General features: G+C 39.1%; 9 protein-coding genes across 13 annotated transcripts; 4 read left to right on the top strand and 5 right to left on the bottom strand.

Annotated features, from left to right (window-relative positions):
* Positions 1 to 90: 90 nt before the first annotated feature.
* LOC107779811 (uncharacterized) lies at positions 91 to 1,464 on the top strand. Its single transcript, XM_016600303.2, has 5 exons — positions 91 to 223; positions 332 to 406; positions 519 to 593; positions 698 to 814; positions 894 to 1,464. Exons 1-5 carry the CDS (start codon positions 150 to 152, stop codon positions 1,261 to 1,263), a joined length of 711 nt encoding a protein of 236 aa, XP_016455789.1. The 5' UTR covers positions 91 to 149; the 3' UTR covers positions 1,264 to 1,464.
* A 1,714-nt stretch (positions 1,465 to 3,178) lies between these two features.
* On the bottom strand, positions 3,179 to 4,002 carry LOC142182133 (uncharacterized). The gene is made up of 4 exons (XM_075256104.1): positions 3,832 to 4,002; positions 3,626 to 3,754; positions 3,379 to 3,577; positions 3,179 to 3,321 (listed from the first exon to the last, which is right to left on the bottom strand). Exons 1-4 carry the CDS (start codon positions 4,000 to 4,002, stop codon positions 3,179 to 3,181), a joined length of 642 nt encoding a protein of 213 aa, XP_075112205.1.
* Positions 4,003 to 5,635: 1,633 nt separating this feature from the next.
* Positions 5,636 to 10,005, bottom strand: LOC107779810 (UV-B-induced protein At3g17800, chloroplastic). Of its 2 annotated transcripts, none has more exons than XM_016600302.2 (4): positions 9,868 to 10,005; positions 9,579 to 9,706; positions 6,813 to 7,111; positions 5,636 to 6,662 (listed from the first exon to the last, which is right to left on the bottom strand). In XM_016600302.2, the coding sequence occupies exons 2-4, from the start codon at positions 9,702 to 9,704 to the stop codon at positions 5,822 to 5,824; spliced, it is 1,266 nt and encodes a 421-aa protein (XP_016455788.1). In that variant the 5' UTR covers positions 9,705 to 9,706; positions 9,868 to 10,005; the 3' UTR covers positions 5,636 to 5,821. The 2 variants fall into 2 exon arrangements, with proteins under 2 accessions (XP_016455788.1, XP_016455787.1); XM_016600301.2 differs by having other exon boundaries at positions 9,802 to 9,980.
* A 34,918-nt stretch (positions 10,006 to 44,923) lies between these two features.
* On the top strand, positions 44,924 to 49,062 carry LOC107786850 (uncharacterized). The gene is made up of 4 exons (XM_016608348.2): positions 44,924 to 45,272; positions 45,949 to 46,094; positions 48,482 to 48,600; positions 48,682 to 49,062. Exons 1-4 carry the CDS (start codon positions 45,058 to 45,060, stop codon positions 48,781 to 48,783), a joined length of 582 nt encoding a protein of 193 aa, XP_016463834.1. The 5' UTR covers positions 44,924 to 45,057; the 3' UTR covers positions 48,784 to 49,062.
* A 13,930-nt stretch (positions 49,063 to 62,992) lies between these two features.
* Positions 62,993 to 81,251, top strand: LOC107777001 (extra-large guanine nucleotide-binding protein 3). Its single transcript, XM_075255700.1, has 8 exons — positions 62,993 to 64,294; positions 64,400 to 64,537; positions 65,674 to 65,778; positions 65,892 to 66,077; positions 66,715 to 66,892; positions 67,520 to 67,764; positions 80,031 to 80,200; positions 80,293 to 81,251. Exons 1-8 carry the CDS (start codon positions 63,098 to 63,100, stop codon positions 80,855 to 80,857), a joined length of 2,784 nt encoding a protein of 927 aa, XP_075111801.1. The 5' UTR covers positions 62,993 to 63,097; the 3' UTR covers positions 80,858 to 81,251.
* Positions 81,252 to 81,544: 293 nt separating this feature from the next.
* Positions 81,545 to 85,473, bottom strand: LOC107805719 (uncharacterized). Its single transcript, XM_016629789.2, has 4 exons — positions 85,202 to 85,473; positions 84,986 to 85,068; positions 82,002 to 82,057; positions 81,545 to 81,905 (listed from the first exon to the last, which is right to left on the bottom strand). The coding sequence occupies exons 1-4, from the start codon at positions 85,371 to 85,373 to the stop codon at positions 81,827 to 81,829; spliced, it is 390 nt and encodes a 129-aa protein (XP_016485275.1). The 5' UTR covers positions 85,374 to 85,473; the 3' UTR covers positions 81,545 to 81,826.
* Positions 85,474 to 86,629: 1,156 nt separating this feature from the next.
* LOC107805720 (uncharacterized) lies at positions 86,630 to 87,903 on the top strand. Its single transcript, XM_016629790.2, has one exon. The coding sequence runs from the start codon at positions 86,744 to 86,746 to the stop codon at positions 87,791 to 87,793; it is 1,050 nt and encodes a 349-aa protein (XP_016485276.1). The 5' UTR covers positions 86,630 to 86,743; the 3' UTR covers positions 87,794 to 87,903.
* Positions 87,904 to 88,690: 787 nt separating this feature from the next.
* Positions 88,691 to 90,410, bottom strand: LOC107805721 (large ribosomal subunit protein uL29c-like). The gene is made up of 2 exons (XM_016629791.2): positions 90,046 to 90,410; positions 88,691 to 89,039 (listed from the first exon to the last, which is right to left on the bottom strand). The coding sequence occupies exons 1-2, from the start codon at positions 90,364 to 90,366 to the stop codon at positions 88,866 to 88,868; spliced, it is 495 nt and encodes a 164-aa protein (XP_016485277.1). The 5' UTR covers positions 90,367 to 90,410; the 3' UTR covers positions 88,691 to 88,865.
* A 1,249-nt stretch (positions 90,411 to 91,659) lies between these two features.
* LOC107768944 (potassium channel SKOR) lies at positions 91,660 to 103,344 on the bottom strand. 4 transcript variants are annotated; one of them, XM_075255701.1, is made up of 13 exons: positions 102,956 to 103,344; positions 101,850 to 102,074; positions 101,711 to 101,774; positions 100,483 to 100,822; positions 99,046 to 99,341; positions 98,809 to 98,889; positions 97,889 to 97,987; positions 96,859 to 97,083; positions 96,464 to 96,652; positions 94,136 to 94,211; positions 93,723 to 94,017; positions 92,976 to 93,094; positions 91,660 to 92,248 (listed from the first exon to the last, which is right to left on the bottom strand). In XM_075255701.1, the coding sequence occupies exons 1-13, from the start codon at positions 103,201 to 103,203 to the stop codon at positions 92,001 to 92,003; spliced, it is 2,505 nt and encodes an 834-aa protein (XP_075111802.1). In that variant the 5' UTR covers positions 103,204 to 103,344; the 3' UTR covers positions 91,660 to 92,000. The 4 variants fall into 4 exon arrangements, with proteins under 4 accessions (XP_075111802.1, XP_075111804.1, XP_075111803.1 ...); XM_075255703.1 differs by having other exon boundaries at positions 101,869 to 102,074; positions 102,956 to 103,308; XM_075255702.1 differs by lacking the exon at positions 102,956 to 103,344 and having other exon boundaries at positions 101,869 to 102,244.
* Between the last annotated feature and the right edge of the window lie 40,835 nt (positions 103,345 to 144,179).

Genomic DNA, 144,179 nt, shown 5'->3' with positions numbered 1-144,179 from the left:
AATATTGTTCCCGCCCACAGCCCCACACCTCAAAGTTTTAGTATAAATAGTACTAGTAGTTAAGTCAGAAAAGAGCCCTTTTAGTATTCTCTCTGTTCTCTTTCTCGCTCTCTGAATTACAAGCCCAGTTCGCTCCAAGAAACTCAAAAATGGCGGATGAAAAAAGTGACGCACCTGATGCTGTACACACCAATAACACTCTGGGGAATCTCACTGCTAATGAGTATGTAACTTTCGTTACATTTTGTTCATTATGAAACAAATTTTATTTCAGTTTTCTTTAACTTTTTTAATTTATGAGTAAAAAGAAAGATGGTTTATGGTTCCACAGGATTGTCGCTGAAAAAGAAGCTGATGCCGGAAAATCGGTAGTCAAAGAGAAGAGCACTCAAGATCATAACAATAAGTATGTAAATTTCTTCTGAAAAAATTAATCATCAAGAAACAAACTTTATTTCAATTTTCTTTCGGTTTTCTTTAACTGATGAGTAAAAGAGAGATATTTTATGGTTCCACAGGACTGTCGCTGAGAAAGAAGCCGATGCCGGAAAAGCGGTAATCGAAGAGAAGAACACTCAAGATCATAACAATGAGTATGTAACTTTCTTTTGAAAAAAAAAATTATCAAGAAACAAACTTTATTTCAATTTTCTTTAATATCTGAGCCTAAAAAGAAAGATGGTTTATGGTTCCACAGGATTGTGGCTGATGCTGGAAAATCTGAAGTCGAAGCTGACCAAGAAAGTGACGACTCCTACTATGGTCATATTGATGTATATGATTTTTTTGTTGATGAGGTGCCAGAAATAGAGAGGTATGTCAATTTGATTCTTTTTCTTTTTTCATTTTGAATTGTTTCTGGTTTCTAAAGTAGCCATATTTTGAAATTGCAGTTCCAATATTAATGTGGAAACAGTGCTTCGTAAGAACTTAAGGCATTCGGATCTCAAACGTATGGAGGGATTGAGGCTACTTCGGAAATACTTAGATAAACTGAAAACTCCTCTTCAAGCACCTGCTGATATAACACTAACTGATCAAAGTGGTGAAGAGAAGAAGGAGTGGAAGATGTCAGTTGTGAAAACAAATTTGGGGTTATATCTTAGAGAAGGTTGGTTTGAGTACGCGGCCAAACACGAGTTGGAAATTGGGGATACAGTTATTATTGAAGCACTGAATGTTCCTGAGATCAAGTACGAAATCAGATTTGATAAGAATGTTAAAAGGCCCAAGAAACCGAACAAGGCAAAAACAGAGGTATAGGCATTCTGAAAATGGAGAGGTTTTCATAGTATAGCCAGTAATAATACTTTCATCATTCATTACTGCACTGTATTGTATAGTCAGCAATAATACTTCCATCCTTAGTATTAGAATTAGTACATTCATAAACAGAAGGGATGGTTTGATGTGTAGTTGGTATATCGGTTCCTTCATGTTACATATATAATTGTACTCGGTATATGTTTTGATAATAGTACTGCTATGCGTTTAATTCATTCAATATTTCTCTTTTTAGGTTGCATGTCTATTGCATCATAATTACTCAAGATAACAATGTACTATCGAAAATCATTTTTTTGGCGCAATTCCTAGTATTTTGTGCTCCTAATAAGTCACATGGGTATTGTATATATTGCCCCCTAGAAAGTTTTGAAAAATTAAATTTTCATGTTGGTACTCCTTGATGCAGTTCTGACTATGGGAAACGATTTCCCAAAAGGAAAAAGGAAAACGTAAAAAGAGGGGAGAAAATGTGTAAACAGATGTCATGTCATGTTAAGAACTTGCGCGTTTCTCTATAAACTTGAAGCCTAAAACTGAGTTACTGTGTTATTGGGCTCTTTAACATGGCGTAAGGACACAGTCGTGTACAAAAAACGACGCACACACTTGAGTCCATGAAAATTGTAAGCACTGGCGGAGCTAGAATTTGAAGTTTATGGGTTTTGAATTCGTCACCGAAGCCATAATTGGTCTTAGTTACTGGGTTTGAGCAAAAGCTACTGGATTCATCCGAACCCGTAGCTAATGCTCTCCCTCCGTCCCTAATTGTAAGTTCAAAAATGGGATGGTAATGTGAATTGACAACTAGGACATAGACACAGAGCGGTGTCATGTGACAGCGCTTTCGTCAAAATGTTTTACCAAATGTCATACAAATAATATGAAAATTTTATCAAATACGTGTATATATATATATATCTCACAGGAGTGACGCTCTCTTCTTGGTCCAGTGGTTTGGCAACTGCCTCATTTCCTCTAGGTCTAGTTTCCGGCTCTCCTTAGTAACTATGTTCTGGAAAATTTTGAAGCTTATTTTGTTCGGAGAAAAAGGAAGGTTGAGCAGGATATAGACGAAAATTTCTTATAACCAGCAGGATAACGCGCATTTTAATTTTTTTACTATGAAGAAAATAAGTAATAAGTAATGAGGCTATTTGTTCCTTCTTTAAATGTGATACCGTTTGTAAAAAGTTATGCATACGCCCCTGCATAGATAATTTTACTTTGCAAAGTAATTAACCAAATTGGATACACTGTTGCTTGCTTAAAAGAAGAAGCTTATTGGTTCAGCTGAATATTGCTACTTCAAAACACAGAATTTGGAAGGGTTATTCTCATTCAGAATACACATACAAGATAAAGATGTTTGGATATGGTATTGCCTATTGCCAATCAATAATTTGTAGGAGCAAAGATAAGGTCTAATTGCCTAATTACCAAACCCATCCATTATACCATGCTTTCCCCCTCACTCTTGTTTCTGATCTTACCATTATGTAATATGTACTACTATGGTTTCTCCTTTCACTTTTCACCCATTAAATAAAATATAAGTAAAAGTTGTTGATTTATCTTGTTTCTTAACCTTGAGCTTCCTTATGAATGCCCATGTTTTACACTGTCGTAAGAAGGTATAATTGACTGCGGCAACAAAGTAATAAAAGTACATACAAGAAACAGAGTGGACAATCTTTCCCTTCTCATGTAAACGAATGTGACCACAAAAATAGAATCACTATACAAGGTCGAATCCAAGTCATGCCCAAAAATCAATTAAAGTAGACCGGTGGGAGTAGAAACTAGTTACTTCAACATATAGTCATATACTACGTTAGTATCCATATCTAAAAATATGAATGGTAAGAGCTACCCTCCTAGTTATTTCAACATTTTAATCAATCAAACCGCCCAGAAAATGGTATCGCGAGTCAACATAGCTCTCAACATCCCAGAGGAAAGACCCAAAAGTTACAGCCTCCAAAACAAGATGCCTCAACCCTCCAAAACTGTTCTTAATAAGTTCAGTACTCTCCTCTAGGACATAGAAACAACTTGTAATAAATTAAAATACAAAATTGAACTGAAACTAACTGGTGGCTTCAGTAATAAATTGTTTGAGCTGATCTAACATTGCAATAATAGCTGTCATATGTTTAGCGCGGATTGTGTCTGAGAGTGTCTTATGGACACTGGCTAACGTTGGTTCAAATGAACAGAGGTAACGACTAATTACATTGTCTTTCTTCGGAGTTGCTGCAATTTTATACCCATTGATCTCAGAATCATACGTCTACAAATAGTTATGCAATTCCAGGTAATGATTTACTAGGAAAAGAACCTGTTTGCCGTCAATCCAGATTGGGAAACCATAATTATAGCCGTCCACAACCGTAATGAAGTTGTCCAAAGTGTGGGATACTCTCCAGTTGCTGCTTACGTAATCATAATTAGCAATGACTATGGATTTCTTGAAAACGCAAACAAGAGTAAGTAAACCTTGCGCCGTCCCTGACCATGTATCAAAATCAGGCCTACCATTGTTACCGAATCATGACAACTGATGAACTCCGGACTATTAGTAATTTTAACATGCTCTCTCTTTGTATCAAAAGCAACAACACTACCATCAGTTCGTCTGAGCCAATGCAAGGAATCATTCACGTAAACAGGTTTACTATTAAAAGCCAAATAGCTGACAGTATTGCCCGAATACATTTTCAATTTGAATTCGTGCCACACGACAGATCGCTTCGATGAAAATACGTGAAGCTTGTACCCATGTGCTCCAGCCAGCTCCCCAATTGTTACCAATTTATATTGATCTGAAGTAGGATATATAATCAACAGCTAAGCCTGTACTATCAAATCTGGTAAAATAATTTTTTGTAGCCTCTGGTAATGGTATCAATTGATGTGCCCCAGTTAGAGGATTGAAAACACAGGAAGCCGTAAATTCGTGAAATTGAAGGAGAAGCAGACCCTTACAGGAGGCCAAAATTGAAACATTAAGCGGTAAGGTCGTGTGACAATGATAGGACGGAATAGAGTTCATGGAGAGTTTGTTGAAACTTTTGTATGATGAATAAATGAGTAGTGTAGAGATGTTTTGATGTTGGAACCAAGTTTGAGAAAATTTAGGATCAGAAATCTTACTATTAAAATCCTTGCTTAAAACTTTACATTGAACTGAAAGCTTCAACGGCAAGTAGGAGATGATCTCCACAACTAAATCATCATTCAATTCCATACTCACTAATACTATAAGATTCCTTTGCTGCTCTGTTGTGAATTAGCCGCTTTCTCATCCACTTTGACTTATTTTCTCTTTTTCGAGTCTACTATAAGCCAAGGACATCAAATACTTGACCCTAAAACGTGTGTGTTTTCATTGTTGTTCAAGACTAGACGAAAGTTCCAAAGTATTTAAGAATAGCCATTTCAGAATCAACTTATGACCTGTAGGACTGAAATTGAATATTTTATACGAGTCTGAATTTGAGGACTCCCAAGCCTAACTGCGTGCCCAGAAAATAATGTTTAAGATCAAACATAGCAAAACCCAACTTCAGACCTGAACGTCTGAAGTTGTCATACCCCAAGTCTAAAGTTGGCATAGCTACACAACACTAATAGCCTCCTGTTGTCTCTGTGCAAGACATCACCAGGCTAAGAGAGCGCGGGACAGCACAAGAAGATACATACAGCTTGCAATTATCGTCTTAAGCCAGACTATAATACCCGGTGAAGAAATAACGCCTATACTGACATCATTTTACTGTACATGATCCTCACTGAGAAGACATCAATAGCCACAGTTATAATGCCTAACAAAACACCACAACGCTTGAAGGGCAAGCAGTATCTAAACTTTAAATAGTTTTTAAAAACAGAATATAACTTAAATAGAGATAGAGGTCAAAGTGGATACCCAGTGCAATTCCTACTCAAAGATACACCTTCATTCAAAGCAATAGTAGAGAGAGACAGACCGCAACTGGGGAGATGAGTTCTCTATTGCAAAGCTCTAAACACTGAAATTGACTTTCACTACAATAATAGAGGGTTTAATAGCAATCATGCCAAAATCGAAGACAATGATGTCAACAGCAAAATATATCCTGCTTGTTTCAATCTTCCGTCAATCAAACAAGCCACGAAGTAATAGACGTCACTGCTTTAAGCAGAAAATGGAATAGGCACTAAAGCATGAACGGGACATACAAGACAATGGATACAAAATATCGAGGAAACAAATGTTGTGTTCCTCCCTAATTGCACCAAGACCGACACTTTATTGGGGCTTAAGTGAAAAGGAGGAAGGGGAATGTAGGTGTTCACCTCTGCCATGTAATCATGTAAACGTCTTGTAATCATGTTATTATGGAAACACACTCTTGTTAAATAATGTCAAATACGAAATATGTATATACAAGTCAACAAGCACATGATCCACTGTCATTCCCTTAGCACATGCTACTGCACTATGTTTGTAAGCCTCCGGCATAAATCTAAAACCATGGAGGCTCCAATATTTTTAATTTGCAACGAAATGGTATCTTGAGTCAACATAGCTCTCAACATCCCAGAGGAAAGACCCAAAAGTTACAGCCTCTAGAACAAGCCGCCTCAGCCCTCCAAAACTGATCTTAAGAAGTTCATCTTTAGAAGAGTCAACAGTGCCTTGAGGGGTGATAACAATCTCAGGTCTACCGAATAGTGCTTCGGTGTGTTTCTCAATTATGCCTATGGCCTCTTTGGATCTGATGGTGGCATATCTCTGGAGTGTCTCCCCATCAAATGACATCACATAGTTTCTCAATCTTGAGGGCTTTATCCCATGGCCAAACCCTCCAGTACCCGCACTACCTGCAGACCATGATGACAATTCTGGATGGGATTGTGTTACCCTGGAAGAAGTATCACTCCTATCACCAGACCTAATCTCCTCTCCTCCCACTTGCCGAAAGCTACCATCTTCATCGTCTACACCCTGAGGAAGGACTTTCATGGTCTTTTCTAGCTGAAACCTCTGGTCCACTCTCTTGAGGAAATATCCATACATAACTGATGCTGCATAAACTTGGCCTACTCTTAATTTACTTATTTGAGCCACTGCAGAATTATCACCCAATCGACTTCCTAGAATGAGAGCCAGGTGGTTTTGAATCATCTCATTAGCTTCTGCTGAATGAAGATGCTCAAACTTATCGTCTTGGCTGGGCCATGTATCAACCCGACCAGAAGGTTCAGATGAAGGCGGACTGATTGCAGGAACTAAAGATACATTGGCATCCATAAATTTCTGCACCACCAAAGCATACAATATCTCCTCTAAAGCTTTTTTCCTGTCATTAGCCTTAACCTCAGCAATTCTCCTGATAGTTTAGAAAAGTGACCATGCAACAAATTAGACCTCACAGCAGTGATAAATACCATAACAGAAGACAATAACTTTTTGGAGAAACCCCTTTTTTTTGGAAGGGGGGAGGGCGGGGGATATGAGTTTCAAAGAAGCCTGGGCTAACCTGTACAAGACAATGTCAGTACCGGTTGCAGATGGTTCTTCCTTCTGTTGCTCTGAGTCGCGTTCAGTTTGAAGCTGTTCAAGCTGCTGATCTACAGCAGCAGGGACAAGATGTGGGTGACTTGTCAAAATCTGAGAGAGAAATTGGCCAATTGGAGATTCCAGCTGAAGTGGAGCAATAGGGGCAGCTGAACGTCCAGACTCCGAGGGTGATAGAGATGCCCTGATTGAGGTACATTTTCTGCTACCAAAAGCCGCTTTCTTGTTACTCAACTTCACATGAGAAATTGAGGGATAAAGCTGCCAATAACATGTCCAATAAATTAGGTGTCAGAGAGCATTTTCAGATGCATAAGGTTCCTAATTTATGCCAACTACTAGATAAACCAATTTAAATAGATAGTTTTGCTCAGATCACATCAAGGAAATCTCCTTATGAACTGAATAAAGATGTTTCATTGTCATATCCAAGTGGATAGATGGATTAAAAATAAATAACATTGGATTACAAGGTCAATGCACGTTGAGCCACCTCCCTAATTGGAAAAATCAGCAGCAGAAGGATTCAAACAGATACCTTTCATAGTCGAATAATTGCATACGCAAGGCATAAAATTTGTAAGGCTACCTTATAAGACCAAAACTAATATCAAGCACAAAGGGAAATTTCAGCAACAGCCTAGCACATTGTTTAACCAAAAATCTGAGTCTTTGGTTAAAGCTAAAAAGAAATTCGGGTTACTGATAATCAGGAGACGAAAATAAAATGTTTTTGAGAATGATGGTAAAGCAGTAAATAGTTTTGTATTTCAGTAAGATCTCAATAGTATTTCGTGTCTCTACAGATGTTGAGTCCTTCTCCTTTTATAGTTGATTCTAGGAGAAGATGTAATGCCTTTGTCTTAATGAGGCAATTATGAGCAATAAATGACATTAAAAGAAACGTTACACAATCATTTCTATTTAATTCAAATATTCTAACGTATTTGATACTTAATGTTGTATTTAGACTCTTTTACGTCATCAGATTCGTATCTTCAACTTCTTCCGATCTTCGGTCTTTAAATGACTCGAATAGGTACGAGACTTGTACCTATTTTAGTAACGGTCCACACCTATGTTGCTTTCTTTTTCCCTTATCTGTTGTCGCCCGTGCCTCTTGGTTATTTATTGTGTTTTGACCATTTGACCAGTCCACGTGTCATGCCACGTCACCTACAATGTAAATTCAGTTTTTTTTTCAATACGGATAGTCCCCCACTTTCCATTTATTTATCAATTAAATAATTAGGAAGTGGATCTTCATAAAAAGGGAATTTTTGCCGTAATTAATATTATGACAATACTGACGCTTCAATTGTCCCTTCTATTTAATGCTTTACATACGTGTCACTTTCTGATTGGTTCTGCAATTCTACACCCTTTTTTCGAGACTTCTTCATTCACACTATTCACGAAATGATAGTTGCCTTTATTATAGGCTTTGCATCATTGCACTTCTAAGTTTGACGGTTGTCATTATAAGCATTTTTAACCCTCTTTCGTTTACCTTCTTCTTCATATATCTTCAACAAGCAATTTCTTACTTACTTGTATTTTCTCTCCCTTTAGTACATCCTTCTTCAACAATGTCATCTCCAAACCCTAACCCTAGAAAAGTTCCAATTCTCGATCACTTCCCCAATGCCCCCGTAAGACATAGGAGAGGCAGAGGAGGTAGGCTTCGAAGCTTGGGCCTAAGGTCCGCTCGTGGTGGTTTATCTAGTCCTGCTTCTTCTTCTTCTAGTATCGGTAGTTCTATTCCGAAGACCCCTTCTTCTAAAGGTAAAGAAATCCTTGATTCTTCTCAAGAACTTTTAGTCGATGAAATTGTTCCCAGTGATTTGTCTTTTGGGAGTGATAGAACGTCTCTTCAAAAGCAAATTGTAAATTTAGAAAAAGCTGACACTTATCCTTCATTAGTGACCGAGCTTACAGTTCAAAGAATGTCTGTTAACATGGAAATATCTTATTTTGGGCAATCTATAGTTTAATACACTCGGGAGGCATTACATACTACCACCATCTTTCCAATATAACCAGCGGGCATAGGTATCCTAAGGCACGGCAAAATAAAATTCTCCGACGATAAGATAAAAATCTAGTGCAGTCATAAAATTGAAGAAAGCTTCATCAAAAGATGATCTGGCCTGGTTATATCTCTAACAAGAATGTTTGCATTTTTAGAGTAAGAAATAACTTTTTAATTAGGTTTCGAACCAACAACAACCTTTATTTGCTTAAAGGTCAACCCCCTCCTGTATTAAGTGTTAATAAGCCAAAAATGGGTAGATAACCTTCAAGCTCTGAGAAAATTGAGAAAACCATCTGATAAGATGTCGTCATCCTTTTTATCATATTCATTCTCTCTCAATTCCAAAGTTCATTTACAGTGTCTCCTATCGAAGTTGACAACATACAGAGGTGTAATCTGCTAACAGATGTGTCCAAGATATATATGTACGTAATCCACCTTCAAAATTTACCAAAAAAATCCCAATTATGGCGTCGGTGTTCTACCTCCACCACAAGGAAAATTCCTGAGCAAACAAAACTTACATTCTTTCGACAAGTACAAACGAAACTTATATTATTGCAGAAGATCTGGGCTTTTGGAAAGCTGAATATGCAAAGAGCAAAAAAGAAAAAGTTTTTTCCGTAAATATTCCAGCTACTATATCATAAGAAACTAAAGCAGATGCAAACGATAAACAGAACTCAATTATACCTTGATTCCAGAGGGAGAATTCCGAAACTGTGACCCGAATCGAACAAAATCCGACCCACCAAGAGACGCCTTGGTGGGTCTGTAACAGATGCTGAAAGAAGACCCGAAAGCTGTAGCAGTTTCCATTTCTGTAGCAAACGGATAAAGCAACAATCAGAAAAACTAAAACCCTAAAAAATTTGTAACAGCAAAGAAAAGAAGATTTAAAAGACAATAAACTTACGGATGAGAATAAAGAGCTGAAAATTGAATATAGAAAGCAGTAGCAGCAGATGGTATATAATAAAACCTGGGGATTTAGGGAATAGAGCTTCGTTCTGGTTGGCGACGGGCGCTTGTTTTGGGGAAACTTCAGTGTGTTAAACGTGAAATGCTTTGATCTATAATATAATGCACTCGCCCGTTCAACGTCACTGATTTATCTTTCTTAACCTCAAAGAAATGAACCTCTCACTTTCGGCAAATTACACGGATGACACTGTCTTTTTTCCTCTCATTTTCTTTTCCTTCCTTGCAAAAAATAATTTAGTTAAAATTATATTTGGATATTCATTATTTGAAACAAAAATTGAAGTTTTGTGAGTGGAAGAAAAAATATCATCCAAAAACTACCCGAAACTAGTTTTTGGGAACTTCAAAACTTTTTTAAAAACTAATCATATTTTATGAACAAATAATGTTTCCAAAAAAAAATTAAAAAAAAAAAAAAGTAGCCAAATCTATGACCAAACCGAGCTAAATATTTCATCACCTTTTTCCTTTTTCAAAATCAGGGAGGTTTGTTAAGATAGTTCCTACAATCTACAACAAATTCGCATTATAAGCATGTAAATTAAGTGTCACTTATATTTATCTGTAAGACTTGCGCCAAATACCACTTTTTTCTTGAAAAATGAAAAGGTTTTATTAATAAAAAAAACTATTCATATTATTCAACTATTCATTCTTCGAATTGTAAAAAGAGATAAGAGAAACGTCTCATAGAATCAAAATCATTTTATCTCATAAAATATTAAATGAGACACAATGCATGATTTATGATTAAATATAGTAAAGTCGTAATTTCATTCGAAATGATTGTTTTTGTTGAGAATTGTTCTAGTACTTGGCAGTGGGTGATTGAGTGTAATATTTTTTCATCCAAATTCCAAATGAAACTCAAAATGATTGAAACACAAAATGATTGAAACACGTTTGTATTTTCATTTACTATCTTTTTTCAATTTTAGGATGGAGGGCAAGGACATTTTGGTAATTGAAGAAGGGGGTTGGTAGATCTTTTTTATTAGTGGATAGGCTTTGGGCTGGTCTTCTGGAGAGATCTGGGCCGGTCTCGTTTGAAATTGATGTTGATGGGTCACGATTGTGGTAGCCGTGAATTGTGATATTGGCTGATGACGCGTTCCATTTCCGCTGGTACTCCTCTTCTACGGCTTCATTCATTTTCACCACAATTAAAAAATCTAGGCACTGGGGTTTGGCCTCGTGGACCCATATTACTCCTAGGTACATAGGTTTTGGTTTTATTTGGAATATAACTAAATAGTGAAATTAATTTAAATGGTCGTGATTTGGTGAAGACCCAGACTTTTACACGTAAACTGTATTGGAATTTGGAAGTATTGGTTATTACTTATTACACCAGTAACCGCTTCAAGTTTTCTTCTTCCCTTGCAGCGTAAAATCATGAAAAAAAAATTAAAGTAAAAGCCCCCAGGTCAGAAATAATTACAAAAGATATAATGAAAGAAAACAGGAACGTGAGAAGTGGTAAATAGTAATAACACAACATCTTTAATAATGAAGAAATTGATTTGGAAAATTTTGGACGTTCAATATCGACTGAAGAATAAATCAATTGCTAATAAACTATGTATAATGTTGTTTTCATCTTTGTTCACCTTTTCCTGTAAAAGCTTGTCATTTTCATTACATATTTTTTTGTGTGTGTCGTGTTACTCGCTGTAATAAATTACATATGTGATTCATTCTCTTATTAGGAGTATTCAAAGGCTAAAAGAAATTGCTCAATAACAAGTGAGTTTTGCTCTGATAGCATAACACTGTTTGACCAAAAAGTTTTGAATCATTTTTAATCAAACCAATTAAATAAAGAGACGAGAGGTGAATCCAAGTTAAAAGTAATAAATTCTAGATCCGGAATTAAATAGCTTATGCGGTACAAATCCGTGCTTAAGTTAACGAATGCTGAATAATGCTCAATGACTAGCAATTAATACAAGGATGGAAACATGCAATTGTTAGGGATATAGTAGATATGTCATAGATCCAATCTCATATTTGATGATTTGAACATATTTTTGTGAACGTTATTTGATATAAAATATATGGCATTTGATATTCTTTTATCATAGTTATTATTAATTGTTTGATTAATTTGATAAGGTCCTTGATTAAATTTTGAGATTTGTCATCGTGATAGAGATCATGATAATGAGAGCAAAGTCTCTTACAATTTAATCTAAATTCGTTCTTGATCGTAGGATTATTAATTTGGACATTAGTAATCCGGTTAAATCAATATTTATGTGATCGTCTTTATGGGATAAAGATTAGTTGATCTCATTAACTAAATTACATAGATAGATGATGCATATAGAGATATGGTCATTGAACCGCCTCATTGGATAATTCCTAATAGTTAGAATTACCATAAACTGTCAATAAGATATTCTCTTGAAGAATGTGATGTAAGAATTTCCTTTGACTTGAGATCGTCATAGTAATTGACAAGTTATTTATTGTGCTTTGATACTAGACGCTTATGGCCCTAGGGCAATAGTTGAAAGGATATTGGGTACGATTAAATACTTGTAGAATTAGTGATTGGTCAAGATGGAATCTGTCAACTCTTGGTAATGAGTTTAAGCTCCATGTTGTCATGAATTATAAACAACCAAACTAAGACCTTGGTTACGGCAATTGAATGAAAGAAGAAATAAGTTTCTTAGGTCATTCAGTGGTCGATTATATTTGACATGAACACATAGTTGGTCGCCTATTAGGATTTGACAGTTGAACCATATCCTAGGGTGATCCAGAGCTATAAGGACAGAAGGAATTACTACATTATTCTTCTACTGGTTCTTGAGAGTAAATTGTATACTTCATTCTATCCGGTCGTTAAGGAGTGTTGCTAGACGCCACCCTTGATTAGTATATTGATGTGATCAATTTACTACCGGTTTAGTATTGAACCTATGGGGTCGCACACTAACGAGTGTTCTGATCTTTGCTAAAGGATTAATTAACTTATTATTTGATAATTAAATTAAGAAATTTAATTAGTCAAATAAATTTAGTTATTAGTCCAAATGAAATATTATTATATTCTTTGCTAGCACAGAGAACATGATTAATATTGTGAACAAATTGAAGTTTTCTATTTGGAATGCAAAATTAAAGTATCTCTTGGTCAAAATATATATGTGATATATATAGTTACTATTTATTTAATACATGGGATGTATATAATATATTAATGATGAAGACTTATTTGGAAAACCAATTTAGGATTGGATTGCCAAAGAACCACGTGAGCTTGTTTAAACCCATTAAGAATGAGATTGGTATTCCTTTTTTTAATATAATACATTAATTGATACTTCAGTTCCAAATAGGAATAAACGTTTATCCTAAGTAAATTATTACCACAACCAAATAGGAAAGGGTTTATAGGTGATGCTATATAAAGGATGACAACAACAACAACCCAGGAAAATCCCATAAGTGGAGTCTGGGGAGGGTAGTATGTACGCAGACCTTACCCCTACCCCAAAGGGGTAGAGAGGCTGTTTCCGAAAGACCTTCGACTCAAGATAATAAGAAAAACAAAAGGGGAGAATATTAGTTTCACCATAAAGATCATAAGAAAAATAGGAACCTAAAATACATAAGAAAAATACAAGACAGAAATGATGGCTAGTAAATAAATCTAGCACCGAAAAGAGAAAATATTAAGACACGACAATGCCCCTAGTAATTTTCGATTAAAACCTTACCAGACTAGGCTCACAATGGAACAAAGTAACGCAAGACTCAACTAGCTCCTAGCCTACAACTGTAATACTCGACCTCCACAAATTTCTATCAAGTGTCATGTCCTCGGAAATCTGAAGTCTCGCCATATCCTGCCTGATCACTTCTCCCCAATACTTCTTAGGCCGCCCTCTACCTCTTCTTGTGCCCTCCACAACCAGCCGCTCACACCTCCTCACTGGAGCATCTGGGCTTCTCCTCATTACATGCCCGAACCATCTGAGCCGCGCTTCTCGCATCTTGTCATCAATGGGAGCCACGTGCACCTTCTCCCGAATATCATCATTTCTAATCTTGTCCATCTTGGTGTGCCCGCACATCCACCTCAACATTCTCATTTCAGCTTCTTTAATCTTTTGGATATGTGAGATCTTAACAGGCCAACACTCCGCCCCATATATCATGGCCGGTCTAACCACCGCTTTATAGAATTTACCTTTGAGTATTGTTGGCACTCTTTTGTCACACAAAACTTCGGATGCTAACCTCCACTTCATCCATCCTACCCCAATACGGTGTGCGACATCTTCATCAATCTCCCCTCCCCCATGGATAACTGATCCAAGGTACTTGAAGCTTCCTCTACTTGGGATAACCTGTGATTCAAGCCTCACATTCACGTCCACTTCCCCCGGATCAGTGCTGAAAATATACTCCAAGTATTCCGTCTTCATTCTACTCAGCTTGAAACCTTTAGACTCAAGAGTATGTCTCCAAACTTCCAGTCTCTTGTTAACACCAGTTCGTGACTCATCGATCAGAACTATGTCATCGGCAAATAGCATGCACCATGGCACCTCCCCCTGTATATGGTTTGTTAACGCATCCATCACCTGGGCGAATAATAATGGACTGAGCGCAGAGCCTTGGTGTAACCCCATTTCAACCGAAAAGTGCTCAGAGTCGCCTCCTACCGTCCTAACCCGAGTCTTATCCCCATCATACATGTCCTTAATCGCCATAATATAGGGAATCGACACACCTTTTGCCTCCAAGCATCTCCATAGAACTTCTCTAGGAACCTTGTCATACGCTTTCTCCAAGTCAATAAACACCATGTGCAGATCCTTTTTTCTCTCTCTGTACAGTTCCACCAACCTCCTAACAAGGTGTATAGCTTCTGTGGTTGAACGACCCGGCATGAACCCGAACTGGTTGTCTGATATAGACACTGTCATCCTCACCCTTGCTTCAACGACCATCTCCCATACTTTCATGTTATATAAAGGATGATGGAAGAAAATTTGTCGTATTATTAATTCTTGAGAAGAAAAACCACTTTGTGAAAGTGAGAGTGCAACACAAGCCAAAGGAGAAAATACAATTAGAAGAAAGTGTTTCTTGTTCTTCTAACATTAAATTGAGATTTTTGAGAAAAATTTCAACACAATATTCTTCGTTCATTTTGTTCGCGGGTTTCATTGATCAAAGAGTTGATAGCAAGGATCAGTCTCGGTGCGGATACGCATAGAGTTTTCGCACTATCGAAGAATTTGAAACGAGACTTTCTTCACCAGGTACGTCTTAGATATGATCTATTAACATGTAAATAAATTTTAAACACGAAAAGATCTGCCTAGGATTGTTATTGTCTTCCGCTGCGTGTTATGAACATCTATACGCAATCCTTCAGTGGTATCAGAGTTGTGGTTTAGTGTCTAAAATTTATTTACGAAATATTTTAAGATTATATTTGAAGATTTCAAACCATAATACATGTGTATTATGCAATAGTAAAATTGTTTGAATGCATATGGATTGATATAATTTTATTGTGAATAAAATATATATACATATAAGTTAAACTATTGAGATAGTTCGTAACTTGAATTTGAATTTTTTGTATTAGATATGATTGTAATCTATAATAGGTTATTGGATTCTACTATTATTTTATTATTAGTTCATGAGATATTAATTAATAATAAATTTCTAGCATGAATTATTTTTATGTAATATATAGATTAAACATGTTAGAAGAATGTTGAATTTTGTTTTTATGTCACGTGCTTGTTCATTACATAATTTTGAATTATTTATTACATATGATGTAAATTAATTTAGGACTAAGCATGTAGACAATTTGAACTAAATTCACATGCTATAAAAGATTTGATTTTCATGTTATTAAAAACTGTTTTAGTAATAATCCCCTCTTACTAAAATTTGAGTTCTTAAATAATAAAATATAAGATATTTTATTATAGAGCTATCCATCAAAGTAAATAATTTTACTTATCTCTTATTTATAAGGAGCGACCTGACTACCAGGAGACTTATAGTTCGAGAATATGTTAAATTATTTATTGCATTAGATTCATGGATTGACAGAATTATTCAATTTTTTACTAGACGCTTGGACTACCCGGGGAGAATAAAATTTAATAACTTCTTTGCTATCATGATGGTTGAACTCAACTATGCCAATAGGATCGACCTGACTCCCAGGGGACTATTTGACATAGAGTTATTTAAGGAAATTGTATGGGGATACAATTGGTAAGAGTACCTGCCCTTAAAATAATCTGAGAAACGACTTGACTTCCAAGTGGCTCATATATATTGTTAAAGGATTCTTTTACTCCACTAACAGAAATAAAAATTTCATAAACTATAATGAGGGTAAATAGTTTAAAATAATTAGTGGAAATATCATTTAAATAAAAGTCCATGTCTTTATGATATATGCAAAAATGTTCTTATATCATTGCCTTTTCTTTTTTATATTTAAATTTATCAATATGTCTGTTATATCACTGCGTGAAATACTTGAGACCAATAAGTTGGTAGGACCAAACTTTGATGACTGATATAGAAATTTGAGAATTGTTCTCATGCATGAAAAGCTCATTGATGTGATCGATAACCCTGCAAAGATAATCCCACCAGAGAATGATGTTCAAGTCACCAAGGTTTATCAGAAACACTTGGAAGAATGTCTTGCTATTAAAAACATCATTCTCGCTTCTATGAGTTCTGAACTCCAAACGAAGCATCAGAATATGGATCCAACTGCAATCATTGAATATCTTAAGAAGATGGTTGATACACAGTTGGACATTGAAAACTCTCCAGTTTCCCCTTGTCAATCATATGATTGTTCTTACCGAAGAACATGAGAAGTTGGGGTACAAGCTTGGTAAAGAGCTTTCTGAAGGTTTGATCTTGCAGTTAGTATATGATGCTGAATGTTTTCACTGTAAGAAGAAGTTACATTTGAAGAGAAACTGCAATGAGTATCTTGCAACTCTAAAGGACAAGAAACAAGGTGAGACATTAATGAAAAATATTTTCAAGGTTTCTTTAGCTACTACTAATTCTTCACTGTGGGTATTAGATACTGGCAGTGGTTATAACATCTGCAATATGTTGCAAGGGTTCAAGATAAGTAGGAAACTAAAGAAAGGAGAAGTTAATCTACAAGTTGGAAATGGTGTAAAAGTTGCGGCCGTGGCTATAGGATCAATTTCTTTAATAATGCCTCCGGGCAAAGTACTTATGTTGAATGATTGTTATTACGTTCCTAAATTTGTTTCGAACATAATTTCAACTTCTATGTTAGACAAATGTGGTTTTCGCATGATTATAGGCAATGGTATTTGCTCTATTTATTATAGTGATAATTTATATGTGAATGGTTATCTCCAACATGACATTTATGTCTTACCTAATGTGAATGCTAATTCGATTATGCATGTTTCAAGTCTTGAGAGGAAAAGAAATGATCAAGTAAATCAAGCATACCTTTGGCATTGTAAGCTTAGTCATATTGGAGAGAAAAGAATTAACAAGTTGTACAATGAAGGGTACCTTGACAAATATAATTTTGAATCATATCTAACTTGTGAATCTTGTCTCAAAGGAAAAATGACCAAATTTTCATTTACTGAAAGTGGAGAAAGAGCTTCTGAATTATTGGGACTAATTCATACAAATGTTTGTGGGCCCATAAAAATTCAAGCTAGAGGTAGATGTCACACCTCCTTTTTACATACCCGCGAGGGTACAAGGGAGTTTTTTCCAATTAAAGGACAATCGAAACGGGATTTGTTTATTTATTTCAGAGTCGCCACTTGGGAGATTTAGGGTGTCCCAAGTCACCAATTTTAATCCCGAATCGAGGAAAAGAACGACTCCATATTACAGTCTGCGTACCAGAAATCCGGATAAGAAATTCTGTTAACCCGGGAGAAGGTTTTAGGCACTCCCGAGTTCCGTGGTTCTAGCACGGTCGCTCAACTGTTATATTCGGCTTGATTATCTGATTTTATACAAATGTGAACTTATGTGCCAATTTTATCTTTTAACCGCTTTTATCATTTAATGTTATTTTTTATCAAGAATTGCAACATCGTGGAAACACACCTCGAACCACGTTACAATCAATGTACCCGTGGCTAAAGCTACGTTTCAACACTGTCGAGATTGGGATTTGGGTCACATAAATGTGCACCCGTGCTTAGGAAGATAACAAATATTAAATACGCGCCTAAAGCAACTAGCGTATTGTTATTTTGGGAAAGGCCGTGAAATTCGCTAAACCGCCTGTCCCGAATTCTAAGTATTTTAATATACACATTTAGAGGGCCCCGCAGCTTGTATATTTGTTTGTCGAGGCTCATCTCATTTATTATTAAAAGAATTTGCAACGTCATGGAGATGCATCTCAAACCACGCCATAATCAATATACCCGTGATTAGAGACACATTTCGATTCCGTTGAGATTTGGACTTGGGTCACATAAATGTACACCCGAGTTTAAGGAGATAATATTATTATTACGCGCCTAAAGCGACTAGCGTATTGTTATTTTGGGTAGGGCCGTGGAATTTGCTAAACGGTCCGCCCCGGAAACTGAATGCTTTGATATATACATTTAACGAGGGCCCCGCGGCCTATGCGTTCTTTATTTGTCGAGGCTCGTCTCGTCTTTATTTTTAAAGGATATCCTATAGCGGCTATGTTTTCTTGTCGCATTTGTCTCTACTAATTGAAAGCAGAGATAGTCCTAGTTAATTACATGCTTGCGGGTTATTTATGGCAGGGTTCAGAATACCCTTTTTTACAAAATCAGAAACAGGGTCACGCCCATGGGCAAGCGATCGAATCTTATGGTCCCAAGCCCAGCTCATGCAGGATGGGCCAGGCCTAGGCCACGGTTTTTCCGATGAAGGCCTACTTAGTTTGCTTCAACTTGGGCTCGACCTTCATGAGGTTGAGATTGTAAGCTTTGTGTTCCTTGTTCTAAAGTGTGATTTACCAGTTATACGAGACAGTTTATCAAAAGGGAAAGAACTTAACTAGTAATGGATAGTTTTCATGCTTGGCATGCATTAAAGAATATGCTACACAATTAGACTAAGTCTAAGATACAACCTACTGCATTGGGAATACTTTTATCTACCAGCCTACATATACAAACTAACATTCAATCACCATACATTGATATCTACTAGGCGTGCAAGCTACCTTCAGTATTAAACTCTCATACTCTTATGTTTTGTCCCCACTAATACTAGATTAATAGTATTTCTGATTAAACAATTGATAGCCCATTAATCCTGAATATTTAATCAGTCTTTGCCCCAACCAAAACTATCCCACAGACCCTTGATCATTGTTGTCTTGCCTCACCCTTTCCTTCTATTGTGTCTGCCAGTTACTAGTTCGAATCCCCCTCCCACAGCTAACAAACCAACCTATAATCAGTCCAACACAAGCCTTCAACAAAATCAGCCAGTAACTGGCTGTGAAACTAACCTAAATCACTCAGTTAGGTCGTTTGTTATTTAATACTGTGAAACTAATGTCAAACATGTGTCGAGTCGACTTTGCGAGTTATAACGTATACTAAAGAAATCGACCAAACAAAAGGGTCTTTTGAAGATGGGGGAACTGACAGAAAATAATCAAAAGATTCAGAACAAATATACGAACATATGCACAAACAAAAGGAAAGAAAAGAAGATTACACCGGGAACTTACCTCAACACGAAACAGGTTTGGTTTTTTAGGGTTCTTGAACTCTGATTTGGGATTCGACAAGTTCTGCTTGCATTTGACCGGAACCCAAGCTGATTAAGGCCTGAGGGACGTTAGGGGAGTGACTAGGGTGAATATGGGGTGGTTTGGTGTAGATCTAGGTTTGGTCTCGGATCTTCGAATGAAGATTCGAGACGTTCGGGGAAGATTCGAGGTAAGCTGAGTGTAGATTTGGAGAGGGGGGGTCATGGTGGTTCAGGGGTGTAACTATGGTAGCCACCGGCATCCTAGCCGCCGGATTTATGCTGAAAAGGCACCAGGGCGGCTGCTAGGGTTTCGGGGGTTTGGGGTCCTTTCTGAGAGAGACGAAGGAACGGGGGTGGGTGTTTGGATAGGGGGGGCGGGGTAAAAGGGTTAGGTTTATATATGCATTGAGGGTTTAGATCCTGGCCGTTGGATCAAGTGAGATCTATGGCCAGGATCTATTCACTTAGGAAGGATGACGTCGTTTTAGGCGTGTGGTGGGTTGGACCGGGTAAGGAAATGGGTCGGACCAGATTAACGGGTCTAGGGGATGTGATCCTAGCCGTTGATTCGTTTGAGATCAACGGCCCAGCTTAGACGGGACAGAACGACGCCATTTGGACCGTGTCCGGGTAGCCTGTGTTTGGGCTGGATCTGTGTCCTGGTCTTGGGCCTATTTTTTGTTTCATTTTTCAGCCCAAACCGATTTTCATCACTCTTTTTTTTGTTTTCTAGTTTTAAACTAAATGAACTAAAAATAAAAATAAATAAATAAAAAAAAGAAATTAAAACAACCAATATTGTAACACTTTAACACAATTATCACACACCTATAAAAATATGTAAGTAGGTTAAATCACAACCCGGAATAAATGATGTATATATATTTTGAATTTTCTTTTTATGACCGAATTATGGTTTAATTAACATGACATACATATTTTGTATTTTGTTTGATAAGATAAAAAATGAAAAAAATGGACAGAACCACAAATGACTACCAGCACATGTCACGTAAAAATTAAAAAAATTGTACAGCGAGGTGTCAATGATTGTATTTTGGAGTGATTGTCCGTGGAGCAAAAATCACGTGCTTACAGCTGCCCCTCTTTGCTCGAGACACGAAGGGTTTTCGCGCAAAGACAAAGCGGGTGATTTTCGCTTGTCCGAGTACTCCGTGTGAAGCATTTTTTGAAAAAGATTTAACCGAACCTTTGCTTCCGAGGTTTCCTACATATCCTGGGATGAACAGGAATCAGGTCAATGTAGTTCGGGAAGCTTCGGTAGCTGGGACTACCGTGTGACTGTAACATTCGCTGTTGTTGGGTGCTGTTGCATGCTGTTGTATGCTGTTATCGCTTACCGATCTCCCTGTTACATTGTGCCAAAAGAAAAAACAAGAAGCTAGGCTAGACTATGGATCATAAGATCTCATCTATCTTCAACTTGTTCTTGTTGCCTTGCTTTCTTGTCGGCTTGCGTTTTCCTCCGATGCTTTTATTTTGTGAACTTGGGGATGACACTAGTCCTCTGCCTTTCTGAATGCCGGTTTTCATCATTTTGCTTGGTCCGCTGGGGACACGGCTTTCTTCATTAAGCTTTTCAGTGGCTCCTCTGGTGGTACGACTCTCTTCATCAGATTTGCCATGCTGGGCATGATTTAATGTTCACAAGCTGCTTCTTTCAAAATGCGTCCTTACGCGTCCTTTTGACTCGTGCGCCTGAGTTTGCAACCTTCTGCTTCCCGGTGCTGGGGATTTTTATTGTTTCCTATTGGATATTCCTGCTGTAACCTTCGGCCTTCCGGTGGGGTTACTGCTCTCAAAATCTGAAATATTTAAACTAAAACATGAAAAGTATTCCTCTCGTTATACAGGTGGGCGCCTATTTAAACTAAGACTGAAAATATTCCTCTTGTTATACAGGTGGGCGCCTATTTAAACTAAGACTGAAAATTATTCCTCTCGTTATACAGGTGGGCGCCTATTTAGACTAAGGCTAAAAATTATTCCACTCGTTATACAGGTGGGCGCCTATTTAGACTAAGACTGAAAATTATTCCTTTCGTTATACAGGTGGGCGCCTATTTAAACTAAGACATGAAAATATTCCTCTCGTTATACAGGTGGGCGCCTATTTAAACTAAGACTGAAAATTATTCCTCTTGTTATACAGGTGGGCGCCTATTTAAACTAAGACATGAAAATATTCCTCTCGTTATACAGGTGGGCGCCTATTTAAACTAAGACATGAAAATATTCCTCTCGTTATACAGGTGGGCGCCTATTTAAACTAAGACATGAAAATATTCCTCTCGTTATACAGGTGGGCGCCTATTTAAACTAAGACATGAAAATATTCCTCTCGTTATACAGGTGGGCGCCTATTTAAACTAAGACATGAAAATATTCCTCTCGTTATACAGGTGGGCGCCTATTTAAACTAAGACATGAAAATATTCCTCTCGTTATACAGGTGGGCGCCTATTTAAACTAAGACATGAAAATATTCCTCTCGTTATACAGGTGGGCGCCTATTTAAACTAAGACATGAAAATATTCCTCTCGTTATACAGGTGGGCGCCTATTTAAACTAAGACATGAAAATATTCCTCTCGTTATACAGGTGGGCGCCTATTTAAATTAAGACTGAAAATATTCCTCTCGTTATACAGGTGGGCGCCTATTTAAACTAAGACATGAAAATATTCCTCTCGTTATACAGGTGGGCGCCTATTTAAACTAAGACATGCAAATATTCCTCTCGTTATACAGGTGGACGCCTATTTAAACTAAGACATGAAAATATTCCTCTCGTTATACAGGTGGGCGCCTATTTAAACTAAGACATGTTTGATTTCTGACAATGTAAGAAAATTTTCTGCCCCTGTTTTGGTGACCTTTCTGGTATCGCGTCCCTCTGCCTTCATCGACCTTTATTTTCCTGCAGCAGACAAAAGGATTTAGTTAGTTTTAGTCATGATGGGGCAACGGTGATCTTTCCGCTGGGGGATGATTTTTCCCTTCTCTTTTCCTTGCTCTGTGCACCAACAGCCGGTTGGTGGACGACGTTGCTTGCTGGGGTGGTTTTCCATTTATCCCCCATTCTGCTTCCTCTTTTCAGGACATGCTGTGGGAGTCTGCTTTTAATCCCGAAACTACTCCCTTCAGGAGTTTACTTCCCCCCGGAACTGCAAGGCATAGAATTGCATTGCCTGGGATATCTTGCACTGGATTGATTTCCCTTTCTTGTGGCGTCTGACCACTTCAGATTTGGGTCCGGGATTTATCAACATTCTGCGGGGAAACCTTCTCGGAACTTGGTCCACAAGTTCTTCACCCGTCATTTTCCGCTCTCTTTACGTTACCCTTCTTTCTACACAATTCGTCCTTTGGTTTTGCAGCCGATGCCTTTTGTCTTATTGCCTCGGTTCTTGGCCTACCCTTTTCATATTCTGCTTTTGTGCCCCTTCGGCCTCTGGTAGTAAACTTTGAAAAATCTCTTTCAAAACGAATTCTTAGAAAGAAAAATGAAAGAGATAGAAAAAGGAGGAAAATTTTTCTGAACCAATACTTGGTGGGAAAAGGAAAAGAGAAAAACTTATCTGGGCGACATGACTGGTCCTTGTGATCATGACGTGCACCATAGATTCCCGACCCAGTCTATTTGTATCAATCAACTTGCCTGATGACCTTACTTGCTGGGGATAAATGGGCGTCCATTTCTTTGTGAACGCGGATCCTTTTGTTGATCTGTCTTGTCGCCTCATAGTGCCCTTCGAGGGGTTTTCACTAATGAGACTCTCTCTTTTCTTTCAGCTCCCGTCGCCTTATGGTGCCTGTGAAGGTTTTCACCGATAAGACTCTCTCGTTTTATATCTCTCATCTTTCGTCGCCTTGCGGTGCCTGCGAAGGTTTTCACCGCCAAGACTCTCTCATTTTATTTCCTCAACGGAGAATTGGAGTGTCGTCGATATGACCCTCTCTTTGGAGATTCCTTTGGACTATCAATTCATTTCCAGTTTTATGATCTTCTTCTTTGCCGGGGATCAGTGTATTATTCTCGGCTTTATTTGCCTGACTTGGCACCTCTTGGATATTGATCGGGAGGTCTTTTGGACGTCGATGTTGGTTTTGGTGTGGGGCTAAAAGAAAGGCTTATCAAAAAATGAAATAACTTTGATGGGTGATCCGCTACAACTTTTGGAATCAAACCTTTGTTGGAATTTTAAAACATAGCCTCTGCCCCAGTTTTCTTGCTTGGGGGATTTTATTTTTACTCTATGTTGAGCTATGTGCGTTACACACACTATGCCTATTATGCACACTTATGTACACTGTGCACACTATGTACACTATGACCGAGCCGTGAGGCGCCTACGTATCCTCTTTGAGGAATCAGGTCAAACGTAGTTCCCACGGTTTGTGATTTTTATCTTCTTCTTTTTTCTTTTTCTTTTTTTTTCTTCTTTTTTTCATTTTCTCTTAAAAATTTCTTTTTTTCTTCTTTCTCTTTTCATATCTTTTCCGTTAGTGATAGAAGAAAGAATTGCCTCCGTCATTTCATTATCCAATAAGTACCAAGTACAAACAAACGAACCAATAATTGCCATAATCAAAGAAATTACGCATAATATCTCTTGACTGCATCCGAATTGATAGCCATGTCAACACATCTTCCCTCGATATCCGTCAAACACAAAGCTCCATTGGACAATACTCTGGTCACGATATAAGGCCCTTGCCAATTTGGGGCGAACTTGCCTTTTGCCTCGACCTGGTGTGGGAGGATCTTCTTCAATACCTGCTGCCCTACTTCAAACTTCCTGGGGCGTACCTTCTTATTATATGTTCTCGCCATTCTCTTCTGATACAGCTGACCATGACACACTGCTGTCAATCTTTTCTCATCTATCAAGCTCAATTGTTCCAATCGAGCTTTGACCCATTCATCATCATCAATCTTGGCTTCAGCGATGATCCGGAGGGACGGAATTTCGACCTCCGCCGGTATTACGGCTTCAGTTCCGTACACCAACAAGTAAGGAGTTGCACCTATAGAAGTCCGGATGGTAGTGCGGTAACCCAACAAAGCAAAGGGTAATCTCTCATGCCATTGTTTGGACCCTTCCACCATCTTTCGCAGTATCTTCTTGATGTTCTTATTGGTTGCTTCGACTGCTCCATTCGCCTTAGGACGATATGGGGTGGAATTGCGGTGTGTAATCTTGAATTGTTGGCATACCTCTCTCATCAGGCTGCTGTTAAGATTTGCCCCATTATCCGTGATGATTACTTTTGGGATCCCAAATCTACAGATGATATGGGAGTGCACAAAATCCACCACTGCCTTTTTAGTTACCGACTTGAAGGTTTTAGCCTCAACCCATTTGGTGAAGTAGTCAATGGTTACTAGAATGAACCTATGACCGTTGGATGCTGCCGACTCGATAGGTCCAATGACATACATGCCCCATGCCACAAACGGCCAGGGTGCTGACATCGCATGTAGCTCTGTTGGCGGAGCGTGAATCAGATCTCCATGTATCTGACACTGATGGCATTTCCTCACAAAAGTGATACAGTCATGTTCCATGGTGAGCCAATAATACCCTGCCCTAAGGATCTTCCTTGCCAATACATATTCGCTCATATGTGGCCCGCAAACTGCAGCATGTACCTCTTCCATAACCGTCGTGGCTTGACCGGCATCTATACATCTCAACAATCCCAAATCCGGGGTTCTTTTGTACAAAACTCCTCCGCTGAGGAAGAAACCATTCGACAAACGCCGAAGGGCTCTTTTTGGTCTCTAGTGGCCTGTTCCGGATATGTCCCCATTCTGAGGTATACCTTGATATCATGAAACCAGGGTTCTCCATCTGCTTCCTCTTCTACGGCGTTGCAATAAGCGTGCTGATCACGGACCTGGATGTGCAGAGGGTCAACATACATTTTGTTAGGGTGGTGCAACATTGATGCTAAGGTGGCCAATGCATCCGCAACCTCGTTATGAACTCTCGGGATATGTTTGAACTTTACTGATCGAAATAGTTTGCTCAGATCGTGCAAGCATTGTCGATATGGTATGAGTTTTAGATCCCGCGTTTCCCATTCACCCTGAATCTGATGTACCAAGAGGTCCGAGTCTCCCAAGACCAAGACGTCTTGGACTTCCATGTCCGCAGCCAATCGCAGACCCAAAATGCAAGATTCATACTCGGCCATATTATTGGTGCAATAGAAGCGTAGTTGAGCCGTAATAGGATAATGGCGTCCTATTTCAGAAATGAGTACTGCTCCTATTCCAACCCCCTTCGCGTTTGCGGCTCCATCGAAGAAAAGCTTCCAACCTGGTTCCTCGGGTAACTCCAGCTCACTTGTATGCATCACTTCTTCGTCGGTAAAATACGTTCTTAAAGGTTCGTATTTTTCATCAACGGGATTCTCTGCCAAATGGTCGGCCAGCGCTTGGGCTTTCATGGCTGTCCTTGTCACATAGATGATATCGAACTCTGTGAGCAGAATTTGCCATTTTGCCAACCTCCTTGTGGGCATAGGTTTCTGAAAAATATACTTTAATGGGTCCAAACGGGATATGAGATAAGTAGTATACGAGGACAGGTAGTGTTTCAACTTCTGAGCTACCCAAGTTAGGGCGCAACATGTTTTCTCGAGTTGAGTGTACTTGACCTCATATACTGTGAATTTCTTGCTAAGATAGTAGATGGCCTGCTCCTTCCTTACTGTGTCATCATGTTGCCCCAGTACACAACCAAACGAATTTTCCAGGACCGTCAGATAAAGAATTAAGGGTTTCCCTGGCTTAGGCGGGACCATCACGGGTGGATTAGACAGATACCCTTTGATTTGGTCGAAAGCCTCTTGACACTCTGCCGTCCACCTTACCGCAACATCCTTTTTCATCAACCGAAATATGGGCTCACAAGTCGCCGTGAGTTGAGCGATGAACCTGCTGATGTAATTGAGTCTACCCAACAGACTCATTACCTCTGTTTTGTTCTTTGGCGGTGGCAAATCTCGGATGGATTCGATCTTAGATGGGTCCAGCTCAATACCCCGTCGACTGACGATGAATCCTAACAACTTTCCTGATGGAACTTCGAATGCGCATTTGGCCAGGTTAAGCTTGATATCATACCTTCGGAGTCTTTGGAAGAATCTCCTTAGGTCTGCTACATGGTCCTCCTGACGCCAAGACTTTATGATCACATCATCGACGTACACCTCAATTTCTTTGTGTATCATGTCATGAAACACAACAGTCATTGCTCGCATGTACGTTGCCCCGGCATTCTTCAGTCCGAACGGCATTACCCGATAGCAGTAAGTTCCCCATGGCGTGATAAATGCTGTCTTTTCCGCATCTTCTTCGTCCATTAGGATCTGATGATAACCCGCATAGCAATCCACAAAGGATCCGATCTCGCGCCCAGCGCAATTATCGATCAAGATATGGATGTTGGGCAATGGAAAATTGTTTTTGGGACTTTCTTTGTTGAGGTTGCGGTAGTCGACGCACACCCTGATTTTCCCGTCCTTCTTTGGAACTGGTACCACATTGGCCAACCACTCGGGATATCGAGTGACCCGAATGACCTTCGCCTGTAACTGCTTAATCACCTCTTCTTTGATCTTTACACTCATTTCTATCTTAAATTTCCTTAGCTTTTGCTTGACCGGAGGGTATGCCGGGTCAGTGGGCAATTTGTGAACCACTAGATTGGTGCTTAATCCCGGCATATCATCATATGACCATGCAAAAACATCTTTGAATTCCATGAGGGTTTTGATCAATTCTTTCCTGACATTCGGCTCAATATGGATGCTAATTTTGGTTTCTCGGACATTATTAGCGTCCCCTAGATTCACAGCCTCAGTGTCATTTAGGTTAGGTTTGGGTTTTTCTTCAAATTGGCACAGTTCTCGGTTTATCTCTTCGAAGGCTTTATCTTCGTCATATTCAGATTCATCGTCACAAACGACCTCTGGTATCATTAAGTCGGATTCAGATTGATTTATTAGACTAGGTCGAAGATCCGTTGTGCATGCCATGTCGTTAGAACCAGTAAAAAGAGAACTGTTCAGAAAGAAAAAGAACAAAACAAAATTAAAATGAGACAAAAAGAAGAACTTTATTAAACTTGCGGGAAAAAGAGTTCACACTTTTACAAAACAAAAGTAAAATTTGGATTACACCCTGGAGTAATCCGAACAAAACAAAACAAACAAAACATAAATCCAAGCCCACTACCAAGACTCCCCTCTGACAGGAAGAGGGGTAATTGTCCAATTGTTGGTTTTGGCCTCAGGCCCCACAAACTGTATCTCTGCTCTGCTGGAACCTTCTCCAGCCTCTACCATACTGACATCAGCGAATAGCCTCTCAAAACTCTGATTCAAGTCCCCATCCATACCAATCAATGGTCCTAGAATCTTTGGGATCGGTGGCCCTTTGGCGCTTGCTCTGACAAAAGATCTTGAAAGACGTGGCACGGGTTTGGGAAGATACCAGACTTTCTTCTTCATTTTCCACGCTTGCTTTACATCTGCTGCGGTTGGTTTGAACCCCAATCCGAAAGTTTCCAGATTTTTAGGCAGGGAGACAGGTTGGACAATCCCCTGAAGCTCGACTCCCAGGCCCTTTCCCGGCACGAATCTATTACCCAGCATTTCCGAGACCATCATGACTGTCGCGGCAGATACCCTAGGGTGCGGGATGATTTCTCCTTCAGAAATTTTGTTTGCCGACACTGTATCAAAAATCTGGTAGACCTAAGGACCTTTGTCATCATCGGTCTCTATGAAAGGTACAATGGCGCCACCCATGGTGCACGTCGTGTCCTCGTCGTGTAGCACGACCTCTTGTCTTTCATACTCGAACTTCACCATCTGATGTAGGGTGGAGGGCACTGCTTTGGCTGCATGAATCCATGGTCGTCCTAACAGAAGGTTATAAGATACTGTGGCATCTAGCACCTGGAACTCCATGGTGAACAGGACTGGACTGATGGTCAATTCAAGTACAACATCCCCTACAGTGGCTGTTCCATTTCCGTCAAATCCACGGACACAGATGCTATTCTTGCGGATCTTTCCGTGGTCGATCTTTAACTGGTTCAAAGTGGATAATGTGCAGATATTGGCACTTGAACCGTTATCCACCAATACCCGAGTAACTACCGAGTTTTCACATTTGACAGTTAGGTAGAGAGCTTTATTATGCTCTGTACCTTCCATTGGCAGGTCATCATCTGAGAATGTTACCCTGTTCACCTCGAAAATCTTGTTGGCAATGGTTTCTAGGTGGTTTACAGAAATCTCGCTGGGCACATGAGCTTCGTTCAATATCTTCATCAAGGCCCGACGATGCTCCTCAAAATGGATCAGTAATGACAGCAGCGAGATCTGGGCCGGTGTTTTCCTCAGCTGTTCGACCACGGAGTAGTCCTGCACCTTCATCTTTCTCAGGAACTCCTCAGCCTCTTCTTCGGATACAGGTTTCTTGGTTGCAGCTTGGTTGGTTCTTCTTAACTCCACCGGAGCAAAACACCGACCTGATCGAGTCAGCCCTTGCGCTTCGCAACTAACTTCCTCCACCTGTTTTCCTTTGTACATCACTACTGCCTTCTCGTATTTCCAAGGCACAACCTTGCTATCAATCATTGGCAGCTGGACTACGGGCTTTATGGTGACCAGTTCTCTGTATACCCCTTTCAGCACAACTGCGGGTGTGGGCGGAGTCCCCAACTTGTTTGGCTCAGGTTTGCTTGTTTTGGCGGACGGGCTCTTTCCCAATATTACTACTGGCTTGACGCCTTCTCCCTGCGACTGTACCCCCACTCCTCCACTGGTCGATCCTTCTCTCGGAGCGGCCTGGATCATCATCACTGTTTGCGAGGGTTTTCTCAACTCTCCTCCCTCATACACCAATTCGATCATGTGCGTCTCGTGGTGCGCTGGCAGTGGGTTCTGATTGATGTTAGGTGCCTCCGGTGTCTGGACCTCAATTTTGTTAGTATCAATGAGGTCTTGTATCGCCTACTTCAGTCTCTAACATTTTTCAGTTTCATGTCCCAGCATCCCTGAGCAATATTCACAGCTTATCGTCCTGTTCACATTTTGAGGCGGGGGGTTTTGCTCTCTGGGTTCGACAGGACTTACCAAACCCAACCGTCTCAATTTGTGGAATATGGCGGTATAGGACTCTCCCAGCTCGGTAAAGGCTCTATGTTTCTGTAGCCTATCATTTTTAGCAGCTTGACTCTCTCGAAAACCTGTCCCTGGAGGGTTCCTGTATGCTCTGGGTGGAGGGTAGGTATTTTGTGGTGGTGGGTAGGTATTATGTGGAGCTGGGTATGTATTTTGGGGAGCTGGCGCACGCCATTGTGGGCGAACCGGAGGTTGGGTGTATGTCTGGGCTTGATGGACGGTGAAATGCGGTTCTCGGGGTGGATAGTAGTGATGTGGTGGGTTGTATGGGTAATTTGTCCTATGAGGTCTGGGTTGGTTGTTGTGTGGCCTGCCAGACCCGGACCAACTGCCTGCCTCGATCGTGGCACCTTCTTCTTTCTTTCTTCTCAGCGCACCTCCCGTGCCGTTCTGAATAGCCTGGGTCGTTGCCTTGAGTGCTGAGTAGTTCAGGATTTTGTCAGACCTCAGACCCACTTCTATCATGACCCCGATCTTTACCACCTCGTTGAAGGATTTTCCAACCGTTGTCACCAAGTGACCAAAGTAGGTTGGATCCAATGTTTGTAAGAAATAGTCCACCATCTCTCCCTCTCTCATGGGAGGATCGACTCTGACCGCTTACTCTCTCCAGCGGAACCCGAACTCGCGAAAACTTTCCTCGGGTTTCTTCCCAGTTCTCAATAATGTGAGACGGTCAGGGACTATCTTGAGATTGTACTGGAAATGACCTGTGAAAGCCTGCGCCAGATCATCCCAAGTGTACCACCTACTGGAATCCTGCCTGGTATACCATTCTAGCGCAGATCCGCTCAGACTTTGGCCGAAATAAGCTATCAGCAGCTCATCTTTGCCGCCTTCCCCTCTCATTTTGCTACAGAATCCCCGCAAATGTGTCATGGGATCACCGTGCCCTTCATATAAATCAAACTTAGGCATCTTGAACCCAGCCGGGAGTTGGACGTCTAGGAAAGGGCATAGATCTTTGTATGCTACGCTGACTTGGTTGCCCAATCCGTGCAGGTTCCTGAAGGACTGCTCCAGGCTTTTGAACTTTCTCAATACCTCATCCTGTTCAGGGGCTTTAACCGGCTTTTCAATCTCTGCCGGTACCTCCAAGTGCGGATTGTAGGCCTGTGGTTCGGGGGCATGGAATGTAGGCTTAGGGGGATAGTATTGCGTATCGTGAGCCTGAAACAATGGCTCACTGGTCGTTCTTTGCAAGGTGGCTGATGTGGGTCCTACAAAAGTGGGAATATTTGGTGTTGGGAGAGGTTGATGGGGTGGTGGAGCTTGGGAATCATGAGGGCTTCTTTCTTTATGATAACGGGGATTTGGGAGGCTTGTGGAAGGGCCGGAGTGAGGGTATTCCGGCATGTGCCCCAGTGGCTCAGGGCTCTTTTGTGCTTTGGCTAGAGCTAGCTGCATTGCATTCATCTCTAGTCCCATCCTTTCAATCTTTTCCATCGCTTCTTTTAACAACTGGCTCATCGGCCTTTCTTCCTCATTACTATTCTCTGAAGTAGTCATGCTTGTTGCTACCGGTCCTTTGGATCTGGTTTGGTAAGAATGTGTTGCCAAAGTTCTTTAACAACTAACTTGTCTGGATGCAGACAACAACAAACTTTGTTAGCGTTAGGGCTTAACAAATTTGATAACAACACATTGAGGATGCAATGCTCCTAGGCAGTTAACCATTTCTAACATGCTTTGCTTCAAACAACATGCGTCATTCCGGCTTGCTCATTTGTCCTTTTAAAACACTTTGGGAAACCTTGTACTTTATTTTATTATTGTATTTATTATTTTTTCATTTTTCTTTCTTTATTAAAGGCGGCCGAATCTTATGGGGATTGCCTACGTATCACGTCCCCGCGCGAATCAGACCAGGCGTAGTTTTGCCACAAAGTAAAGACACATAAAAATTCTTCTGGAGTCACTTAATTTCATTATCAAAATTTGCTATTACACATTACTTCAAACAAAATAGCAACAGTACAGACTCCACAGTTTTTAACTTGATTTGACTAAAAGAAAAGAAGACAACATATGGGAAAGCACAAAGCCAAATGAACAGGACTCGTCCGAAGATTAATTTCCCTACTTAGGGGCCCACGAGGCATCACTCGGCCTTTTCGCGGTTCTAGGTGCGAGATCCCTTTCGAGTTGCTCCAACTCGTGCATAGTCTGCTTGACATAACCCATCACTGCTGAGAGAACGGTAACGCTGGTCATGTTCTCACACCGTAAACACCGTCTGATGATGGCGTGGGCAATGGCCCTGATCTTATCTCTGGTTTGTTTCTTCTCTATGAGTAGGCGTCTTATCTGATCACTGCACGTCTTGAATACCTGAGAGTCCTGTATATGCTGATTCTTCAGCTGCCGCACTTCTGTCTTCATTTGGGCCAACAAGTCGTAACAATATATACTCTCCAATTGGAAATCCTCGGCCTGCTTAACTGCTTTAAACTCAAGTGTAGCCATCTCTCTCTTTATTTTGGCAACAGTTTTCTCGTGGTCACGTTTCAATTGGTTCAAGTATCGGCGATGCTTATCTACTCTTGTTCCCCACTGTGCCTTGAGCTCTGCCATGACCTTTTCAGATTCTTCTAAACCATCTTGCCATTCCGTGATTTCTCTTTTGAAACCCTTTATCAACTGCTGGTCTGATCGACTTCTGGGCTGTTCATCAAGAGACAATATCAATTTTTGGATTTGGGCCTTAAGTTCTTCATTCTCTTGGATCAATCTATTCTTTTCGCTTTGATCCGCCGCGATTTGTATGCTGTTATTGAATTTCAGACTGTCAATTTGTAGCTTCAAATCACCGATCTCTGCCCGATAACCCTTTTCTTTTGCTAACCAGTTCCATTGCCCTTGGGACGATTCTACGAAATCTTTGAGATGCGGTCTCTTAGCAGGTCTTTCGTAGGACAGGCTACCTCTAAACCAAGCGTGATACCCCGGGGCAACTTCTCCTTTTGCTGTATCAATCACACAAGTGTTTGCTGTCAGATGTTGGCACTCACTCCAGATTTGGCGAACTTCTTCTTCAGGGAAGTGACCGTTCGGACTGATTTCAATCACTTGGGTACTCAAATCTTCATCTTTCGGCACCACTTGATACCTCCCAAGTTGCCTCAAAACCCGATATGGTGCATATGGTTGGATGCTTTTAAGTCCCATTAACAGAAAGTGGGGCCTGGTTGCCGGCATGTATATGATTTCCTCAATAGGCGACCATCCGAGCGTCCACTGGATTTGGCTGGCAGTGAGAGTTCGGAGAAATAAGGTCCATGATGTAACTCCCTCAGGTAACTTAAACCCTTTGATTCTCGTGTAGAATTCTCCAATACAAGTTTTCTCGGGCGAACCATAACCCAAGAGCGAGGAGCGATGGCATAAATGATCGGTCATCCACATTTGCAACAGTAGGTTACATCCTTCGAAAAAGTTGCCCCTGGCTCGACAAGCAGTGAGGGCCCGGAAAATGTCAGCCATAATCATAGGCGCCAGAGTACCTTTATCTTGGGTAAGCAAAGTATTGACGACCCCAGTTACTTTTAGATCAATGTTTCCGTCTTACCTTCGGAACACTATAAGACCCAGAAAGGCTGTCATAAAAGCTACTAGCCTGTGTTCGTCCCACTTTTGTCGGTTGCCTCTACTGCATAGTTTGAAATCCGGCTTATTGAATCTGCCCACGTGGCCGTATCCAGCATATATGAGGTGGAGACTGCAGAATCCTTTGGCAAGATCTGGATGGTGGAACGTTCGAGGTATTTTTAGGAAATCCAGAAATCGGTGTACCGTGACAGCCCTAGGTGCAATCAAGTATTTGAACCTTAAAGGAGCTTCATCACTTCCGATGTATCCTGCTATTTCTTCCAATGTCGGGGTGAGCTCAAAGTCCGAAAAATGGAACACGTTGTGTGCTGAATCCCAACAAGTGACCAATGATCTGATAATATCACCCCGAGGCTGAACGTTTAGTAAATCCGGGAGATCTTTCAGATATTTCCTTACTTTGTCTTGCCCCTCTTTGCCTAAGTCGTTCCACCATAATCGCAACTCAAAAGGGATCTTGGTCATTACTGAAAAAGGTTCGTTTTGTATCGTGCTCATCCTGCACATTTATTAGGGTGATTATGCCAAATGAAGAAAAAAAAGTTTTATTAGACTCAAAAAAAAATTTATCTAGATCTCTTTTTTTTCAAGACTCCTCTTTTTTACAGAATGGGAGGTTGGACCCGATGAGAGTTGCCTACGTATCTCACACCCTGTGAGAATCAAACCGGCGTAGTTCGGGCGGATCAGAAATAGGGGGAAACAAATAAAAAAAGAATATATATTTTTATTTCTGAAAAGAGACTAAGGAAATATTTATGCATTTTACTTTTTTTCATCATTTTTTTTAAGAAAAATTCCGATAAGGTTTTGACATTACTTGGACATTGGTTTTATTTCTCCAAAAATAAGTAATTATCTCCCTACCTTACTATTCTCTTCTTCTCTTTTTTTTTTTTTTTGAAAATTTTTCGGAAACCGGTCAACATGCAGATCGAAGCAAATAGATGCGCAAAACAAACGGGATGCAGTAGGATGGTCTTTTCATTTCAGGTTGCCTGTCCTAGACGGACCCAACCCCTGTGTTGAGTCCCCTATGTCGAATGCAACATGATGCAGATAAGCGTTCCTACTAGGGATCCGGCATGAGGTTTCGTTATACTAGGTTTATAACCTGGGTATATGTTCTAGACTATGTACCCGAGCGGACAACTCGAGTCGAGGAGGGGGCAACTTACCGGGAACCAAAAGGCCGTCCGGCTTCGTAACTTATCCGTCCTCTTTCTTATTTCGGGTATTGACACTAACAGAATAGGGAGCCTCGACCAGCGAGCTTCTCCCCGGAGGTAAGAAGAGAAAGGTTTCGGCACAGTTTATATACAGTTCAAATAATATCAAAGCGGTAAAGGCATCATTTAGCACATTGAGCCCAAACATATAATAAAATCTGATAATAAATAAAGCCAAATAATAACAATTATTCTAAGCTCGAATTCTTAACCCTGAACCAGTGGTTCTGGGCCGTCGTCCCCAGTAGAGTCGCCAGAGCTGTCACACCTCCTTTTTACATACCCGCGAGGGTACAAGGGAGTTTTTTCCAATTAAAGGACAATCGAAACGGGATTTGTTTGTTTATTTCAGAGTCGCCACTTGGGAGATTTAGGGTGTCCCAAGTCACCAATTTTAATCCCGAATCGAGGAAAAGAACGACTCCATATTACAGTCTGCGTACCAGAAATTCGGATAAGGAATTCTGTTAACCCGGGAGAAGGTGTTAGGCATTCCCGAGTTCCGTGGTTCTAGCACGGTCGCTCAACTGTTATATTCGGCTAGATTATCTGATTTTATACAAATGTGAACTTATGTGCCAATTTTATCTTTTAACCATTTTATCATTTAATGTTATTTTTTATCAAGAATTGCAACATCGTGGAAACACACCTCGAACCACGTTACAATCAATGTACCCGTGGCTAAAGCTACGTTTCAACTCTGTCGAGATTGGGATTTGGGTCACATAAATGTGCACCCGTGCTTAAGAAGATAACATTATTAAATACGCGCCTAAAGCAACTAGCGTATTATTATTTTGGGAAAGGCCGTGAAATTCGCTAAACCGCCTGTCCCGAATTCTAAGTATTTTAATATACACATTTAGAGGGCCCCGCAGCTTGTATATTTGTTTGTCGAGGCTCATCTCATTTATTATTAAAAGAATTTGCAATGTCATGGAGATGCATCTCGGACCACGCCATAATCAATATACCCGTGATTAGAGACACATTTCGATTCCGTTGAGATTTGGACTTGGGTCACATAAATGTGCACCCGAGTTTAAGGAGATAATATTATTATTACGCGCCTAAAGCGACTAGTGTATTGCTATTTTGGGTAGGGCCGTGGAATTTGCTAAACGGTCCGCCCCGAAAACTGAATGCTTTGATATATACATTTAACGAGGGCCCCGCGGCCTATGCGTTCTTTATTTGTCGAGGCTCGTCTCGTCTTTATTTTTAAAGGATATCCTATAGCGGCTATATTTTCTTGTCGCATTTGTCTCTACTAATTGAAAGCAGAGATAGTCCTAGTTAATTACATGCTTGCGGGTTATTTATGGCAGGATTCAGAATACCCTTTTTTACAAAATCAGAAACAGGGTCACGCCCATGGGCAAGCGATCGAATCTTATGGTCCCAAGCCCAGCTCATGCAGGATGGGCCAGGCCTGGGCCACGGTTTTTCCGATGAAGGCCTACTTAGTTTGCTTCGACTTGGGCTCGACCTTCATGAGGTTGAGATTGTAAGCTTTGTGTTCCTTGTTCTAAAGTGTGATTTACCAGTTATACGAGACAGTTTATCAAAAGGGAAAGAACTTAACTAGTAATGGATAGTTTTCATGCTTGGCATGTATTAAAGAATATGCTACATAATTAGACTAAGTCTAAGATACAACCTACTGCATTGGGAATACTTTTATCTACCAGCCTACATATACAAACTAACATTCAATCACCATACATTGATATCTACTAGGCGTGCAAGCTACCTTCAGTATCCAAACAAAACTGCAAACTATTATACATTACATGAGGTTTAATATAACAGTCTATGTATGAAATAAACATCTTCAGCTCTTCTCTTTTATATTCATGCTCAACTTTCAAGTTACATTGACACTATTAATCGTGTACCTGGTATAGCAAAGCAAAAGAAGAAGGAGAATGGTCAGTTGAGTCGTATGCAGCAAATACAGCAGCAGTAGATAAACAGCAACAACACAGCAACAAACAACCAGCCACAATGATAAAGTTCACAAGTGGTCGAGCACCAAACAAACCAAACCCAGGAAACAGAGTGATGAAACAAACAGAAAGCCAGAGTACTCAATGTAACAACACCAGCAGTTCGACAAACACAAACATCTCGGCAAATAACCCACAAACAATTAGCAAAGACACCTTGGCCAACTGGAACTCCTAAGCAGTTTTCAGACAGTGTTTGGTTACAATATTCAGAAAATTTCTTTATGTTTCTTTTTTTTTCTGAAGACTAAAAGTCCAGCCCTTTTTATGTTCTGAAACAACCTATTTATAAGCCAACAAACCAATGCAGTCAAGCTGCCGGGATCCTGTAAATTGCAATCTGCCCATACCCCTTAGCTTCCCATGCCTAAGCATCTTCTTGATGCAAAACATTTTGTTCCCCACGCCTGGCCTATTGCTCTATTCAAGAGTCATGGGTTTAGTTAAGTATTAAACTCCCATACTCTTATGTTTTGTCCCCACTAATACTAGATTAATAGTATTTCTGATTAAACAATTGATAGCCCATTAATCCTGAATATTTAATCAGTCTTTGCCCCAACCAAAACTATCCCACAGACCCTTGATCATTGCTGTCTTGCCTCACCCTTTCCTTCTATTGTATCTGCCAGTTACTAGTTCGAATCCCCCTCCCACAGCTAACAAACCAACCTATAATCAGTCCAACACAAGCCTTCAACAAAATCAGCCAGTAACTGGCTGTGAAACTAACCTAAATCACTCAGTTATGTCGTTTGTTATTTAATACTGTGAAACTAACGTCAAACATGTGTCGAGTCGACTTTGCGAGTTATAACGTATACTAATTAGTCGCTAATCGACTAAACCTAAAACAGAAACAAACTAAGTGTCTCAGGCCTTTTCGGGCAACAATGGAACTTTACAACACTTAATTATTTGACGACGTTACTCAGGTCGACTATACGAACTAATATACGTAACAATTAATCGACAAAAATCACAGACTAAACAAAGCACCAATTTATTTCCAAACTCGGGGAATTTAACATAGAGTTTATGAAACTGAACTGGTCGACAACATCAGTCGAAGCGAACAAACATCTTATAACACTCAATTAACATTTAAGAAAAGAAATCGACCAAACAAAAGGGTCTTTTGAAGATGGGGGAACTGGCAGAAAATAATCAAAAGATTCAGAACAAATATACGAACATATGCACAAACAAAAGGAAAGAAAAGAAGATTACACCGGGAACTTACCTCAACACGAAACAGGTTTGGTTTTTTAGGGTTCTTGAACTCAGATTTGGGATTCGACAAGTTCTGCTTGCATTTGACCGGAACCAAAGTTGATTAAGGACTAAGGGACGTTAGGGGAGTGACTAGGGTGAATATGGGGTGGTTTGGTGTAGATCTAGGTTTGGTCTCAGATCTTCGAATGAAGATTCGAGACGTTCGAGGAAGATTCGAGGTAAGCTGAGTGTAGATTTGGAGAGGGGGGGTCATGGTGGTTCAGGGGTGTAACTATGGTAGCCGCCGGATTTATGCTGAAAGGGCACCAGGGCGGCAGCTAGGGTTTCGGGAGTTTGGGGTCCCTTCTGAGAGAGACAAAGGAACGGGGGTGGGTGTTTGGATAGGGGTGCGGGGTAAAAGGGTTAGGTTTATATATGCATTGAGGGTTTAGATCCTGGCCGTTGGATCAAGTAAGATCTATGGCCAGGATCTATTCACTTAAGAAGGATGACATCGTTTTAGGCGTGTGGTGGGTTGGATCGGGTAAGGAAATGGGTCGGACCAGATTAACGGGTCTAGGGGATGTGATCCTGGCCGTTGATTCGTTTGAGATCAACGACCCAGCTTAGATGGGACAGAACGACGCCGTTTGGACCGTGTCCGGGCAGCCTGTGTTTGGGCTGGATCTGTGTCCTGGTCTTGGGCCTATTTATTGTTTCATTTTTCGGCCCAAACCGATTTTCATCACTCTTTCTTTTGTTTTCTAGTTTTAAACTAAATGAACTAAAAATAAAAATAAATAAATAAAAAAAATGAAATTAAAACAACCAATATTGTAACACTTTAACACAATTATCACACACCTATAAAAATATTTAAGTAGGTTAAATCACAACCCGGAATAAACGATGTATATATATTTTGAATTTTCTTTTTATGACCAAATTATGGTTTAATTAACATGACATACATATTTTGTATTTTGTTTGATAAGATAAAAAATGAAAAAAATGGACAGAACCACAAAGGACTACCAGCACATGTCACGTAAAAATCAAAAAAATTGTACAGCGAGGTGTCAATGATTGTATTTTGGAGTGATTGTCCGTGGAGCAAAAATCACGTGCTTACAGTAGATATTCTTACTTCATCACCTTCACTGATAATATATCAAGATATGGATTTGTGTATCTTATGAAACACAAGTCTGAATCGTTTGAAATGTTCAAAAGGTTCCATAGTAAAGTTGAGAAGCAGACTGGTAAAAGTATCAAAGTACTAAGGTCTGATAGAGGTGAAGAATATCTTAGTGAAGATTTTACCAGATATCTCAAAGAGAATGGGATTCTCTCACAGTGGACACCTCCAGGAACACCACAACATAATGGTGTGTCTGAAAGGAAAAATCGAACCTTATTAGATATTGTGAGATCTATGATAGGGTTCACTGATCTTCCAATAAATTTATGGGGATATGCTTTGGAAGCAGCAACATACTTACTTAATAAAGTTCCCACTAAGTCAGTCTCTACAACACCATATGAGATATGGAAAGGACATAAGCCTAGCCTTAAACACATTTAAGCTTGGGATTGCCCAGCTTATGTAAAGAGACTAAAGTCTGATAAACTTGACTCAAGATCTGATAAGTGTAGGTTCATTGGGTATCCCAAGGAAACAACGAGATATTATTTCTATCACCTTTCTAACCATAAAGCGTTTGTGGCCAGAGGAGCAACCTTTTTAGAAAGGGAATTTCTTTTAGAAGGAAATTATAATGGAGAAATAGAATTTGATGAAGTTCGAGAAACTAATGAATCAACATAATATAAAGATCATGAGACCCAAGTTGAAGAACCTTTATTGGATGTTTTGAAGTTGACAAGGAAGTTGCCATCTTCAACAGTTGAAGTTCAAGAACTAAATGTAGTTCAAGAACAGATTAATGAACCAGTTCCAAACTAAATTGAACAACAACCAAATCCAGCACAAGGTAAACATGTTGTACAAGCACCTCTTAGAAGGTCTACATGAGAACGTCATGTACCAACTAGATTAAATCTAATGGTATAAGATGATATATCAAATGAGGTTGATCAAAATGATAATGATCCTAAGACCTATGAAGAGGCTATACAAAGTTCTGATTATGAGAAGTGGCAAAAGGCCATGGAATCTGAAATGGAATCCATGAAGGAAAATAAAGTATGGACTTTAGTTGAACCTTCAAAGAATATAAAACCTATTGGTTGTAAATGGATTTTTAAGAAAAATATTGGAGCAGACGGAAAGGTGGAGACCTACAAAGCCCGTCTTGTTGCCAATGGATATCATCAGAAAGAAAGAGTCGACTATGATGAGACTTTCTCTTCCGTGGCAATGCTCAAATCAATTCGGATTTTGCTTGCTATAGCAACATACTATGATTATGAAATATGGCAAATTGTTGTTTTTGTGGGGGTGTCTTTCCAGCCCTTTGTAAAAAATGTATTGGAAAGGAATAACTGAAACAATTGTTGTGTATCTCTGGATCTTCTTTCTCTTTTTTTTTTGTTTTTGTGTTGTGAGCTCCTTTGCGAGAAAGTCCCTGACTTTCGGTTCACTTCGAACGAGATCGTCGACTCGAATGAGGTCGAATATAAGTTAATTCGAGCGAGGTCGAATGTATATTGATTCGAATAAGGTCGAATGTAAGTTAATTCGAGCGAGGTCGAATGTATGTTAATTTAAACGAGGTCGAATGTAAGTTCATTTGAATGAGGTCAAATGTATGTTAATTCGAACGAGGTCGAATGTAAGTTAATTCGAGTGAGGTCGAATGTATGTTGATTCGAACTAGGTCGAATGTAAGTTAATTCGAGCGAAGTCAATGTATGTTGATTCGAACGAGGTCAAATGTAAGTTAATTCGAGCGAGGTCGAATGTATGTTGATTCGAACGAGGTCGAATGTAAGTTAATTCCAGCGAGGTTGAATGCATATTCATTCGAACGAGGTTCGAATGTAAGTTAAGTCAAGCGAGGTCGAATGTATATTGTCTCTACATTGAAAATTTGGTGGAGGTGTAAGAAATACTGCTTTGTTTATTCATTGGAGAATATTACATTCCTTTTCGGTCCGTACATACATTCGAGGAGTCCTAGTCTATCTAGTCCCTTCAGCGCTCGACCTAGAGAAGTAGTCGATAGGCGGGGCGATGAACTAAATACCTAAACTCCAAGATGCCCCCTTCGTTGCCTCATTAAAAACCTCCCCGAGAAAACCCAATTGGGACAAAACTCGGGTGAGGAAAAAAAAAGTACGACTTGAATGACGTCCATCTCCAGAAGTTGAAGTATTTGAGGTGGGTGACGTTCCAATTGTTTGTTAGCAGTTTTCCCTCCATTATTTCTAGTTGGAATGACCCTTTGTTTGCTATTGTTGTGATTTTGTATGGTCCGTCCCAGTTGGTTCCCAGTTTACCTTCTCGTGGGTCTTTTCTCGCTTGTGTTTTGGCTTTGAGCTCATAATTCCCTACCTTGAGTGGTCTGACTTTGGCTTTTTTGTTGTAGTACCTTTCTGCTTGTTGTTTTTGAGCTATCATTCTTGCGTAGGCCATGTCTCTTCGCTCATCTGTTTCATCGAGGTCTTGCTTTCTTCTTTCATCGTTACTTGGTCTGCTCTCATTGGAGTATCTTAAACTTGGATCCCCGACTTTGACTGGTATCACTGCGTCAATCCCGTAGACTATTGAATAAGGCGTTTCTCTTGTGCTTGTTTTTGGCATGGTGCGATACGCCTATAGCACTTCCGGTAGCATTTACGGCCACAGTCTCTTGGCGTCCTCAATCTCCTCACAGACGGCGCCAAAAATTTGAATCCTTTTTAATTAAACCAGTTAAATAAAGAGATGAGGGATGAATCCAAGTTAAAAGTAATAAATTCTAGATCCAGAATTAAACAGCCTAGGTAGTACAAGTCCATGCTTAAGTTAACGAATGCTGAATTAATGCTCAATGGCTAGAAATTAATACAAAGATGGAAACATGTAATAAATGTGATAAATGACATTTAATGTAATAAGAAGGAATTTGTCACCCAAATGTTGGATGAGATGGACGATTCCTTCCTTTGACTACAACATGTGACAGCTGACAAATGAAGTGGACTGTGTGTTCTTGGATCTTGTGAGCTAAAGGGGATGTTACGTGATGGAACCAAACAAGAGAGACAAAACAATCTTTTTGTATATTCCTGATAGTCAACTTCTTTACAAGATGTTTTTCCACAAAGGTTCCAATCCCTTTTTGTTTCCTTTCTCTTGCAATTTATAAAGGGATATCCTTAGAAAACCCTAGAAAGGTACAATGTGGGGGAATATTCAACAGAATATTCCTATTCACAATCACAGGAACATTCTAACAATTATAACCGTTGCTCTCTACTCGACCCCGACACTGATCTCTCCCTTCGAGCGACTCCTCGTCACTAGACCATACTTGGTTTCGACCTCGGCCTCAGCTCGTCCGTCCAAATTCGCTAAGCTAGACCTAATTTTGACCCATACAAACACTTTTACAATCATCATATTGTAATGCTAAAAGTGAGTTTGCATTCGAAGTTTCTTTTTTTAATTTAAATATAATTTTAATTGTTTATGTCTAATATATAGTCAGAACAAATTTGGTCTTAAGTTTATCAAAATAAGCAGAATTGTTAAATTGACAAATATTAAAAGTATTCACTTTGACAAACTTATAAGATTAAGGCCTCATTTGTTTGCACTTAATGGAGGTCTGAATCTTAATCATTCAGATCTCATACATTAAGTGCATTTGTTTTTAAAGTTTGAATCTTAATCATTAAGTTTATTTATTTTTTTAGGCAAAATAGCCTGGGAGATACTTGTACTTGTTCCGATTTGTCATCCCGGTCCCTACACTCCATAAAGTTTCATCTAGACACTTCAACTTAATCAAAATAAGACTTTTAAACCCTTCTGACCATTGATCGAGCTTATGTGGCATTGATATGGCTGAAGTGGACAAAATAAGTGATTTACACGCACATTAGGTGTGTGAGCTGATGATTTTTTTTATTAAAAAAATAAAAGTTAATAAATAAATAAATAATACTAGCAGTGATTCCCCCTCGATGTGAATTACCTTATATGGGTATATTAGTCCCTTACAATTCATGAAATCCTCTTTCCCCCCTTTTCTTCTTCTTCTTCTTCTTCTTCTTCTTCTTCTTCTTCTTCTTCTTCTTAAGCTTCCTCTTTGATTTCTGAATATTCAGAGCAGGTGTTTGAATCCCTTCCCCTTCGCTCCCCCCTCTTCTTCTTCAGTCCCTTCCCCCTTCGTTCTGACTCCCCCGACTCTTCTCCTCGTCTTCTTCTTTAGCCTTCGCTCCCCCCTCTTCTTCTTCAGTCCCTTCCCCCTTCGTTCTGACTCCCCCGACTCTTCTCCTCGTCTTCTTCTTTAGATCCCCTACTTTCCCCTTTTTCTTCATCCCTTCTTTCATTAGATTTTTTCCTTGGTGTGTATTTCTTCTTCCATCATGTCATCTTCCCCTTCTATATGACTCCTCCATTTTTTTCGGTGGTTTTAGCTTTCAAATTTTTTCACAGCTCTTTCAAATTGGGGTAGAGGAATAAATCAAAATTCAAAAAACTTAATTCTCTGCTCATGTATTTTTCATGGATAGCTAACTTTCTTTAAAAGAGGAGTGAAAGAAGTAGTGGTATTCATGATGGAGAAGCCATGACAGGTGGGTTATTCTTTTAAGAAGGTTGAGTGGGTGGGTTTGAAGAAGGTAGGAAGGGTTTTCTTTAATTTTAATTTTTTGCTTTTTTTATTTTATTTTTTGTTTATGAAATTAAAATTTTGTTAAATAATATTATTTTGGTATAGAATCTGATGTGGATGCTGATTTGTCATCCACATCAAGCAAGTGAGCATCACGCGATTTCGGAGGTGTTTAAAAGTCTTGTTTTGATTAAGTTGAAGTGTCTAGATGAAACTTTATGGAGTGTAGGGACCGGGATGACAAACTGGAACAAGTACAAGTGTCTCCTAGGCTATTCTGCCTTTTTTTACTTCACAACCACTTAATGGATCTGAATAGATTTGTATGATTAAGATCCAAAACAGAGACTTAATTTCATTAAGATGCTATCATCCATATTTATTATTAATTGTCGTTACCACATACCATTATCAACTACCACTATGTCATCACCACCACCACCACCATACTCAACCACCATCATCCTCAATCATTGCCTCCACCATAATCGGCTACCACCACCTGTCATCCGCACCACTCCCACCACTACCACAACTAACTACCCCATCACCATCGACAATCATAACAGACACTACCCATTATTATAAATTACCACCACACACCCCACGTTCCTCAATCATAATTACCACCACCACCCGTTATTGTTAACTATCACCATTCACCACCACCATACTCAATCATAATCGCCACCACTACCAATCACCACTAGCTATTACCCTGAACCACCACCATCAACCAAACATACCACCAACCGCCGTCTCTAATCGGCATTCACAAGCACCACCATTAGCCATCACCACCAGCAACTACTGTATTTTTAAAAAAATATATATTTTATTTATAGAATATTAGATTAATTAGTATTTCATTTGAATTTTATGTTCATTAATTTTTAAATAAAGATAAATTTTTTACATTCAAATATTAAAAATCAAACAGTCTTAATCATTTAGTATTCAGATCTTAATACACATCTTAATATTCAGATGTATATTCAAATTTAGATATTAATCTTAATACACATATTAATATTCAGACGTGTATTCAGATTCATACGTTTTAATCTTAAAAAAAAAAAACAAATGAGGCTCAAAACTGCTTAGTAGTATACCGTAGGCACCCTTTTAAACTTACTTAAAAACATAAAGGACTATTTTCGTCATTTTCTCCACAAAAAAAACACCTTGCTCTTTCTAGTGTACTAAATTTCTGCTCAAGTGTTTGAAGCTATACTCTTCTCAGGCAGGCGCAAAAATTCGTAGCTATCGACGAATTCATTACCTCCGGAATAGAAGAGTATTACGCCGTGAGGAACTGCCGGAATCAACTATGAAGCTCCGGTATGCGATGGTTTGCTCGTCGAACCAGAACCGGAGCATGGAGGCTCATTGCCTGCTGAAAAGAGAGGGGTTTGATGTGGCTTCGTACGGCACCGGGCAACACGTGAAGCTTCCAGGTCCTTCTATTAGGGAACCCAATGTCTACGACTTCGGCACTCCCTATAAACACATGTTCGATGACCTCCGCCGCAAAGACCCCGAACTGTACGCCTCTCTGCCTTTCTATGCTCTCCTTTTGTCTTCATTAGCTATATCTTTGCCATGGTCAAAATTGCCTATTTACCTGATATTAGTGATCGTAAGAGTATTTTGTCCCCCCTCACTTGCAGTTAGATTACCCTAATTTTGTGTACTGATTTGTAATCTCATTGGACGAATTGATGAATTTCACTGGTGCTTTAGGGTTTGGATTGATCTGATTGAAGGTTCTGGATGCTTAAATTCTAATGCTAATTTCCTACCCTACATAGCCTATTAGTATAATGGATTGGGAGGACTTCATGTGATTGGATTAGATGTTTGTTTTAATCAGGTTCTGTTAGTTCAAATGGGATAACATGCATGTAACAGGACTAAATGTTGGAAAACGTTTGTTTTCTTGCAAGTATATGTTTCAGCATATATGAGATTAAATCTTTAAGCAAACGTTAGGCTTGCAATTTGTGGAATATAAAAAACCTCATTGTCTTCACTGATTAAACCTTCAAACTATAAAAATTAGGCCGCTTGTTCCTTTGTAGGATAAAATTTACAACCTTTACTGTCTTTCCATGCTGATGAAGTGGCTATTAGACTATAGTTATTGGATATATTTCTCTATTTTCAGAATCCTCTAGTTTTGATTGGGATTGGGGTTTGAACCTCAGTTGCATTTTTCCAGGTACAAGAGAAATGGAATATTGCCTATGCTAAAAAGGAACTTGGGTGTAAAGACTGCACCTCAGCGTTGGCAGGAAAATGCTGCTGATGGTTGCTTTGATGTGGTACTTACATTCGAAGAAAAAGTTTTTGATTTGGTGCTTGAAGGTTGGTAATACTTGTTTGCATTTCTGTTTTATTTGAAAATGATGGATCGATAATCCTACTAAATGGTTGCAATTAAATGAGCTCTGTCTATCGATTTGCTGAAGAAGTTGAAAATTTTGCACGTTAGTAAGTTTAAGAAAAAAGATCAATATTATGCCTCAGATCAGACTTATTGGATTCCATCTATAAGCCTCCAGTATCGAAGGGTGTGAACTTTACTGACTGACTACCTTTATATAGCATCCCCTTTTAAAAGTAGCTGACTGATAGCTATGGAGCATCTGAGGAATAATTCTTAATGCTCATATAAACCTTTGAATAGACATATACAGTACAAGGCAAAGTTGCCGAGCGTCATCCTTGCAATTGCAAGATATTTACCTACTGAAGGTGAAGATTGGTAAAAAATGTTCTCTTGTTGTAGTAAAATCATGACTTGGTCATTTGGGTAAGAAAAACTTCAGTAATTCTTGTGGAGATATTCTTAGCTTGCTTTTCTGAGGCAAAACAAGAAGAAAAAAAAGAGGAAAGGAAAGTATAGTAGTCTAAGCCACTTGTTTTACTATCTCTTTTTGCAAGTGGTGAAACCTCTGCTTATAGACTAAAATGACGGTCGTAGGAGAGTAAGGAAGGTAGTTGGAGATGCAAGAGAGTTTAGGGGCCTGGGCCTTGCTAAGAACTGGCAATGTAATTTAATCTCAAGGGAGTTGCAACAGGGAATGATTTTGCTACTGCTAGATACAATACTCTTCCAATGTTTACTCTTGTTGGAAAAAATTTCTCTCTCCATCGCAAATAGTTTCCGTTTCTTGACCAGGGAAGATGTAAGCTGGGATTTACACCGAATTTTTACTTCACAATGCGTAGTTGGAATTCTTCATTTTTTGATTTTCTTGATGTTGGATATGCTGTAATAAAACGAGAAATTACAGTGTTATTATGTTGACATCCTCTCCTTTTTTTTTTGTGTGTGTGTCGTTTTTCTTCTTTTTATTCCCGTCATTCAGTGGCGTTGTTAGTGAAATTTATCCTATGAGATGCTATATTTTCTCCAAGAATATCATTGGAAATTTATAACGAGAGAAAAAAGGGTTCCATGGGATATTCATTGACCTAGAGAAGGCATATGATTGAAGTCTCAAGAAAAATCTTTTGATAGGAGCTTGAGAAGAAATGAAATTATATAAATTATGTAAATGACGTAAAAGAATATATATGAGGGAGATGGTTACAAGAGTGAGAAGAACAAAAAGAGATACAGAGCAGTTTTCAATAGTGGTGGGTTTACACTAGAGATCTACCTTGATTCAGTACTTATTGACCATAACTATAGATGTGCTAACCAAAAGCCAATAGAATATAGAATGAGGTTTCATGGCGCATGGTATTTACAGATAATATTGTGTTAATTGACAAGACTAGTGAGAACGTCAACAACAAGTTAGAACAATGGAGAAGTACTCTAGAAAATAAGGCTTTAGGACAATTAGAAGTGAGATTAAATATATACTATGCAACAAGTTTAGCTCATATAAGTTATTTTAAAAAATATTTAGCTCCCATAAGGTGGTTAATTCTTCCAAGAGAATGGCATATAGATGAAAATGTAACACATAGAACTAAAATAGAACGGTTGGAACAGATAAGTGTTGCTGTAGCACAATGCAATTAGAAGTTTCTAGCAAAGAGAAAGGGAAGTACCATGAACGATTGTGAGACCAATAATATTATATGTGGGTGAATGTTATGTTTCTATATTTCAACATATCTGCAAGATGAGAGAGTGGTCGATTGATTGATGCTGACATGAAGCTTCTGCTACTCCAGGGTCTTTGGTACTGTCTGCGTAATGTTTTATTAAATGAATCAGCTTTACCCTAACTTTTAAGTGCTTGAGCAGATTTTCATTCTATTCTTATTTCTAAGTGCTTAAGCAGATTTTCATTCTATTCTTATTTCCCATTTATCCTTCTTCTCGGTCTTCCGTTTTTTTTTTTTTTTTTCCATTTGTAACTAGACGGCAATTTGGTTGTAGTCATGACACATCTTGCAAAATCGTGTTATAACAAAATGTCTGTCTTATTAAAAGCAAGATCTTCATATAGATTCTTGTACCAAATCCATGCTATATATTCCTTTAAGAGCTGCCTAGACTTGTTCTCATTGTGTTGCGGTACACCAGTCTTGTAATTCTAAGATGGCAAAAAGTTTCTACATTGGCAAGAGCACCTGAAATCATGGATGTTTCACTTGAACAAGTTTGAACATTACATATTCTGCTGTCAGATAGTTTTACAACTGGTCCCCTTACATTTCTTGGAGAGTGTTTTTGTTCATGCATTATGGATCTCAAGCATACTTGGTTTAACAATTGTCTGGTAATGCAGATCTTCATAACCGAAATCAAGTTCTCTTGAAGCCGGTTCTTATAATCAATTTAGAAGTAAAAGATAACCATGAGGAGGCAGCAGTTGGAGGTCGCCTTGCTTTGCTTTTGTGCCAAGAAGTATGTGTTTTGCGGTTCTTGATAAAATCTCAAATATGAATTTCTTTTGTCTTTCACCAACTATATACGTTCTTACTGCAGCTTGATGCGACTGAAAATTGGGAGGATACAATTGATGATATCATCAGTAATTTTGAGAAACAGCACCGAAGGAAGCTCCTGTACAGCATCTCCTTCTACTGAAACGGTGGTCTTAGAATATTAATGGAACCATTATTTGTTTGGTGTCCAATCTGGACTGCTGTTATGCGTGAGATGTATTGCCTTTCTTCCTGTTACGAGCATAACTGTGTAAGTGAAGAAAAGATTACTTCAAAAGCCTTTGCTGGCTTTGATTATGTGTAGTGTTCCTGCTTTGCCCTTCTCGTAAAGCATAACAATGTAACTTAATATTCTCTTGCCCGTAATTCTGTTTAAATTTACTGGATTAGAGATCAAATTAACAAGACAATCACTTTCCAACTCCTGTTCCTATAGTTCCAGCTATTGATGTTTCAATCACTTTTTAGTTTCTATATGCCTAAACGGATTTAATTTCGGGTTGTAGGTCCCTTTTTTTTTTAAATTAGTTTCTGGACACGTGCGCTGTACGGGTATTTTAAATTACTTTTTTATAAGATTTTGAATAATCACATGAGATTGTTGAAATATGCAAAGGATTTTTTATACTTGATGAAATTAAACAATTAGTCACTAATGTTTAATAAAATGCAATAAATAAGATAGAATAAGATTATTCTTCCAATTGAGAAAATATAGAAAAAATAAGGGTAAAAGGTATACAGAAAAGGGAGAAAAGATAAGTACATTCCTTGGTCTAGGAGAGGTAGCACGTCACCGTTCTATAAATCAAGGCTATATATACAAGATAATGAAGCTCTTAATACCAATATACTCTAAATAATTTTTGAAGTACATCTTCTATACAAAAACTTCTTCTGGCGCCAAAGGTTGTTGTCAACTAATCAAGCTTGTAAGTTTGTTAAGAAAATAATGGCATAAATATTTTTTTGGGTAGTTGTTCGCTCCCTTCTTGTTTGAATGTGTTCATAAGAATTATATGTGCTTTGTGTTCATTAACGAACCAAAATATGACTAAATAATTAGTGTTATAATTTTTATAGAATGAGATTGATCTTTACTAATCAATCACCTTTTCATTACTCTACCATATATCTTCATGACTCCTAAAATCATACATAAAAGTTCTTGACAAAAATAATCTATAAAAGAAGAAATCGGCATTTGAGTAATAAAATAGAAGAAATTCAATACTAATGTAAAACATAAAAAAGAACCGATAATGAATCATTTGGATGTAAATGTTAGCCTTAATTTTTGTAATTAAGTTTTGTTGTACGAATGTTTCTTTTATTTTCAAAAATATAAAGAAAATTACAATAAGAAAAGAGGAGAACGGAAAAAAAAAAAATAGAAATCAAGAAATGGATATCCTCTTTGACGGAATCCAATTGAAGGTTTCAATTTTTCTTTTTCTCTCTTTGTTTATTCGGTTACGACTCCTTCCCTTTTTTTTGTTCATTTGTTATTATTTATTTTAGTCGGTATTCCTACCATTCTTTTTGCCCAGTTCTTCTAAAATAGAAAACACAAATCCCTCCTCATTCTCCTCATAACGTATCATAAAATCTCAAAATGTATGTTCTTTTCACTGCCATTCAGTCTCATTTCTCCCTCTAATAAGTTCAAAGAACAAATTAAGAAAAACGAAATATCTGACATATAGTTACAAAGAGAATCATCATGTGCTTCCATTAAAAAAATCGTCTTGAGTGCTACATGTATAGAACGAACAAAAAATTAGTACATTATGTTCTGATTAAGAAGTTGGTAAATGCAGTCTTCGCCTTCAAAGTTCAAAATGCCACCATTGTCACCTTCTCCGTATTTTGTGTTGTTTTTCATCTTCCATGAAACTTAACAAAGAAGAGATATAAGAGTAGGGGTAAAATGGTAATCTAACTTTGGAGGTAGGAGCTTACCACTTTTAGTATAACTAGTCTTAGTGTACGTGTGTTGCACGTATATACAACGCCACTCAATTAAAACTTGTATACAAGAACAATTGATTATGTAAAATAGCAAATGTCATTAAAATAACAATCATTTAACGACAAAAATAAATGTGATTACATAAATGTAGTAATTAGATTTTTTTTGAAATTACAAAAATAAATAATTCAGTTAAGTTAATTATAGATATTTTATTGTATGAGATAATAATATGTTAGTATATTAAAGGATCTAATCTAACTTCTCTTTCATAGACAATATTGTTGGTCCTAAAAAGCCAAATCATTTAAAACAAAAACAATGACTCTCTATCATTTAATCATTGATGCATTTACTTTAGAATAATAATAACAACTTACTAAGTAAAACATTTAATTAAAAAAAACGTGAAAACTATTTCTTGAGTTAATCAATGTATTTAATTATAACAATCGATTTAAAGTTGTAAATAGAACAAAAGATTCAAAAGAGTTAATTTATCGAAAATAAAAAATCTGAATGAAGAACATACTAACTTTAATGAACTATATACAATCGAACTTGTGAACATGTAGGATAATATAAAATTCAAGAACAAAATATTAATAGAAAATATAAATCAAAACAATATATACATTTAGTTAATTTCAAACATTAGTTTGAATATTAGAATTTAGAAACATAAGAAAGATCAAACTTTTTTCAGAATTGTCGAACACAATATGCACGCTTAACAAAGCAAACCTGAAAGATAAAGTTGCACTCTAGCATAACTTACCATAACCATTGGTTTTGAGCCTACAAATAGTGGTCCGGGAATAGATATAATTCATAGTCTGAATGCAATAAAAAAAAAGACAAAGTTTATCCAACAGATCATTAAAATTTTAATTAATTTCTAACTCCTCTATTAGGCAAAGTACACAATATTTCATATTACAATTTTATTTAGCATGAATTTATGAATGTGAGATTGACAAGAAGAGAGAGGGAGAGATTCTTTTTTTATTAACGAAGAGGAGAAATTTCAGTTATCTTTATGAATAATACCTCTTGTACAGTCTCGGTTCTTAGCCCAAATTCAATTTTTTACCCCAAAGACAAGTTTTTATAGTTAAAATAGCATGATATAGCCAGTTTTCGGACTGGTCATTCAAAAATAGCCAGTGTTTGCCAAGTCATTGGAAAATAGTCACTATTTCGCTGCAACAAAGACCGGTCCAACATAATATACTGGAGTTCGGTGCACCTGTGTAAAAACTTCCAGCATATTATGCTGGACCGGTATCTTTGCTGGCTCCAGTATAATATATTGGAGACTGGAGCACCGGTGCTCCAAACTCCAGTATATTATGCTGGACCGATATATTATACTGGAATTTCAGTATATTAGACTGGAGTTCCATTATAATATACTGGAACTCCAGTATATTATGCTGGAGTATTTTTTCGGATTTTGAACAGTATTTTCGTTTAGATTTATCTTTACATGAAAAGTAGCTAAATTTTGATTACTTTTGAAACTGTGACTATTTTTGAATGACCACTTGTAAATCTGACTATTTTTGAATTTCTCCCGGTTTTATAAGTTGTAAAATTTAAGCTTGAATCAGTTGGAAAAAAAAAAAAAGAAGCTTGGATATTAATTTACTTTCTGTGTTTACACGGTACAAACAAAGACTCAAAAGTTTACTGAAGAAAGATAAATACCTTAAAAAGAAAAACAAATCCTAAAAACAGGGAAGGGTATGCCTCTAGGATTCAATCACAATTCTTTTGTATCTCGTAAGTACCAAAAAGAAAAGAATTATGAACAAAAGATGTAAGAAATTACAGTCCTTAATATTAGGAATTATACATAAACACATACTCCTAAACTTAAAAGGAGGTACAAGTGCTTGAGAATTTTACCAAAAATATTAATTCCTAAACCTAAAAGGAGGTCCAAGTGCACAAAAAGTTTACCTAAAATATTTATAAAGTATTAATAATTTTTTTACCTAACATAATTACAAAGAATTAATATTTTTCATATAAAGAATTAATTAGTTAGGCTTTTTTTAAAAAATATTCCTAAACCTACGTCAAACCCTCAATTTTTAATAACTTATAACGAAAGGAAAAAAACTCTTAAACCTAAAAGAAACTGAAATTACTCAAAACTCGTACCTAGATTACCTAATTTTTTTAAAAGAATTAATTGTTGAAATGTGACAAACAAAAGTATCCCCAAGACGTAAAAGTGCTTCAAAGTTTATGTAAACAGACTTTTTTGGAACATTATACAAAATATTTTGATCTTTCTTTTACAAGTTTATTATGTTACATAGTTTAAATAAGGAAGAATATTATACACAAATTAATCCCGAATTCCTAAATATTTAGAAAAATATTAAATGACTATTACTAATATTAGAGAAATAATCAAATGACTATTTTGTCTTATGTGAAATCTATTTTTAAAGGGTAAAAAAGGCAAACAACATTTTGCTAAGGGTCTTCGTGCTTTTAATATAGTATAGACTAATCTCAGGGTACACGTGTTGTGCGTGTATCCAGATTAATGAGTATTTAATTTAAAAATTAACATAAATATTATATTAAACATTGTGTTTAAATTGTAAAATAAAATATTAAAAAGATAGAAGTTCATGAAAATGCTAAATGTTGATCGTATTTATCAAACTCAATAAAAAACGGAACTTTGTGTGGTTTAAATCTTTGAATCTTTATTGTAATTTTGATTTGCTTTAGAAGACCTTGTAAGCACGTGATTTTTGCCCAATATGAGAATTACTTCCAAAAAAAAATTCAAAAATAAAATAATTTTCCTTGGTGTGCAATTTTGTGATATTTTGTGATATTTTTGAATAATTATTTGTATTTGTGTGTGTGTGTTTATTTGTTAAATTATTAAAAATACAAAAATATGTCGCATTTTTGCATGTAGGATTTAATTCTACAATTGTTAGTAATTAAGTTTGTTTTACAAAAAAAAAAAATTATTACAAAAATAGGCATCGTTTGCATTTTTAGCATTTAATGTCCAAATATACAATTTTATGCTTAATTATTACTTAATTGTGCGTTAATTATTATTGGGAGTTAATTTGCACTTTTATAACTTAATTTAATTCTTAATAATAATTTAAGCATTTTTAGAATTTAGTTTTAGAAAAATAAAAGAAGAAAAGAAAACAAAAATGTAAAAAAAATCGGAATTGGGCCTCTTCTTCGATTTCAAGCAACAGGCCCAAAATATGGCCCAATCTTCCCAAACGACCCAGTCCATTTCGAACTGGGTCGACCCAGTCCATAACCCAAATACCCAACACCCCTCTTCATTTTTTCCAAAACACAAAAGAAAAACAAAAAGAAAGAAAACCCTAAAAAATATACTAACCAATCCGCCACCCCCTCCCTATCTTCTTCTTCTCTAAGTTTCTCCAAAGCTCATCCATGGCTTCCCCCTCAAGCTCAACCATGGCTGCCCTTTACCCTCCATTCTCACGTCCAAACAACTCCTCGCGTCCTCTTCATCGAGCTAAAGCTTGAGCTCAGGCTGCCATGGTTTCCACCCTCCCCCATCTCGCCATCGCGTCCAGCCCGTCAACCAAACATCGACTATCGACCAGCTGTCCCCCCTCCAGTCAAACAACTCCATCATCGTCGTTGTCGAACCCCAGCCAGCGCGACCATAGTCGCGAGCTCCGACCACAGTCGCGAGAACCAGCGGCGACCAAACGACCTGCCTGCGCCACGCCGCTGCTGTCGCGGCTGCTTCTTCTACTCCTTCTGCTGCGTCGACCATGGCTTGGTCCTCCACCTCGTCGCTGCTACTTCCTAGTCATTGCTGCTACCCGCGTCCAGCTACAACGAGCAACCATGGCTGCTCCAAGCAGCGTTGTTGTTTCTGTTTCCCTGCTGCCGCGATGCTGCTCATTTTCCTCCTTCCAGTCACGTCGAGGTCGAGTTGCTGTTGTTTTGAGTCGGCACTGCTGCTTCACGTTTCAGCTTCTGCTGTTGCTCCTTTCCTCTCCGTTTCGTCAAAGTTCGAAGGTCTTTCGTTGAGTCGAGGCCCAGACATATTTGTTTGCAATCGAGGTCGTCGTTTCATTTCCGGTTAGTTGGTTTTTGAATCTCATTTATTGTCCGTAATTTTTGTTTGATATTTTTCGGATCCGAAATCGTTAAATGTTTGTTTCGTTCATTATTTTTGTGAATTTTTCAGTTTGTTTCATGTTTGTTTCATTGTTCTTATTTATTGTTTAGGTAAATGTTGTTAGTTTAATGTTAGTTAGATACAAATTGAAGTTTAATTAATTGAAGAGTTAATATTGTTAAGTTCAAGTTTAAATTCATAATTGTTTCTTCTTAGGTTTTGTTTTGTTATTCGCCTAAAAGAATTTAGTTGTAATAGGGAAGTATGTTGGTTTAATCATTTGAATCTGTCATGTTGTTTTTGTTCAAAATAAATTTAATTCATGCCCATACTTTGTTTAATTGTTCTTGAATCCGAAATTTGTATAGTTTGATTTTCTTGTTTATTGTTTATCATTTATGATTATTTCTTGAATTTGTCTCATAATCTTGTTTAAGTTTAATATAGGAATTGTTGGTTGTAATGTTGTTAGAGTTAATTTTAAGTTCAATATTATTGAATTTAGAAATCTAAATATACTTGTTTGTTGTTGCTATTGTTGAATCTGAAAATAGGTTTGTTTGTTGCTAAAAATATTGTTCAATCAAATTTTAGTTGTTCTTTGTTGTTCAATTTGTGTTCATGTGATTTGTTGTTGAAATGTTGAAGAAATCATGTTCATGTGATTTGTTGTTGAAATGTTGAAGAAATCATGTTCATGAAATTTGTTGTTTGAATTTGTGTAGAAATTGGTCATATTGGCTATATTTTGGTTGAGTGTGATTAATTGATTTGTTATAGCTGATGGGGGTAGTTTGGTAATTTGCAGTATGTTCAGGGGTAGTTTGGTAATTTCAGTAAGGTCGGAGGGGTAGTTTAGGAATTGTACATTTCGTAATTTTTTATGTTAAGCATGGGGGACAAAAAATAATGGGGTGAGTTTTGATATAATTGTTTAATTTAATGGGGGACAAGACAAATTTTAGTGTGGGGGAATCTTGTATTTGTTTATGTTAGGCATGGGGGATAAAATATAATGGGGTGGGGTTGATATATTTATTTAATGTAATGTGGGTGAGTGGGAAGATAATGGGTTTGGCAGGAGAAAGTGATTGATTTTAATTGAGTTTGAGAATGTGTTATATATAGAGAGGTCTTGATACAAGAGAAAAAGAAAACGGGAATAAGAATAGGGAGAATAAGAGAATAGAGAGAATAAGAGAGAGAAAAAAAAGCTGAATATCTAAGAGAGAAAGAAAAATTCCGAAAAATATTTAAACTTTCAAATAAAAAAAAAACTAAAAAATTTTCAGCTTTCTTTCATTGTTTGAAATCAACATTATTTGTTATTGTTTCATAAAAGCTTGAAGTTTTTGTTTTGGGATTACTACCCCACCGGTTTGCAAACTTTGTTTCTGGGTTGTTACTGTTGCTGGACTGTTGTTGCTGTATTGTTATTACTGCTGCTGATTCTCATCTTCATTTTCTTTTGCTTCCAATATCAGGTACACAACTGACACGCTGGTTATTGTAATCCGAAATATGAAGCATGAATACGAAAAATGAAGAGTTGAAATTCTAAATTTGCTTTAATTATATTCTGAATTTTATTTGTATGTACAAATTATTTAGCTTGCAAAAAATCAGAATCATGTAGCTATTTAATATATACAGTGGAACATCCGACGATAGCTTAACGGATGAACTATCTATATATTGCCTAATAAATAAATAAATGGTGTAGTAACTCCGCCTAGTCAAAAAAAAAATCAAACGAATAGGCCATTTAGGAACTTGGTAGGAATATTGTTTAGTTAAATAATATTGGTTAATTTTAGCATGTAAATGGTGTAGGGTTAAAATTAGATTGCTAAGTTTTTTTTTTATTTGACAAACTGAGAACATACCTAGTATAATGTAACTAGGTAGTAGCATGTAAATAAATTAAGACATTTTCTCTTTTATTTTGTAGAGACAAATTTAATAAGAGAAAAATGTAGGCATTTTAGGACTGTCTTTTTAAAATAAAAATGAGATGAGCCTCGCCCAATAAAATGCACCAATTGCGGGGCCCTCAATAAATGTTTAATTGAATATTTAGAATTCGGGATGGACTGTTTAGTGAATTCCACGGTCTTACCCAGAAATAATAATACGCTAATCGCTTTAGGCACGATTTTAATAATAATACATTCCTAAACACGGGTGCGCATTTATGCGACCCAAATCCAAATCCCAAAACATTGAATAAAAATACGTTCCGGATCGCGGGTGCATTTCATGTGACGCTGTCCAAAGACGTGTTTTAAGCGTTGTTCACATTCTTGTAAAAATAATAATAATAATTATGAAAGCGGTAAAAAGATAAAATTTGCACATAAGTTCATATTTGTATAAAATCAGATAATCAAGCCGAATATAATAGTTGAGCGACCGTGCTAGAACCACGGAACTCGGGAATGCCTAACACCTTCTCCCGGGTTAACAGAATTCCTTATCCGGATTTCTGGTACGCAGACTATAATATGGAGTCATTCTTTTCCTCGATTCGGGATTAAAATTGGTGACTTGGGACACCCTAAATCTCCCAAGTGGCGACTCTGAAATAAATAAATAAATCCCGTTTCGATTGTCCTTTAATTGGAAAAAACTCCTTCGCCCCTCGGGTGGCAGAAAAAGGAGGTGTGACAGACCCGATAGAGTTATATTCAGATAACTCGCAAGAGCATTTTACCCTTGTATGACCTATATATTATTTTAGGAACCAACTTGAAAAAGCTAGCTTTAATTAAAGACACCTTTTATAACCTTTCTGTTTTAGGGAAGGAAGAAACTAAAAAGACGTTTGAAACGATAGCTCATGATACATATAGGACCATGGTAGATATTATGTAAAAATATTTGTTAATTGGTTCGATCAGTTTATATGGTTGTGCCTTTCATTCACGGCCATCTTTTTCATTTGTAAAAATGTTATACTATATTTTTACTTGATAACTCTCAAGTACTTTGCATCCCCAATTATTGATGACTAATTACATATCGGAAGTTTGTTTCTCTACTTGTTCCAATTGATCAAAGATGCAATTTGTTACCAAAGAACTTTATATTTATAAATTCTAAATTCGAACACGAAACGTTAATTTAACGACGCTAACAAAAAGGTTGCCTTCATCACACAAATACTAAGGATGGCTGCAAAATAAATGTATTTTGATAAATAAATCAAACGTCTCCTTACAAACTTCATCTAGCTCTTTTGTCTAATACTTGAAAATCATATTTATTTAATTAATTGAAATATTTTTTATTATTATTCATCATTAAGTTGTTCAAACAATTGTGAGATAATTCAACTAAAAAAGGAGTAATGAGGTATAGATTCTAGTTTCAACTAAGTAAAATAAATATCTCACGAAAGAATAGATTAACCAGAAAGTTCAATACTATATTCTAATATTGTACCGAAGTGTTAGTTTTTGCCTATGAACCAATCATTAAAAACTCAACTGAATAATTTTTTTTATATTATCTATTGAATGTCGCATTGGACTTCTAAATACAGCACATAAAAGTGCTCTAGTTTTAGTATCACGTTAATGATGTAAAGTTTCATGTAATAGTTCAAATTTGGAATGATTTTTATAAGGTAAATTTTTAATTTTAAAATTTTAAATTATAGGATTCCCAATATAGTATTTCAACTAAGGAAAAAAATCAATAATCAACTTTTTAGTTGATTTCACATTCCTAAATATTAGAAAAATAATTAAATTACTATTTTGTCCAATATATAATCTATTTTAAAGGATAAAAAAGGTGAACGATATTTCGCTAAGGACCTTCGTGCTTTTAATAAATACTAGTATCTATGATCGTGCGTTGCACGTTAATAATGGCACATGATGATTTAAACATTTATTTATATGAAGAAACAATACAATTTAATTAATGAAATAATTTTATGTATAATAATACAACAATCATCTAAATACTGAAAATATTATTACATTAGCATAATACATGAATTTAAAATAAAAGGACATCATCAAAACTTACACAAATGATTAATTTTGTCATGTTAAATTAGTTAGATAATTATGTAGTATAGTTTAAGAGTATTTAATGTGATGGTATCTTAACGAACACTTCTTTGTGGACAACATTTTTTTGTGTATATTTTCTCCTAATGCTTTGGTTGCTCCGCTTTAACCAGAACTCTTGTTGTCGATCTTGATACCCCTCTTGAAAGTGCAACATACAGTTATTCGTACGAGAAAACATATTGCGGTAAATATAGTCCAATATTTAGGATGTTTGTCCTTGTGCTTTATTTATTATATTTGCAAAACATAAACATACTAAAAATTATTTTCACACAAATCTAAAAGGATATTCCTTAGTTTCGAAAGACGAAAGTTGAATTCAAGGATAAGAATATACTTAGAAGCATATTGACCAGTATTATATTTTTTGCATGTATGACGTTATTGTCAAAACTTCTATATACCATATGTGTGCTATTACATAAGCTATTCGGTATATCTAAGTTTTTCAGTAGCATGACATGCATATTTTTCTTCAAAATCAACCTACATATAATGGAAGATCAATTTTAACTTAGGGGTCGTTTGGTATGAGGAATAAGAAGGCATAAGTATGGTATAAAAATTTAATACTACCTTAATACTCTGTTTGGTTAGCAAATCAGGTATAAGTTATCCCGGTGTTAATTTTAATACTGGTATAACTTATACCTTATAGAAGGTGGGGTAATTAGCACCGTTATAACTTATACCTTTTTCTTAGAAATTATGCAATTGTCATTCTTAATACAACATATCAAACAATGAATAAACAACAATCCCAGCATAACTAATCCCAACATAACTTATACCGATATAACTTATACCGGCATAAGCCATATTCCAACCAAACGACCCCTAACAATTGCATAATTTCTAAGAAGAAGGTATAAGTTATATCGGTGCTAATTACCCCACCTTCTATTAGGTATAAGTTATCCAGGTATTAAAATTAACATCGGGATAACTTATACCTGGTTTGCTAACCAAACCGAATATTAAGGTGGTATTTAATTTTTATACCACCCCTATACCTTCTTATATCTCATACCAAACGACCCCTTAGTCTATTATATATACGGTGATACTAACATATGTAAGAAATAATAAACTTGACAACAAACATGTATGGTAGAAGGCCATTTGGTATTAAAGAATTTAAGTATTCTTATTGGTAGTAATTATTGGTATCATTTTTTGCTGAGTCAAAAACAGAAAATATTGCAATCAACCTTTAATTTATTTGATCAACATATTCATTTATGCTAGCTAAGATATCTTTTTAATTCTATCATGTGATTTGCACAAATTGTGTTAGAAATCTTTCTCTTATTAAATACACTACTATTACCATTGTGATTGATAACCAAGTGTTCAGGAAGAACCAAAATCATCTTTTATTGGATGCTCTTCTTTGTTTCCGACACGAAGCAAGAAGACACTGAATACTGGATCTGTTCTTACTTTATATTTGATCATAAAAAATATTATTTGAGTAGAAAATCAGTTCAAATATAATATAAAAATATATTATCATGGGGATATTTTTTCTTCTCAATTTCAACTCTTTATACAGTCTATTTAACATTACTTTTATTTTTTCCTGGTATTAGACATTATGGAGTGGTAATGTATTGCCAATATGGAGGATTCTTATAAAATTAGTTATTAAACCTCATGCATATTTTTTTTTAAATAATTTAATAGGAATTTTTTTATTAATTTAAAATATTAAATATTTAAAAAATTAACATAAAAGATATTATAGTTAAAAAGGGTTCAAGTTAAATAAAAAAGGAACGTATTAGACACCTTTCGAAATATGGATAAGGCAATTTCCATACTTATATTAATTGGAATCATATGATTAAGACATTAAATTATTATTCTAAGTGAGCTGGTATTAAAGAAACAATAATAATAAACAATAGAAAAGATAAACTTTAGATACTAATAAAGAAAGTTTTATACGATAAGCCAATTCGAGTACAAACTTTACATAAGAGAAAATAAGTATAGAATTTATACTAATAGGATTCCTAAAGGTAATCATATAAGATTCCTAACGTGTAGTATTATGTCCTAAAATTAATAGGATTATAAGGTTAATATTTAGAATTCTGGTTATGTCCTTTTATTATGAGTTATTATGCTTAATATTATAAGGTTATTTTTGTAAACCGATATTGTATTCATGCTTTTATAATAATATAGATTATACATATATTATACATCCAGCTATTTTAGTTGATATGATATGATATGATGCAGTAGGGACGTCGACCGAGGCACAACTTTTTGCTAGGTTCCAATATCCTCATTGTCGTCTTATGCTACTCTTATATCAGTACCAGAAGTAGTGTCCTGTTGCGTGGTAAAAACATTTGTTAGATACACTTATAAGATCCAAGGACTTGTCGTTATATATACACAGACACAAGGATCTTATAATCAGAAGACAAGCTTTTATGGATTTTAACTGGAAATAATGATTCTCTAGCCCAGTCAGAATTGGAGAAGCAATGTTATACTACTAAGAAAAACAGCAGACAACGGTTAAAAAAGAATGAGGTGGTTTGGTTCAAAACAAGATTATTCTGGAATTATAATCAGGAATTCAGTATAGATAATTTCGATTAAAATCCTTAATCGAAATACAAAAGATATTGCGAATTAAAAGGAAACATTCAAAACACATATTGCGAATGCAAAAGTAGAGATCCCAATGGCAATAAAGTTGAAAATATTAATTGGGTGTGTTAACGAGAAACAGAGATAAAAGTAATCTTGAGAGAATGAGTTGATTTGGGGAAGAAGCAACCTAGTCTACAAGACTACAACATTTCATTTTCATGGACAAAGAGAGTATATACTGCAAATAATTCGTTCCTTTTTGGTAATTAGCAATTAGGTTAACGTTGCTATCAGAAAACACATCGACATGCACCATAACGAATGTTATTAGTTGTAGGAATAATATGTTAAGAAACACCCCATGTTACTTCTTTAACACTACGGAGAGTTTGATCCTCCCTTACTTCCCAAATTGTACAAAGTTTCAGGAAACATCAAATCCAAATAATTTTTTTATGAAAAATATTTAATTTGTGCTTGTTGTCTATATGGTATACCAATATATATATATATATATATATATATATATATACACGTATATAACGCCATCTGGTCATGGGTTATGCATTAACTTTTATTTTCCAGATGAATACACTAGCATCATGTATCATTCGAAGAAAAAAAACATTACAAAAATGGGTTATTACGAGAGATTGTGACTAAGAGCCTGTTTGGATTGGCTTAAAAGCTGGTCAGCTTTTAAGTCATTTTTAAATGTTTGGAGTGTTTGGCAAAAAAGAAAACAACTTAAAAAAAGTTAAAAAAGGCTTAAAAAAAGCTAAAAGCCACAAGTTAGGATATCCTAACTTCTCCTATTTTGGCTTAAAAGCCATCTTATTTTGACCAACGAAATTACTTACTTGTCCCTTATAACTTTTACTAATCCCAAAACTACCCTCGTCAAATAAATCCTAAAACATCCAACTACTCCCACTTTCTGTTCATCTTCTTTCCTCTTTTTCTCCTTCATCTTCGACGGTAAATTTGTTCTTCTCCTTCATCTTCGACACTTTTTGTTCTTCTTTCCCAAACTACTCCCAAACTTTCCGTGTTCTTCATCCTAAAACATCCAACTACTCCCAAACATGATTTAAGGCTTTACATTTTTAAAAAATATGGTAACAATTTTTTTGCAAGTTTTATGTTTGGTCATGATCAGCTTATAGAAATCGAGGTTTGACAGATTGTTACATAATAAGCAAGAGCAAGATGTAGGTTCTTGATTTGTTTTATGCGATATTTTGTCTTTTTAAGAGAAAAAAGTGCCTACCAATGCTTATTTACCAAACACTTCAATAATTTTTTTTAAGTTTCAGCACTTTTATCCAAATAGGCAACTGATTATTTATAAAATAAGTTCCAGCACTTAAAAGTTGCTTTTAAGCACTCGTGCTTAAAAGCCATTTTTTTTAAGCCAATCCAAACGGGCTCTAATACTCGTTGACAAAAATTTAGTAAAAAGAATTTATTTGACTCATAAGATAAAAGATTTCGAGAGGGAGAAGGTAGTAGTTACCAATTTGTAAAGGGAACAAAAAGAAACGGAGTTACCAAATTGCATCAGGCTTTACTCAGGAGTGACGCGCAGAGAGCATGTAGGCGGCTTTTAGTAATTTAATTTCCAATGCATTTAATTAAATTTTCAAAACGAACGCCCACCTGGCCACCGACCTTTGTTTCCTTTCCCAGTTGCATCCCTTTTCTCTCTGTCTGTCTTAATTGTGGAAAAGGTCAGTTTCAGTTACACAACCTAACCAATTTGGCAAGCAACCATGTCACCACTATTTCCATTTCACACTCTTCAAATTGCCCATTGAATCTTCTTCCTCTTTCTTCTACTGATTTCCACATGACTGAGCCGTTTGCTGGTTCCAATTCTGACGCTTGGCAAGACCTTCTCCGCCGAATGTTGCCGGCCGGAGCTCCCCTACCGGACGAAGAACAACTCGACTACTCTATTGCTATTGAGTATAAAGGTCCGCCGTTAGATTTTCCTGTTCCTGTAGTTGATCCACTTGCTTCTTCCCAAAGTACCCTCACGAAACTTCCCAAATTCCGTAAGGTACCGTCCGTTCATTCCAAATTCACTATGCACGTGAAGAAAAACAGTAGTGGAAGCGGAAGCGGAAGTTCGTCTTCGGCTTCAAGGCTGCGCATGAATTCCAGCTCGGAATCTGATAGTAAAATCCCAACGGATCAATCTCTTTCGGAGTTAAATAATAGCGGTGATGTTCCGGCTATTGATACTGATGAAACTGCAGAGAATGAATATGAAAATGATAATGATGATAAATATGATGACGTAGATAGAAATGAGTATAATTCGGCGTCCTCTGTTGATGTTGGTGATAAATCATTACCGGAAGGGGAAAAAAATGGAAAAAATGATAGGCTAGGGGTTAAGGCTAGGGTTCATGTCTGTAGTAGGTGTGGGAAGAATAACAGGTTAAGAGAGAGAGAATTTTGCATTGTATGTGGTGCTAGGTACTGTAGAAACTGTTTGCTTAAGGCTATGGGCTCAATGCCAGAGGGTAGGAAATGTGTGGGATGCATAGGAGAGCCTATAGATGAGGCTAACAGAGAAAAATTGGGTAAGTGTTCTCGTTTGCTGGCGAAAATCTGTAGTCCCTTGGAAGTTAAGCTGATAATGAAGGCAGAGAGTGAGTGCTTGGCGAACCAAATTCAACCCGAGCAGGTGTGGGTCAATGGGAGGCCATTGCGGGAGGAGGAATTAGTAGAGTTGCTTGGATGTGCAATTCCACCACAGAAGTTGAGACCTGGAAAGTATTGGTATGACAAGGATTCGGGGCTTTGGGGAAAGGTAACAGCAGTTTTTATTGTGCTTTTGTCAATTTGCATAGGTATTGTGTATATGATTTATTTGTGGAATTTTGTTAGTCATTGGATTTGACATGTTATCTTATAGGAGGGAGAGAAGCCAGACAGGATAATAAGCTCAAAACTGAATGTGGGTGGTAAGCTTCAGATTGATGCTAGTAAAGGAAATACGAAAGTGTTCATCAATGGCCGTGAGATTACAAAAGTTGAGCTCAGGGTTCTGAAGGTAAAATAAATTCAAATATTGGATTATTCAGAATATTCTGGTGCATGCACTCGCTCCATTTGAGCGTGCGATTAGATATTCAGTTCTATTTAATTGTATGTTGAGAAATGCTATCTGAAGTTAGTTCATTGCATATCAAATCATTTTATCATGGATGTCATATTTTTAGCTTTAGTCGATGTTCCGTGTTGATTAGAGATTCTGAAATGATTTGTTCCACAGATCTTCTTCTTGTTGTTTCTGTAGTTCATAGAGGTTTCTGAATAATTTAATTATTACTCCCTCCGGTCCAAAATAAGTGATTTTTTGGCCTTTTTTTTATGGTCCAAAATAAGTGATTTTTTCAGATTTCAAGGATGGGTTAATTATTTTTTTTCTATATTGCTCTTGGAGTAAATAGTGTTGGAGTATGTGTTAGGAGTGTTTATGTGAGATAGTAAAGGTTAATATGGTCAATTTTATTGCTAATTAATGTTAAAAGGTGAATTTCTTAATCTGTGTGAAAACATCCATAAAATCACTTATTTTGGATTGGAGGGAGTATCACTTATTTTCTGAGACATGGAAGCTTGACATATCATTATCAGAATCGGATTTTGCTGGTAGCTAGCTGTGATCATTCCGATGCGTGTAAGATTCTAATGGGTATGCACACGAGAATTATGTGCTTGGTTGAAGAGTGCTGTAGTTGAAGGAAGGTTTAGGACTGTCTCATGTAATGGGCTGCCACGAAACACAAGCAAGCCTGCAACTTCAAATGATGCAGTTCAAGTAGCATCTTTTCAATTGTTGCAGAAAGCGAGAGAGGCTGGGAGGGTGTGAACCCATTTTAGCCCTGACCCTCCCACTCATTGTATTAGCAAAGCTAGGCTGCATCTTTTTAAGGAGTTTCAATATCTTCCATCTTGAAGGATACCCTTAAGTAGATGATCTACTAATTAATTTTGCTCAAACATATATTTTAGTATAATAACGATTCTGAATGAGAGTGGCTTCGGCATGCTCAATACTGGATTCCTGTGTTCACATCGCATTCTGGAAATCAATGGAGATATAATTTCTAGAGATGATGGTGTCTTATAAGACTGGAACTAAAACTAGCTATCTGTGCTGAAAGTCTTTTCCTCTTTTCTCAGTTAGCCAAGGTTCAATGTCAACGAGGTACTCACTTTTGGGTATACGATGATGGATCCTATGAGGAAGAAGGTCAAAATAACATTAGAGGAAACATATGGGGAAAGGTTCTCTCGTAATCCTTTGAAGTAAAAGTTTCCACTTGAGGGACATTATGATCCTTTTCAAATTATTTATGTCTATATTTTAATTAATTACAGCTGTACTTTTTGTTAGGCAGGCATCTACTCGTTTCATTTGTTCATTGTTTTCATTGCCTGTTCCACGTGGAAATATTCACGGGCCAAAAGAAGATGCGACTGCTTTTTCAGGTAGGTCTATACCTGAGTATTTGGAGCAAGGTAGACTGCAGAAACTTTTGTTGTTTGGGCTGGAAGGATCTGGGACAAGCACCATTTTTAAGCAGGTCGGCATACAAAATCATATATCTTCTGTTATTTGGATAGGCTAGTGGAAATTTCTTGAATAAGAAGCTTGTCAGTTTTCTATGATGATCTTTAGGTGAGGGCCTTTCTCCATTACTCACAATATATCAAGTAGCCTTTTGAGAAGAAAGCTTAAACCTATGGATTCTCTGTTTTTTTCCTACTTTTTGAAGTGAAAATTAGTAACATTTCATCATATTACTAGTTAGTAATTGCATTTATCTTCATTCATGTTATTGAGTTTCAAAGACTAAAAGCTTGTTGAATGTACACACTGAAGTTGACTCTTTTCCTTTCAATATTCAAAGTTTCAAACAAAAAGTGCTAGCTTCCTTCTTGGTAAATTGCTCAGGTTGATTTTGTTTGAGTTTTCTTTTCGGCGATTCAAATTATCTTGGTGGATCTGTAGTATTAAGTAGGGAACATTGATTCCAGGGAAACACAGATCAAGCATGCTTGGTTAATGGTTTATATTAAGTTGCTTCTGTCATTTACCTACATGACTACCGCGATTGAACCTGGAAACTGCCTATTTGCTACTGTTGCCAAACCTTGTAATCTTTATTTCATGATTATCTCTTAATCAATTGTATTCCTTCTCTTCTTTCAATACAACAGGTGAAGTTTATATCTAAAAGTAAATTCACAGTTGAAGAGGTACAGAATATCAAGCTTACCATTCAAAGAAACATCTATAGATACCTGAGTGTCTTACTCGAGGGGCGAGAGCACTTTGAGGAGGAGGTCCTGATGGATAAGAAAACTTGTGATTTGGAGATGGAAAATCTTTCACCAGGTATTCTAGACACTCCTTCCTGGTTGAACGTAAGCTGAATTGAGTTGCACCCATTCGGGTTGTAATCCTAATTTATTTTTGAGTTGATAAAAGTAAAGTCCTGCAAACGATAGCTAGTTTTAATAAGCAGGAAGCAATGTGTGAAAGCATTTAGTTAGAAATGACAACTAGAAGAAAGGCATAGATCCTCTCTCCCTTGCACCTGCTTGTACATGGGGAAAAGCATTTTCCTACAGGCTACAGGTGAATGCTGATAGCCAGAAAATTTAAGTTTGCTTTCTTTCTGATTTGACTATGTAATATATACACTGGGCAGAGTGGGTCTGAGGGCCTATTTCCATATTTTTTCATCCTTGTTATGTTCTTAAAGGATGGGATATGGCCTTTATTTAATGTCAAAGTTGGCTTGTCATATGTTGACCAGTGGAATCTATGTGGTGGTTTTTCACAATTCCAAAGGGCTATTTAAGTTAAGCATATTCCTAAGCCCTTGGCATTAAATGAATTGTCCTACTCGGCGCTCAACTGTGTTGTTTATAAGCACAAAGGAAATCCTCTCCTTGGATATATATATCATGTGGGCAATATCTGAATTTCTGTTGTGTGGATACTGTAAAATTAATTCAGTTGATGCCGGAACTGATGGGAGCAGGCGCTGCATCTACTCAGTCAATCAAAGAGTAAAACATTTTTCTGATTGGTTACTGGAAATCATAGCTATGGGAGATTTGGATACTTTCTTTCCTGCTGCTACACGTGAATATGCTCCAGTTGTAGACGAAATCTGGAAAGACCCTGCCATCCAGGAAACGTACAAGAGAAGGGATGAACTGCGTTTGCTTCCTGATACTGCTAAATATTTCCTGGACAAGGTATACCTTGTTTAATACCTTGTTTCCATAAACGATATCTGCATTTACTGGATAGCAGTTGGTTTAGAGGTGGCAATTTTAGACATGGCACTTATAGTGGACATGAAATTAGGTGAAAAATATATGTTAAAATACATCTGTTCAAAATGTGCAAACACTGTTAAATTATCCGTAAGCATGTAATGAGAGTCACATTCAAGTTTATGATTGAAGATGATGTAAATGAGTCATTTGGTATGATGAAGGAAATTCATGAGTAAATACTTCATTTATAAGTGGTGAGGTATTAATACATCTAGTTTCAAATTTCTAAGATTATTGAATAGAAGTATCTTTTGCTTAAATTACGAAATCAATATTTGACATCTAGTTGGTAGCTACACAATTTATTTGGATTGATGTTTCTATTACTTGATTTTATCATGAAGAGAACAACAACAACAACAACAACTACCCAGTAAAATCCCACAAAGTGGGGTCTGGGGAGGGTAATGTGTACGCAGACCTTACCCCTACCCGATAGAGCAGAGAGGCTGTTTCCGATAGACCCTCGGCTCAGAAAGACAGAAATAAAAAAACAAGAAAATACAATTCATTAGTAATTCTAGTAGAAACCGTAATAGTAACATAAGCATAACAACCAAAAGATAAATGACATGCAATAACAGTAACCAGTATCTAAGGCCCGGGCCTAAGATAAACAACAAGGATAGTGTGGACTCAACATAAACTGCAAGCCATCTAAGATCAACCCTAATCCAACCCCGCCTCACCCCGGGTATGAAGTAAGGAAAGCTCTACTATACAACCCTAATGCTTGACCGCCAGACCTTCCCATCAAGGGTCATGTCCTCGTAAATCTACAGTCGTACTATGTCCTGCCTGATCACCTTTCCCCAATACTTCTTAGGCCACCCTCTGCCTCTTCTCGTACCCACCATGGCCAACCGCTCACAACTCCTCACCGGAGCATCAAGGCTTCTCCTCCGCACGTGCCCGAAGCATCTGAGCCTCGCTTCCCGCATCTCGTCATCCACAGGGGCCATACCTACCTTCTTCCGAATATCTTCCTTCCTAATCTTGTCTATCCTAGTGTGCCCGCACATCCACCTCAGCATCCGCATCTCTGCTACCTTCATCCTCTAAATATGGGAGTTCTTAACCGGCTAACACTCTGCCCCATACAACATGGCCGGTCTAACCACAACTCTATAAAACTTACCTTTAAGTATCGGTGGCACTTTCTTGTCACACAAGACTCCAGATGCAAGCCTCCATTTCATCCAGCCCGCCCCTATACGGTGAGTGACGTCCTCGTCGATCTCTCCGTCCCCGAATCACCGACCCAAGATACTTGAAGCTATCTCTCTTGGGGATGACCTGTGATCCAAGCCTCACGTCCCTGCCTACTTCCCTCGACTCAGCGCTAAACTTGCACTCCAGGTACTCTGTCTTAGACCTACTCAATTTGAAACCCTTAGACTCGAGGGTCTGTCACCAAACCTCCAACCTCTCGTTAACACCGACCCTCGTCTCATCAATTAGAACTATGTCACCAAACCTCCAACCTCTCGAGGGTCTGTCAATTTGAAACCCTTAGACTCGAGGGTCTGTCACCAAACCTCCAACCTCTCGTTAACACCGACCCTCGTCTCATCAATTAGAACTATGTCATCAGCAAATAACATACACCATGGCACATCCCCTTGAATATGGTATGTCAGTGCATCCATCACCAAGGCAAATAAGAACGGGCTAAGCGCAGAGCCTTGGTGTAATCCCATAACAACTGGGAAATGCTCTGAGTCGCCTCCCACAGTCCTAACCTTAGTCTTAGCTCCATCATACATGTCCTTGATCGCTCTTATGTAGGCTACCGGCACGCCCTTTGCCTCAAGACATCTCCAGAGCACCTCCCTAGGGATCTTGTCATACGCTTTCTCCAAGTCAATAAACACCATGTGCAGATCCTTCTTCTTATCCCTGTACTGTTCCACCAACCTCCTAATAAGGTGGATAGCTTCCGTAGTGGAGCGACCCAACATGAACCCAAACTAATTATCGGATATAGACATCGTCTTCCTCACCCTCACCTCCATCACCCTCTCCCAGACTTTCATGGTATGGCTAAGTAACTTGATACCCCTATAATTGTTACAAGACTGGATATCACCTTTGTTCTTATACAACGGTACCACTGTACTCGACCTCCACTCCTCTGGCATCCTCTTCGTCCTAAAAATTACATTGAACAACCTAGTCAGCCAATTCAATCCTGCTCTACCCACACAATTCCAAAACTCAATCGGAATTTCGTCTGGCCCGGTCGTCCTACCCCTACTCATCTTACGCAAAGCCCCCACGACCTCCTCCACCTTAATGCGCCTGCAATACCTAAAATCTCGGAGACTCTCCGAATGGCCCAAATCCCCTAGCGCTATATCCCAGTCCCCCTCCTCGTTTAGAAGACCATAGAAGTACGTGTGCCATCTCGGGACTCTCCCATCAATACTCTACCATCCTCGTCTTTGATGCACCTTACTTGGTCCAGATCCCGGGCCTTCCTCTCCCTCACTTTAGCCAGCCGAAACAACTTCCTGTCCTCGCCTTTCTCCCCCAATTCCTCGTATAGACGAGCAAACGCTGCATTCTTAGCCTCCGTGACCGCCAGCTTTGCCTCCTTCCTTGCCACCTTCTCCCTCTCACTATTCGTTCTCCTCTCCTCCTCGCTTGTGCTCCCTGCCAACTTCGCGTACGCTGCCTTCTTCGCCTCCACTTTACCTTGGGCTACGTCATTCCACCACCAGTCGCCTTGATGCCTGCCAGAAAAACCCTTCGATACCCCTAGCACCTCTCTCGCCGTCTCCCTCATGTAGTTCGCCGTCGTTGACCACATAGTGCTCGCGTCTCCACTACTCCTCCAAGCTCCCATAACGGATAACCTCCCTTCCAACTCCTGGGCTTTATCCTTGGTTAAAGCTTCCCATCTAATCCTCGATCGGCCACGAGCATACCTTTTCTTCCTCTTCATCATAATGCCGATGTCCATCACTAAGAGCCTATGCTGAGTCGTGAGGGTCTCTCCCGGGATAACCTTGCAATCCTTGCATAACCCTTTATCACACCTCTGAGGAGAAGGTAATCAATCTGAGTCTTTTCTGCCGAACTTTGGAATGTAACCAGATGCTCCTCTCTCTTCGGAAAAGTCGAGCTCGCAATCACCAGCTCGAAAGCCTTAGCGAAATCTAACAGCGAAGTACCTCCTCCGTTCCTATCCCCAAGGCCAAAGCCACCATGCACCTCGCCATAGCTACCAGCAGCCGACCCAATATGGCCATTAAAATCACCTCCAATAAATAACCTTTCAGTAGTTGGAATACTACGCACAATCTCGTCCAAACCCTCCCAAAAGCGCCTCTTAACCTCCTCATCCAAGCCTGCTTGCGGCGCGTAAGCGCTAACGACATTGAGGGTGCACTCACTAATCACCAACTTAATAAACATTAGCCTATCATTCACTCGCCTAACCTCAACCACAGACTCTCTAAAATCCCTATCCACCAAGATACCCACTCCATTCTTACCCCTCACAACTCCAGAGTACCACAACTTATACCCGTCCGCATTCCTCGCCTTCGACCCTGCCCACCTAGTCTCCTGGACACAAGCTATATTAACCTTCTTCGCCAACTCGATAGACTTACCCGTCAGCGTGCCTATGTTCCACGACCCGATCCTCAATCTATAAGCTCCATCTTTCCCCTTACCCTTCTTGCCTCCCGTCCCATCCACTGACCCCCTCCCCACCCCCGGCACCGACATGACCTTACTCTACCATCCCAGACCACAACCACTATACCTACGACAAACTCCGGAAAATACTAACACAGACCCAAACTAGAAAATAACAGGTAGCAACTACAAATACTCTAATAATATGCTTAAAGTGATGCTAACTAAATAGCCACAATTTAACTAACATAAAGAAAGAGAAGGAATGGGGAGGTACCAACTACCGATGGAAAGAACCTGGAAATATGACTTTATGCACCCGAGGTCACAGAAATTTGTCGGGCGTCCTTCTATCTCCTGCCAACCTTTGCACACACTAGCCGGTGATGCTCCGTTCTACTCGCCCGTACGCCTCGCGCTCGCCTGGGCAGCCGCAACTAGTTCCCCGAAAAATCACACACAACCACCACGAAACCATCAGGGAGGGGGGCTGTCAACCTGTCGCAGGGGTGGACCTGGACAGACTCGAAAAGGGAGGGACAACAAGGGGGGTCGCCGGCCAGAGGTCGCCGGAAGGCTGCTAGGGTTTTGGAACTGAAATTTGGGCTCAAGAAGGGTTGGGGGAAACGATCAGCAGGGAAAGAGAGGAAATTGAAAATGCATGGTTTTGACTATAAATAGCATCAGGAGCTTACCTTGTATATTGAATTTATTATTTACTTGCCAAAGTCTTTTTTGACAATTACTATTTATAAAGTAAAACAAGTTAGGGTGACTTTTCACTAGAGGGTCCAGATGTTACCACTTAATAATAAGGTCAACATTAGCTGTCATTATAGAGTAATTGCGTTCCCTCGTCCGATGTCGAGCCTAGGCTCTGATACCAACTGTTACGCGGCGCCTTCCTGAGATTCCTTGGAAGGGCGACGTAAGGCTAAGCAACTGATGTCAGTGCAGTTGCTGTCCGCCAACTGAGGTCCCCTCCGTACGCTAGACTAGATTGTCAGTGCCGTACGGGAAAACCAATGTCAAGAGCAATTGAGAGAACATGAATGAGAATTGAGAATGAAAGAAAGCTTGATTGCATTAATGAAAGCTATTACAGAAAGGCAACGCGGTGTCGAGGGGGAGAGACACCAGTACAGAGAATTGTTTGCTTGCTAGAAAGTTTGATTGTTTGGTCCCCCTTAATAATGCTTAAAAAAATAATCCAAAGCTACAAGACTAGACTTGATTAAGCTAGAGAAACATAATGGAAGTACATGGAATAAAACTACTCTATATTTACAATGAAAAAGACTTAGTTTGCTATAAGGCAGAAAACAGGTCCGTTGTCGGTAGCATAGTCTTTGGCATCAGGGTCTGCGCGTGCGGCGTTGTCTGCGCGCGCGGCGCTGTTGGCATCTGCCTGCGGTTGGGCGCTGGCGAGGGATATCGGTGGGGCGACAGAGGCACATGCGCGCTTGTCACTTGGCGCGGCCAAGACCACGGGGCCGTCCGTGGCGCTAGGCATTGGAAGGCTTGCTAGGACGCCACGGGGCGCGCCCAAGGGGTCATGGGGCACGGCTGGAAAGCCGCCCATGACATTCTCCCCCACCTGAGTTGGCGACGTCCTCGGCGCCTTACTTGCAAGATAATCTTCAATTAGGCTCTTGTAGGCTTTGAGGTTTGTTCCCCTCTCCCAAGTGTTCTCCTCTGCATCACAGCCCTGCCATTTCACCAAGAACTCTTGGTGATCTTTCCTTGAGGCATGAATCACTCTATCATCAAGGATAGCTTCAACACGCCTTTTTCCGGTTGAATTGGGCCCTCGAATACTGGGTATTGTGAGCTGGCTCCTTGAAGGATCCTCCGTATCTTCCCGAAAAGGTTTCAGGAGGCTGACATGGAAGACAGGATGAATTTTCCACCAAGCTGGGGTATCCACCCGGTATGCAACTTTCCCAATACGCCTTTCAATGGACAAGGGTCCGATATATTTTTGCAATAAGCGAGGGTCATGGACCCCCGCAAATAAGTAACGCTTTGGAATTTTGACCATCACTTTGTCTCCTACTTGGTATTCAACAAAGCGATGATTCTGATCAGCATGCCTCTTCATCCGCTTTTGAGCCTTGACAAGATAGCTCCGCACTATCTCCAAATTTTGCTTCCACTCTTTAGAAAAGCTAGCAGCTCGAGGAGATTTAGACATATTTGGTGCGTTGACTGTGTGTGGGAGTAGCGGTTGCTGTCCGGTAACAATTTCAAAAGCGCTTTTGTTTGTACTAGAGCTCTTTTGTGAATTGAAACACAGTTGAGCAGCATCCAGAAGCTTCACCCAATTCTTCTGTGATCCGGTTACAAAATGACGGAGATATTCCTCCAACATACCATTGAACCGCTCCGTCTGGCCATCGGATTGCGGATGAAAACTTGAGCTATGACTCAGCTTCGACCCAAGGCACTTAAAGAGTTGGGTCCAAAAGTTGCTAGTGAAGCGTGAGTCACGATCACTAACAATGTCTTTGGGTAGGCCCCAATATTTGAAGACATGAGAGAAGAAGAGTCGAGCTGTATCTTCTGCTGATATATATTGTGGGGCAGCAATAAAGGTAGCATATTTGGAAAACCGATCTACTACAACCAAGATAGTTGTTAGATCTCCGACCTTGGGCAATCCGGTGATGAAATCCAGGGAAACACTTTCCCAAGGTCTCTTTGGGACAGCTAGTGGTTCCAAGAGTCCCGCCCGTGTTAAGCGGTCTGACTTGTCCTTCTGGCATACTAGACAAGTCTTCACATACTGAGCAACGTCATCGGCCATTTGAGGCCAATAATATGCACGGCAAAGTAACGCCATGGTGCGTTCTTCACCGGGATGGCCGGCCCACAGAGTATCATGACATTCCGCCAGAAGAGTCCTTCGTAGATCTCCTCCTTTAGGAACATAAAGTCGGTTCCCTTTCACTTTCAGAAAACCATCTTCCATGTAGAACTGGCGAGTCTTGCCTTGTCCTACCAAATCAACCAAATACTGTGCAGCAGGGTCTTTGATGAGTAGATCTTGTATCTGGTCCTTGATGGAGGTGGCTACTTCGCTCCCCCTTAGGGTGGCGAGTAAGCACACCGATGCTAGATCAGCTCTCCGACTGAGCGCATCAGCAACATGATTAGTCTTCCCACTTCGGTACTCCAGGTTGAAGTGGAATTCAGCTAGGAGTTCCTGCCACCTGGCCTGTCGACCATTCAACTTCGGCTGGGTCATGAAATGGCTAACAACTGTGTTGTCTGTCTTGACTACGAACGGGGTTCCCAGCAGACAGTGCCTCCAGAGGCGCAAGCAGTGGACGACAGCCAATAATTCTTTCTCATGGGCGGCATAGCGCCGCTCTGCATCTTTTAGCTTCCGGCTCTCGTACGCTACATGATGCCCTTCTTGTAGCAAGACGCCACCGAGGGCATAGTCAGATGCATCTGTTTGTACTTCGAATGGTTTGGCCAGATCAGGAAGGGCCAAGACGGGGCTACTAGACATAGCCACTTTCAATGCTTTGAAGGCCTCCGCTCGCTTGGGTCCCCATTCCCAATGCGTGACCTTCTTGAGGAGTTCTGTCAATGGTACTGCAATGAGGGAGTAGTTTTTCACGAATCGCCGATAGAAATTGCATAGACCAAGGAACGCCCTCAAGGCGTGGATATCCTTAGGTGGCGGCCAATCTGTGATTGCCTGAATCTTCTGCTGGTCCATCTTGATCCGCCCTTCCTCGATGACATGTCCGAGGAAGTCAATTTGCTTTTGAGCAAAGGAGCACTTAGATAGCTTCGCATATAATTCATGCTCCCGCAATTGAGCTAGGACCTTCCGCAAGTGCATCAGGTATTCCTCCAATGTTTGGCTATATACCACAATGTCATCCAAGTAGACCACCACGAATTCATCAATGTACTCTCGGAAGACTTGGTTCATCAAAGTGCAAAATGTAGCTGGGGCGTTAGTCAAGCCGAATGGCATAACCAGGAAATCGTACGACCCATATCTTGTCACACAGGTCGTCTTGTGCTCATCACCCTCTGCAATCCGAACTTGCCAATAACCTGTCTTTAGGTCTATTTTGGTGAACACCGTCGCACCACCCAGTCTATCGAACAAGTCTGCCATTAGCGGAATAGGGTACTTGTTCTTCACAGTAATTTTGTTTAGTGCCCGATAGTCCACACAGAGTCGTAGACTACCATCATGTTTCTTTTGGAATAGCACAGGGGACCCGTATGGGGATTTGGAGGGCACGATAATCCCTGTGTCTAGCATTTCCGTCAATTGTCTCCGAAGCTCGGTGAGTTCGGGTTGTGACATTCTGTAAGGCGCCCGGGCAGGTGGCTTCGCGCCCGGCACCAGCTCAATTTCATGGTCCACAGTGCGCCTAGGCGGTAGTCGCTTTGGCATGTCTTGTGGCATGACATCTTCAAACTCTAGTAGTAGCTCCTTCACGGGTTCAGGAATGGGACCCGAGGAGCATTCTACATCTTCGATGCAGAGGGTTGCCAGGAACGTGGGTTCATTTCTTTTGACCCCCTTCTTCAACTGCAAGGCCGAGATGTTTTCAACGGCCATCTTCATAGGCATGCACGGGATAATGCAGGGCTTGGTCCCGTTTGCTCCCATCATCAGTAACATGTCAGCATACGGTACAGGCATGGTGTTGGTTTGCCTTAGGAATTCCAATCCAACTATCAACTCGAAGTCATCTATGATCACCACGCGCAGGTTGAATTTTCCTTCGTAAGGGCCAAGCTTCATCGGTACTTCTTTGGCTATTCCACCCACTGGCTGGGGAGGTGAGTTGATAGCTTTGACACGGCCTCTACCTTTCCCTACAACTAGACCAAGGCGCTCCACCTGAGTCGAGGCTAAGTAGTTGTGGGTAGCACCCGTGTCTACCATGGCCCGAATGGGCTTGCCATTCACCTTCATCTCAACGAACATTAAGGTCCTCTCGTGCTTAAGAGGAGTCTCATCATCCGCCTTCTTTTTCCCTTTCTTGGTGACTGGACATGGGTCCTTCTTCTTACGGATACCAGCACTAGTCTCTGCTAATGCCTCAGAAATGGAGCCAACAATTGCATTGAAAGCACCTACTGGTTCAGTCTGATTCGCATCGTCTGAATCGTCATCCGTCCCATCATCAAAAGTCTGATGGGCGTTCATCTGTGCATGTGGGCACTCATTGTTCCAATGTGGTCCGCCGCAATGACGGCATCCTGAAGGAGGCTTCCTCCCCCGATCATTGTTGTTAGACGCAACACTGTTGCTGCCTGTGGAGGGAGCCTTAGGTTTGGTTGAGCTCCGATCTCCCCCACTTCTGCTAGGGCCATCATTGCTAGACTGGCCCCCTTTGAATCCCGCTCGGGCAGGCGGTTGAGGCCTATCCTTCCGAGCTTCCATTTGATAGTCCCCAAGGCATTCAGCTGCTTGGATCGCCTTGGGCAGGGTATCTACCCGTTGTCTTTGTAGCTCTATACATGCATAAGGTTTTAGCCCTTCTAGGAAAGTGAAGAGCTTGTCTTTGTCCCCCATGTCGCGTATGCTTAGCATGAGCGCGGAGAATTCCCGCACGTAGTCCCGCACAGATTTGGTCTGTCGGAGCTCCCGTAGCTTTCTCCTTGAATTGTATTCAACATTTTCGGGGAAGAACTGTAGGCGGATGACTGCCTTCAGTTCTGCCCATGTTTCGAGAGCATCTTCACCGGCCTTGATGGCTTTGTATTTCACCCGCCACCAGAGTTTAGCATCACCCTGAAGATACATGGCAGCAGTTGCTACCTTCTTAGCTTCTTCTAGGCCCCCAACAACATCGAAATATTGTTCGACATCAAAGATGAAGTTCTCCACTTCCTTGGCATTCCTAGCTCCACTGTATGGCTTTGGCTCAGGAATTTTCAGTTTTTGTGTCGCGGAAGTGGGGTTTGCAGCGCCCCCGATCTGGTTTCCACCGCCTCGCAGTAGGCCCTGTAAAGCAGCATTGACAACATTGAGCTTGTCTGTCAAGTCGTCAACTGTCTGCCTCTTGTGCTCTGTAAGCTAAATCCTCGGCATGCTCCTGTTGGAGTCCCTCGAATTTGCCAAAAATTTCGGCTGCCTCTGTGGTTGCCGTTTGCCGATCTCCCTCGGAGTCACGACTGATGTTTTCTATGTCAACTTCGGCCTGGAGCACCCTGCGGTCCAGGTCATCCAACCTTTTCCCTAGGCTGGTTCTTAGTTCAGGCACCGTATCCATGATGGGCAGTAATCCGTCAACCGTCTGTTCAAGGGCCGCAATGCGGTCCCCATGATTCACCATGGTCAGAAATGGTGGTAATGGCAATGCGTTCCCTCGTCCGATGTCGAGCCTAGGCTCTGATACCAACTGTTACGCGGCGCCTTCCTGAGATTCCTTGGAAGGGCGACGTAAGGCTAAGCAACTGATGTCAGTGCAGTTGCTGTCCGCCAACTGAGGTCCCCTCCGTACGCTAGACTAGATTGTCAGTGCCGTACGGGAAAACCAATGTCAAGAGCAATTGAGAGAACATGAATGAGAATTGAGAATGAAAGAAAGTTTGATTGCATTAATGAAAGCTATTACAGAAAGGCAACGCGGTGTCGAGGGGGAGAGACACCAGTACATAGAATTGTTTGCTTGCTAGAAAGTTTGATTGTTTGGTCCCCCTTAATAATGCTTAAAAAAAATAATCCAAAGCTACAAGACTAGACTTGATTAAGCTAGAGAAACATAATGGAAGTACATGGAATAAAACTACTCTATATTTACATTGAAAAAGACTTAGTTTGCTATAAGGCAGAAAACAGGTCCGTTGTCGGTAGCATAGTCTTTGGCATCAGGGTCTGCGCGTGCGGCGTTGTCTGCGCGCGCGGCGCTGTTGGCATCTGCCTGCGGTTGGGCGCTGGCGAGGGATATCGGTGGGGCGACAGAGGCACATGCGCGCTTGTCACTTGGCGCGGCCAAGACCATGGGGCTGTCCGTGGCGCTAGGCATTGGAAGGCTTGCTAGGACGCCACGGGGCGCGCCCAAGGGGTCATGGGGCACGACTGGAAAGCCGCCCATGACATTGATTATGATGTTACAAGATCATGGCACAATTTGACCCATTGCACTGAGGTCTTATAGCCTCTATCATGTTAAATGGGAACTTACAGAACTTGCCTCTTGATTGATTTGATGCATGCTTAATTATCAGTAATCGGATTGATTTAGCAAGAATAGTTAGCTACAGCCTTGAACAGAAAGCTTATATTTATAACTACTAGATCTAGCGACTAATCTTGGGCATTATGACCATATTTTTCTTTTACTTTATACTGTTTTTTTCTGTTTTTTGATGGTATATTTGATGCTCATCATAGGTTACCTCCATGGAGCCTTTAGTATGACATGTCTTAGATGTTGTAGGCCTATACTAGAAAATTTGTTTTCCAAGCTTCTCTATTTTATCATATAGATTTCTTCAAGCATGCCTAAATAACCTTGATTACCGTCAAATATAATGTGCTAAAGCACTCCATTTTCTAAAAAAAATAGGGTTCAAATAAAATGACCCCTCTATTACATACTAAAGATTATTTCTTGTTGGATATTTTCAAGGAAAAAGAAGAAACAAAATCTAAAGAGTGTCAGGGCGTTTTTGTCGTTTTTATTTTAATCCATGTACTACTAATACCCATATTTTTTTCCACATTCTACTCCGCATAAAATAATGCTTATATTCCCGCGTAACTTATGCAGAAAAAAAGAAAAAAAAACAGCCAAAATGTATGTAATTGTACGGAATTAGTGTGGTGATTATCTTTTATTCCACCAACCAAACAGGCTCTTAAGTTATTGTCATTAGTGAAAAAGTTTAAATACTTCTACAACAACTAGGCAAACAGCAATCTCAAGTCTGTTTTTCTTGAATACTGCCACATCTTTGCTGAAGTGTTGTAGCTTGGAAATTAAATAGAGTCCATGCAATATGTGATATTGCAGAAGCACGGTAAACTAATTCTTGAAAGAGAATGCAGCTTTTAAATTGGATTGACGAATTAATAGATATAGCCTATTGGGATCATGCCTCTCTATCTGCATTAGGTAGGGGTAAGGTCTGCGTACAGACTACCCTCCCCAGACCCCACATATTGGATCAAACTGGGTTTGTTGTTGTTGTTGTTGTTGTAACCTATTGGGATCATACTGGGTTTGTTGTTGTTGTTGTTGTGTAAGCATAAACACTGAATTGCAGTGATAACGGGCTAAACAACTTTGAGTCATCGTCAACCTACAAGTCTACAAAGGCTACTTATATTTGAAATGGTTGTCAAAGTACATTTCTTCAGAGATTGTCTTTCAATCTAGTGTGCTCCCTACTTTACACTATCTCAAATTCAATGATATTGATACTTTAAGGGGTTCTGCAATTGCTTGCTAGATGTTGCTAACCTTTTAGATTCATCTTTGATAATGCTTATCTGGAAGCCTTTAGCTTGCATCTGCCAGTCAATGTGATCTTACTTTTGCCAGGCCATCGAGATATCTAGTAATGAGTACGAACCTTCAGAAAATGACATTTTATATGCTGAAGGGGTGGCTCCTTGCAATGGACTTGCTTCTCTTGAATTCTCATTCGATGATCACAGCCCTATGTCTGAGATCTATGACGAGGACTTAGAAAGCGAACCTCCTTGGACCAAGTAACTCTTTTTGCATAGCTAATATTAGTTTGATAAAGTGAACCTATTGCCCCTTAGTGACCACCCGCTTTCTTCTGTTTGTCTTCCTTCAGGTATCAATTGATCCGTATCAGTTCCAAGGGAGTCCATGATAGTGGCAAATGGCTTGAAATGTTTGAAGATGTCAAAGTGGTAGTCTTTTGTGTGGCCTTGAGTGACTATGACCTGGCATGGACCCAAGGTGATGGTACCTCAGAAAATAAAATGTTGGCAAGCAGAGATGTATTTGAGAGTTTAGTTAGACATACTAGTTTTGAGGAAGCCTCTTTTGTGCTCCTCCTAAATAAATATGATATCTTTGAAAACAAAATCAACCAAGTTCCTTTGACAGTCTGTGATTGGTTTCATGACTTTAGACCTTTGAGACAGAGACAAAACAATCAAGCCTTGGCAAATCAAGCATATTATTATGTTGCTGTTAAGTTCAAGCAGCTCTATGCTTCAATCACTGGCAAAAAACTATTTGTTTGGCCGACTAGGGCTCTTCAAAGTACATCTGTTGATGAAGCATTTAGGTATGTACGAGAAGTAGTAATGTGGAACGAAGAGAAGGAAAAGATGTATTGCATCGCTGAGGACGATTCATTCTCCAGTACGGAAACTGATTTTACTCCTTGAATGCAGCCAGCTAGAATTATTTTGCTCTGTGTGTAGGCGGAGTGAGATATCAGCTCCCAACTTGGTGTGCAAAAGCTCCGTTAAGTAGTGGAGGACACAAGGACTTTTAGAGGTGTTCCTGTCTTGTAGATCTGCAGCCCTTGTGTCTTTTTAGTGGCTAAACACCATCATTCACAAATTACTTATTGGAAGTGAGAATAGCATTTGTTTAACGATTGAGACATTCATTGATTTCATGGCTGAAAAGATCTGGCAGACTCAATGAGGCAGTTTGTAACTGAAATGAATGATGTTTTGATCTTATAGCTTGTAAAAATGTAGAGCAGGCGTTGGACTCTCTTTTATTGTAAATGTCAGAGCTATTTGAGTTCTAATGAAGAGTGCCTATCTCCCATTTGTGTTGCTCTGTCTTCATGCTTGCTGCAGCTCTGTGCCGGGTTGGTCAAGCTTACAAGATTTGCTCATTTTGAAAACTACTTTTTGCAAATAGAGATTCAGAAGTACTCTCGGTTGGCCTATCGATCCAAAGGTGCATTTGAGTGTCAAATTTACAACCAAAAAAAAAGATATTTTTAAAGATTCATTTTACAATTAATGTTATTTGAATAGCTAAATGATTTAAAATGTATATTATGAGAGATTTCTAAGTTATTTATATTCATTTAATTAAAATGTACTTACAAGATATTCATTATCACTGCTTATTTCATTAAAATTATACAAGAAACCTGAGAAGATAAACGTAGATAGTACTAGAACGTATATAGGTGATTTGTTGCAACGACCAATTACATTTCATGTTTTTCGACTGAAAAGGAACCACCTCGACAAATGCGTGCCATAAGATGGCAGTAACAAAGCGAACACAAAATTCATATCACATTACGAAGTCTTAAAAAGGTCACTTGGCACCGGTTCAGCTTCAACTAGATCTCAAATAGCAGTGGAAGTGCGGTAGCCAAGAAAACTCTACTCGTCCTTGAGTCTCTTTTCCACCTCCTCAATGCTCTGAATCTCCTTATAGTACTTGCAGACACGATAGATACACCTATACCCACATAAAAACACTTTGTTTATGAACTGGATAATACAAAGCCCAAATTAGTATCAAAATACAAGGTCGCAAGGGATTTTGTATATATACCAGTAGAGAAGGCACGCTGCCAGACACAGAATAGCATTTCTTTGAGCCTTGTAAATCTGCATAAAATAAGGGGAGATCGAAGAAGTTATACAGACAGAACACAGCAATGGATGCAATCATGGTAGTCTTTCAGCTACTGTATCGTCAAACATAAGGAGATAAACACAAGGTGACAAGTGGAACTCATGCTTCATATGTTATGTCAGGATGTTCAAGCTATTTGTTGCAAGGGATACTTTGGAGTACTAGCTATGAGAGCAACAGGAAAAACTTAAAATGACATTCCATAGGCTCTGGTTCCTCATATATCTGAACATTATATATTGTAGGATCAGGTAGATTATATTGCTAGGACTAACTCAATCTTTGGACTCAGATCCACCAAAGCAGATCAAATGCATTTGATCCATGGATTCCAGATAGATGAAATAAAAAGTGAAGTCAAACAGTAATAAGTTGGTAGGCTCTTCATGCTAATAGAAGTTATCAAATAATTCAGTCTCACCATGATGCCCATACAACCCCAATGTATTTATCAAATTGAAGAAACTAAGAGCAGCTGCCTCTGAAACAATCATTTTAATTCATCCTTCGAATAACCATTCAGTTAATGTTTGTGTGGGAGTCTTCCCCTAAGAATAAGAAAGCAGACAAGACTGGAACAAAAGGTGAAAGGTAAACACTAAGCAGTGCATTTCAGAAAAAGCATGTGCAATATAGCATTGTGACAAATGCTTTTTTCCAGCTATTCTTTCTCTATATGAATTCCTGAGATCATGTGAAAAACAAACCTATGCGATACGAGGAAAGCACACCATTGGAACCCTTATCAATCAGGGCGGTGATCATGAAGAACTAGTTTAAACACTACTGATTAACTTCTGAAGTGTTTCCTTATTGGTCCACACTCATACACTAGAAATTCCAACATAAGAACTAACCAGTAAAAAAGGTAAAAGACATCCTTTCAAACGAAGTGTTTCATCGGCCTTTAAGTTTAAGGTTTCATTACGCCTAGATGCATTTACATGTTGATGAAAAGTTCAAATACTTCCATTAATGGAAAGGAACAAGGACACCAAATTATGGTTTCTCCCCTCATTTCGTTCAATTTGTCAGCAGTTTGCATAGTTTTCTATTCTTCAAAGCCATGGAATTCCCTTTCCCGATTAGAGAAAATTTTCATCAGTTGATTGCACACACATTACTCCTGTTCCGTGTGTTCATGTGAAAATCATGAAGAAGACACTCCTAAGTTGCTTTTGACACTCCTAAGTTGCTTTCCTTTTTATGCAACCACCTATTATATAGATGTCAATTAATGGAAACTGCCAAAAGTTTTCTTTTTTGACAGTAACCTTAATTTATTATATTGCCACTCTTCTTACTAATTCAGCATATCACTGCACATGTGATGAATGCTTTGTGGCAGGAGCGGAGCTAGACTGAAAATTAAAATGTGTACATAAGGTCATTTTTTTATGTATATACATTAGACTGAATCCCACTGGCGTCTTCATGTGTAACTTTTTCTATTTTTTGAATCTAAAGTGCTTGCCAAATTAGACGCCTCAAAGAAACACCAATTTCTAAACATATCCAAGTCCAAGAAACATAGGTTATCAAGAATTGTCAGCATAGTTATATCTTTCTCTATCCAACTCTAGAAAAATTAAACGAAAGTCGATCAAAGTGAAACTGGGCCGTGTAGGAATAATCTATTGATTCCATGAAAGGAAACTGAAGTGTACGCCTTGGAGTAAAACGAAAAGGAGTGTAAAGCAACAAAAATACAGCAATTTGCAAATCATAGTGATAAGAATGACATCCGAATCTCTTTGCTTCATCAAAATAAAAGAAGTGAAACAGTCATCACAGCATGATTCCCCAAACATGTGGATGAGTGGATCACACAATCTAATACCAAAATATAATTCGAAAAGACACGAGTCTATAAATAGCACAACCATGCAATACCGACAGTGATTTCTAAAACAAAGCAGCTCACTTAAGGAATTTCAAACTATTTTCCACCATTAGATTGAAAACATTTAACTAGGAGATGTCTAATCACTAGTTACCATTAGAAGAAAGCTACAATCTTACTAGAGCTAAAATATACCTAGCAAAACTGTCTTGATCAGGTCTATTTTTCATTCAAAAAAGAGAAATACATTGTCATCTTCATTTTTAAGAACTTGATCAAGATTGCTCTAAACCAGGAAAAGCGCTGTAACCAAGCTCGAATACGCCATACCATCATTTCATTTTTTCCTTGTACATCAAACAACATTCTCTAATTATGTTCTTCAAATTACGGACAAAAGGTGACTAACAAAGCAAATAGAATTTGAACTAAATTACAGTTGGTTCTATTTCCTTCTAAGTTCAGGATGTTCCCTTGAAACAAAAGACTATGTAAAGAGTCATACTCACACTAGAAGAAAATCGGTATGAGCTTAGCCGTTTGGTGGTGGATTCTCTCTCTCGGAGAGATGCATTCTTGCGCTACTCAATTTACGTTAGCTTTAACTACCTCCACTTGGGTAAAATGTACTTTTTCCGAATTAAATATTGGTATTAGATTGTGTGTTCCACCTGTTTGGGGAAGAATGCTGTGATGACTGTTTCGATAAGGTGAAGAGATCCGGATGCCATTTCCAATCACATTTGGATGCAATCTCCTATGGTTTCTTCGCCAACAAATAAGAGTGCAAAAATCATAAATTGAGATTTCCTCAATGTTTAAATCTCAAAATATCGTAATCATCCCCAAGTTTTATGGATTTTTATAAAAATGAGGTAGCACGCTGCTTACAAATTTAATGACACAACTGTAATTAGCTCGTTTATTAATTGCTAAAATCCAATCTACTAGGCGTAATAATTCACAACTTCAGTTAAATATATGCGCAAACCTGTAAAAGTCAGCAAAAAAGGGTTTGAAAGTTTACGGAAAAAAAAGAAAGAAGGAGAGAAATTACGGATTTCTCGTAGCGGTCTCTCTCGGCAGCAGTGCAGATCTCCCCCGTGCACATCAACCGATGCTCATTTTTCCAATATATATCTAACAAAAGAAATACACCAAACAAAAAAGTAAAAAGAAAAAGTTCAAAACCCTAAGTCCAGTGATAATAGGCAGATTACTGATAAGATCCACTTGGAAAAAATAAAAGAGAAAGAGTATAAAGTATATGTACCGAGGAGCTGAAAACCGGCGAAGGGGACGATGAAAAGTGAAGGTTGAAGGGTGAGCGAAATTAATGAAACGATACGAGATTTGATTGCTTTAGGAGAGGGCAATGTCAGGAGAATTGCTACGGCAGCCTCTGCCGCCACCACGTACGTCAGTATCATCCACTGCAACGCCATTTCTCTGAATCTTTGCTGCTTCTGCTCCCAAGTATTCTTCTTCTTTTTGGTGGTTTCACTCTGACTGGTATTTCTTAATTGCCAAGGTTGAAGAAGCTTGTCCTCATCTTAATTCTCATTAACGCTTGGCAGTTTTACTATGAAATTACCGAACTGTCCTCTTGATTATGTCAGTATTTTTGGAGTCATTTGTAATTTTATTTAATAAAGTAGGCCAGAATTTAATGACCACGCCAAAAATAGATTGAGTAGCTGGAATTTTTTCCCATTGAAAAGTCTATCTTGTAGCGGCACCGGCAATTTCTTTTTAACAACAAAAGAAAATGCTAGAAATCTGACTGTTTTATTTTAGAGAATATTTGTTGCTGTCCATTTTTTGCATTTTCCTTGCCATATTTTCATTTCAAAATTTCATTTTTTGTGTGTATTTTTCCACGTAGTACAATCTTTGATCCTACTTAAAATAGGAAACGTTGTCTAAACTTCGAGCCACTTTTAATGAACGGGCGCCTTGGTTTCTACGTCCAGACTAAAAATAATTACCAAATACATGTATGTAGTTTTTATATGGATCTTCCAGTTGTGATTGAGAGAAAATTTCTATCCAAACTATTGAAGCTTAGAGTTAACAATATTTATAAAAAGATTGGCTAAAGTTCCTTGATTGTGTTCTTTACTTGAACACACTAAATGAGGTTATTTAATCAAATTTGTATGATCTGCTTATTACTTTTTTGTGTATATATATATATATATATATATATATATATATATATATATATAAGAGGATTGGGTTGCGCGGAAAAAAAAAAAAACAAAGGACTAGTTGCACACGGTTCACCAAGAGGTAAAGCGGTTGATCAAGTGTAGCAACCACTTTATCTCCTAAAGATGTGTTTTAAATTTTGGTATGTCTAAAGTTGTAAATGGACAGATTTCTTTGAAAAATTAACTTTATACGTCTTAATGGAATGGTTATTTTTGGTCATATGAAGCTTGCATCAAAGTAAGGCGCCTAACTTAATAAATTAAGTCAGTAGTAAACTTTTTCAGTGATCATCTTCTTGGCCGAGAAATTAAAGAATATCCCACCATCCTTCGCACACTGAAATTAAAGTAAACCAGGCTAAAGAATTAGTCAAAGAAGAAAACATTCAATGCGGTTTGCATCACTACACATCTAAATCAGTGAAGGAACCGTGTTGGACGTTGACTTCCAAAGGTCAACAAGCTTGTCTTCTGTCTTTTGCTTCTCATTCATCCCCTCAACACCTCCATCTCATTGCATTAATAACAAGTTGCATCACTAACAAGATAACTAATAAAGAGAAGATAAGAGAAGAGAACAGAGGAAAAGAGGCAACAGGGTAATGGGGAGGTTGAACAGTGATCCAAATCGAAGCCTCAAGCACTTCAGTCATCCACATGAATTAGAGCTATGCGCTCAACTCCAGAATCCCACACCTTGTTCAGGATGCAAACTCCCACCATTAGCCCAAATGTACACGTGCAAACCGTGCAACTTCACTCTCCATTTAAGCTGCACTCAATTCCCAGAGCAGATAAACCACCCCTCACATTCTGACCACCCTCTAGCTCTCCTCCCGACATCCAAATACCCTGGTGGCCTTTTCAACTGTGATGCCTGCAACCACCGCGGAGATGGCTTCAGCTACCACTGCAGTGACTGTGAATATGATCTCCATGTGATCTGTGCATCAAGGCCCCTCAAAATTACACACCAACTGCATAAATGCCAGCTACAACTTACCTTCAAGAATCCTTACGCTGATGCCAAAGGCTTCTCTTGCGATGTATGCCACAAGATTGGAGTCAAGCAGTGGCTTTATAGATGCAGCTCTTGCGATTTTGATGTTCATTTGAATTGTTCAACTTCTGGTCCTATATCGTCAGTTCAAGGGCAAACCATCCTCCAGCACCACCATTCATTTCCTGGGGCGACTAGTTCACATAACCAATTCCAGCAGGCTCCTATTGCTGCACAGATGAGGCCAAACCAGTTTATGCACAGTGCAAGTACTGTTGCAACTGGCAACGAGTCTCTGCAGACTCCCATACTTACAGGACAACTGATGCAAAATCAGAACATGCAGGCTAGTCTGGGTATAGGTCAAGCAAGGCCAAACCTGCTATTCCATAGTGCAAGTACAAGTTCAATCCCCCAGCACCAGTTGCAACCTCCTCTAATTCAAGGGCAGGTGAGGCCTAACCAATACATGCAGTCTCCAGGGACAAACAATGATTTGATGAATGCTGCAGTTCAAGGACTTGTGGAAGGTGCAGCTCAGCAGGTTGGTCAAACTATCATGCAGGAGATAATAGGTGGTGGTAACTACAGTGATGGGAATCAAGGATCTTCAATTCTGGGAAGCATTTATGGTGACTCGTCACAGAACTAAAAGATTTTGCATCTTTTCTATTTCAATGTGTTCTATCAGTTAATGTAAGACAGGGACAACTTCTGGTTAATATAGTATCTTGGTAAACTACCAAACTACTTTGTGTTTTATATGCTTGGAATCTCCATTCTTATGCTATATCACTTGTCATAATCACAAGCCATGATCTCAAAAAAGCAAAACACAAGAGAGTTTACATTTTGATAAATTCTATGATTGAATACTTGATTATTGAGGTTTCTTGTTCAATATTCACAATCAGGTGTAATAATAAGAACTCGGGGAATGTGCCAATGTGAAAGGTCCACCACCTTGCTCTTTTAAGATGGCCCTAACCTATCAACTCCCAACGCCCTATTTAGGCGTCTGGAGTTTCAATGGTTGAAGATTTATTTTAATAAGGATAGACATCATTAAATTCATGCTTCTTCATGAAGAGGTTGTCTGTATGCCAGCAAACACCATTACGTTCCGCATGGCATTAAATGCTTTTACACATTTCAGCGATTAGTATATGGATATCGGCATTAAAGAGAAGCATGGGCATGGTAGTAAATTCAGCCAACGCGGCTGCCAAAAGGAGAACCAAACAAGGAGGGGAGAGAGCAAAGGATGTTCACTAGTTCATTACTCTATTTCACCAACAATAACAACAGTTCTCTTCGCTTTAGCCTTGTGATCTGACTATACTGTTGGTCTATCTGTTCAAGGGCAAAAGCTATTCACTCTATTGACGGGTGACTATACTGTTCATCTAAAATTTGACTATATTGCCTGGTAGCATGTACTGGAATTTCATGTAAAGAATCAAGACATTAGTTACTCCATCAAATAAAAAAAAAGATTTATATTCTGGCGCAATTTTAAGCGGAACAAAAATGGCACCATACTCGAGGATTGAAAAATACATACTAAGAATGATCATCTTCAAAATAAATGGTCTGATACAAGAAAAAAGAGAGAGAACAAAAAAGACTTACAGAAGTTGTACATTCTAGCCTAAATGAAAGACCAAATTAGAGAAGAGGAGAGAGATGAAAATGAATCAGTTACCAATTAAAAGGTTTTAAAATCAAGCAGATTCCTTAGCTTCTGCAGCTGCCTCTTCCTCTTGCAATTTCTTCAAAGAAGGAGGTGGTCTAGGAACAATGCTTTTCTTCCATTTCCGATCAAGCTTCCTAGATATCCTTTTGTTAATTCCTTCTTCCAACTCACGCTCCCGTTTAACAGTAAGCATCCGAGCAATCTAATATATTATGAAAGCCAGACCATCAGTGAAGCAAAATTAAATCAGATTGAGAAGTTAAACATGAGAAAAAGATAACTGTAACTACCAAAATCCAAGGCAATAGAAAATGCATGACCGATAATTCAGGAAAGGAAAGTAACATAAAGAAGTGGAATTGCTCATGGATGGGTGTGACAAGTGAAAGATTAAGATCGATAATGCTACCAGATGTGTTCAAGAACTTGATGACATCATTATTCATTTCAGAATTCAGATCGCAACCCCCTCCCTCCTCAAAAAAGAGAAGGCGACAAAGAATCCAGGCACATAAAAAACACATAAAAATGTAAACGAGGGGGAAAAGGATGGAAGACTCAGCAGCCATTATTTTGGTTCTGGATCAAAAAATGTAAGGCCACTCATAACTGCTAGAGTCCAACGAAAAAAGCGCCCAATTTTATATGAAACAAAAGCACAGTTATTCTTCAATCAGGAGCTTTGTTAATCTTTAGTGTATAGGGAGGCGATTTCACTCTACTAATTATGGCTAGAATTCTGGAAATGACTGCGATGTTGTGCAATAGCGCAGGCAAAGAAATCGCTGACTTCAGTTCCTTATTTCACTCAGGACTTCAGGAGTGTTATGCTGGGACCAATACTCTTGTGAACACAAGGATTGAATAATTGACGCACATTAAACTCCAAATTAGGAAGAAAATACAAGACAGTTGACATGAGATTTAGGAAAACCTTTTCAAACAGCAGCGAGACCTATAAAGCTGGTCAAATTGCTCCGACTGGATATTAGTTAAGCATGACTTTACCATGTAGATGAAACTCTTCAAACATCATAAGGATTCTCGCTTCAATACACAGTTACCAAAATTCTAGCACTGTTTTATCCAAAATTTTGCTCCAAGTTTCACTCAAACATATACCAGTATTAACTAATGCGAATAATGTGACATACAAATTAATAAATTAAAAAAAGGGGTAAATTCAGAAAAGAGAGAGAGAAGAGTACTCGTTTGCGCATTCGAAGGAACTCGCTAGACTTAAACTCATTACGAGCAGATCGTTGAAGACGAAGCATGAAGAGCTCTCCTTTAAGGTCAACAATCTCTTCCTGAAGCTCCTCAGTAGTTTTGGTTCTTATTTCCTTCAATTCCTCTTCCCTCTTCGCCATCTTCACCACCATTGACGAAGAAGACATAGAGTTCGCGGTTCGAGCATGATTAACCGGACAGACTTGAGCAATTCGAATGCCATTAAATGAAGATTTCGATAGGTTTATCTTGGAAGTAAAAGTGACACTTGAAGGAGAGGCAATGGAGAGGCTCATCATCCTTTCTGATCTTCTTCTTTCCTACTGGTGGATAACGTGTTGATGGCTGTGTTTTATTTTCTTTTCTTTTTTTAACTCGAGCAGCAAAGGCCCAAGGAGAATGGTTTCATTTGCATTTGGGCCAACTTTCGGGCCTGGGTTGTCCAACTTTGACCCGAAATGCCATTTTTATGGGATAAATGCATATATAGCCATTTTCAGGAATACTATTTAAATATTAGCCAATACTTATTTTGGTACATAAGTTGCAACTACAGGCACACTAATACGGTGAATAAACAAATATGGAATAAGACGACAACAATTTAACTAATTATAAATTAAAGACACAGGATCAGCAGCAAGATATTTGAATTAAATACCCTAGACAGTGCTAATATGGCTGAGAGCAAATACAAAGGATCTAAGCAAATAAACCACGGCTACAGCACAGTACTAGTATAGAACACACTACAAACACTGAAACAAATTGAAACAAAGTATATCTAAGACAAAATGTAATGAGCCAGGAACATAGAACCTGGTACCGTCGACGGAGACGTGGGGCCGATGGTGGTTGCGTGTGTAATATGATATATGTCGTCAGAAAGTGTATAATAAGGATTTGGTGTATAGTTTAGGTGCCAACTTATGTATTTTTCCAAACTAAAAATCTTAACTTCAAGGCAACTCAAAACATTTTTGTCCTGAAACTGAAATTTAAGACACACTGGCTAATTCCTAAATAGCAGCCTTTAGATTGGATACCTGGTGTCATTTCTACCATTTTTCTTCTCAGTCACGTTATTAAATCATGGATGGATTATTATTTTACGGCAGTGAATTCACCTCTTCATTTGTCGTATATTTCTAACAGCATGTTTGGCCAAGCTTCTCCAAGGCTAAAAGTACTTTTTCTTTTCCAAAAAATAAATGTTTTTTTTTCCAAAAAAAGAAAAGTGTTTTTTTTTTCAAAGTTGAAATGTTTGGCTAAGCTTTTAGAAGAAAAAAAATATTTTTGAGCAGAAGCAAAAATAGTTTTGGAAAAGCAGAAAAAGTAGTTTCTCTCTAGAAGCATTATTTTGAAAAACACTTTTGAGAAAAATACACTTAGAAGCATTTTTTTACAGCTTGGTCAAACACTAATTGCTGCTCAGAAGTGTTTTTCAAATTAATTAGCCAAACACAAATTGATTCTCACCAAAAATACTTTTCTCTATGTAAAATCCGAATTCGAAACTATGGGTCCACGTATATCCACTGCTTATATGCTAATTCACTTCTGATTGATAGTATTAAACAAGACATTACCTGTGAAAACACTAAATAAATTTTGTATACAATATAAGTGTTCATTCTTGACCGTTTAAACTCTTAATTGGGGTGGTCACACAATTTAATATAATAGTGTAGAGATCCCAAGTTCGAGTTTAACCACCATTAATCAGCAAATATATACATGAGATGTTGACTGTTGCTTAATTAACCACAAGCATGAAGCTTATAGTCTTGGCGATACCGGAAAGCTCCAGCATTACGTTTCAATATTGCATAATCTATTCAGTTATTACATATTATTACTATGTTAGTTTCTTCTCTTCCTCTAAGAGCCCACCAGGAAATTACAACATATATGTTGACTGTTGCGTAATATCTTAGAGACTTAGTGTGCTTTCCCTAACTAAAAACAGTTTTTGACCATCAGATATCATGTCTGTGTCCAGGATCTTGGCTCCATCTTCTGAGACTACACAATTTGCTGATGAAACTCTCAACTGCGCCTTAGCTGTGTTAATGAGCTCATCAATGCTTTGTGGTACCCATAGAACTACTTTTCTTCTCTCGTCTTTGAGACTCCTGGGGTCTGAAGCGAACACTCTGCATCTAACCCGCTGCCCTTCATCTATCATGCCAAGAAATATTGGTTAGCTCAGGTTATTATTGAGAGAGAAGAAGAGTAATTAAACACTTGTACCCACATTTAACACATAATGTCAGAGAACAGATCATACAAGCTAGAATTCCTTATCAAGGAGACATTCAAATAGTGGATTAATGTTTTCCGTCCAATGCTCTTTGTTTTTGCACCTAAATAGCGAAAAAGGCTATTGTTTGTCAAACTTGGAGCTAGCAGCAACTTGGGTTTAAATATAGGAAAGCTATTTAATATGATTTTCTAAATGATATACAACCCATTATCTGAAGGCTTGTTATTAGTTTCGAGTTGCCAATCAAAACTGATCGATATATTCTTGTACCTCATTGAAATTTTCTTATTGCAAAACACAACTCGAGGAATCTAATATCCATTTCAAAGAAACTAACTTAATTCTGGTAGCTGGTACTCGAATTCTCTAATTCCGCTGTTCTGTTTTAGTGATCTATACACATTTTATCATACCTTTAGTCTGCTATGTTAGGAACTAATCTGATACTCTTATGTTTAAAATGGTTTGATCTAGTAGATGTGTTTCTCAATGGTGCTCCATTGTTCATTGGTGGGGAAGTTCTTTAGAAAACTTCTATTGAAAAGGACTTCGTTTTGCCACAAAGTCTATATCGACCTAATTCATCCCTCTCCTTGGTCGGAATCATTTATTATAGAGAGAACATTTCAGATTTAACGTTACCTTGTTTTCCAAAGCTCGTAGAAAATTCTGACAGTTGACTACCCTGTGCATCTTCCAGTAGCTTAATAAGATTCTTGTTTCCACCTACTCGAGCTTCATCAAGTGGAGTTCTTCCCCACCTGCAAATACATACAATTTTGAGTTTTCAAGAGGCAGGTTATACTATAGTATACTAGTCAAGGTAATAGACATCATATCTAAAGAAAATGTCTTTGAAAGTCATGATACGATGAAGAAAAGCAAATTAAAAGGCTAAAAGTAATTCATGCAATTGTTGAGAGGTAATTTACAAAATAGAGCAGCGTTTTTCACAGAACTCCTTGTTAAAACCTTTCAATTGTAAGTCTCCTTGTCAGATGGCCATAAATGGCAGAGCAGGAACTCTAACAAGGTGATTCAAAAAGTATAAGAATGAGACACCTAGGACTCAAACCTGTGACCTAAACTAATCTCTGAACCAATTTATACATAAAAAATTTATTTTTTTAATCTTGTTTGTACAGTATAAATTTTCTGACAAGGGATTCAATTGAACTCCTTCATGCAATGTAGCTCCGCACCTGGTGGCCATGAAAAAGCTATAATTACATGAATATTTATGCATTTTAAAGGACACATGCGCTTACAATAGCACAGTGCTCATACTCATTAAACTTGATCACATTTGAGTGCACGCAAGACTAAGAGAAGAGAATAAACCTGCATCTTTTCTCATACTACATAAGTGAATTAAATTCCTAGAAGTACCTGTCCACTGCAAAGACACTAGCCCCAGCTTCTAACAGTAACACTGAAATTGGAAACAGCCCTTCTGATGCAGCTAGGTGAAGTGGTGTTCGAAAGTCATAATTTTTGGAATTAGGATTGATGCCGCTGTCCAACAGTCTTCTCAAATAATCTAGATCTCTTTTCGAGACTGCCTCACAAAGGCAAGTCCCATCATTATCTATACCTAGTAGTGCCCCTGCTTCCATAAGCAAAGAAGCCACATGATCATGGCCATTCTTAACCGCTTCAAGCAATGCAGTGGAGCCAAACTTATCTGTATGAGAAGTTTTTTATGAGAATTTCTTCTGGGGAGAGAATTAAACATCAATTAAAATAAATTGAAGAGTTCTAGAGATGGACCAGGTAAACATGAAACACAAAAAAGAGGTTACCTCTAGCATTAATCTCCACTCCTCTTTGGATAAGGAAAACGGTAATATCTCCATGTCCCTTGGATGCAGCTAGATGCTGTGTTTTTCACCATACATGTAAGATTTCATCAGAATTCTCTAAAAATGGTACTCATACTAACTTTTTGACAAAAGAACGAAACCTTATCAGCAACTTTAGATAAGCAGAGGAAAAGGTATCAACAAAGGTACCAAACTTTGTGTGGATTTATTATAAGCAACAGTTGAGAAGCACTTAGATTCAGCCTTATTTTGGGGCTGTTCTACATTATACAATTACCGCGTCAACAAAGGCGGAGCTAGGATTTCAAGCTTATGGGTTCGGGATTCTAATTGTTTTAAGTTACTGGGTTCTAAATTAATAATTTATATACATATTCAATGGATTTTTTAAGACAAATACAAGGTTCGAACTAAAGTTACTGGGTACGGCCGAACCTGCTCCCGACAGTCTAGCTCCGCCCCTGCACGTCAAGTTATCAACTATTTCCTTAGTAGTAATGAAAATGTACATCTATATCGCGCTTGACACAGTACATATAAAGTACAAGTTGTGTTATATTTGTCATACAGATAGTGTGAGGGTTAAGAAAAGGGTTTATAAAGATCCTGCGCTACTCCATCCATTGCTCAAGGTTTTGGATTGGATGCTCCTGCCCTACTCCATTGCTTAAGGTTTTGGATTGAATGCGCAGATTCTTTCACAATACCAATCAACTATAGTGGTTACCTTATCAGAAATATTATCTATTTATATTAAGTTACACAATGACAGAGATACTTAACAGTTAACAAAGGGTGATAATTTCCCACTAGACTTTGCAGAATGAACTTGAGTGGATAAACCAGCTTATTGACCAATTCTGAACTAGTTTTCAAGTAAAGTGTATGTTGAAATTTATAGTAATTGGTTAAGATCAACTACTGTGAGTAGCAGGAATTCCTCCATGGCTCCATCTATCCCACTCAGAAGCCCCATTCTCTTTAGGATGTCCCAAATGGACAAGGCCTTTCCAATTTTAATTTCTGGTCATAGAAAGGTCATCAAAAATATATGACCCTAGATTCTAATGTTAAGTACCACATTGTTATTGTTGTGATTCCATATACTTGGACCACCAAGCAAAATAAGTAGTCCATAATGTATTCTCAAGTTTATTGTCTTTACTTTCTTGTGTAGCATTGCCAGGTGGGAATGGAAGTATTCGTGTTAGAAAAAATACTGAAGTCTTTGCTCTGCTTCTCCCCATGCCCAGAATGATTTTCGCCAATTAATTTGTATGTTGCTTTACTAAATGATAACTCATTAATATGTAAATCAAGCATCTAGGATAACCATGATTGTACCTAAAAAATTTCGGGGTTTTGTGAAAAACAAAGGTCTGACATTTCTTCTTATAATACCTTAGAAATAGCAAAAATAGTGTACTTATCATCCATCTTTAGACTAACATATTTTTGCAGAATATAACTATAATTTACATTTGCCACATATCATTACCATGTCAGTCTTGTATATATTCAGCTGAATGTGAAATCTTGCTTATTAAGGCTTATTTGAAGGGGTCCAAAAGGATCACAATGCACATTAAGATGCATATAGCCGACCAGAATTAGTTTGGCATTGAGATGCAATTGTTGTTGCTTATTATGGTGGTACGCAATAAATGAGATATTAAGACACGAGTCCTCAACTCTGTGTAACATATTATGAAATTGTTGTTCTCGAAAAGCTTAAATGAAATCAAGGTAATATACTTATATTAGCTTTCAAAACTCTAAAATCAATGAAAGCTATATAAGACCAGTGAAAGACTAGTAAGAATCGAACCCCTACAGACACAATTGGGTTAGTCTGTTTTCTACTGGAAGAGTGTGACTGTGTTTCTACTAGAAGAATGTTACTGCAAACAGAAATTGAGAGCAAATTTATAACCTATAGAACAAGTGAACAATCATAAGTTGGCAGATGAATATGATGAAATGAACCACAAAGGAAGAAAAAAAAAAGGGGGGGGGGGATACATCTACTTCTTCTCGTATCCAATAGCCTCAATTGAAAACAGAAACTTTACTCGCCTCTTTGAAGCAAGAAGTCTAAGAACTGCCTAATTAAAGCAGCAATAAAATGAATGATGGAGTATAACCTTGATATACCTTTTCTATAAGTAACCTTGACATTGCTATTTGGTAGCTTGTTATGACAGAAACAACTATAAATTATTATAGGAAAGTCCAAGCAAAGATATAATAAGTCCAAGCAAAGATATATCTTTCTCCACACACTTTACAAAAGCTAGAAATAGATACCAGGGGTGATCTTCCATCATAATCAGTTCGGCTGGGGTCTGCTCCTGCACCAATTATACGACTTAGACGATACAAATCTCCATCGTGAGCTGCACAGTTCAACCTCATCGTGAGCTCAGATTCATGTTTCGCAATATTCAGTGTTATGTCTGAATCCAATATCTTGCTTCGAAGGCTTGACTCTCTTCCCTGAGAAATTCCACATGCACATAAGATGAAAAACAACACTTTCTGTATTTTCGAAAATTTTAGAATCACCCGACATTTTTTTAAAAACTACCACCTTTTCCAAACCCCTGGGTCCAGTTAGTTGCTTAATGTTTAAAATAGCATTTGAAAGAAATCAACAGAAATTTGGAAGACAATAAGAGATAAAAAATGAAAAGAAATTGAACCTCAAGTAGATTATTGATGATTACACGCCCGTCAGAGAAGTATATCCCCAGAATCTCCACCAGAGCTTGTTTATCAATTCGTAGCAGTCTAGATAACTCATAAACTTGAACTGTATAAGGGACTGGGATGTTACAAAGAACAGAAATTTCACCAACAGAGTTGTAAGTGTGAAGATCCAGGAGAGATTCTTCAGTTTCATTTTCTTCTGGTTTTCTAACTTCTTCCTGTAGACAATACAAATTATGAACAAACAATTTACAATTTTTTTTTTGGACAAGGAAAAGCTGTAACAAACAGTCTACAGTTGAGATCCTGTTCAGTTCTTTGACAACCCTTTGTAGAAACACCTCGAGTATAACTTACTAATTACATTGTTTTGAAAATTACTTTTCATTTACATATCAATTCTGGAAGAAATTCTCTCTGGAAACACCTCGAATATATTCCCTCTATATATATATATATTCACCTATAAAGATGAGTGTGAACAAAAATGCAAAACGGATGTGATTTCATTATATCCTAGGAGACTACGCCAACCTTCTTTGTCTATCTCCATGTCTACCTTTCTTCGAATTTCTTTGCCTCGAATTTTCCAACTTGTAAATATTCTATATTTTGAAATGCCAAAAATGAAGTACACAACCTTCCTCGAGTATCAAAGACACACACACACAAAAAGGGCCTACTTCTTAACTTGAGACGAACTTTCTCAACATTACTGCAGATGACGATATTCAGGGTGTAGGGGAGGAGGGAACAGGAACTTCCATGCCAAAATTCTTCGGCTGTCCATTTCTTTGTTCTCCCTTTTCCTTATTCTTGTATTCTCCTTTATTTTTGTCTTTGTTGGACTTTACTTCTGTTGCCATTGTGCCTATCCATGTAAATAAAATGTATCTGCTTCTAAATTAAAGCTAATTGCTACAGCTACTGCTGCTTCCATTTTATTTCTCTGCCTAGGTTTAACAATCTTCCCTTAGGATATCGTTTAGTATAACAATGGAATTCAAAAGATGGAAACCATACCACTTTACCATGACAGACAAAATACAGTTGATCTGCCATGCTACCCTGTTCCATAATCACTTCCCCTGGAAGGAAAAATTCTTCATGTACTTTGATTGCCTACAAAAAGAGAAGAATTGGTGAGGCACCCTTCACTACTACAGACTTCGCATTGTTGCTACTACTGCATATCAGCTTCAGATGTAGGATAATAGCAAACAACAGGACATCCTTATTGGCGTCAACATGAATCATAAGAATTGGAGTAGTCATTTGTTAAATAAGCACAAAATTCTTGAATACGGTAATATTTAAAGGAAGGAAGCAGCAGACAAGTGTCAAATCTTGAAACAAGCACACGATAGCTACAAATAGAAATCAATGCTCTTAGGATAGCATAGCTTCCTTAAAGATGTACAATGAGTTCTGAAATAGGCGCCATTTTATTTTTAGTCACCTAGCTAAGATTATTGTATCTTTGTTTCAATGTTAAAGGAAATAACTATTCTACGATCATGATGAAATGTACTTGATATAAGATATTTCTTTTTGTCAGTGATATAAGATGAATTCTTTTATTGGAAAAAAACAGGAAACGACTTGATATAAGGAGAATGCATCAGTAATCCGGTGGAATAGTCGAGGTGTGCATGAGTTGGCATAGACAACCGTTATTTGTGGGGGGGGGGGGGATGATGATGAATGCATCAGTAGATTGAAGAGTTCTTGGGATATAGGATCAATCTTATGCATTTGGAAAGACAAGATTGCTTCACATTAGAATAAGCTGTTTAATGGGAAATAAGCAGAAAGAAAGTAGCATTTGTTTCTGCATTTATTCCTCAAAGATGCAAGAATAAGTGAACCAGTGACACACTTTTGTAAAGAGATAAAGAAAGCAAATATTATAAGCCCGTTTCCTTGTGGTTAAGTGAACGTACAATCTGTTTGATAAATTCATGCGAGCAACCTCTGAAAAGTGGGACTCCTCTGATGTAGGGCTCATACAACTTTTGCGAAATCTGCAAGAGGAACCCGTTACTGTGGCATACAACACCAAACATTCATATTTATACTTATTACTGTTCCTTTCCCTGATCTTTCCTTTTTTTTTGGTCATAGGGAGCAAAGAACAGGAGATTGTAAAGACTAAAGAGATAAATTTCTTCTTGCAATACCTTAGCTCGAATTGAAGCAGGAATATCCTGAAGAACAGAAGACTCATTATATCGGCTCTCATACTGTAATCTGACATGATCTTTGATCTCTTTGCTTATGCGTTTCCCCAGCCTGTTTCTGTTCATATACTTTATAATATCTGCCATTTTATCCCTGAACTTTTCAGTTTTGGATCCTTTTACAATTAATGCTGCCATATTACCAAGTAGGTAGGCACCAAGAATCATGTCAAAAGAGACATAAATCATTACAAATATCATTTCCTTGGTATTGACTGCATGAATTTCTCCATAACCTGCAGCATAAGAGAAGAATAAATGCATTATACCAGATACTGATTTTGAGAAAAGTAACCTTTCCAAATCCGTGCTGCTCTAAGAATAAAGTAGAATCACTTACATATACGGCAATAACACCACAACCAGATAACTTCCCAGAAATGTATGCTTTAGCTTTTGATATAAAATGTTTAACGAAAGGAGACTTTTTCAGTTCATCACAAATTCATAATACTTTTCTACTTATAATTATCTGAGATTACTTTCTAATGATTTCTTGTATTTTCAGCTCGGACAAGAGGACTTCCATTATATCTTCCAGTATACATCTCGCAGACATAATTTTTATTGCAGAAGAGTAATTTGGCTTGCCTTTGCTGAGATGTTTCTAGCATTAGGACATGGTAGGAACAGTGCGATGTTAGAAATTCTAGAATCCACTCTCTTTCTACTCCAAAGTCTCTCAACTAATAGCACTACTACCACCTTGGAGCTGTATATAACAGAAGCGCCGAGAGATCAGCTAAATATGATAGGACATCATACAAAGGTGATGAGCCGAGTGCCAGAATATTCAAAGAGTTAAAATCCTTGTAGTATCACTCAAAATTGTAACTTTCATATATTTAATTTTGTAGGTTATGGAGGAGCTAATAATTCAAAGTTCTTAGCAATTGAAGTACAACTATTTCCTGTTGCATCAAAATTTTCTATGTCTCCAACTAAATGTGAATTTGATTCTGAAGAGAATTATTGAAGCATGGCTTCATGTGATTTATAGCCTCTGTATCAAGTAACTAATACCCTTAGCTAACAGAAATTACTACAATCATTTAAACCAAAAATCACTAATCTCAACTGTAATTCCTAATAAACTGAAAGTCACCAAATTTTACTGCATTATTCCCACGCTACCTTTGCTAATTCTTATTTCTGGTTTTCCTAGTGGGAAACAATAAGCAAAGAAGTGATAAAAATTAAAAAGACACACTTGTGTTTAAGAAAAATCTAAAAGATTTGTACGAAGATCCGAAGTAAAGAAGGGAGTAACACATGAATGTTGTTTTAGACATTTGTATAAATGAATAGATGGAACCAGAATGATAAAATCAATAAGCTAATATAGTTTGAACTTTGCAGTAAAAAGAAATAGCTTACCAACAGTTGCCATGGTGACAATGGCAAAGTACAAAGATGTGATATAGCGAGTCCAAAGATCAATGCCTCGGAAATGTGCATAACTATAGTCACCCATCTTCAGGCTTCCTATCCACGTGTAACCTTCCTCCCATGGAGGCAATGTAGTAGCCAGATAGTAAAAAATACAAGCAGCGGTGTGAGTGCAGTATACTTCGACAACTAATAACTTCACAATCCTTGTAAACAGATAATTTAGACGGATGTCTTTCTCCAGCTTTTCAAAAAACTCTGTCACTCTAAGGGCTCGGCTTAGCCTAATCCATAAGAGGTATCTAACTGGCTCCTTTCTTCCACAAGCCTGATCACAGAAAACAGCTTAGTAGTTCATTTTATAGCCATTTATGCCAATTTCTTTGCCATTATCAGCATTGGAAACTGACCAAATAGAGTGCATAACACTCTACAACTTATACATACCAATAGCATAAATGTCAAGCTGCAAAGTCGTGCCCATCCACCATGGTTGGCAAAACCTTTTTTATTTTGTTTCTTAAAAAACCTTCAAAGTCATAATAACCAACTAGATTCTTGTTGATAATCATGGTACAAAGGCTGGAAGTTGACTATCAGAGGCCAATGTCGAGAGGATTATAACACTTTGTCAAAAGGAGAAAAAGATGAGAACAAGAAGACTAACACACAAGTTCCTAAATGATTGGAGAGTTGCATACATTTAGTCGATACACAGTCCTCAAACTCCAAACTACCACTACGACCAGTCCTGTAAGGAATGTTCTAGCCACCACAATTAAATTCTCAGTTTCCTAAATGGTAAATTATAATACAAAGGCAATACAAAGGAAGAAAATTGTTTTAAACTGAAACTAGTCAGTCATCACTTCATTTGTCTTGGAAACAGAAAGAAACAAGGCTATAAGTTTATTCCATTTCAAAAAGGCAACAACAATAATGACTTGGCGTTTTCAAGGTGGAGTATCACAAATAAGGATATATCTCTATTGAATCACGATAGTTAGGAAGCACATAGCTATATATATAACCTTGTCTTTTCACTAGAGCAGCACATTGATCTTAAATTGCAAAAACTTGAACAACCCAGCCATAATATAAATCAACCTATCAAGTATGCCTCAATCCTGAATTAGTTGGGATCGGCTGTATGAATCCTCAAAAAAGTTCCGCTCTATTCAGGTCCTATTCTGAGATTCCTCATGGTTAAACATACCTTGTATATAGCATCCCATGGGAAGCAACCTAGCAAGTCCACCAGGAAACGAGATTTCAAGTACCTATACATATAACATATTACTGAAAACTTTAGGGCAATCATAATAGGAATTGCGTAAATTAAAAAGGGGACAGACCGAAGGGCAATGAGTTTACGGTCGTAGACCATGCAGTAAGAATGAGCGTCTCGATACGCAACAAAAAAGAGAACGACGATGTCGATGAGGAAAGCAATTTGGCCGGCAATGTCCAGAAGGAACAGATTTTCGGGGAGTCCTCTGAAAAACCCAAACTCCAGGGGAGTGAAGAAGGAGGAGTAAATCGCCCATATCAGAATGAATTGAGTCCACAACAGGTACCACCTGCATTCAAAAATTCTCTTTATTTGGCCGTTCTGGTAGTCAGTAATTGTTATGTTGGCGCCACGGACAAGGTATAATTTCGGATCATATTCAAAATTATTGAGGGTTCAGATTTAGAATTCAGGTGATTACGGAAGTTGAGAAAGAAAATGATTCCTTTTATAAATGTCAAAATACCAATTTGGCCATTGCTTATTATAAACCGTTGGCAAACGGACTTTTGGATTTTAATTTAAGTTTTGTGCGCTAGTTATTAAAAATTATTCACACAATTAGATAAAAGATAAAAATAATAACTAGGCTATTATCACATGCTGAACTACTATATTGAGGTTCCTTTGGTCACCGGATAAGGATACTAATATCAGGATAAAATTAGAGATTGTATTTATCCTATATTTAATTATGGATATAATTAATATTGATATAGATTTTATAATTAGCTATCACATTTAGAAGGTGAAATAGCTAATTCTATGAAATAACCAAACCCATAGGATATCTTGTCTATCTCGCAACTGAACAAAATGACCCCTAAGAGTATAAATTTTTTCTATTATCGGTGTAAATCACATGTTTGGTCAAGCTTCTCTTTGGCAAAAAATATTTTTTTTTTCAAATTTAAGATATTTGGCCAAACTTTTAGAAAGAAAAAATAATTTTGAGTAGAAGCAGATATAGTTTTTGAGAAGTACAAAAAATTAGTTTATTCCCAATAATACTTTTTTGAAAAGAACTTTGAAAAAAAAAAATACACTTAGAATTATTTTTTAAGGGTTTGGTCAATTTTTTTTAAATTAATTAGCCACACAAACTATGTCACCATATAATTTTTTTGGAAAACACTTTTGAAAAAAATATTTTTTAAAACAGTGACTGACCAATTATCAGGATGAATAACAAAGCCATAGCAGTGATCTCTACGTCCTCCCCTGCTTGTACTGTCTCTCCCTTGATCTCCATTTCTAACACTAACATTATTAGTGTCAAGACTAGAATAGTTCCTCAAAAGCTTGAAGCGATTCTTCCAATTAGAGGCTAATTTCTTGGAGTTGGAACTTTCTTGAAGATCCTCAACCTTAAATTCCTCATCTTCTGAATCTTCACCTCTTCCTTTTCCTCTATCCATCTTGTACTTCTCTATCACTGCTTTATTTACAAATAATATTATCCGATCAAAATAAACTAATTTTTGTTTAATGTATTGTAATCATGGGAGTCATATCTTAATTCTGCCAAAAACAGAAGCAAGAGTTCTTGTCTTATAGAGTCCAAATTAAAGTTGCTGGAGCAGGATACCTTTGGACATGATAAGGTGCTTAGAGAATAGAATTGAAACTTGAACTAGGAATATATCTCTTTATGTTAACTCGAGAATAAATATAAATAAAGAGAGAATTTGGAGACTGTGCAAGAATAATAAACACAGAATTTATGCTGCTACTTTATTGATTGATCTCCATTATTTCAGTGCGAAGTTTAAGACTAGCAAACTTCACTTCTATTTCTTTGCGTGGATACGAGTTTTCTTTAGCATATCACACTTCTTTCGACATTAGCCAAGCATACTATTGGCAAATTAATTAAGAAGGTTTCTGTTTGACTCAAAATATATTGGAACTTTTTTAAATAAATTAATTAAAGAAAATGAAGGGGTAAATCTTAGATAAGTATAATAAATTTTAGAACCAAAGGTATAAAAGATGAACACAATGGATAATATTTCTTGATCTTGCGAAGATGAGTGATCGAACATTAAGGATGCCAATCTTTTATCTAGAAAAGTATTACAGTCAATGTTCTTAGCTAAAAAAGCCAAAAGCCCCTCTTACAAGGTTGTTTTCCCGCTATATATAAGGGACAAACTTCTTCTGAACCCTAAAAGACATATCATAGGGAATATTCGAAATATATTCCTAGTGCCCCCTATTGGGCCTACACTATTGTAAAAGTCATGCAGTCTCTGTTTGCTTGTCTGTCGTCCTCCATAGAACGTCGAGCTACGAAGATCTCGTTGTTTGTCGTATTTCGTCAATGGTCGTGGTCGTCCAAATTTGGACCCATACAGTTAGTCCCTCCGCTTGTCGAGGTTGCAACTTGGTGTGTCCTTGATAAGCGGACACCACCCACTCTTGTGGAGAAATTTGGTTTTACGAAGCGTTATGGCTTGGCCAACAATGAGAGATTAGTGTGCTCAACAAGACACCGGATAGTGTATCTTATCGGGAAATGACGTCATCTCCACGTGCGTCATCATTATGCGTGTTTTTGAGAGAGGGATTGAGGGCTTGTCGTTTCGATTTTGGTGCCACTCTGCAGCCTTCCGCTTCGATTCTGGTGCTGCCCAATCCTATAAATAGGTGGAGGGTTTGTTTTTTCAAAAACTCTTGGCCATTTCATTTCTGGTTGTCCTTTCTCATCCCTCCCGTGTTTGCTCCAATGATTTTTCTGCTTCCTCTTCTCCCATTCTTCGTTCATAGCTTTCTCTATTATTTTAACACATTTTCCGTCGAAGAGATGCCTAGAACACATCGATCTCATGAGGGGTTTCTGACGCCACCCCGTTGTCTGTGGCGCTCCCCTCAAGCGGTGAGGACATGACAGTGGAAGAGGGGGACAACTTTCCCACGGTGGAGGAGTTGCAGCCGAGACACCCCGTGTCTCGAAGCGACTTTCTCAAGGATCTTCCTCCTACTCCTATCCCCGTGCTATCTGAAACGGAACAAGTTCATATCAATGCTCTCCGTACAAAATATAGCATCCCCGTTCATGTTGATATGGTTCCAGCGGGAAGGGACTTGTGGAAGTCCATAGGCCTGGGTATTGTGCTTTTATGAGTACCCCTTCGTAATCGGTCATTCCTTCCCCCTTCTCCTGTTAGCAGAAGAGTTCTATCGATTCTATCAGGTTTACCCGGTGCAACTTTCCCCATACACGCTTTAAATTCTTCTGTTATTGACAAAGTATGCGGAGTTGGCAGGGTGCGAGGTTACCGTTCACCACCTTCTGCACTTGTTCTCACCCAGCTTTCATAGGGGCACTATGGTGCATTTGAGGCACCGTGGGACAAAAGGGCTGGTGGTTGGGACCGACGACCGAGCAAGTCGCAAATTTTGGCATAAGTACTTCTTTGTCAAAACCGAACATATTGTGTCTGACCCCGCTAGGTTCCCGAAGCGGTGGAACGAGAATCGTAAGTGTCACCACTTGTTTTACTCTTTCTTTTCTTCTTCATTCATTATAGTATTTGTTTGTTTCTCGTTTGCAGCTATGGGGTCTCCACCCCACCCTATTGCAGGTATAAGGGATTGGGTAGCCTATCTGTTGCCCCATGCAGCGGTGACCCGAGATTGGCCCGCTTTCGTGAAATGTTTTGGGCCGAGAGTTTCATCTGGTAAATGTCTCCCCCTATATCACTTTGTTGGTTATATACCGTTGTCTATTGATACGACTCTTCACGATGACAGGTAGAGGAGCTTCTAAGTAGAGGACCCCAGTCCCTGCATTTTGATAGGTTGTCGCTGCTGTAGGAATGCAGTTTACTTTGAATGAATCCGTCCAAGGGGGTCGTGCTCAGCCGATACAAATGGAAGATCCTTCTCGGGATATGGACGTGAGGGAAGAGGCCTCTTCCATACCGACCCCTCACCTCATGGACGAATCCTATAATGGGGATGAGCCGTTACTGAGGAAAAGGTTGAGAGTGAAGTTTGGGAAGGATGTGGTCGTGGACACCAGTAAAAATAGGATGGGTGCGTTGCAGATGGCACCTGTGCCCCCGTTTATGGCCGACGCCATCTTGGCGGGGAGGTCTCCCCAAATGGAAGGGGTTTACCCAGGAGGCGGCTCTGTGCACTCCACTGAGGGTGGCACATCGTCTAACGTTGGAGGGGGTTTGCGCGTCGAGGGAGAAGGATCATGTTCGGATGTCGACCCGGAGAATGTTTGCGAGCTTTTAGAATGCCATACTCATGTAGAGGTTAGAGTGGGGGATTCCGATCGGCATATAGTTGTCCCTGGGGACTACAACTTGTTGTCGAATTGTGATCAGGTGGCGTCTGCTTTAGCCCCTTTATGTGCCGCCCCTGAGAGCGAGGCGCTTAGAGTGATGAGCGACATGGAGTTGTCTCGGAACGTCGTCGGCATGGCCTTCCGGGTAGATTTCTTTCTCTTCCTTTTCGTCGTTGGGTTTGCATTGTTATTGTCGACCTGTCTTTTTGTTTTATTTTTTTTTTCTTATTGTGCCAGACGCCCAGACCCTTATCGTGGAAATCGAGCGCGAACATCGGGAAAGGAAGAAACGGCCATCTACGGGAAGATGTCTTCTAAATATCAAGAATATCGCACCAAGCATCATGCAATGGCCGACATCTACTATCAGGACCCCGATTTCCAACTGTTTCGCGAAGGGCTTAAACAGAGGGAGGATCAGTTGGCGTGCAAGGTCAAGGAGTTGAGGGAGCGAGTCGAGGACCTTATAAAGGCCTTCGCCTGCAACAGTGAACTCGAGGTGTCCCTTAAGGTGAAGGAAGATGAGCTTGAGTTAAGTAGAGGGTGATGGCTGAGAATGCCGACATGTAAGCAAAGATATCCAATAAAACTGAATTGGGTATGAAGACGACAGAGATTAACGAGCTCAAGGGCAAGTTGAGTGTGAGTGCTGATAAACTGGAGACTGCTATTTCTGAAGGGGCAATCTTGGAATATATCCTCTGTGTCTGTAGGTCAGAGCTAGCCAAGAAGAAGGAGGCATCCGCGCTTAAGGTATCTGGGCTTGATGGGTATGTTAAGGAGTTGGAGGCGGATCTATCCGCGTTGGCTGGACAAGTGGCATCATTGAGAACGGAGGACGCGCATCGACACTCGCAACCTTTTACGTCTCGTACTTCGGCTGATCCCATCGTGCCCCGTTGTTTATATAAGTTGTGGGTTCACGTCGAGGCCCAGCTTGATGTGTACAAGGCTCTTCACGCCGACGGAAGGGCATCTGAAGTGGAACTTCAGGATATGCGTGCCAAAGCTCGGGTAGCTCGCGAGGCATACGAATATGACCCGCTTACGCTTGACGGAGATGATATTAACTCTGATGATGAGAACCGTCTTGCGTTTGACTCTTGGTACGAAGATGTTTATGCTACCATGGATGATGTGTAATTTTTGGTTTGTACTTACTTTTGCTTCAGGATTTTTGTAAGGGCGTCTTTGGGCCCATTGTAAAGATAGGTGCTGGTAATATTTTGTCGTAATGAAAAAATTATTTTGTTGATTCGGTGGCAATCTTTGTTATATTTTTGTCAATTTGAGTGATGTCGAACCCTTTTCTTTGACGACGGCCTTAGCCTTTGGGATGTTACCTTTGAGCCGATATTGAAGTAATATCCTGTCGTAGTTCGAGTGAAGTCGAACTTGTATCTTTGTCGATGGCTTAGCCATTGGGATGTTACTTTCGAGCTGGCGTCGAAGTAATATCCCATCGCGGTTCAAATGAGGTCGAACTCATATTTTTGTCGATGGCCTTAGCCATTGGGATATTACTTTCGAACTGGTGTCGAAGTAGTATCCCATCGTAGTTCGAGTGAAGTCGAACTTATATTTTTGTCGATGGCCTTGGCCATTGGGATGTTACTTTCGAGCTGGCATCGAAGAAATATCCCGTCGTGGTTCGAATGAGGTCAAACTCATATTTTTGTCGATGGCTTGGTCATTGGGATGTTACTTTCGAGTAGGCGTCGAAGTAGTATCCCATCGTAGTTCGAGTGAAGTCGAACGCATATTTTTGTCGATGGCCTTGGCCATTGGGATGTTACTTTCGAGCTAGCATCGAAGTAGTATCCCGTCGTAGTTCGAGTGAAGTCGAACTCATATTTTTGTCGATGGCCTTGACCATTGGGATGTTACTTAGCTGGCATCGAAGAAATATCGCGTCGTGGTTCGAATGAGGTCGAACTCATATTTTTGTCGATGGCCTTGGCCATTGGGATGTTACTTTCAAACTGGCGTCGAAGTAGTATCCCATCATAGTTCGAGTGAAGTCGAACTCATATTTTTATCGATGGCCTTGGCCATTGGGATGTTACTTTCGAGCTGGCGTCGAAGCAGTATCCCGTCGTAGGTCGAGTGAAGTCGAACTCATATTTTTGTCGATGGCCTTGGCCATTGGGATGTTACTTTCGAGTTGGCGTCGAAGAAATAACCCGTCGTGGTTCAAATGAGGTCGAACACATATTTTTGTTGATGGCCTTGGCCATTGGGATGTTACTTTCGAGCTGGCGTCAAAGTAGTATCCCATCGTAGTTCGAGTGAAGTCGAACTTATACTTTTGTCAATGGCCTTATCTATTGGGAGTTTCATTCATACATTGGAGATTTTATTATAGTCCTGTAGGAAATACATGTTGACTTTGTACATATAATGGAGATTTGGCTATCTATACCAAGTCCTTTCATTACTCGGCCTGGAGATCACGTCAACGGGCGGGGTAATGAACAACACTTCGGACCTCGAGACGTCTCCTTTGCCGCCTCATTAAAAACTTCACCGAGAAAACCCGATTGGGACAAAATGCGGATGAGGGAAAAAAGTACGACTTAGGTGGTGCCTCTTTTCAGAAGTGGAAGTATTTGAGATGGGCAACATTCCAATTGTTTTGGAGTAGTTTTCCTTCCATAGTCTCTAACTGGAATGCTCCTTTGTTTTCTACCACCGTGATTTTGTATGGCCCATCCCAGTTTGTTCCCAGTTTTCCCTCATTAAGGTCTTTCGCTGCTTGTGTTTTAGCTTTGAGGACGTAGTCTCCGACCTTGAGTGGTCGTACTTTGGCCGTCTTGTTATAGTACCTTTCTGCTTGTTGCTTTTGGGCTACCATTCTTATGTGAGCCATATCTCTTCGTTCTTTGACTTTATCCAGGTCTTGTATCCTACTTTCGTCGTTACTTGGTCCGTTTTCATTAGAGTATCTCAGGCTAGGTTCTCCGATTTCGACGGGTATAACCGCGTCAATCCTGTAGACTAGTGAATATGGCGTCTTGCCTGTGCTAGTTTTTGGCGTGGTGCGGTATGCCCATAGTACTTCTGGCAACAGTTCAGGCCATAGCCCCTTGGCGTCCTCGAGCTTCTTTTTCAATATATTCAATATCATTTTATTGGAGGATTCGGCTTGGCCGTTGCCGGCGGGATGGTATGGTGTGGAGAGTATTCGCTTGATGTGTCATTTTTTGAAAAACTCGGTTGTTTTCTTTCTGAAGAACTGAGGTCCATTGTCACAGCTGATTTCTTTGGGAATGCCGAAGCGGCATATTATATTTTTCCATATGAGCGCGATAACTTCTTGCTCACGTATTTGAGTGTATGCACCTGCTTCCACCCATTTAGAAAAATAGTCAGTTAAAACCAAAAGGAAGCGTACCTTACCTCATCCTACCGGAAGGGTTCCGACAATATCCATCATCCACTTTATGAATGGCCATGGCAAAGTGATGGAATACAGCAGTTCTCCTGCTTGGTGTATCATAGGGGCATATTTTTGGCACTATTCATATTTGCTGATATAATATGTGGATTTTTTTTCATGGTAGGCCAGTAGTATCCTGCGCGGATGAGGCATCTGACGAGGGAACGGTTTCCCGTATGGGCACCGCAGTGCCCCTCGTGTACTTTTTCTAATACCCGCCTTGTTTTATTTGGCCCAAGACACTTGGCCAGGGGGCCGCCGAGCGTCCTTTTGTAAAGATCATAGTTTACGAGGCTATATCTGGCCGCCTGTATTCGGAGCTTTTTGGCTTCTTTCTTATCTTGTGGTAGCGTTCCTTCCTGCAAATATGTTACGATATGGTTGCGCCAGTCCCAAGTTAGGTTTATAGAATGTACCTTGACCTGGTCTATTGAGGAATGAAGAAAGGTGACTATGTTTTCCTTGTTGATATTCTTGGTGGCTGCCGCTAGCGTGGCGAGACTGTCCGCTTCTATATTCTGCGCCCTGGGTATCTGGTCGAGGCAACATTCATCGAATTCTGGTAGCAGTTTATGAATTTCTCACTCGTACTTTTGTAGTCTTTGTTCTTTGATTTGAAAAGTCCCAGTGACTTGGTTCACCATGAGTTAAGAGTCATAATGGAGGACGAGTCATCGAGTGCTATATTTGAGGGCTAATTTCAATCCTTCAATCATAGCTTTATACTCGACCTCGTCATTAGTCATCTCAGGGCACCGTATGGACTGGAAGATTACTTCGCCCGTAAGGACTTTGAGGACGAGTCCTAGTCCCGATCCCGATGCATTAGATACGCCGTCGGTGTAGAGGACCCAAAGGTCAGAATGTGCGGAAGCGCGAAGCACTTCTGCTCTACTTCAAGCAATATTTTCGCGTTGAAATCGGCGACGGAATCGGCGAGCACTTGCGACTTTACAGCAGTTCGCGGTTGATATGCTATATCATGCTCACTTAATTCTATGGCCCATTTGGCCAACCTACCTGATAGTTTGGGTTTGTGTAGGATGCCCTTGAGAGGGAAGGTCATCACCACGTTTATGGGGTGACATTAAAAATATGGTCTAAGCTTTCGTGAAGCTACGACTAATGCCAGAGCTAATTTCTCAAGGTGGGGGTACCTTGTTTCGGCATCAATTAAGGTTTTGATGATATAATATATTGGAGATTATGTACCTTTGTTTTTGCGGACCAAAACTGCACTTATCGCGACTTCAGGGACTGCTAGATACACTAGGAGGCATTCGCCAGGGTGTGCCTTGAAAAGTAATGGCGGGGAGGACAGGTACGCTTTCAGTTTTCTTAAGGCGTTGACACATTTTGAATTCCACTATAGTCCGTGATCCTCCCTTAGTACGTTGAAGAATTTATGGCACTAGTCCGACGATCATGAAATGAACCTCGACAGGGCGGTTATTCGTCCTGTCAATTTCTGTACCTGCTTTTTGCTGGTTAATGTCTCAGGTATTCCTTCGATGGCCTTGATCTAATCCGGGTTGACCTCGATACCCCTTTGCGACACCAAAAAAACCGAGGAACTTGCCTGAGGTTACGCCAAAGGTGCACTTATCGGGATTCAGTTTCATTTTATTCACCTCAATATTTTGAAGGCTTCCTTCAGATGACCAATGTGGTCCTCCTTCCTTTTCGACTTTACTAGCATGTCGTCGATGTAGACCTCCATAGTCTTGCCGAGTTGTTCTTTGAACATTTTGGTGACTTACCTTTAGTACGTCACGCTGCATTCTTAAGTCCGAACGACATGACTCTATAGTAGTACATTCCTTGGTGAGTGATAAAAGTATTTTTTTTCTTGTTCTTCTTCTGCCATTAGGATTTGGTTGTAACCAGAATAGGCATCTAAGAAGCTCAATAGTTCGTGCCTTGTTGTTGCATCGATAAGCTGGTCGATGTGTGGTAATGGAAAGGAATATTTTGGGCATGCTTTGTTTAGGTCGGTGAAGTCGACACACATCTGCCACTTCCTGTTCTTCTTTTTTACCATGACTACATTGGAGACCCACTTAGGATACTTTGATTCTCAGACGGAACCATTAGCGAGCAACTTATCAACTTCTTCACTGACTGCATCGTTGATTGCGACATTGAACTTTCTCCTCATTTGCCGCACTGGCGGGTAAAGAGGGTCGACATTCAGCATGTGTGTGGCGATGTCCCTTGGGATTCCCAATATATCTAAATGGGAAAAGTCAAACAAGTCGACATTGTTAGTTAATAACTCATGGAACTTACTCGGTTCTGAGAGGTTGTGTCCGATATAAGCTTTTTTCGTGCTGTCGGTGTTGTCCAATTGAATGGGGTCTATGTCTTCTACGGTTGCCTTGCAGGCTTATATGACATCTGGGTCTTTGATGGCCTCTATTTGCATGTCGGGTTTGGTTCCCGATATAGCTGATTGCTATACTTCTGCATTTGCCCCCTTTAGTTGTTGGGTATGTGTGCAATCTTGGGCGATACAGTAGCATTCTTGGGCAGTGTGTTGCTCACCCCGGATGCTGAATATTCCCCATGGGGTAGGAAATTTGATTACTTGATAGAAACTTGACGGGACGGCTCGCATAACGTGTATCCATGGACGCCCTATGATAACGTTGTAGGTTGCTTCCTGGTCCATGACGTGAAATGTCATTTCCAGAGTGACTCCTCTAGCCAGAACATGCAGCACTATCTCTTTAGAGGTTCGTTCCACTGCATTATTAAAACCCGTTAGTGTTATGCAGCGCAATACTATCTTATCCTCGAGTCTCATCTCTATGAGGACTCGTGGGTGAATAATACACACGCCACTTCCGTTATCCACCATTATTCTTTTTACATCAGTATCTGCAATACGTAAAGTTATAACCAAATCATTATAGTGAGGGAAAGACAACCCGTTGGTATCTGACTTATCGAAGATGATACTATCTTCGAGGACGTCGTACCGTTTGTGGGCGACTGTCCGCTTGAGTTTGTGTGTGGTGGTGAATTTCACATAGTTGATTATCGTATCATCACCGCCGCCAATGATTATATGTATGGTATGAGCTGGTGAAGGTGATTTTGGGGGTACTTGAGGTTGATCGCGTCCACGAGCGAAGTTGACCCGTCCTCGATCACTCAGTAGTTCTTTCAGGTGTCCCTAGTTTAGCATTCTTACCACTTCCTATCGCATACCTATGCAGTCTTCGGTCTTATGTCCCTTTTTCTAGTGGAATTCACACAGAACGTTCGATCTCCGGGTGCTCGGATCTGACTTCATCTTTTGCGGCCACTGCACCTTTATGTCGAGCTTTTCTAGTACATACACTATTTCTGAAGGAGAAACGCAAAAGTTATGAGCAGATAACAAAGGAGGCATAGCTCTTTTGTTTTAGTATGGCGCGGTATGTCGAGGCGTGACGTCTGCATGTCGTGGAAGAGGTGGGATGGATGCCCGGATGTAGGGCTGATGCCTTTCTCGATTAAAACGGGATAGTTGATCCCTTTGACCATCGTTGTGGCGATATCTCCTTGTTTCGGTTTGGACCGACATTAGCCGTTGGATCGGACCATTTAAGTCGCCCTCATCTGCCCTTACTTCGGCACAATAGGCATTATGGATTTTTTCGTATTTCATGAGTCTACTTAGCAGTTTTTTGGTTGCTTTCGACCCGCTTCTATTTAACCTATTTTGGCGCCATCCCCTCAGATACGTTCTGTAGGCTCATTGTTACCCTGTTGAATCGGGCTAGGAAATCTTGAAGTCCTTCACCTGTCGTATGCCTAACGGTGAAGATGTCATTTACCCTAGCTTCTACCTTTTTCGCTCCCGCATGAGCGGTGACGAATTTATCTGCCATTTATTCGAACGTTAATAATGACCGTGCCGGTAGTTGGGAATACCATGTCAGCGCTCCCCCTGTTAGGGTTTTGCCGAACTTTTTTAGCAGCACTGATGACACCTGTTCTTTTGACAGATCGTTGCCTTTTACTGCAGTGACGTAGTGGATTATGTGATCTTCCGGGTCCGTGGTTCTATCATATATTTTCAAGTATGGCGGCATTTTGAAAGTTTTTGGAATAGAGTGGGGGGCTGCCCCTTACTTGTATGGTTGCTCGACGAATCGGCCTACGTCACATTTTGGTAGAAACTTCGGAGTGCCCGGTATTTTATTGACCCTTTCTTGATGCTCCTTCATCTGACCGCGAAGCGTTTTGTTCTCATTTTCCATTTCTTCCATTTTCTTTAAGATGGCCGCAAGTGAATCGTTACCTGTATCAATAAAAGTATGAGCGTTACCTGTGCGTGGAGTTTTTGGCTAATTGGTGACAGTTGCGGTTTCTGCGTGTATTGTGCCTTCGATATCCCTTTGAACGGGTTTGTCGAGTATGTTGCTCAAGGTGTTTGTCAACCACTCTTCTAATAGCCTTTTCACAGTCGGTGGTGCTTCTCCTGCTACGGATGTTGAGGTTTCCCTCTCGCGCGAGACAGTCACGCTTTTGTGGGGGGGCGGGGGGGTTGAGGTATCTCCCTCAGGTGTAGCGCTTGGCGTTGCGTTTTCATTGTCTTCCCTGCCGGCTTCGTTGATGGAATCCAGAAGGTTGTTTGTGACACCTACTAATTCCTTTAATCTTGCTTCTCCCTTTCCTGCCATGTTGATAGCCAATTTTCTCTGTATATTTTTATATGCAAAATACTTTCAAAATAGCAGGTATATGCATATATAAGCATGTCCCAAGGTTTTACTATTTTTTCTTAATTTTTATATAGATTTTTAAATCTATTTATTGCCCTATTTTATTAAGAAAACCCCAATAATTATACCCAAAATTATTATTTTGGGTGATTCACTTATTGAATTCTTATATTTATATTAAAATATATCTGGCATAATTTTTTCATATTTTTACAAATTTGTTTAGAATTTTTAAAGTTAAATTGCATATAATTGCAATTTTAGCCTACTTTAAGATTTAATTGCGTTTATAATTACAAAAATTGATTCAAATATTTTTAATTTAATATTTATATATTATTAATTAATTTAGTACCTTTAATTTGTTTTAGAAATTATTTTACTTATTTTTATAAAATAAAAATGGGGAAAAGCGACTATTTAAACACTAGCCCTATTTCATTTCGATTATAGCCCAAATCAACCCCCCAATTAACCCAATTTCAAATCCCCAATTGATCGACCCAATTTCAATTTAACTCACCCCTAATCCAACTAATTTAACCCGCCCGGCCTTCCCTTTTGATCCAGGTCGTTGATCATTTTGATCAACGACCACGATTTCCCCTTTTCTTTTTAATTCACAAACACCCCCAACCCTACTTCATTTCTCACCAACCGCCGCCTCTGAACTCTCAAACACTCTCGAACCTTTCCTAACCCTATCCCTCTCTCACTGTCTTCACACCTTAAACTCACCGGAATCCATGGCTTCTCAGGCCATGAGAGTCTTAAACTCACCTCCCTTTGCTCTTGTACACTTGGTACCTGAAGATTCGGGATCTGACGTCGAAGGTTCTCACTCAGATCTTTGCCGGCTCGAGATTTCACGGCCATCTCCGGCTTTTCTTCGGCATATCCTGGTCTTATGAGCCTATTTCTGACTTCTCCGACTCAGATCGGAGACCTTTTCAAAGCCTTTCTCATTCTAGGGTTCTTCTGAAACCCTAACCCTTCGAGGTTTTCTCCGATTTTTCTTAGATCTGTTATATATCTATGTTCTACTTGAATTTTCAAACCATTTCCCCAATTTCTTCTTTCAAAAATTATTTTTTTAAGGTCTTTCTTCTCCGATCTAGGGTTTTCTAAAATGTTTAAGTGATTTCTGACTTTCCTTTTCCTTTACGTGTACTTGCTCCTACTGTGTTCTGCATTCTTACTTTTACCATGCTCTTGTATGACTAGCTTACTGTGTTCTTTTATATGTGCTTTTCTGCTATAATTTTCTGATGATTTTGTGTTCTTCTACTGTATTTTCCTACTAAGTTCTTAAAGTTCTTTGTTTACCTTCTACTGAGCTTTGTTTAAGTTCCTTTTAGAAAACTCCTTAAGCATGTTTCTTCTACTATTCCTACCAGTATTTCCATTATGTTCTGTGAATCTCTCTACTGTATTTTTCTACCGCGTTCTTAAGTGTGCTTACTACTTTTCTTCTACTGAACTTTGTTTGGGTTCTTCTAAAAGAGCCTCTTAAGCATGTTTCCTCTGCTATTCTTATCAGTATTTTCCATTCTATCCTCTGAATCCTGCTACTGTTTGCATGTTACTTTGCTATCATGTTCTCTCATGAGTTCTAAAAAAGCATGTTAGAAGCTTCAATTCTCTTTTGAAACCTCTACAAATGTCTCCACTTAACTTGCTTGCCCTCTCCTTTATGTTTTCTGGTTTGTTCGAACTAGGGCTTTATTTCAAAGACCCCTTAACTCTTTCAGACTGATTTTGAACCTCTGAATGAGTTTGGATATCTTTGTTTTCATACAATGTTGAACCTTTTCTTTCTTCTGATTTTACAAAGGCATGACAAGTTTCTTTCATGTTTAATGTGTCTGTATGCTTTTATATGTGATGAATCTTTCTTCAAAAAGGTTTTCAAACTTATGATTGATTCAGAATTCCTTTTTAATAGGTCTAATTGATTGTTTGCTGATTTTCCTTAAGTTAAAATCTTTCCCATCCTTCTGACTTGGTTCATTCATACCAAATCTCGGACCTTGTGATTTACTGGCTGTTAACTGATTTCCTTTCCTTATTTGCACAAACCGTGTGCTGTCAAGACCCTGTCCTTAAATAGACCTTTATGTATTTACCCCTTTTATGCTGGTTTGAAAAAGGTTTGATGAATCCATTTCCTTAATTAGTTTTTCCCGTTTGAAATCAGAATCCCTTAATTAGAGGAAAACCTTGTGTAATTGATTTTCAAATTATTTTCTTACCTATTTCTACTTGTTTTCTACACTATAAAAAGGCACGACCTCTTTTTCACAAGCAGACACTTTTCAATTCAGAACACTACACTTCACAATTCACAACTCTTTCTGAACTCTTACTCACACTTATAGTATTCTGTCTTCCTGCACTTTGGCCCTTACAAGACTATTGCTTTCTCTTTGTTTGTTTTCTCTAAAACTGGTATGTCCTACTTTAAGTTTTAGCATCACCCCAATGTGTTTACTTATAGTTTTATATCCATGGCCACCTTACTGTTTATGTAGAGTGCAATATTTAACTTAATATGCCCATGTTTTACTATCTGTTTCTACTGTGAATCTTTGCTCCCTATCCCATTACACCTATGTGTTTGTAACTGGTGACTTAGGGCATGGCAACATGAGTTGTTGCCCATGACCTAAGTTCTGAATCAGTGAGGTCCTAACCACTAACAGGCTGGAGGGTGTGCCAGCATATCCCATTGTTGAGTATGCCCATCAGCCTACTTTTCTGTGTTCTTGCAAATTCCCTACTCCCCTATACCACTATGTGCACTGATTTCAAGTTATTCCCCTCTTCCTTTTCCCCTTTCAGAATTTTACTCCTGCACCTGTGCTCTTTCTTAGCTTCTAAGTTCTACCCCCCTCTTGTGAGCCTTGACTTAGGACCTTGAGTTCTCTCTAAACTTGGACACTTGAGGGTTGGCCCTTCCACACTACACTATATCCTAATCTGGTTACACATTTGGGTGTGAGCACTGCTCGGAGTCCCTATGAGGCTCTTAGATAACCCTGACACATCCAAATGAGAGAAAGGCTTTGGTTCATGATCTCTTGAAGTTGGTTCATCTCATATTTCAGACCTGGAGTCTAAATTAGGCTCCCCTTGGTTGTACTTTAATTTCTGATGTAATTTTGCTTTTCTTATTCATTCTAGGCTGTAATAATTTATAATAACTGTAAGCACGTAATTTTTGACCCGCACAAATTTTAAAGTTAGTTTTAGTATTTTAATATTTTTAAAATATTTACTTGACTTTATTTTAACATAATTTTAATCTTTTTACTTTTAGTCCTAAGACTTTAAAAAAAACATAAAATAGTATTATTTATCGTGTTTATCGCTTTTCTATTTTTTTATCTTTAGTTTAAGATCAATTAGTATATTTTTATTCATGGTATCTTAATTTTATCATGACTTTAGTCTATTTTCTTTACTTTTTACTTTATTGTTATAACATTTAAAAATACAAAAAAAAAGTAGTTTCATTTTAAATTTTTTTTATTTACTTAACTAAGTTTAATTAATATTTTGGTAGGATTTTTGAGTTTGTCTTTGTCGAACAAGAAAATTTGTAGGACCGAGTCCATTTCTTTTAACTTAAACCCAATTATTCTTAGCCCATTCTTTCCAACCCATTAGCCATTTATGTGCAAGATTTAATCCTAGACATCTATTTCCTTCTAATCCAATGGTCATCATCCCTTCCCACCTTCATATAAAATACCCAATTATAGAAACCCTAGCCTTCATCTTGGACCCCATGGTACTTTTTTTCCAGCAAAAAAAACAACCCCTTTTATTTTGAGCAACCAGCAGCAGCGGCAGAACTTGGAGGACATCTATGGCTGCTTGCTTCTTCTTCTTCAACTAGACAAGACTACAAGAGAAACCCCATCAGCGCCCGTCTCTTTCTTCAACCTTAGAACACGACCAAGACCTAACCCAACGACCCTAACTCCTCCAGCACTAGCAGTCGTTCCTCATCGAACCAGCCGGAATCAACCAGTCACCGCCCGCCAATCTCTCCAAAACCTCGCCGGAAAAGATGGCCTCCATCCCCTAAACCTCTAAGTCCACCCTAAGACTCCTTCCTCTCCAGAAACCGGATAGCAGAGAACGGCCAGGTTCCAGATTTCGCTTTCCAAAAATGAAATTTGTTTGAGGTGGTTCGAAGTCCAATTCAAGTTCCGTTCAGTCATACGTCGAGGTTACTGTCCGAGTTCCTATTGTTGTTTTCATCTTGTTCGTGCTGCGATTCGCTCGATTTTGGCTTAAAGGTCTTGTACCATTTTCAAGTGTCGAAGAAAATTTCCTAACTCCTTTTGAGGTTCCTCTCGTTTCCTTCTCTTTATTATGTGTGCTATTATTTTTCATGTGCTATGATAATTGCATGATGATAGCGTAATGTTCTCGGTTGATATAAGTTTAGTGAAATTGCTCATTTTAATTAATTAGTGTGAATAGAGCATAATTTATGATAAGTGAATCAACTCATGAACTATTGGTTTAAGTTGGATTAATGGGCAGTGGATTGGTAAACTCTGGAAAAGAAATATTGGCCAAGAATAGTGAAATGGATATGTGATCTAGAGTTGGAAGTTAAAAGTAACAGAATTAAGATTTTAGTACTACATTTGTTACTTTATTTCATTCTATTATCCGCTAGTGATATGTTTAGGCCGGCAAAACTTGGGTAGGCAAGCCTTAGGATTCTGTAGTTTTGAGGCGAGAGGTCGTTCCCTTAGGTCGTTCCCTTAGTTAAATTTATCCGGGGAATGCCCTGTTGACTTTTTATATATTTTTATCCGGGGTATGCCCCGAGGTATTTGTATTTGAAGGCCAACGATGGAACACTTTGAGGAAGCATAGAATAGTATTTTTAGTTTTACTTTTGTTTTTATTTTATTTTATTTTATTAGGTGGGGACGACCTCGAGCCTCGTATGTGTTTATTTATTTATTCCGTATTTATTTTCACCTTAATTTGAATATTCTAAGAGCCAACTAGATCGAGTACGCAACCGTGATTTTCATGGGACTCGGGGAATGCCTAACACCTTCTCCCTGAGTCAAATGAACCCCCTTTCTTTGAATCTCTGGTGCAGATTTAGTTTTGGAGTCTCAAAATATTTAAAAGGGAAAAATTATTTTTATAAAAACAGTGACCTGGCACACCGAAACCAATGTCAGGTGGTGACTCTGAGTTATTTCCTTTTGAACACAATTTTGTCACTTTTTAATTAAAAACCCTTTTGAGCTTTACTAAATCTTTTTATTTATTTAAGAGGGTTTAGTAAAGTTTGGTTAAAAAGGGGTGTGACATCTCTGGCGACTCTGCTTGGGACACTTGCGGGTTCGAGCTAGTACTTGATTTTGTTGGCTTTTAGAATATTTGGTTGAGGTTTTTATGCTTTTTCATTAGCTTTACTTAATTTTTATTATGTTTTTATATCTTATTATTTGCTAGTTGTTTATGTGTTTACAGTTTTTGCTTTATGCATTACCCAGTCAATTCTTTCTGCAACAAGTCTCGGAGCACGCGTCGTGTGCACGAACTCTTTGTTGAGTCACCCTTGATTTAGGAGGGGAGAGCCGTCGGACGTATGGAGTGGGTGGAAAGCTTGAGCATCCACCATCGACCATACGCTCCCCCGAATTACCTTGTTAGTGAACCCCAAACTTAGGTCAGCCTTTAGGTCATTTTTATTTGCATCATGTCATTTAGACCTAGTAGGGCTCGGTCCCAGGTACCGTGTCCCTTTGTAGGAAGCCTGTCCAAATTTTGTCAAAATGGGCTCGTGGCCCAAAATGACATTTAATCATCCTATGTGCTAAATGTTGCATCGGTGAGGGTAAAAAGGTCATTTGGCAGACCGATGCTTGGGAAAGAAGGGTGAAAATGAAGAAAGTAGGCCCCACTCACATTCTTTTTCATAGTTTTTCAAAAATCAAAATGAAAATGAAAAATCCAAAAAAGATTTTACACTTTTCCATTATTTTTCAATTTTTTTTTGAAAATAGAAAATCCAAAAAGATTTTACATTTTCCATCATTTTCCCAAAAATTCAAAAAGGGAGAAAAAGAAAAATCCATTTTTTTTTCAATTTTCATCAAAAATACAAAAAAAAATGGTTTTTCCAAATTAGTTGCATTTTTTAAAGGCTTCCTCTCATGTCCAATCTTCCCGAACTACGCGAACCTGATTCTCGTCTTTCGAGATGTGATATGTAGGCAACCCACATAGGGTCCGGTCTTCCTAGTAGGTCCTAGGTTCTTGGCTTTCGGGGTCATAGCCGAATCTTGCATGTATAGCCATATTTGGCCACATTGGCCGTTTTTGCAGAAATAGAAGTATTTTCTCAAAGTAGTTTGTTATCTCTTGTCTTAGGATCTTGAGTCTACAATAAAGTGTCCTCTTAATTCTAAGGTTCATTCCTGTCAAATTTGCATGTCTAGCCACTTTTGGCCACATCGGCCATTCTTGCAAAATAGGGTTATTTTTGCAAGAGTGGCTAAATTACCCATGTCTTAGGATCTTGAGTTTATAACTCAGTTTCATATCACTTTAAGGTCCATCCATATCGTGTTTGCGTCCCTAGCCACATTTGGCCACAACGGCCATTTTTGCAAAAAAAGGGTCCATTTCCGCAAAGTAATTTTTAAGACCATGATTGTCGGGATATTAGAGTCATGTAAGATTTAAATGGAGTATTTCTCATGCATTAGGGGTCAACTTTGTCAAGTTTGCGCTAATAGCCACTTTCAGCCACTTTGGCCATTTTGCAAATATAGCCAAGTTGTGTCCTGCATTTGTCCACTAGGAAATGTGGTGGGGTCACGTAGTGTCCTGAGTCGCTAACCATGCTTGCTTCATTCAGGTATGGACCCGCTGATTCGATCCAAAGTGCTGATGGTAGTAAAGATTCCTAGGAAGTTGATCAAGTGGTGGAAAATGTTTTCATCGTTAGAGCAACATGAGTTAATGCAGAAATTGGGCACCCTAACTTCCCTTCTTGATATCACACACCGCCTAGACTTAGTGGAGGCGATGCTGACTTATTGGGATCCACAAAATTTGATTTTCAGATTTGGAGAGTGGGAGATGACTCCTACCTTGGCGGAAATGTCTAGCCTCACTCGTTTAAGCTATATAGGCAAGGACATGATACTTCCCCGAGACTACTCTAGGACAAGATTCCTGAGCGACCTGGGCCTGAAAGATAATAAGCATTTAAAATGTCTCGAGCAGTCCTGGATATCCTTGGATTATTTGTTTGCTAGATTTGGACCACAAGATAGTTTTGACGTCTTTTGGGATGAGTTCTGCACAACCAAGGCAAAGTGGCAAAGATGTCGCCTCGAAGCTTTCAGCCTTGCTTTGTTGGGATTATTGGTTTTTCCATTAGATGAGAGTCACATTAGCACCCATCTGCAGTCAGTGGTAATGGCACTATTTCATGAGAAGCAACGCAAAACCGTTACTGTTGTGCCGATGATCTTAGCAGAGTTGTACCGAGCCCTGAGTGAGGTTAGGGGAGGTGTCAGATATTTTGAGAGAAGTAACCTTTTGCTACAGCTGTGGATGATGGAACATTTGCACATCGCTTCCTTACTTTGTCCCATCGACCGTGCCTTGAGGGATCGGGTTGTATGCATCGAACGTAGGATGAAATCTCCTAAGTTTACGTACCCATTAGGTGTCACGGCTTGGATTGAGTTCCTTTGTTTGAGGACAAATGGGAATGTTTTGTAGGCTTACCTTTGGCTACCTTTGGATGATATCTTGGTAGGGAGCCTCATGCAGCCTTTCCTGATGTTGATAGGATTCAAGTGTGTAAGGCCGTACACTCCCGTTAGGGTAATGCGGCAATTGGGCAGAAGACAAGAGGAGCCTCCAACTTTGAATCTTCGGAGGCACATCATAAATTTTAGCAAAAATGCGGCTGCTGAAATCAAGTATGTGCAATACTGGAACAATGCAAAGAGGATGAAGAAAAATACATTAGTAGAGGACGTTGGCATGCCCGAGTGTACTCAGGAGTACTTGATTTGGTAACAGTCCGTCCCGCCAGGGGTCAGCACCCCATTGCCAGCACAACTTAGGGGTCGGGCAGTTCAGACAGATGATTTTGAAGAGGCATCGGACCAAGATCCCTGGGATAAGCTTGAGTTGATAAAGTCTCAGTTAGCAGGATTGGCAGCAAATGTGGAGCAACATGGCCAGTATTTGTTTAGGGTCGGCCTTCAGGATGTGGGGGCACACTTCAGGGCCTTTATTCCCAGCATCGGTGTTTCTTTACGAGGCATGTTACAGAGTTTGAGCATGACGGACAGCCCAGGATCATCCCAGCCAGGACCGTCGCATTCAGGAGCAGCTTGAGGAGTCATTCTATTTAGGTGTTTTGAGATTGTCGTATGTTGTCTTTTACTTTCGTGTCTTGTCTGGAAGTATTGAGTCCTTTAGGTAGTGTTAAAGTCTGTCGTAGTGTAGTTGAGTCTGTCAGGTCTTTTATTATCGCACTTCCCATTGTATTTTAATATCAAAAAAAATTTAAATGAAAAATCCCAAAAAGATTTTGTTTTTAATTTTATTTTCCATCACTCCTCCAGAACTACGCTTGGTCTGATTCATAAGAGACATGATACGTAGGCAACCTACAACGGGTTCGATCAAATCATTTTTGTTTCAAAATAAAAAGAGAAAGAAAAGAGAAAAGGGTGATAAGAGGGGTTGGAAAAGAAGAGAAGGAAGGACTGAAATGAGCAAATCGGGATGATGCCATGTGACTCTGCGACCCTCGAAGCCATTTTAGAACGGTTAATCGTTGCTAGGTGCATTGCACGTAATATGATATTATTATTTGATAAATGCCCTAATGCTAACATGGTGGTTTTGTGTTGTTGTCCTCTGTTATCTCTATTAAGTTTCAGGAAGGTGGTTAGTTTGTTCGCATCCTGGCAAGTCATTCATACAACACTCGATCAAAGCGTCAAACAGTCATGGCTAGCAAGGAAATAGACACTGGAGTTGTAGACCCACCAATGGATATTGTTGAGTCGGAATCGGAACTGCAAGAGGAGGTCCGGAGGTTGAAGCATCAGATGGCAGAAATGTATCAAGCCTGGATTAAGGGACACCCTCCACCCTCGTTCCCTACCAACTACACAGAAAACCCTGCTTCCATTCCACCACTCTCTCAATCCCAGATGCCCAATACCATTGATCTTTCCCCACAACATGCACCTGGCTTTACCCTTTACCACAACTACCCCAGCACTTCAGCCCAAATTGTTCATGCTCCGCCAACTAAAACAACCTCGTACCCTGCTCCGACATCTGCTCATATTTTTGTACCCCTCCACAAGATACCCTCCAACGATCCTCTAGTGATCCTGCATTCCCTGCTATAGATGCCCACTACTATGTACCGGAACCCACCTTCAAAGTCCCAGATCCTTACTCTTACACTCCCCAATTTGAGCCTCATGTTGAAACTGACAAACCACCCAAGAACGTAGAGCAAGAAGAGATGTTTAGGAAGGTACAGAGTCTGGAGCAATCATTGAGAAATTTCAAGGGTTGGGAAACCAAGTGAGTGTGGCCTATACGGATTTGTGTTTGTTCCCCGATGTCCAATTGCCTGTCGGGTTCAAGATGCCCGAGTTTGACTTGTATGATGAACATGGGGATCCTGTAGCTCATTTGAGAGGTTATTGCAGTAAAATGAGAGGCGCCGGGGGAAAAGACAAATTATTGATGACATACTTCAGCCAAAGTCTGAGTGGGGCAGCTTTAGAATGGTACACCGCCAGGACGCCAACAGGTGGTACACCTGGGACGATATGGCTCAGGCCTTCGCCTGGCATTTTCAGTATAATATAGACATTGTTCCAGACCGCCTATCTCTGACCAAGGTGGAAAAGAAATCCGGTGAAAGCTTTAGAGAATATGGGTTTCGATGGAGGGAGCAAGCTGCACGAGTCAATCCTCCGATGGAAGAGGACGAGATGGTTAAATACTTTCTTCAAGCCCCGGAGCCCGCTTACTATGGCCACTTGATCTCAGCCATTGGTAAGTCTTTCAATGATGTAGTGAAGATGGGAGAAATGGTGGAAGAGGGGCTAAAGTCGAGCAAGATCATGAGCTATTCTGCTATAAAAGCAACCACCCAGGCAATCTAGAGTGGTATCGGAGGTTTGCTAGGAAAAAAGAAGAAGGAAGATGTCGCTATGGTTGTCTCCAGATCATGGAATGGCCAGAGGGGTTCACCTCATCAATACACCCATCCTCGACCCCGACCTCAAGCCTACGCCCAAGCTCCATATAATCTACCTCAACATTACTTTTCCCCGCAAAACCTCCAATACTCAGCCAGGCCATCCCAATACCTTGTTCACCCTGAACAGTCATATGCTCAACCCCCTTCTTACCCGCAATGGCGTGCTCCAGCTCCGCAGAATATCTACCCAGCTCCACAAAATACCTATCCACCCCCACAACCTTATCAAAACCCCACTGGTTCAAATTTTCGATCAAGGCCAGAGTATAGGAGAGAGAGGCAGCAGCGGAAACAAACTTTTACCCCGCTTGGAGAGTCCTATGCTAGTTTGTTTCAAAGGTTAAGGCAGTTGGACGTCTTGAGACCGATTGAGTCAAAAATACCGAATCCCCCTCCAAAGAACCTCGACTATTCCCTAAGATGTGCCTATTGTTTTGATGCTCCAGGGCATGACATAGAGAAGTGCTGGCATTTGAAAATGGTAATCCGGGAGCTTATTGATACCAACCAAATTGTAGTCCAAAGCCCATACGCGCCGAACATCAACCAAAACCCTTTGCCAGCCCATGCAGAGACACATATGATTGAAATAGTTCATAAGGACGGGGAGCCCAGGAAGTCTTCTAAGTGCGTCATGATGATTTGGGCCAGTGAAAGTAATTTGGTTAAAGCTCCGGACTCTACCAAAGTGAAGTCTTTGATAGTTGAAGGGGTGACAGAAAAGCCGAGCTCGCTCAATTTGAAACCACCAGTGTTGGTCATGAAAGGGCTGTCAAAAGATGTTAGGGCAAGTCCGGAAAGTTCAAAAGTGGTAGTACTAGGGATTCCAAGTAAGCCTGTCATAGTTGTGAATGGGGCTCCTACTACCCCTATCATCATTAAACCAGTAACCCAGCTTCCAGTGGTGGATGCCAAGGCTGTTCCGTGGAATTATAAACAAGTGATAGTGACATACAAATTAAAAGAAATAGAGGAAGAAGTTAATGAAACTGGAGGATTGACTTATTCTGGGAGATGTTTCACCCCAGAAGAATTAAGGAAAGCCAAGCTATTCAAGGATAGCTCAATGCCAGTAAAGAAATCGGTCACCGACGAAGAGGTTGAGAAGTTCCTGAAAAAGATGAAAGTGCAGGATTACTCCATTATGGAGCAGTTAAGGAAAACACCAGCTCAGATTTCTCTTTTGTCTTTGTTGATACATTCAGATGAACAATGCAATGTCTTGATGAAGATTTTGAATGAGGCATATGTTCCTGATAAGATCACACTGAACCACTTGGAAAAGATAGCTGGCAAGATCTTCGAAGCAAATAGGATTGTCACACCTCCTTTTTCCGCACCCGCGGGGGTACAAGGGAGTTTTTTCCAATTAAAGGACAATCGAAACGGGAGTTGTTTGTTTGTTTCAGAGTCGCCACTTGGGAGATTTAGGGTGTCCCAAGTCACCAATTTTAATCCCGAATTGAGGAAAAGAATGACTCTATATTACAGTCTGCATACCAGAAATTCGGATAAGGAATTCTGTTAACCCGGGAGAAGGTGTTAGGCATTCCCGAGTTCCGTGGTTCTAGCACGGTCGCTCAACTGTTATATTCGGCTTGATTATCTGATTTTATACAAATGTGAACTTATGTGCCAATTTTATCTTTTAACCGCTTTTATCATTCACTGTTATTTTTATAGGACTTGCAACGTCGTGAAAACATATCTCGAACCACGTTACATCAATGCACCCGTGGTTATTGACATATCTCGACTCGGTTGAGATTTGGATTTGGGTCACATAAATGTGCACCCGAATTAAGGAGAATAAATTATTAAGACGCGCCTAAAGCAACTAACGTATTGTTATTTTGGGTCGGGCCGTGAAATTTGCTAATCGGCCCATCCCGGAATCTAAGTTTTTAATATATATGCATTTAGAGGGCCCCGCAGCTTCTACATTTTTTTTTGTCGAGGCTCGTCTCATTTTATTATTAAAAGGAATTTACAACGTCATGGAAATGCATCTCGGGCCACGCCACAATCAATGTGCCTGTGACTAGAGACATATTTCGACTCCGTTGAGATTTGGATTTGGGTCACATAAATGTGCACCCGAGTTTAGGGAGATAACATTATTAAAGGCGCGCCTAAAGCAACTAGCGCATTATTATATTTGGGTAGAGCCGTGAATTTTGCTAAACGGCCCGTCCCGGAATCTAAGTATTTAATATATACATTTAACGAGGGCTCCACAATCTGTACCTTTTTATTTGGCGAAGCTCGTCTCGTTTTTTTTATTATTTATTTATTCTTTTATTATTATTTTTTCTTATTTCTATTTTTTAAAATAAAAAGGGACAAAGCTAAAATACCTACATTTTTGGCTACTTTGCGAGGTCACGGGTTATAGATTGAACTTATTTGATGAAACGAGTATTTTTCCGCGGAATTAAAATCACTACCATAATTTTAACATTACTACTACATGTGCAAACAATTATTAAGACAACTAAAATAACTAACATCTTACAGAATGTGTACGAACACCTATTGTGACAAACATCAATAATCTAAACATGAAGAAAAAAAATGCCGAACAACCACTTGAAGTAACGAAACAAAGGAAAAGACATTCACGGCCACATTTCAATATCATACGGATTTAATTAACGGGAAATAGCAATTCACACACATCATACGTATATGTCTCGCTCGCATACTATCCGCATGAACTAGGACCGTATTTCGACAAACACATGTACATATTACTAAATAGCAAATATGAAGGACACGGACAGGGATGACCTACTTGATATTATCGTCAGCTGCGTTGGACCTGCTACGAAACTTCGGACAAGAACCTCGACGTACCGGACCTCGACGAACCAAAGACGACCTCGATGGAAATAGAAAGCTCGGACCAAAGACTGTTGCTGTTGCTGGATTTTTCGAGGGGTTAGCTGCTGCTGGATTTTTCGACGCAGCAGGTGATGATGGTGGTTATGGCGTTTGGACGTAGGGTCGACGGGCAGTAACGACGGAGAAGCTGGACGGGATGGGTGGAGTTGGTTGCGACGAGGGGTGCGACTGGGTTTTGGTCGTTGATGGTGGTGATGGAGGAAGCAGAAGCAACTGCGACGGTGTTTTTTATGGTGGTGGAAGGTTCTGCTTGGTGTAGGGTTTGGTTGTTTGATGGAGGCGGCGAGACGGAGTGGTGTTCGGACGATGTCGAGGCCGGTGGACTGTTGATGATCGGGAAGGTGTGGGACTGGCTGGTTTTGGGCAGTAGGGTGGTGGTGTTTGGACGACGAGGGGGGGAGCTATTGGTCGTGAGTGAGGGAGTAGGGGGCAGTGATTAATGGCTGGAGCTCGGACGTGAGCTGGGGAACGGTGACAACGAAGGGGGGAAGGTGATAACGGGCAGTAGGGTTTTTGGGTGTTTTCTCGACGGGGGTGGTCGTGGGTGTTGTTTACAGTAGGGTTCCTCCTAAAGAAGAAGATGTACAGTAGTTCGTTCCCCTCCGTAAAAATTTCAAAAATCCCCCCTTTTGCCTTGGCCTTGTCCGTGTATTTGATACACAATGCCAAGAAAAATGAGCCCCACGCGTGGTGGGGTTCCCCATGTGTCATGGACTCGGTTTATTATGGGCTAGGTCCGAATATTAGGCCTAAAACCGGGTAGTTCGAACCCGAATATTATTCTTTTGCCCGGGCCCGATTAAGAACACAACGTTGTTCGACTAATCCTATGTAAGCAAAAATAACTACAAAAATAAGACTAATATTTAAACAAAACTATATATTTTTTAATATATTTTTCAAGATTTAAAATAGCTACAAAATATTAATAAAACTATTTTTTTTGTAATTTTTGTTTTTATGTAAGGATAAAATATAAAGTAATATTTTTTGTATTTTTCAAAAATTAAAATGACTACAAAACATTAATAGAACTATATTTTTGGTTATTTTCGAAATTATATAAAGTACAAAAATAAAGTGCAATTTTTGTATTTTTCAAGTTTATGAGAGATACATAAACTAAAATTTATATATATATTTTTTTGTAATTTTCTTTTTGCAACAAAATAAAGTAAAAATAGTTAAAATAGCTATACTAGACCCTATTTCACATATTCACGCTAAAAATGTGAAATTCTCGGGGAGGATCAAAAATCCGGTGTATACAACTGCCCCTCTTTGACTGGAAACACGAAGAGTTTTCCGACAAAGAACGACTAGACATGTTTTTGACCCGACCATTACTTGGACGGACTACACTAAGGAAAGGGAGGGAATGTGACCGAGCCCTGGTATGTGAGCTGCCTACATATCCTTGGTTATACAGGGATCAGGCCACGTGTAGTTCGGGAATGAGAGAGATGGTGGAGTGTACCGAGGTGGAGAGCCGATCGAGGTGCCGTTCCGTTGAGGTTCCGGTCCGTGGTCCTGTCATTACATCAAAAATGATAACTGAAAAAGACTAACTAAACCTATCAGCTACTAGTTACAAGGATTCCTATCTCTAAGTCTTCTGAAACTTGATCTTGAGTCTTGAATGGTGCTTCATACAGACTTTGGATTTGAACCTTGATACTTGCTAGTTGTAGGCGCTAGTTCTTGAGCAGATCACATCTGTTCTCCACATCCGTGCTTCGGATTCATTCATTTTTCTTTTCTTTTTTTTTCTTTTTGTTTTTGTGACTAGCTTTTGTTGACTATCTCAGACTGTTGACTCGCATTTTTGAGGCGAGCTTCTTGTTGTTTCTAACTTGGATTGAATGCTGGGGATTTTGTTGTAGCCTTCTGCCTCCAATGGGTTACGGCTTGACCTTGAACGATGTTCCTCTGTTCTACAGGCGGACCCCTAACTTCTTCAATCTTTGACATATAACAACCTCCGCTCTACAGGCAGGCTCCTGACAACCAACATAAACAACACAAATGAAATTTCCTCACCCAGTTTGTACTGGGAAGGTTTGTGAGTCGTTAGCAAAATTGTAACCCACTGATACTACTGATGCAGTGTTGAGAGTGAACTAATGACTAGACTAGGATGTGCATCTCCTACGGGTATAATCTCAATTTAGGAAGTGAGTCTCCTAAAATAAAATATAACCTGAAATGTATTCCCTTGTTATACAGGTGGGCGCCTAACTTCAATGCTTGAAATGTAAAGACTGAAATGTATTCCTCTCGTTATACAGGTGGGTGCCTGGGACATGAAATGCAAATACTGAAATGTATACTTCTCGTTATACAGGTGGGCGCCTGGCTTCAACACTTGAAATGAAAAAGACTGAAATGTATTCCTCTCGTTATACAGGTGGGCGCCTGGGTTTAGGAACATGACTCTTTTTTCAAAACATTTTTTTTAGCATCTTAGGAGAAAGATTCATCAGACTAAGATTTTGATCCTAGGAGAAGGTTCGTCAGACTAGGTTTCTATCTTAGGAGAAAAATTCATCGGACTAAGATTTTGATCCTAGGAGAAGGTTCATCAGACTAGGTCTTTTTTTTGGTATCTTAGGAGAAAGATTCATCAGACTAAGATTTTGATCCTAGGAGAAGGTTCGTCAGACTAGGTCTCTATCTTAGGAGAAAAATTCATCGGACTAAGATTTTGATCCTAGGAGAAGGTTCATCAGACTAGGTCTTGTTTTTTGGTATCTTAGGAGAAAGATTCATCAGACTAAGATTTGGATCCTAGGAGAAGGTTCATCAGACTAGGTCTCTATCTTAGGAGAAAAATTCGTCAAACTAAGATTTTGATCCTAGGAGAAGGTTCATCAGACTAGGTCTTTTTTTGTTTTTTGGTTATCTTAGGAGAAAGATTCATCAGACTAAGATTTTGATCCTAGGAGAAGGTTCGTCAGACTAGGTCTCTATCTTAGGAGAAAAATTCGTCAGACTAAGATTTTGATCCTAGGAGAAGGTTCATCAGACTAGGTCATTTTTTGTTTTTTGGTTATCTTAGGAGAAAGATTTATCAGACTAAGATTTTGATCCTAGGAGAAGGTTCGTCAGACTAGGTCTCTATCTTAGGAGAAAAATTCGTCAGACTAAGATTTTGATCCTAGGAGAAGGTTCATCAGACTAGGTCATTTTTTGTTTTTTGGTTATCTTAGGAGAAAGATTCATCGGACTAAGATTTTGATCCTAGGAGAAGGTTCGTCAGACTAGGTCTCTATCTTAGGAGAAAAATTCATCGGACTAAGATTTTGATCCTAGGAGAAGGTTCATCAGACTAGGTCTTGTTTTTTTGGTATCTTAGGAGAAAGATTCATCAAACTAAGATTTTGATCCTAGGAGAAGGTTCGTCAGACTAGGTCTCTATCTTAGGAGAAAGATTCATCAGACTAAGATTTTGATCCTAGGAGAAGAATCATCAGACTAGGTCTTGTTTTTTTTTTCAAAAACAACTTAGGAGGAAATGCATCTCCTATGGGTAAAACTTAACTTAGGAGGAAATGCGTCTCCTATGGGTAAAACATAAACTTAGGAGGAAATGCGTCTCCTATGGGTAAAAACTAAACTTAGGAGGAAATGCATCTCCTATGGGTGAATCTAAAACAAACTTAGGAGGAAATGCATCTCCTATGGGTAAAACTAGACTTAGGAGGAAATGCGTCTCCTATGGGTAAAACATAAACTTAGGAGGAAATGCGTCTCCTATGGGTAAAACATAAACTTAGGAGGAAATGCGTCTCCTATGGGTAAAACATAAACATAGCTTCTTCCTTCGAAGACTACCTCCCTTGAGAGTCGTTTTGCCTTTCCCCAAAAGGAACTGCTGAGGATACCGACTTTCCAACCTTGTGTTGGACTCCTCGCAACTGCTAGGGATAGCGCTGTTGGGGAATTATTTACTTACCTGTTGGGGGTAAAATGTTATCAGCTGGGGGTACTTGACTTCCAGAAAATTTTCTAAATGGAAGGAAAATTTTCTGCCCCAGTTTGATAATATCCCTTGTGGCATGCAGTTCTGGCATCAATGCCATCTCTTCTACCTGCTTCAATTCAAACAAAATTCGTTAGTTTAAAACGCGGTGGTTGGTTGTGATACTCCTGCTGGGATGGTTTTCCCTTTCACCTTCCTTGCGCTGTGTTCCACAGCTTGCTGGGGACGATATTATGTGCTGGGGCTAATCCCTTCCTGCTGGAGATATCCCTCTTCTTTTGTGGCATAGCTTGGAAACTGGCATTTCCCCGACCTTTTAGTCTAGTATGGATTTTGCCAAATCATGCTCACTGCTCTCCTTGCTTTGTTCACGGGCCTTGTCTTTGAGGTTTATAACCTTGGTTTTGGCAAGGATATCCCTCTTGACGCTCGTCAATCCTTTTGTCAATTCCCTTTTGCTGGGGATATCTTTATTGACACTGGCCTCGCGCTTGTTCCTTGCCGACTATACCATTTGGATGTACTAGTCAGATCTCATCTTGAAAAGCTGATGGCATATTTGAAGTCATTTCATACTTGTTCTGACCAGACAGACTCTATTGGGGGGTTTTTCTATGAAAGGAGAAAGATAAGAGAAACAAAATAAAAGACAAAGGAAACGATGACTCTTTTACAAAAGAAACTCTAAATAAAAATCTATCAAACGCAGATATCAACTCTAATGGCCATGACATGCGTATGTGGCCTATCCTCTACCGTCAATCATCTTTCAAGATCTTCAATTGGCGATTCCCCATCTGATTCTCAATCTTATTCGACTTGTAGTGCCCGAAGGGTTTTCACTATCAAGTCTCTCTCATTTTTGGTTCTTTTCTCAGCTTTCATCGCCTTATGGTGCCTGTGAAGGTTTTCACCAATAAGACTCTCTCGTTTTATATCTCTCTCTAGCTGGGGATTTGGAGTGTTGCTGGTATGACTCTTTCTGTTGGAGATTAGAGTCCTTTTTGCTGTGGAACAGAATGTTATGTTCGCCGGTAAGACTCTTTATTTGTCTGACTTGGCATTTTTTAAAGACTGATCAGAAGGTCTTTCTTTGGACCGTAATGTGGGTTTTGGATAGGCTAGAAAGAAAGGGTATAAAAGGCTCAAAAATACATTAATTTTGGGTTATTAATTACAACCTTCGAAATTAGATTTATTTACAACAAACGCAAACTTTGCCCCAGTTTCTTGCTTGGGGATATTTTAATTGATTTTTTTTTCATTTTTCAAAACTATGACCGAGCCGTGAAGCGCCTACGTATCCTCTTTGAGGAATCAGGTCAAACGTCGTTCCCAATTCCTTTTTTTTCATTTGACTTTTTTTTGTTATCATTCTTCTTTTCTTTTCTTTTCTTTTCTCTTTTTTTCGTTTTTGTTGTTTTCTTTCTTTCTCTTTTTTTTTTCGTTGCTACTGATTCCGAACGAGGGGTATGAAAGAAAATAAATAAGGCTCAAAAAGGGGTAACGAAGGATAAAGTGTTTAGGTAGCAGAATAAAATGTCTTCGTCATTCCAGTCTTCAAAACATGCCAAGTGCAAACAACACAATTGAACATAGATTTATAGTCTCTTCTGATGGTGCCGGACTTGACAATTATGTTAAACAATTTATTTTTCCTTGCCGTTTCAAAAGCACCGTTGGGCGACACTCTCATTATCTTGAACAACCCTCATGCCGATCTTGCTCTTAACGGTTTTTCTTTGTGTTTAACTTGCCCTAGTTCCACATGACTCGAGCTCTGAACATTCTCAAACCGTTCTTATTTTCCGGGGTTTTATGATTAACTTTTAAGATTAGGCCCAAAGTGTGTGCGCATGTCATGTCACTAGAATCGGCGCTGAACAAAATGACAAAAGGACTAAACAAAAGATGACTGGAAATAATAAAAGACCGGATCTTGCGTTAGCCTACCGGTGAAATGGTTTGAATAACAAAACAAACAAAACAAACCAGAACAAAATCCTGAAACAAACTAGACAAAATTTAAACAACCGCTATGACAAAACGGAAAGTTAAGACAGTTTGACACAAGACAATATCCGGCTTATAACCCTAATAATCCGAACAACAGAAATGACAACAAATAAGCCACTACAAGCTTCTCTCTTGCTGACCAAGGAAATGAAGCGTCCTCCCACTTTAGCAAAAACTGGCATATTAGCCACTGAGCTTTGCATCAATACTGCCAAGACTATTGCCAGCTTCAACATCATCAACCTCCGTCGACAAGCTCTCGATAGGGTTCGAGTGCTCCATGTCATTGTTATTGATCACAATCCGCCCTTCTTGGATCATTTTCTCCACTTCCCTTTTCAAAGTACGACAGCTCTCAACGTTTTGCCCTACGACATTGGAGTGGTATGCGCATCGCGCTGCCGGATCAAAGTTCCTTGCAAGTGGATCTGGAGTACATGCGGGGAGTGGCTCAATCAAGCCAGCATGCCTTAGCCTTCCAAACAGACTGGCATAAGATACTCCGATAGGGGTGAGAGTCTTTCCTCGTTTCAATAGCCTCTTCATTCTTGCATGTTGACAGGGCCGAAAACCTGATCCAGGTGTCTTTTGGTAGGCTTGTGTAGGTGGGTAGGCATTTTGTGGAGCCGGGTGCCTGGAAAGTGAAGTATGGCGGGGAAAGAAGTGGTGTTGGGGAGCGGAGAAGCATTGAGGAGTGATGGAGCTACTCGGGTAGCTGGGAAAGCTGCCATAAGTGGGTTGGGATGGAGAGTATGGGGGATCTTCCGTTATGGTGTTGGGTGCTTGGGAAATGACAGAGTTCAAGAGGCTTGGCGGTGGAGGGGGTGGTGCTTTTCCAGTTATCCATGCCTGATACATATCTGCCACATGTTGTCTCAGCATTTTCACTTCCTCTACCAACCCGTTGTTCCGTTCGACCAATTGTTGTCGGTCATCGATACCGACCCACTCGGTTCTGCGGTTCTGAGCCATTGTCCTTTGATTTTGCTTTGCAGGGAGGAGCTACCACAACAAACCACTTTCTATATATGGACACATCAAAGGGAAGTCATCACGTTAGTGTTAGAGCATTGGACAGACAATCATATATCAGAGATACAATGTACCTAAGCAGTTAAACAATTGTGCCCCTCTGAAAATCTTCCACACTCTCTTTTATTTATTTATTATATATATATATATATATATATATATATATATATATATATATATATATATATATATATATATATATATATATATATATATATATATTTTTTTTAGTGGTGGTCGAATCTTATGGAGATTGCCTACGTATCATGACCCCGCATGAATCAGACCTTGCGTAGTTCGGGCCAATAAAAGATAAACAATAATAAACATTTTTTCAACTTTCATATTAGAACAAACTGGGTTTCAAAGGTTTGAAGATGACCTACAAATTCGAAAATCAAACAACCCGCATATTCTAATCAAAAGATTTACAAACTTAAAAACAAACGGCCAGCTTCCTTTCCCCGTTTGTCAAATGCAACCAAATGGCTATTCCTGCAAATGTGGCCCCTTCCAATTCTCACATGAATTTTGAGGCCGGGGAGGATTATTTTATGACACTTTACCAACTTGTCCATTCTTTTACGAAAATAACCTTTCGACAACTGAAAGATACTCTAAGGCTATTTCGGCAAGAACGGTTTAAGACGCGGCCGAAGCTGGCTCGGCTTATTATGACAAAATTCAAACGGTATTCACCTGACCGCCGACTCTTTGTTTTTTTCTTTCTTTTCAAATTATAATAAAAACTTGGTGTTGCAAACACGGCCCTTCAGCGCCTCGGGGACGAAGATTTTTAAGGCTGTGTGGGTTAACCGGACAAATATCCTAAACATGACCCAAAAAGTGGCTGTTTATGCAAAGTCAGCCTTCCAGCGTCCCTTTCGGGAACATTCGGCTATTTATGACAAAACAGCATCACCTGACTTATTTATAACTCTTTTTTATCGTTTTTCAAATTAGAAAAGTCAATATTGCAAACACGACCTTTCAACGTCTCGGGGACGAAGATTTTTAAGCTGTGGGGGTCAACTGGACCAAATCTTAAAAAATGACCCAAAGGTAGCTGTTTATGCAAAGTCAGCCTTCCGACGTCCCTTTCGGGAACATTCGGATATGTCTTGATAAAACAGCGGCACCCGACTTCTTTATGACAATTAAAATTTGACATATTTGTTTTTGCTATTTTTTTTGTAAAAGGGGGAAGTTACATCACTAGACTTATTTACGACAAAATTAAAAATCTTTGACATGTTTTTTTTATATTTGTTTTTGGCTTTTTAGCAAAAGGTGGGGTTTTTTAGCAAAAGGTGGGGTTGGACCCGATGTGGGTTGCCTACGTATCTCACATCCGGTGAGATTCAAACCCGCGTAGTTCGGGCAAATAAACCATTTTTGAGAAAACCCTTTTCCATTTTCTATTTTTTTTATATATATAACAAACAAACAAACTATTATTTTTCATTCATAACAAACAAACTAACTAACGTAAAAAAAACATTCCTTCTTTTTTTTCATTTGTTTTTCCTATTCTAAAGAAAAAGAAAATGTTTTTTTTTGGAATTTTTGCCTTTAATAAAAGAAATGCTTGAATTTTTAAAGAAGAATCAAAATACTTTTGAATTTTTTTTTGGATTATATATATATTTATTTTGGAACAAATAATAAAATCACGTTCAACGCCCGACTCTTTTTATATTTTTTATTTATTTTTGGCATTTTCATAGACAAGCAAAATAAAATAAAAAAAACATTTTAAAAACCGGACTCTTTTTCATTTTCATTTAATGGAAAAACAAACTATTTTCTTTTCAATATTTTTGAAAAAAAACAAGACAGAACAATGATGATTTTTTCTATTTTTCCTTTGCTTTTAATATAACAAACTAATAAGACATTTTTTTTTTCATTTTCTCAAAATTTCGGCAGAGTTTCGATACTACTCGGACATTGGTTTCTTTTTTCTAACAATAAGTAGCCACATCTCTACACTGTTATTTTCTCCTCTTTTCCACTATTTTCTAATTTGTGGATGATGAAAACATACACAATCCTTTTTTTTTGAATTTCCAATGCTTCTTTCTATATATATACGTATATATTTTATTTTTTATATTTATTATATTTTCAAAAATGTGGCATGGGGGAAATAGGAAATTTCAAGACTTCTTGGATTCCGCAAATGTTCCCCATGTGCTTTTCAAAAAGCAAGCGTGGGGGACATAGGGAATTCCAAGGCTTCTTGGATTCCACAAATGTTCCCCATGCTTTGATTAAAATAACACCATGCTGGAAATGACCAAATGACTCATTCGCCCTTGACTAAATACAACATGTAGCACATAGGATGCCGAAAGATGGTCTATTATTTTCAGGTTGCTTGTCCTAGACGGACCCAACCCCTATGTTGAGTCCCCTAAGTCAAATGCACATGATGCAAATAAACGTTCCTACTAGGGATCCGACATGTGGCTTTGTTATACTAGGTTCAAAAACCTGGGTCGGTGTTCTAGACGGTGTACCCGAGCGGACAACTCGAGCTGAGGAAGGAGCTCCTTTCCGGGAACCAAAAGGCCAGCCGGCTTAGAAACTTTTCGAGCCTCTTTTATTCAGGGTATGACACTAACAGAATAGGGAGTCTCAACCAGTAAGCACATCCCCGGAGGTAAGAAGAGAAAGGTTTCGGCACAGTTTATATACAGTTCAAATAATATCAAAGCGGTAAAAGCAGCATTTAGCACATTAGGCTCAAAACATGTAATAATCAGACAATAAATAAAGCCAAATAATAACAATTATTCTAAGCTCGAATTCTTAACCCTGAACCAGTGGTTCAGGGATTGTCCCCAGCAGAGTCGTCAGAGCTGTCACACCTCCTTTTTCCGCACCCGAGAGGGTACAAGGGAGTTTTTTCCAATTAAAGGACAATCGAAACGGGATTTGTTTGTTTGTTTCAGAGTCGCCACTTGGGAGATTTAGGGTGTCCCAAGTCACCAATTTTAATCCCGAATCGAGGAAAAGAATGACTCCATATTACAGTCTGCGTACCAGAAACCCGGATAAGGAATTCTGTTAACCCGGGAGAAGGTGTTAGGCATTCCCGAGTTCCGTGGTTCTAGCACGGTCGCTCAACTGTTATATTCGGCTTGATTATCTGATTTTATACAAATGTGAACTTATGTGCCAATTTTATCTTTTAACCGCTTTTATCATTCACTGTTATTTTTATAAGACTTGCAACGTCGTGAAAACATATCTCGAACCACGTTACATCAATGCACCCGTGGTTATTGACATATCTCGACTCGGTTGAGATTTGGATTTGGGTCACATAAATGTGCACCCGAATTAAGGAGAATAAATTATTAAGATGCGCCTAAAGCAACTAACGTATTGTTATTTTGGGTCGGGCCGTGAAATTTGCTAATCGGCCCGTCCCGAAATCTAAGTGTTTAATACATATACATTTAGAGGGCCCCGCAGCTTCTAGATTTTTTGTTTGTTCGAGGCTCGTCTTATTTTATTATTAAAAGGAATTTACAACGTCATGAAAATGCATCTCGGGCCACGCCACAATCAATGTGCCTGTGACTAGAGACATATTTCGACTCCGTTGAGATTTGGATTTGGGTCACATAAATGTGCACCCAAGTTTAGGGAGATAACATTATTAAAGGCGCGCCTAAAGCAACTAGCGCATTATTATATTTGGGTAGAGCCGTGAATTTTGCTAAACGGCCCGTCCCGGAATCTAAGTATTTAATATATACATTTAACGAGGGCTCCACAATCTGTACCTTTTTATTTGGCGAAGCTCGTCTCATTTTTTTTATTATTTATTTATTCTTTTATTATTATTTTTTCTTATTTCTATTTTTTAAAATAAAAAGGGACAAAGCTAAAATACCTACATTTTTGGCTACTTTGCGAGGTCACGGGTTATAGATTGAACTTATTTGATGAAACGAGTATTTTTCCGCGGAATTAAAATCACTACCATAATTTTAACATTACTACTACATGTGCAAACAATTATTAAGACAACTAAAATAACTAACATCTTACAGAATGTGTACGAACACCTATTGTGACAAACATCAATAATCTAAACATGAAGAAAAAAAATGCCGAACAACCACTTGAAGTAACGAAACAAAGGAAAAGACATTCACGGCCACATTTCAATATCATACGGATTTAATTAACGGGAAATAGCAATTCACACACATCATACGTATATGTCTCGCTCGCATACTATCCGCATGAACTAGGACCGTATTTCGACAAACACATGTACATATTACTAAACAACAAATATGAAGGACACGGACAGAGATGACCTACTTGATATTATCGTCCGCTGCGTTGGACCTGCTACGAAACCTCGGACAACAACCTCGACGTACCGGACCTCGACGAACCAAAGACGACCTCGATGGAAATAGAAAGCTCGGACCAAAGACTGTTGCTGCTGCTGGATTTTTCGAGGGGTTAGCTGCTGCTGGATTTTTCGACGCAGCAGGTGATGATGGTGGTTATGGCGTTTGGTCGTAGGGTCGACGGGCAGTAACGACGGAGAAGCTGGACGGGATGGGTGGAGTTGGTTGCGACGAGGGGTACGACTGGGTTTTGGTCGTTGATGGTGGTGATGGAGGAAGCAGAAGCAGCTGCGACGGTGTTGTTTATGGTGGTGGAAGGTTCTGCTTGGTGTAGGGTTTGGTTGTTTGACGGAGGCGGCGAGACGGAGTGGTGTTCGGACGATGTCGAGGCCGGTGGACTGTTGATGATCGGGAGGGTGTGGGACTGGCTAGTTTTGGGCAGTAGGGTGGTGGTGTTTGGACGACGAGGGGGGAGCTGTTGGTCGTGAGTGAGGGAGTAGGGGGGCAGTGATTAATGGCTGGAGCTCGGACGTGAGCTGGGGAACGGTGACAACGAAGGGGGGAAGCTGATAACGGGCAGTAGGGTTTTTGGGTGTTTTCTCGACGGGGGTGGTCGTGGGTGTTGTTTACAGTAGGGTTCCTCCTAAAGAAGAAGATGTACAGTAGTTCGTTCCCCTCCCCAAAAATTTCAAAAATCCCCCCTTTTGCCTTGGCCTTGTCCGTGTATTTGATACACAATGCCAAGAAAAATGAGCCCCACGCGTGGTGGGGTTCAAGGTTTGTGTCCCCCACGCGTGGTGGGGTTCCCCATGTGTCATGGACTCGGTTTATTATGGGCTAGGTCCGAAAATTAGGCCTAAAACCGGGTAGTTCGAACCCGAATATTATTCTTTTGCCCGGACCCGATTAAGAACACAACGTTGTTCGACTAATCCTATGTAAGCAAAAATAACTACAAAAATAAGACTAATATTTAAACTAAACTATATATTTTTTAATATATTTTTCAAGATTTAAAATAGCTACAAAATATTAATAAAACTATTTTTTTTTGTAATTTTCGTTTTTATGCAAGGATAAAATATAAAGTAATATTTTTTGTATTTTTCAAAAATTAAAATGACTACAAAACATTAATAGAACTATATTTTTGGTTATTTTCGAAATTATATAAAGTACAAAAATAAAGTGCAATTTTTGTATTTTTCAAGTTTATGAGAGATACATAAACTAAAATTTATATATATATTTTTTTGTAATTTTCTTTTTGCAACAAAATAAAGTAAAAATAGTTAAAATAGCTATACTAGACCCTATTTCACATATTCACGCTAAAAATGTGAAAATTCTCGGGGAGGGTCAAAAATCCGGTGTCTACAAGGATCACTTTCTCGAACGATGAACTTCCTATGGGGGGTACAGTACACAACCGAGCTCTTTATCTCACAGTGAAGTGTAAAGATTCTGTTGTCTCGAGTGTTTTGGTTGATAATGGCTCTAGTGCGAATATTTGTCCCATGTCTACTCTGCAAAAACTGAAGATTGGCACCGAAAGAATCCACTTGAACAGTGTGTGTGTTCAAGGCTTTAATGGAGGAGGTAAAGATTCTGTTGGAGATATAATGCTCGAATTGTCGATAGGGCCTGTTGAGTTTACCATGGAATTCCAAGTGTTAGATGTGGCTGTCTCCTACAATCTGTTGTTAGGCAGGCCCTGGATACATGCTGCTAAGGCAGTCCCATCTTCTCTTCACCAAATGGTGAAGTTTGAATGGGACAGGCAGGAAATAGTTGTGCACGGTGACGAGGACTTGTCAGCTTGTAATGATACAATTGTTCCATTCATTGAAGTTGATGATGATAAGGGACCTTAGGTCTATTAGACTTTCGAAATAGTGTCTGTTGAGAAAATTCCTAAAGGAAAATGCATTCCGGGTCCTAAGCTATCCTCTGCGTCTGTCATGGTTGCGAATGAAATATTGAAGAATGGTTTTGTGCCGGGCAAGGGTTTGGGCTTATCTCTACAGGGTATTGTGCATCCAGTGTGCCCCAGTGGGAATCCTGGTACATTTGGTTTGGGATTCATGCCCACAGAGAAGGACGTTAAAAGGGTTAAAAATCTGAAACAAAAGGTATGGTCGCTCCCCAAGCCCGTCCCACACATCTCTAAGTCTTTTGTCAAGCCAAGGACCGAAAAACCTCCAACCTCCTCAATCCCAAAACCTGTGGTCGATGTTGATGAATAGCTGATCAAGAGGTTCCAAAGTCTGTTTGAAGAGGTCAATATGGTAGAAATTGGTGAAGGTTCTAGTAAAGCAAATGTGCAGCTCGTTGGCCCAAACGTGAAGCTTAGCAATTGGGAAACTACTCCTCTCTCCACCAGGAAGGAGTTTTGGTAGTTTGCTTTGTTTTCCTTTTTGTTATTTGGGTTATTCCAGGGTTTTAATCCAAATTTTTAGTTTTTGCTTGTTTTGATGTTCAAACCCTTCTATCCTTTTATTTTCAATGAAATGCAATTTCCCCTTTTCCGTTTTTCTTAATAGTGTTTTATTTTGTTCTTTTTTCTTTTGTACAGTTCTTTTTATGCTGGTTGTAGTGACATGACATGCATGAAGAGTTTTCAGCCGAGTCTTAAAAGCCAATCTAATTCTGAAACAACAATCCAAGAAGTAGAATATAATGATGAAATAGAATATGATGAAGAAGCAACATTTGAGGAAATCAGTAAAGAGCTAAAACAATTTGAAGAAAAACCAAAGCCTAATTTGAGTGAGACCGAAGCAATCAATTTAGGGGACTAGGATGATGTTAGGGAAACCAAGATAAGTGTGCATATAGAATTGCAAGTTAAGGAGGAAATAATCAAAACATTATTTGAGTACAAAGATGTCTTTGCATGGTCATATGATGATATGCCAGCCTGAGCACTGATCTGGTAGTTCATAAATTGCCAACTGATCCAGTATTCCCTCCTGTCAAGCAAAAGTTACGAAAGTTCAAGACTAATATGAGTGTGAAGATCAAAGAAGAAATCACAAAGCAGCTTACTACAAAGGTCATTCGAGTCACTCGATATCCCACTTGGTTAGCCAATGTTTTGCCAGTACCAAAGAAGGGTGGTAAGACCAGGGTCTATGTTGATTACTGTGATCTTAACAAAGCAAGCCCAAAGGATGATTTTCCATTGCCTAACATTCACATTCTGATCGATAATTGTGCCCAGCATGAGATTGGGTCTTTTGTGGACTGTTACGTGGGATATCACCAGATCTTGATGGATGAGGAAGATGCAGAAAAAACAGCATTCATCACGCCATGAGGAACATACTGTTATCGGGTAATGCCATTTGGTTTGAAGAATGCTAGTGCAACTTACATGAGGGCGATGACCACCATATTTCATGACATTATACATAGGGAAATTGAGGTTTATGTAGATGATGTGATCATAAAGTCAAAGAAGCAGTCTGACCATGTCAAGGACCTGAGGAAGTTTTTCCAAAGGCTCCGCAGGTACAACCTCAAGCTCAATCCAGCGAAATGTGAATTTGGGGTCCCGTCTAGGAAACTGCTAGGATTTGTGGTCAGTCGACACGGTATTGAGTTAGACCCGTCGAAGATCAAAGCTATTCAAGAGTTACCGCCGCCAAAGAACAAAACAGAGGTGATGAGCCTCCTTGGAAAGTTAAATTACATCAGCAGGTTTATTGCTCAACTCACAACAACATGTGAGCCCTTCTTTAAGCTGCTGAAGAAGAATGTTGCAGTCAAGTGGACTAATGAGTATCAAGATGCATTTGATAAGATTAAGAGGTACTTGTCGAATCCACCTGTGTTGGTCCCACCATAGCCTGGAAGACCTTTAATTCTCTATTTGACATTCTTGGATAATTCTTTTGGCTGTGTATTGGGTCAACATGACATCACAGGAAAGAAGGAGAAAGCAATCTATTACCTCAGTAAGAAGTTCACTCCATATGAGGTTAAGTACACTCTGTTTGAGAGGACATGTTGCGCCCTGACTTGGGTGGCGCAAAAGTTGAAGCATTATCTGTCATCCTATACTACTTACCTCATTTCCCGTATGGATACTCTAAAGTATATCTTTCAGAAGCCTATGCCCACGGGAAGACTGGCAAAGTGGCGTATTTTACTTACGGAGTTTGACATCATCTATGTGACTCGGACCGCGATGAATGCCCAAGCCTTGGTCGACCACTTGGTCGAGAATCCGGTGGATGATGAATATGAGCCATTGAAGACTTATTTTCCCGATGAAGAGGTCATGTGTGTTGACGATGATGACCATGATGAAATGCCATGTTGGAAACTCTTCTTTGATGGAGCTGCTAACATGAAAGGGGTCGGAATATGGGCTGTACTTATCTCTGAAACAGGGCAACACTATCTTGTAACAGCCCAACTTTGATTTTATTGCACCAACAACATGGATGAGTACTTAGCATGCATTCTAGGTTTGAGGTTAGCTATAGACATGGGAGTCCAGGAAATACTTGTTCTAGGAGATTCAGATTTGTTGGTTCACCAGATTCAAGGAGAATGGGAGACTCGAGATTTGAAGCTCATACCGTACCGACATTGCCTGCATGATCTTTGTCAACGATTTAGGTCGGTTGAATTTATACATATTCCCAGGATTCATAATAAGATTGTTGATGCCTTGGCTACTCTGGCGTCAATGTTACATCATCTAGACAAGGCTTATGTTGACCCCGTGCATATCCAAATTCATGATCAACATGCTAATTGTAATGTGGTGGAAGAGGAAATTGATGGCAAACCTTGGTTCCACGATATCAATGAATACATCAGGTCGGGGGTATATCCAGTACATGCTACAGGTGACCAAAAGAGAACCATTCGACGTCTGGCTAGTGAATTTTTCTTGAGTGGAGGAATCTTGTACAAGAGGACTCCGGATTTAGGACTGCTGAGGTGCATAGATGCTAAAGAAGCTTCAACTATCATGGCCGAAGTGCATTCTGGAGTTTGCGGGCCGCATATGAATGTGTATGTTTTGGCAAAGAAGATACTTCGAGCAAGTTATTATTGGCTCACCATGGAACGAGATTGTATCAGTTTTGTTCGCAAGTGTCATCAATGCCAGGTACACGATGATTTGATTCATTCTCCCCCATCTAACTTACACACAATGTCTGCACCTTGGCCCTTTGTTGCTTGGGGCATGGATGTTATTGGACCAATTGAGCCGGCAGCATCAAACGGGCACAGGTTTATTCTGGTGGCCATTGATTACTTTACCAAGTGGGTCGAAGCTGTAACTTTCAAATCCGTGA

This window comes from Nicotiana tabacum, chromosome 6 (genome assembly GCF_000715075.1).
Source record: "Nicotiana tabacum cultivar K326 chromosome 6, ASM71507v2, whole genome shotgun sequence".
NCBI lineage: Eukaryota > Viridiplantae > Streptophyta > Magnoliopsida > Solanales > Solanaceae > Nicotiana > Nicotiana tabacum.
The sequence above is the reverse complement of the archived record's forward strand: the minus strand, read 5'-3'. Positions and strand labels throughout refer to the sequence as shown.

Coding starts and splice junctions, on each gene's coding strand:
- LOC107779811 (XM_016600303.2), top strand. CDS start 150: ATGGCGGATGAAAAAAGTGACGCACCTGATGCTGTACACACCAATAAC. Junction 224..331: donor GGGAATCTCACTGCTAATGA/GTATGTAACTTT, acceptor ATGGTTCCACAG/GATTGTCGCTGAAAAAGAAG. Junction 815..893: donor GAGGTGCCAGAAATAGAGAG/GTATGTCAATTT, acceptor TTGAAATTGCAG/TTCCAATATTAATGTGGAAA.
- LOC142182133 (XM_075256104.1), bottom strand. CDS start 4,002: ATGTATTCGGGCAATACTGTCAGCTATTTGGCTTTTAATAGTAAACCT. Junction 3,755..3,831: donor TCATCAGTTGTCATGATTCG/GTAACAATGGTA, acceptor TGCGTTTTCAAG/AAATCCATAGTCATTGCTAA. Junction 3,322..3,378: donor ATTTATTACTGAAGCCACCA/GTTAGTTTCAGT, acceptor TCTATGTCCTAG/AGGAGAGTACTGAACTTATT.
- LOC107779810 (XM_016600302.2), bottom strand. CDS start 9,704: ATGGAAACTGCTACAGCTTTCGGGTCTTCTTTCAGCATCTGTTACAGA. Junction 7,112..9,578: donor ATTCTCCCTCTGGAATCAAG/GTATAATTGAGT, acceptor TGTTATTGGCAG/CTTTATCCCTCAATTTCTCA. Junction 6,663..6,812: donor ACTGACATTGTCTTGTACAG/GTTAGCCCAGGC, acceptor CTAAACTATCAG/GAGAATTGCTGAGGTTAAGG.
- LOC107786850 (XM_016608348.2), top strand. CDS start 45,058: ATGAAGCTCCGGTATGCGATGGTTTGCTCGTCGAACCAGAACCGGAGC. Junction 46,095..48,481: donor TTTTGATTTGGTGCTTGAAG/GTTGGTAATACT, acceptor CTGGTAATGCAG/ATCTTCATAACCGAAATCAA. Junction 48,601..48,681: donor CTTTGCTTTTGTGCCAAGAA/GTATGTGTTTTG, acceptor TTCTTACTGCAG/CTTGATGCGACTGAAAATTG.
- LOC107777001 (XM_075255700.1), top strand. CDS start 63,098: ATGCATTTAATTAAATTTTCAAAACGAACGCCCACCTGGCCACCGACC. Junction 66,078..66,714: donor CAAGCACCATTTTTAAGCAG/GTCGGCATACAA, acceptor TCAATACAACAG/GTGAAGTTTATATCTAAAAG. Junction 80,201..80,292: donor AGCGAACCTCCTTGGACCAA/GTAACTCTTTTT, acceptor GTCTTCCTTCAG/GTATCAATTGATCCGTATCA.
- LOC107805719 (XM_016629789.2), bottom strand. CDS start 85,373: ATGGCGTTGCAGTGGATGATACTGACGTACGTGGTGGCGGCAGAGGCT. Junction 85,069..85,201: donor CGCCGGTTTTCAGCTCCTCG/GTACATATACTT, acceptor TTCTTTTGTTAG/ATATATATTGGAAAAATGAG. Junction 82,058..84,985: donor GAGACCGCTACGAGAAATCC/GTAATTTCTCTC, acceptor TATTTTATGCAG/ATTTACAAGGCTCAAAGAAA.
- LOC107805720 (XM_016629790.2), top strand. CDS start 86,744: ATGGGGAGGTTGAACAGTGATCCAAATCGAAGCCTCAAGCACTTCAGT.
- LOC107805721 (XM_016629791.2), bottom strand. CDS start 90,366: ATGATGAGCCTCTCCATTGCCTCTCCTTCAAGTGTCACTTTTACTTCC. Junction 89,040..90,045: donor TCCTTCGAATGCGCAAACGA/GTACTCTTCTCT, acceptor ATAATATATTAG/ATTGCTCGGATGCTTACTGT.
- LOC107768944 (XM_075255701.1), bottom strand. CDS start 103,203: ATGGATAGAGGAAAAGGAAGAGGTGAAGATTCAGAAGATGAGGAATTT. Junction 99,342..100,482: donor TGTCACCATGGCAACTGTTG/GTAAGCTATTTC, acceptor CTTATGCTGCAG/GTTATGGAGAAATTCATGCA. Junction 96,653..96,858: donor TCATCAATAATCTACTTGAG/GTTCAATTTCTT, acceptor GGAATTTCTCAG/GGAAGAGAGTCAAGCCTTCG.